Raw genomic sequence first — 144,179 nt, forward strand, 5'->3', positions numbered from 1 at the left:
TTTTTTTATTAAGGCCACTCGACTGAAGGACCATCATTTATCAGCTCCCCTCCATGCAAAAAGCAGCCGGGTAATCCTAGTCTGTTGGGATTAGCAAGCCTATGACCTTGATTGGGGCCGGCATCAATATAGCGTGTTGATCGACCAGTCAAAGCACACAAGACTCTCCCCCCTGACAGAGGCAGATAAACAAAACAGAAAGACAGCCGAGCCTGTTCTCATATGCTCTGAATTCAGTTATTAGTTTCCGTTTGATTTTAAAAAGTGCTTATTATAGGTTTGCATTAGTTGGCCAAGAGTGCCGTTTCCCATTTGTGCTGGGGCTAGAATTTGTCGTTCAGAGTTGGTCTACTTTGTGAAGCTCCGAAAAAAACTGTTGCTTTCCACTAATTAGAGCCCAAGAGACGCCACTTCAACAACATTGCTGCTTTTCCCAGCAACCCCAGTACCATTTTCCTCACAACAACAACAACAACAACAGTGGACTGTGTCAGAGTTTATGTTGCTCTTTTACGTTAAACCAGATTGAGTTGCAAGCATGACTTCTCCAACAACTTTCTACACTTCATCATGATCAGTACGGTAACGGCCCGTCCACACTACGGCTTCGACAGCTTCAAAAACGGTTTCCAACGCGTCTGCCCATTCACTTTGAATGGGGTGACGTCACTTTTCGCCGAACTGCATTGTGGGAAGCAGAGCGGAGCTTTCCTGGCGTTTCAGGCTGCAAAAGTTGAGCAATGTTCAACTTTTGAAGCTTCTGAAGCTTTCGGTGGAAGCGTCAGCCAATCAAATCATACGCCAGTACAAGCTGTAGCCAATGTAATTGGTTGTTGGTCGAGCTTCAGACACGCCCAGCTCCAAGCTTTTTTTGAAGCTGTAGTGAGGACGGGCCGTAAGTAGGTTATTGCTTCAATCTCTGATGTATGTTCCTCTTGGGGCCAGCAATGCAAAGAGTTGGTGCCCGATTTAAACCACTTTTAGTGTCCGAGAGCCGGCGCTTTAGCAGATTAAACACAATTAACTGGTTTCAAATCGAGCTCTGGCTCCAAATACGCCATAAAACAGCCTCAGTGGACGGAAGAGGGGGACCACTCAAAACAGTCAATACTAGGAGTCTCGACAATGAACGAAGGAACATTAGTGCAATTTCTTAAAAATAAGTGTGCTGTTGTTCTAAATGTATCTTGTCGTTTTCACACGATACAAAAAAGGACAAATTATTATGCAGAGATATTTAGAACGGAGTCATCAAACCACTTGTCGTGTTGGATATATGAAAATAATGATTGCAATGTGCCTACACACACGGGTCAGGTATCTGTGGGTTGCTAATGGTGGGCCAGCCACTTTTAAAGGTGTTAGGATATTTTAAATACAGGTACTTCGGTGTTTTATTTTGAAGCTGTTTTTGTGTCCCCTTCATAGACCAACATGAAGCACTCGAGTTGATGTGTCCATTATCACTAAGAGAAATCAAGTATGGTGTGCCTGAGTATAATCTCCATCACTTTGTGTACCTCAGGCTTGTATGAGAGCAGATGCTGCAGTGTGTGTTCCTGGAGCGTCGCCTGCAGCCACCGTTTCCTGCTGCTCGCCGTTCGGCAGACACCACTCTGAAGCCGGATGACGTTTTTATGACACTCCCGTCTTTATTTGTGTTCCTGCAGCATCTTCTGCCCTTTGGAAACATCATCATGTGTCCCCTGAAGTCGGAAGTAATGGTTCAGCACAAGAGCCAGTCACGGTTCAGTTGACTTGTTATTGTGCTTATTTTGAAGTGAGGCGATGCAGAACACAATCAATGGGAATGAATGCACTCGTACAGCGAGAGAAAGTTCTTAACAGTCTGTAGTGATAAGTCAAAGGTCAAATAAAGTATGTACCTGTGTCTTTCAATTGAGGAAAGAATGTGTTTCACGGTTTTTAGATATGATTTTAAACATTTAATGCTATTTTTCTGATTGCTGTTTGTATATCCAATGGTAGGTGGCCGACGGGTGCAAACGCATCAAATGGCCAAGAACACTTAGATTAGAAGAAACACCCTGCATATTCAAAAACTATACGGATATAAAAACAAAACAAATTAAGAAACATCTTCACCGCGTCACTTTTTAGCTTCCCCTGGTTTTTTCCATTTTGTTTTGAGTTTCTTGCAACATTTTGAATTTGCAGCATTTCATTTATGCAGCTTTTTTAGTAAACGCTGCCCATGTTTGTCAAGTTGGTGACGATTAGGGATGGGTATCTTTGAAATGTATCGATTCCCGTTTCGATTCCAAAATTGTAAAAGAAAGAGGTCTAACGTTTAGATAACAAAAATATCTTTATTCTTTTAAGCTTTAACTGACATTTTTACAAATAAAAAATACAAATGTATTGCACAATAGCTGTGCTTTATTTTAACTGAGCTATGCCTGTGGCGAGCTATTAGCAGGCTGTGCCTTGTCTTTTTCTTTTTTAGTGTAGTGAAGCCTCACTTTAGAGCGTGTACCGCGACCCATCTTTGGTGTTATGAAGTGACTGAGCTCGTGAACCGTCTACGGGAGGGCGGAGGGAGCCTCGCTGCGGGGCAACTGTGGACCTCTGTCGCCGCAACTTACATGATGCCGTTTAAAAAATTAAGGGCGTGCCGGCCGTCAGCGAACCGAGCCGGCCGTCAACGTCCCGCTGACGACCGGCCGTTCTGTGATTCTCCAGAACAGTCAGATGGCCAGTCCGCCAGTCCAGACGGACCCGGTGGAATACAGGGTCTACCGCGTTTAGGAACCGTTAAACAGAACCGAAATTGTGTATTTTGTATGGGTACACGGCATTTTCTTATCGGTTCTCATCTGGAACCGAGTTTTGGTTCCCAACCCTAGTTGAGATGTTTCTTAAGTTTTGGCACGTTTGTGTTTTTATATTTCCATCGTTTTTTAAAGTGCAGCACCTTCCTCCGAATGGAAATGTTTTGGACGCGTTTCCACCTGTCTGCCCCGGTACATTTGACATCAACAACTTACCTTTAATCACACCACCATATAGCCACCATACCCCCTCCACATAAACAATGCTGATATAATTTTTCTGAAAGTGATCACCTCCATGCAAATTGTATGCAAATATAAGCAGAGCATGCAGCATCTGCATCCTGTGAAACATCCAGCAGCGCTGCAGGGAGCAGCAACTTCAGTAAGGAGGAGCTTTTATATCTGATCCTGGAGTACAAACTGAAATACAAAGACTTGTTCCTCTAAGGCAGGGGTGTCAAACTCAATTTCATCGCGGGCCACATTCGCATTATGGCTGCACTCAAAGGGCCGGTTGTAACTTTAAGACTATATAAAAATACATATATAAATATTTAATATATATAATAATAATGTATTATATTACATCATTGCCTCTGCATTGGATTATTATCGGATAGGGTAATAACTTCATAATTAACTACGTCTGAAAGCAGAAGTCTAGGGCAAATAATTGCAAGGCTCTTCAGTGAGAATGTCACAAAATTATTTTAAAAGAAAAACGAAATTCGGAAGAAAAATAAGTAAAAAATAAAAACATTTTGAAAAAAGAGTCAAATTCTGAGAAAAAAATTCTAATTTGAGATGCATTGTGGGACATGTAGTTTATGGGCAACGTGCTTCTGTAAATCGGCATGTAACCATGTAATAGACATATTATATTCTTTGCAAGCCCTTGTGGGGCCACAGGAAATGAAGTCACAGGCCGGATTTGGCCCCCGGGCCTTGAGTTTGACACCCCTGCTCTAGGAGCAGGAGGGAGGCAGAGGACAGGAATGCAAAAGAGACAGAGCAGGGGAAAGAAGAGTTGTTTGGAGAAAAGCTTAAAGGTGGGGTAGGTAATTTTGGAGAAACCAGCCCCAATGGCTAGAATTTGAAAATCTGCCACTTCCTTCCAGAGCCCCTCCCCCAACACACACGAACGCGCACATGACCAATGAGGGCACGAGATAAGTCTGTGCCCAGATTGAAGGCTGACAGGCAGGTAGGCCATCCAGTTACTTTAGCCGGGCCGGCTCAGATGATTGGTCGTGCTTTTTACAGCGCTACGGCTTCCAGATGATATTTTTTTATGGATATTTTGTCAAAGCACTTCAGATATTCATTGCTATCGGGATGTTAAGAGCATTCCATGGAATATAACAAAAAGTGTATCTCGAGCCGGTTTCTCAAACGTACCTCCCCCACCTTTAACTGAGAGGAGAAGGAACGATGACTCGAGGCAAAGAAAGACACACGAGGAGAGCAGCTGTAATAAGCAGAGAGGAAGCATGAACAGTGGCGCTCCTCGGGGACAGTAACATGTGAGACGTGTCACGCTGATTATTTATCGAGTGGGACGCTTTCAGGAATCCACCTGAAAGGAAACAGCGCCGCGACTAACATTCATAATGGAGCAATCATTTAGATGACAGTCGCTCTGTTTTGCCTAAGGTCATAATCAGAGCCGGTGATTACATGTAAAAGCGATGGGGAAGAAAGTACAGGGTCCTTTGTGAGTAATGTTCAGGCCATGAGCTGCTGTTGGAGGCGCGTCTACAGGCTCTCATCGATTTACAGACAGGAAGTCAATATATGGCAACTTAAAGAAATTCAGTTTTAAAGCGGGGGGGGGGGGGGGTATGGTGCCGGAATAAATGATCAACTAAGTGATTTATTCATGCTGAAGTTTAAACGCATTGGGGAGATAGACATACATTTATTAATCGTAATACATAAGTCATATGTTAAGCATCTTTATAGTAGTATGACCTCCTTCTAACCTCGTATGTTCTCCTGCGGAACAAATACAAAGACAACCTCCACGTTTCAGGGGGAATCTTTCACGCGGATCCACGGGAGCGTTTGATTCGTTAACCCATGGGACCTCATTAGGGGAACGTTGTTGTTTTGATTTTCCTCATTGATATTTTCCAACAAGAGCAAAGTCACGTATTGATATCCGTCTTCATTTACAGTAACAACTTTATTTCGGGGGGTTGCGAGGCATTTTGAGATCTTAAAGTTCAACACAGTGTCTTACTTCCATATCCAGGCAAAAATCCTTCCTGGCATTCGGAAAAAAGAAGAGGGGAACAGGCTAGCAAGTGTGCAGGTGTGCGTCATATGATTTGGGGATATTGGTCCGTGCGCAAAGCATTGTGGGGATTTTAAGGACGCGAAGTCTACCCATGTGCAGCCTCAAAATTACCACCAAACCAAGGACGCGGCCTCGGTGGAATTCCAAGTATGCTGGAGATTGGAACACTCCTTCGGCGGCACTCGATGACGTAGCATCCTTGAAATATTGGCTTGGAAGCCAGTTTGCTCAAGATTGAGAAACGGACACTATTTCAAGCATACTACGTCATCGAGTGCCGCCGAAGGACTGTTCCAATGTCCAGCATACTTGGAATTCTACCGAGCCCGGCGTACTTCGTGAGAAATTTCCAGGCTGCACATGTGTAGACTCCGCCGACTTAAAATCCCCACAATGCTTTGCGCACGGACCAATTTCCCCTAATCTGTGGCGGAAAATGTAAGGCGGGGCTTCTCATATGAAGCACACTTGCTCATCTGTTCCACTCTTCGTTTTCCGAAGCAAGCGTACTCGACATTGAGAAACACCCAGTATCTTCCTTTGACTTCTATTAAGGGACTATGACATGTTTTAACATATTGAAATAAAACACATTCAAACCTCACAATTTAGAGTTTCCTATCCACCTGAGTTGCCACTGGAAACTTCAGCAAGGAGGAATGACACAAGGAAAGGTAGACAAACAATAAAATACCCACAATGCCACAGGTCAGGACACCTGCTGCATTTACTTGATGACTCCACAGTAAAACTTACGCTCTGCTTTCCACATCTGACCCTTCAGACATCCCACTGATAACTCTCCATCTCCTGCTCTCGCTTGTTCTCTTTCAACAGCGTCTCTCTCTCTCTCTCTCTCGCTCTCTCTCTCTCGCTCTCTCTCTCTCGCTCTCTCTCAGCGGACAAAGAAGGAGACAGACAGGGACTGTGCTGATGAAATCACAGCAGACAGCCGAGCAGCCGGCGGACAAAGACCAGAGGCAGAGACAGTGAAAGCGTCACCAATGATCCATATCCACATCACTGCAGGTCTAAACCGTAGCCGAACTGATGGCAGGCTCGACCAATCAGAGCACGTTTATAGGGAGTCGGTATCCCATGGCTACAATCTCCCAGACCCCCCTGGGGCGTACAGAGGATGGTAAACAAAGTGGATAGGATGCACAAGGGCTCAAAATGCACAGTGAAGCTGAATTAAGTCAGTCAGTACTGAAGTATGTGTTCCATCCAGTTTAATAAGATAACGAAACAAACAATTACAGCGAGACCATAAAGTCAACAAAAGTTACCAAAACCAGATCAACCTCTTTGTCCATCACACAACAGGTGGACTAAATACCTTGAAGCACAACTATTTGACAATTGCAGGATGGACTAATAACACTTGTGTGTGACGTAAACAAATAATAATACAAAAGAAGTAATCCTCGGCTTTGCTGACACATACGAAATGCCAAATAACCCCCAAGCATCTATCTATCTATCTATCCGTCTATCTGTCTGTCCCCACCTGCCGCCTTAGCACTATGGGAGCCAGGGCTTTTAGCTGCACCGCGCCCAGGCTCTGGAACTCATCCACACATCAAGCAGTCCGACTCCATCACGACATTCAATAAGCGTCTTTGAGCACCTGGAAAAGCGCTTCGAAATGAAATGAAATGTATTAAATCCCACCTCAAAACCCACCGGTTTAAACTGGCCTACTCACTCAAACACATTCAACCTGCTATCACAGATCCCCCCCTCTCACTCCACACTCTTGTCTTGCCTGTTTAATGCTTTTACGCTGCTGTATTGCCGTGTCGGTTCGATTAATTTGTGTTCCGTTTTTGTTTTAGCCGTTTTAACTTTTAAATGCACTGTAAGGCGACCTTGGGTGTCCTGAAAGGCGCCTCGAAATAAAACGTATTATTATTATTATCAACTTAATCAGAACCACATTTATATGCACCAGACTGCGGGAAACTCAGTCAATCCCTCACAGGCTGCATATTACTCCTTTCACCTAATAACAAAATACACCATTCCATTTCCCCTGTATGTGTTGAGAGCCATTGTAACAGGGGGAAAGACTTCCATTGCTTTGGAGTATGTAAATTCATATGCTGGCCATTTAAGATAGGAAGAAGGTGTTGTGGATTGTTCTGTGTCTTGCTTCACACAGGGTGTTTCTCAATCTCGAGTAAAGCTGCTCCAGAGCCACTATTTCAAGCATACTGTGTCATCGAGTGCCGCCGAAGTACTGTTCCAATGTCCAGCATACTTGGAATTCTACCGAGCCCGGCATACTTCGTTTGGAGAAATTGTGTCGACTGTAGACTCCGGTCTTAAAATCCCCACAGCCTGTTCCACTCTTTGTTTTCCGAATGCCAGGAAGTATTCTTGACTCGCTTCTGAAGCAAGTGACTTGGAAGACATGTGCTACCAAGCAAGCGTACTCGAGATTGAGAAACACCCACAGTATTTACCAAATGTTCCTGCATACCTGTAAAAGACCACAGAAGAAGTCAATGGCACCTTTTTTTCCACTAGGCATTCAATCATGGATGGCATCCTCTCTAATGGCGCCCTGGATGTCTAGACTGAGAAACAGAGAGGATGCCTGGCAACAAGTACAGAGGGCATCAGGAGTGACTTCACAAAGTGGGTTTGCAGGATGACGAGGGGTGAGGAAGAGTAATTGGTATGAGCTAAGGTCAACTCGGGGAACAAAAGACTCGTAATTGTCAGATGACAGGAGAGTAAGAAGGGGCTAGAACGAGGTCGTGCAGGTGAGCAGGATTACGGTAGGGGCGGGAATTACAACTATCTGACAGAAGAGTGAAAAGGATAAATGGGATTTTGGACGGGGAAATGAAAAGTCGACACATTTCAAATGGCTGAGAGGAGGAGGAGGACGGCAGGTGTGCAAAGTTCTGTTTCTATTTGAATTAGCCTTTACAGAAACAAGTAACGCATCTCATATTCAGTGGGAAAGAAACGTTGTGTATTATTCTACCAACACAGGGATGAAAGGATATTGAAGTATTGACATCAAAAGACTTGATACTGAAAGTAAAATTATTCGTCCACAAGTGTAATGGTCCTTTTTTTATCATATATATTTGAGTACTGCTTTTATTACATTATTTAAGGTGACACAAAATGGAGGAGGATGACAGTTGTTCAAGGCACTGGGTGTTTCTCAATGTCGAGGACGCTTCCTTGGTAGGACATGTCTTCCGAGTCACTTCCTTCAGAAGCTAGGCAAGAATCTTTCCTGGCATTCGGAAAACGAAGAGTGGAACAGGTGAGCAAGTGTGCAGGTGTGCGTCATATGAGAGGCCCCGCCTTAAATGTTCCGCAACAGATTTGGGGAAATTGGTCCGTGCGCAAAGCATTGTGGGGATTTTAAGACCGCGGAGTCTACACATGTGCAGCCTCGACATTTCTCGCAACGAAGTACGCCGTGCTCGGTAGAATTCCAAGTATGCTGGACATTGGAACAGTCCTTCGGCGGCATTTTGATTTGATGACGTAGCATCCTTGAAGTGGTGGCTCTGGAGCATCCTTCCTTGACATTGAGAAACACCGTCCGTTTCTTTTGGAATTAGCCTTTACAGAAACAAGTAACGTATCTCATATTCAGTGTGAAAACAATCTTTGGCAACACGGGATGAAAGGATAATAGTTTAATTAAGATGTAAGGATATTTGGGTCATTCTCATCATTTGTTACTTCTAGACAGTGTTGGAAGAAGAACTGAGATGTTTTACTCGAGTAAAAAAAGAATAGCAATACCAAATTGTAAAAATACTCTGTTGCAAGTAAAAGTCCTGCATCCAAAGTTACTTAAGTATTGACATCAAAATATACTTAAAGTACTAAAAGTACTCGTCCATAAGTGTAATGGACTTGATATGTTTATTGCATTAGTGACACAAAATGGAGGAGGAGGACAGGTGTACAACGCTCTGTCTCTATTGGAAGCTTTACAGAAACATATATCCTTAAATATTTAATGGACAAAATGATTTAGCGTATTATCCCACAAACACTGATGAAAGGAGTTTTATTAAGATGTCGTCATAGTATTGTTAACTGACTACAAGAGGAGTTGTCATATACGTTACGGCGTGTTTACGACAGTTACAGTAAGTGGGGGTGGGGGGAGAACCACCGCAGGGAAGCAATAAAGGGTCCTGTTGAATAACCAACTGTTCCGTTGTCTGTTAATATCCAAGATATCCATCCATCCATCCATCTTCTCCGTGGTCGGGTCTTTTCCCTGGCGACATCAACCAGCTCTGACTGGGGGGTCCCAAGGCGCTCCCAGGCCAGCGAAGATATATAACCCCTCCACCTGGTCCTAGGTCTACCCCTTGGTCTCCTCCCAGCTGGACGTGCCTGGAACACCTCCCTAGGGAGGCGCCCAGGTGGCATCCTAACTAGGTGCCCGAACCACCTCAACTGGCTCCTTTCGACGCGAAGGAGGAGCGGCTCAACTCCGAGTCCCTCCCTGATAACCGAACTTCTCACCTTATCCCTAAGGGAGACGCCAGCCACCCTGCGGAGGAAACCCATCTCGGCCGCTTGTATCCGCGATATTACAGATGTAATGATATTAGTTGTATGGCCGGGTCATGACCGGAAGAACAAGATGGCGGATAGATGCGGCTGAAATGGGTTTTCTCTGGATATCCGTTTTAAGTTGTTAGATTTCAGTCCTGGTTGGTTTGACAACACATTGCTGATGTTTGATCCTGTTGAGCACTACCTTCACAGACACACTGCGTCTCTTGGTCCCACTTCACAATAAAAGCCCCTCTTTATTGTGCCAGTTGAATGCTTTTTATGTGGAGCAAAGGAACCACAACTATAACACTTTATTGCATGAATTGTATGAGTCTCTTGTGCATGTAAGGGCGTTTAATTAAAGCGTTGGAATGGTGGACTCTGAGGTAATTATAGAAAATAACCATGAATGGTTATTGTTAACAACAACAACAACAACAAGAAAGGTAAATATCATGAACATCTTAAAAGGTCATAACCATTATGCGTAGTGTGTAAAGCATTTTATGTTCACTATCCAACAGGTTTTGATGGAACTTTTGAAATGTCACGAAAAATAATGTGTGCTTCCATGAAAATCAGGGCCAAAATGCCGTCATTAAAGAAATTCTAAATGGCCTTTTCTTTTCAGCAAAAAAACAAAAACAATGGAGGACACTTTCATTTTGTTTGGCATCTAAATGACAACATGCATCAGAAACGTTTTAAATACTATGTGCTAGGGCTGCTCGATTATTTGGGTCAATAATTGATATCACGATTATTAAAAACGATTATCCATTTACTTTGAAAACGTCCATTTATTGAAAAAAGATATTTGAACAGCATGTTTTTAACAGTTGATTACCCTGAACTTTAAGTATAATTCAACTGAAAACCAATTAAAAAAAAATTAAAGATAAATAAATAAAATTATTAAATCTTCTTCTTCTTATCGTGTCCACAAGGCAGTCAGTTACAGGGCTTGGTTAGATGTGGTTCAGCCACAACTGAACACATTGCTGTCCCTTCTCATTAAACTCTGCCAAGTCCGATGCAGATGGTTTGTTTTGCCGAGGAGAACCCTTCAATGTTCACAGATATGACTAGTCTTGAGGGGGTCCCTCGTTTACGGCATCGTCCTTTGTGTCTATCTCCAGGCATGATGTTTTCTCTTGGTGTTCTGTGGCTTACTTACAGCTTTCAGCGTAGCTTGTAGCGTAGCTTGTGCAGACTAGCTTGCGGCTAGCGTAGCTTGTGGCTTGTAGCGTAGCTTGTGGCTGTTTTGTAGCTTGTAACTGTTGCTTGCAGTGGTGATAGGATTAGCAGTATCTAGTCGATCTAGTTGATCTTGTCGATCTCGTCAATACTCCCAGGGCCGCAACGTGGACGCTCCTTTCATGATTTATTAAATAAATATTATTATTATGAAAACAACATAATCGAAATAAAACGATTATTAAATTAAATAAATAATCGTTTTATTTCGATTAGGTTGTTTTCATAATTGTTGCAAGCCAAAATCGTAATCTCGATAAAAATTCGATTAATTGAGCAGCCCTACTATGTGCATAACTTTGTATATAATAGTGTTTTATTGTCTTCGTCTTTATAATAATAATAATAGATTTAATTTGTTAGCGCTTTTACAGGTGCTCAAAGACGCTTTACAGATATAGTGAAGGGAAAAGAAAAGGATTTATGTATAATTTTCTGTCAAAATGTACATTTGCCTCGTTGTGAGACTAATAAAGGAATTCTGATTATGCTACAAAACAACAACTTCCTCCTCAACTTTGTGTAGAATAAGAAAAAAGTAGCAGAAGAAGAAAAAGTGTGAATAGTTAGGGTGAAGAGAGTATAACACTGCAGTTGCATTTGGATTGAAACTCTGCTGAAAAGAGGTGAAAGATGTCCTACTGTGTGAGTGCTGTGGTGGGCGGTAAGTGGGTTAAGAGGTGAAAGACGGGGAGGAAATGAAGGTTAGAGAGAGGCTGAAGAGGAGGCGGTGGTGAGAGGGTTATTTAAGATGACAAGGTTAAAAGGGAGGGTCAGTAAGGTGACTGCAGAGAGAGGATGAAACGGGAGAGGAGGAGAGGAGGAGAGGATAAGCAGGAGAGGCCCAGATTAATTATAGAAGTGGATCCACTGGGACTCACACGGGAGGGAATAGGAGAGGAGAGAAGTTTGAATATGAAAATACAGATGAGAGGAGGCAGCTGAAAGACTCCAGCATGATCTAAGAAGTATTAAAAGGATATCTGGAAAGAAATGGAGTCGGGGTGGTTTAGTGGAGACTGAATACAAGATGGGGAGAGCGAGGGTGAGTAACGAGTAAAGGAATTAGAATATCAGGGAGAGGACATAGAGGGTGAGGATAGGTGAGACAGGGTGAGACAGGGTGAGCCCCCCCACCCCCCCCCATCCCAAAGGTCTTAGGGTTGCACATCATTTCTAATGAGCAAGGAAATGCAAACAAGAGCCTCGACTTCTCCCGGGAAAAGTGCAAACCCTTATTGGAAGACTGAGACGTCCCTCCTACTTCGCCCCTTGCTGGAGGAAAACACACACACACACACACATACGTACACACACACACACACACACACGTAGACTATCACAAAAGCAACAGGCATCCTTATTTCATACAACATCAAATAAACAAGCATTTGAAAACTGGGGAAGATGAAGATGTGCGCACACACACACACACACACACACACACACACACACACACACTATGAGACAACGTGAGAGCATGGGGCCAGCGGTCCATTCAATAATGGCTCAAATTGGAGGAAATGGGTTCTGAAATTACATTTTCGGAGGGTCTCTTTTTAAGTGCACGTGCGCAGATTCACGTTCATTTCCTGCGGGACTCGGTCAAGCGTCACATCAATCAAACGGCCTCATCTTACAGCCATTCACAGCCAGTAATGAGCCTAACAGGGTGTGTATCTGATGAGAACATGTTTTGGGAGAGGCTGCCGAGCACCTCGTGTGATCAATCTGTTTGGGGGATTTGGAATAGCCTTTTGTAAATGTACAAGAGCCTGAAGCAAGCAGTGTGTTTTTAGAAGCTACATATATTCAGATGGGGCTTTAAATGGTCCTGATATGAAAGACACCAGCAGGAGAATAAGCTTGAATCCCATTGTTAACATTCCCATCAGCACACAGTGTTATCATAAAGGAGGGCAAGGACACAGTAGTACACACAATGATGTGTCGTTGTTGTTCCGGCACACATTCAAAGTCTTTCTTGTGGAGTGGCCACATTGGACAAGGATGCTCCAGCTATGCCTTTCAATGTGCAAAGTAACATGGTATTATTCTGTTTCTGTGAAATAATAACATCTCGAGGCCCGCCCAAACCATGAGAATGCCACACTGCTGCCATCTAGTGTTCAAGCCTGACAAAACAACAGCAACAAACAACAACAAGCCGCAAACAGGCTTCTGGTGAGGCCGTTTGATCCGTTTTACTCGATAAAGTGTAAAGGGGATGGTAGACGTTATGGTCTGGTTACTCCCTAAGCAACACTTAGCTGAGAACGAGCCCGGTAAAACATATTTAAATGCCCAAAACACTCCCAGTGAGACACAAAGAGAACAGACCGGCTGTCTGTCGGATATAAACTCAAGGTCTGCTGTGTTTTATCTCAGCAACATGAGACTCAAACTCTGAGACGAGCAGATGTTTCCCTGAAGGACAGTCTAGTATCTGATGCGTGAAACATCAGTCAAAACAATTCTGAAAAACCAAGGCTTTTAGATGCACAGGGATGTGTTCCAGTGGCACCACATCACGTCAGTATATCGGTACAACGTGTGAATGAAATCCAATATCCAAAGCAACTACGAAGATACACGCTCAGAGGGCTTTAGCTTTCAAGTAGCCAAACCATTTTGAGTGCTACATAGAAGTACTGGGTCACAGGGTGTTGGAGGAGACCAAAGAAACCGCAAGAGAGCCACTTGATGTCATACACTGGAGGTTTTTGGAAACTTGGCCAAGGAGAGAAGGGGACGAGCATTACATTTTTATTAGATTAGATTCCCCTGAACTGTCAAATACAGTCGAACCAGAAGTGCAGAAGAAGCAGTAAAGTGCAGTGTACATTACAAGAATACACATAAGACGGATATAAAAAACAAGAGTAGAAACAGTATTTAAGGGTAAAAAGTAACACTAGTAGTAATATAGAAATGGAGTACACTATAATCGTTATTAAGCTGTAGATCAGGGGGGTCAAACTCAAGGCCCTGGGGCCAAATCCGGCCCGCCACTTCATTTTATGTGGCCCACAAGAGCTTGCAAAGAATATAATACGTTTATTATAAGGTTACGTGCCGCTTTCCATGAGCACGTTGCCCATAAACTACATGTCCCACAATGCATCTTATTTTGTGAGATGCGCACTGAAGAGACTTGCAATTATTTGCCCTAGACTTCTGCTTTCAGACGTAGTTAATTATGAAGTTATTACCCTATCCGATAATAATCCAATGCAGAGGAAATATTGTAAAATAATACGTTATTTTATATATATTTATCTATGTATATTTATTTAGTATTAAAGTTAATTACCACCGGCCCTTTGAGTGCAACCATAATTCTAATGTGGCCCGCGATACAATTTAGTTTGACACCCCTGCTCTAGATACAGCAGGAGTTTTATTGTTGACATCTATTCAGAAACAGTACTACCACATGAGGATATGATTAGTTTGAGTGGCACAATAACTTTGTGACGTCATTCGTATCTGAATTACACATCTGTTTTTCTCATTTAACTCTATGGAATAATGAATATGTTGTCAGGGGCTCCATGTCCTCTGAGAAATGTAATTGGAATATAGCACAGTAATACAAAAGGGATCCAATATATGAGTCAGCGCTGACCTCTTCTATCTCTCTCACTGAATCAAATTATATTAGAAACAGATCATTATCCGAGACCCCCGAGTTAACTCCGTCTGATTCATAATTCCCACGTTATTTGAATAGCATACCTTGTTTTAAACTTACTTTCAACATGTTTATGAACACAGAAGGTGGTTGTTTTATACAGCTGGCAGTTAAAAGATGGTATAAGATAAGATGGACATTTATGAATCCCTGAGGAACATTCACGTGTCATAACAGCAACAGAGTAAGTATGTAAGGTATCCATTAATTAACATTAAACATTTTAAATGGTCAAGACTACTTAGTGTTGACAATGAAGTGAATTAGAATTGATCTGAAAATGTCCTTTTAATTGCAGAGGATAGGCATGCAGTGAGTATAGATTAGACAAACATATAGTTAAAGGTGGGGTAGGTACATTTGAGAAACCGGATCGAGATCGCTAGAATTTGAAAATACACAACCGGAGAAAATCTGCCACTTCCTTATAGAGCCCCTCCCCCAACACACACGAACGCGCACATGACCAATGAGGGCACGAGATAAGTTTGTGCCCCGATGGGAGGCTGACAGGCAAGTAGGCCATCCAATTGGTATTACGGCTTCTACAGATGAAAAAAAAATTATGGATTTTTTGTCAAAGCACTTAAGATATTCATTGCTATCGGGATGTTAAGAGCATTCCATGGAATATAACAAAAAGTGTATCTCGAGCCGGTTTCTGAAACGTACCTACCCCACCTTTAAATGACAGTATTTACATATATGGAGGACATGTGTTGATAGATTGTTAGCAATAAAGCACAATTGTGACTACTCAGGCCAGAAAAGCTCAACTTGTAGCTACTGTTTTTCAACTCTAAAATAAGCTTTATTACTCAATATTCCAGGAGAAACTGTTCCAAGTTTATTATCTATCACTTTTATAATGTATAGAATAGTGCAGATTAAAGTGGACTGGAGATTGAGAAAATGTAATGCAGCAATTTAACAAGTGGGGACCATACGCACACAAACACACTCACACGCGCACACACACACTTACCAAACATTTCCTTCTCCCTATTGTTCGTCAGTAAGTAGTAATTAAACTTCCCTACCGTCCCTTTTCCCGTTTCTGTACTGCGACCACAGGTGCCACGTGTCGGTTCTACATGTATTTAAATGTACATTAAACTCACGTGGTGTACACTTACATGAATGGCAGTGGCAGATTCGTCTCTCCGGGTAGAGTTTAATTTTGAAAATACCGAGAAGCGTCATTTCCGTCACTTAAATGTGCTTTCCTCGTGCAATCATGAGGTCACGTGAGAGCATTTTTTTTCTTTTTCTGTTTGTTAATGATGAATGCTTATTAATTGTTATAATAAATAACCACTGTTCATAGTTCAAAGGTTTTATTGTTTAGTTTTGCATTCAATATGAAGTCACAGGTTCCTCCAACAGTGCAACATATAAGACATTAAAAAAAGAATATAAATAAATAAAAATAGTGCATGCTCAAGAGTTGTTATGGCCTGTGTGATAAAATTGCATTTCTCTGATGTATTTGTAAGGAGGGAGCAGAAAATGCTTTCACCGTATAAATTGTATTTCATTATTGAAGGAATTGGTTTATTTAATAATTGTTTTTCATGTTTTTCAGACTGTAAATATGTTTGATTTTGCACTTTTGTAAATAAATCCTTTGAGCACAATTAGTTTAAGGCTGATGTGCAGAAGTGATTTGAATCGGTTAAACCATGCACAGACACGCTGTTATCTCTGTGGCTCAGAAAGACCTGAGATATCTCTATTTCCTCTCAGTGCACCCCCACATGTGTCCTGATAACACAAATACACACAGAGAAACATTTGGACACACACAACTGCATGATGTATGCTGACACTCACACAGCCCTCACAAAATGCAAACGAATATTGTGAATATACTGAGAAACCTTTAAAGACTGTTTAAAGAATAACAACTCAAATAAACACTTTGCAAACAGGAAAAACCAAGACACCCCCTAGTCTGAACCCAAGTTAGACCTTAACCTTTAAGATACATTGTAAGAAGAACTTGTACTTGTTATTTACAGCTCAACAACAATGCATCAATAGAAAGATAGTAACAGGAAACCCATTAGGGAAGTGGTTGGAGACATTGTGGCCGGGCTGCATGTCCGCCATTAATTCATCAACAACCAAATCTTCTTCACTTTGCTCATTATTACTGATGGAAAAATATCACTCGTCACCATGGCTTCAATAATCAGGATCCATGTATTTATTATCTTGCAAGAATGGAAGTAGTCGTCACATACAGAACATTTAGTACAACTAGTTCCTGAGCAGTGTCCTTCACATGCTGATATCCAAGAGAGGGAGTCACACAGTCACAAGATGGAGGAATAGAAAGCAGTATTCAATGTTTACTTCAGATTAGAGTATATTCGGTATGTTCCCAATAATCAACAACACTTGCATAAAAGGCCATCTATTTACGTTTCATCTTTTATCACGCAGGATAGTCTACCTCTTGTAACAGTGAACATCCTGATGAGTTGGTGGATTGATGAAGGCCCGCTGCATTAACAAATGGCTCTTCTGATGGCCCGTGTGGTTCTGATATTACAGCAGAGTGTTCTGATGTAATTATAATTAGTGAGTCGTAATTAAACAGCTTCAGGACGTCGCAGGGGAACTTGAGTTTTATTAATAACCCTGTCAGAGCCTCACTGTCCCATCTCCACCACAGAAATACAGCTGCACCACCTCCTCCATCATTTACCCTCCTGTGCTGCCTTCAGGGGCTGTTGGAAATGTGGGAACATTGTGATGCAAAAAACACACAGCACTAAGTGACTGTGATGACCTCAGCACATTGAAACGTGTATGCACATATCGAACTTTTTTCTATTGGCACACCTTTAGTCAACTTCTACATATGTTTGCCTTGAGGTATTTTACAGTTTCTATTTTATTCACTATAGCTGCCACGTTGCTTATTTATTTTGACGATAATAGTTTGCCATTTATTTTTGTTTTGAATGACGTGGTGAAGTACTCAGATCTTGTACTTGAGTAAAAGTAGAAGTACCAGAGTGTAAGAATACTCTGTTACAAGTAAAAGTACACAAGTATTGGCATCAAAATATACTTAAAGTACCAAAAGTTAAAGTCGGATTGGTCCATTTCAGAATAATATATATGATATGTTTTGTAATGATTGATCATGAAAGTGTTCTCAAAGCTGGTGAAGGTGCAGCTAGTCTGAATGGCTTTGTAGACTGCAGGGTAGCTGGTGGATTTACTCCAGGTGGAACTAAAGATGTAACACTTGATTATATTTCACATCATTCATCCACATCTGTGAAGTAACTATAGGTATTAAATACATGTAGTGGAGGAGAAGTACACCATGTACCTCTGAATTGTAGTGGGGTAGAAGTACAAAGTAGCAAATAATTGAAATACTCAAGTGCCTCAAAATTGTACTTCAGTATAATACTTGAGTAAATGTACTTAGTTACTTTCCACCACTGCGTATGACTTATGAATAAACATCATTAGTTAAGGTTAAGGTTTCACTCTTGCATACAGATCAACGGTTGGTGTACTTGCAAAAGTGTGGCAGTGTGCCCATAAAGGAGGGGAGGAGAAGACTGGCTGTAAACAATACATGACTCACCCAGTGTCACGTGTGAGGAGACCGTGTGTTCTTGTCAGTGGTGTAAACTAGATTTACTCAAGTACTGTACTTAGGTACACTATTGTGGTATGTGTACTACTTGAGTCTTTTTGATTGATTGCTATACTGTGTACTTCTACTACACTAAATATCAGAGGTAGTTAGTGCACTTTTACTCCACGACATTTATTTAATAACTTTAGTTACTTTGCAGATATAGATTAATGATGTGAAAAATAATCTTCACTTAAATCAGACTTTAGTTACACCTGAAGTAAATTCACAAGCTACCCTGCAGTTTACAAAGTCAATAAAACTAGCTGCACCTTATACTTGAGTATTCCTACACTCTGGTGCTTTTACTTACATATCGGATCTGAGTACTTGACCCACTTCTAGTCATGTCGTTATTCAAAACAAAACCATTTGCAAACTATCATGGTCAACATAAATAAACAATGTGGCAGACAGCTAGTAAAAAAATGGAAAATTAAAACGCCTCAAGGCAAACGTCTTTTAACTAAATGTAAGATACTTAATGTGTACAGATAGAAACAAAGTTAGATGTTTGCAGGTTTACACGTTACTGTGAGTAGCACTGACTGAAATTTGAACCAAACGTTTGTTGTCCAGTTGCTTTCTCAAGCTGGTGTTTACAAAGAAACGTGTTTTCCACGAGGTACGTGAACGTAGCCATGCGGTGCAGGAGATGCTTGTAGCCGCAGCTCTGCAGCGGAACACAGACAACAATGTGCGGGAAGGAAGCTGAACCTCTGAACAACAAGTGACTGGTCATGGCCAGAGACGGTGCTCGGAGCCGAGCAGCAGACCCTGATCCCGGGGGCCTGACACCGGTTAAGATGCCCTGCAGACAGAAACCATCCGGAGGAGCAGGGGACGCGGAGGGGTCTCTGCGGGAGCTGCCTCGATGGATGCGGCTTTACTTCTACGGGATGCACGGCGTGACTCTGGATGTCCTGCTCTCGTCGCTGCAGGGGTTTTTAAACCACAGAGACCCCAAACTGGTGGGCTTCTCTTCCCCGTATCTGTGCGTCATGCATTCACTGACCCACTTCGCGCTGGAGAAGATCTTCTCACAGAAGAGGTGTTTCCGAGATCGGCCTGTGGTCTTCCATCTGGTTTTCTACCCCTCCATCTACATCGGGCTGCAGATCCTCATCGGGAACATCAACACCCTGACGGAGCAGGTGAGGGTGGTGTCCGGCACGCAGCTGGTGGTGCATTACATCCTGGCTCTGTATTTTGGACTGGTGTTCCACAGAGGGCTGTCAAAACTGAGGTTGCACACCCCCTGCACCCCAGACCCTGCATGCAAACCCAGCCTGGTGGACACTGGTCATGACCCCATTCAAGGTCTGCCAGGCGTTGTGCGTTTCCTGTTCTTTGGGATGCACGGCTTTCTGGATGAGGTGGTCTTCACCTCTGTTTTTAACCTGGTGGAGAAGTCTGACCGGACCCTGAGTGGCCACACGTCCCTGTGGTCCTTCCTGATGTACGGCAGCTGCAGCTTCCTGGTGGAGAAGCTCTACTTCCACCTGCACTTCAGGAGAGGCTGGGGCCCGTGGCGGAGGCTCCCCTTCTACGTCTGCTTCATCTACGCCTGGGAGTTCTCCTGGGGCCTGGTCCTCCGGCAGTTCGGAGCCTGCTCCTGGGACTACTCCCACTACCCCTACAACTTCATGGGCCTCATCACGCTGCTGTACCTGCCGGGCTGGGTTGGCATCAGCCTGTATCAGGACGTGCTCTCCAACGCCCTGCTGAGGGTCAAGTGCACCACGGATGTGACCGGTCTGAGCGAGGGCAATGGAGAGGTCAATGGTCAGCTGGAGAAAAAAATACTGTAAATGTGTATTTTTTTTGGTTTAACTCGAGGGAAAGTCTTGCAGACATTGGACTAACAGAGATTAATAAAGAAAATAGGGACATAGGTTTCAATATTATTCGATATGTCTGGATCCAAAACACAGGTCAAACACAACTAACCCTGAACTGCTCACCTATCTGTTTACATTCAGACGACCTACTGCCATCTGTATCTGTCCGATGTAAAATATAGTTGCATTATTAATATTTTAACAGTTTTCAGGACTTTGGTAGTGTGACTTTTCAGTGACAGGCTTGCCATACATAACATGCATTATAGCAGGTCTAGTTTGATATGTCATTTTTACATTAGCATGCTTTAACTGGTTTTTATATCTGCATGCTAAAAGTAGAACTAAAATAACATCAGAAAGGTTTACAGATTAGAAAAGCCGTAAAACTCAAACAACACAATTTGTTTTTAAATGTTAATCTCTTTTTCCTTTTTAATCTAATACCTTTGTTCACTCATCATATGACCCTGGATTGCATGGCAACTATGAGAGTAACCCAGCAGGCAGCATGGACACCTGTGGCTGAGAGGATAGGAGGAGCGATGAAGTGAGATGTTAGTGTGAATCTTTTTTAAACCAAACGTTACTCTGCTGCAGTGCCTTCCTGTGCAAACGGACTCAAGCAAGCAAGGCGTGGCGTCCATGAGGCTGCACGTTTTTATATAAAAAGCACCGCAAAATTGTTATTATAGAAATATTCTAACCTTTAGCATTAATGAGGGTACATTTTGTTGCATTATCAAAACACACCAACATAATGCACATTTAACTACAGCTGTTCTATATTCAACACAAACAAATGCATATTCAATCTAAATTCTTTGTCAGTGTGACATGAACTAAGTGCAGACATTTTAAATCAAGAAGTACTTTTTTTGTGTTAAATATTCCCGAAATAAAGCAGATTCTGACCCCCACATATGCTTTACAGTGGTTTTATGCCTTAAGAAACTATAGTCAGTACCTTGCACTGTGACTAAACAACATCTGGTCAATCTTAGCAAACATGTCTATACAACTCCCTTTGTTGGGTAAGTAAACATTATTTGGAGTTTGCATATAGCGAGCACCTGAACCGGTTTTATTCAGATTTGTATCAGTCATTTAGAAAACCACTCCTTGATCCTTTCTTTAACATTCACACGTGTTACCATTTTCTATAAGTTTAGATAAGCTCTTGATTTGCCAGATGCAAAATCTTGGAATTGATTTTAAATTAATCTGATTTAGATATGTGTATGGGGTTCAGTAACCCTTGTAAAATAAGGTAATAGGTTTATTAAATAATCAAATTGCATTTTGTATGCAAATAATTGGAAGGGTTAATAATTGGTATAGACCACCACACACTTTATTTTATTAATAAAAAGGTGTAAACATGTTTAAATGTCAGAAATGATAGAAATGATTTGCTCCTGTGGGTATTGTCCACAGTAGATGACCATTACATGTATGATCTGTATATGTAATGTGTATTTGTAAAGCGCTTAGAGTCTTTGATAAAGCGCTATAATAAATATAAGGATTATTATTATTATTATTATAGAAACAACATTTCAATCAGGAGACACGGTTTTGATGTAAGAATACATTTAATTAGAATTTAATGTTGCCCCCACCACGGCAGTTCGTTGCTCATTCTCCTTGCCAATTACCCCAATTAACTGCAATACATTGACTATAGATATACAACCCACTTCAAAAAGTCAAAAATATCCCTCAACGTTGGACAATCGTTTTTCAATCAGACGGTTTTGATGTAAGAATACATATGTATTGCCAGGAATACACAAATGAATGTAATGGAGTTTTGGCGATTAGGCCCCGTTGTGCAGGAAGTATCATTCGGGAGGGGACAACCGATCTGATGAAACCCCCCGGGGTCTAGACACTGGTGGTGGTGAATGGATAGCTGGGTTCGGTCGGAAGGGGAGGGGCTTAGCTTGACCTGGATCCGGAGGGACAGGACGGTGAAAAGGGCTGGAGGAGGGTTGCGTTGAGTCTCCTGAAATGACAGCTGACAAAGGGGGGAAAGCTAATTTAAAAGGGTTCTTAGGTTAGTCTGGGTTATTGAGAGGAGAGAGAGTAGAAACGTAGCATAGTAAATGAATGAGTAAAGAAGGTCTTCCTGGTTGAACTTGCGCTGAGCTCCATTAGTTTGGCATTAGTTTTGTTGTCCAACCTGGCAGCTAGAGGTCTTTAAACATATGCGTTCACTAAACCAGAGTGAAGGACTTTGTAGATCTTTAAGATTTGCATGGCTAACGGACTTTAATTATACTTTACTTTGTGCTGTGTCACCCACCAATTTAAAAGAAAGACCGCAATGTTTTTAAAAGAGTTTACTCGCAATGGCATGTATTGTACGACTTTACTACTGAATTCAATAAAATTCCTTTTGCACGTCTGGCATTCATTCATTCCTTTACTGTAATGTTAGCAAATAGCATTTACGTTATTCAACAGGGGTTTTAGTCCTTTTTGAACAGTCACTTTCATAGGCAAGCAACCTCATTTTGAACATATTTGAGCTCAGGCAGTTAACAAGTACACAAACAACGAGAGGTAATGTTGGCCTACGCCTGTAGAACACAGAAGTAATTTCCTCGTACGCAAAAATGGATTTGTTATCTTATCATTACTGCTTCCTTGTTATAAAAACAAATACAGTTCAATAAAAAGGGACGTTTTTCTGATGACTCACTGTTTCATTACACAAAGCCTGCAGTGGTTAAAATATGTTTGCATTACCAATTATGTATCAACCTTTCATCTCTTTCTCAAAACCCCCTTGGAGGTTATCTTTTAACACGAGCAAACAAGCGAACCCAGACTCCCAGAGGACACCATCAACACACCAATGACGTACAGTCTGCTGACAACCCCACAATGGGAATATACAAAAACACTCATTAGCGTTCTCAGTCAGAAGTATAGGACTGCTGTGTAAAAGGGTTAAAACACACGTTTACTTTAATTTAGCAGCTTCACAATTTGCCACACCTTCATTAATACAGCGTCTGAAAAATGTACCCCGTCATAGCTAATATGTGGGATGTAAAAGAGGCCTCCTTAGTGATAAACTTAGCTAACAATTCCCTGCTGCCTTTCTTTTAATATGTTCTATGTTTGGCTTTTACAGCACATTTACCATATTTATGAATGTGTGTTTTCATAACCCTGTTTTTAATAGATCACAGCTATTTCGGAAAAAAAGCCATAATAAAACACACTGTAAACCACCTGACCAAAGACAAAACAAAGTTAGCTCGGCTAGCTGGTCAAAAACAAGCAAATAAGCTAGTTGTTTATTTCTCTCAGGGGTTGGAGACTTGTGAAATTAGATCAAAGTACTACTTACATTCACCCAGTAGCAATCAACATTTTTCCAACTGAATGTTAATGTCGCTCCACATTAGCAGCATTTGAAAGTAGGTAGCTGCTTGCTAACAACAACAGCCTGCTAGCATGCTAACGGTTTAACTAGCTTCTTGTTGAGTTCTTCTCTCGTGGCCTAAAAATCAATTAATGTGACTTTAATGGCCTTGAAAACATCACTTTTCTGACTAGACCTCTTCACAGGTTGAAGTTTGGTCTAGCAAAGCTGCTAATTATCTTGATTAGTTACACATGTTCTAAGAAAGGAGCTTTAATAAGGTAATATAAGTGAAAACACCTGTGCAAGGAGTGAGCAAAATCATCTTTTTATGCTAGCAACACCTTTACCATGAATGTATCCCAATGAACCCCCAATAACTTTTCATTCACTCAGTCATCACACGCTCTGTGTATTGACTGTGACATTCAAGCTCATCGCAGAACCAACAACAAGAGCTGAATACTATTGTCGCAGTTTCTAGTTTTAGTTTTAGTTTAGTCAATTTATTGAACATGTCAGAAACAAAAAAATATAACAATAATATATATATATATATATATTCTCTTTTTTTCACTCAGATTAATAATTATAACAAAGTACCAAAAAAAATAAAATAATATCAAACCAAAAAAAAAATAATAATAATAATAATAATTTTCAGATAGTCTCTGTTCATGTTCAACAGGGGCAAGAAGAAGCTTAAAAAAACTGTTCTGGTCCTACCCCCTCTAACATATATTTTTCTTATAAAACATTAGGTCATCGTCATCAGCGACATGTAAGCACTTCGAGATTTGTCTTGGCAAATGAGAAGCGCTATATAAATTAAATATATTATGTTTGGCTTCTCACTTTATACTGCATACTTTTTGTTTGTAGGTTAGAGTTTTGGCAATACTGTGTTCTTTGGCTAGACTGTGGCACATGCAACATTATGTCAGTGGTCATAATATGCAGGCCAGATGAGGTAAGTACTTTAAAAATAACAGATGACGTGACCAGCACTGGATTAGGACAAAACCAGGTCATTCCCAGGTCTGAATGTTTGGTTTAAGAAGTGTGAAAGAACATCAGGTAAAACAACAACAACAAGCTAAACTTTTAGATTAATTTGGCCATTGTACTTGGTAAAACCGGCTTGTTTTGTATCTTGCAACATAGCTTGATTCAGAGTGTGAAATTTCTGGTACAGTCCTTGCTTCACACTAAATTTCAGGGCCTTGGCTAGCTCTCTGTTAGTCCTGGGAGAGCAGCTCAGTCCTGTGTAGCACTGACAGCTAAACCCCCTGCTGAAAGCCTTTAAGTCTGAGAGGGAAGGCCTCCCCAGGACAAGGAAGCGCTTCTGAACATGCAAGATCCTGAAATTCTCGGGGTTTAGATGGAGGTAGTGATTTGAGTTGTAGTTCTTTCGGAGACAGCGGCCATTCCCTCGGCACAGGAAGTTGCTGCAGAGCTGGGCGGCTACGGTGACATTGGTGATGTAAGGGTTGAGGGTGGAGGTGAGGTAGGAGGAGAGGGCGGCACAAGACGTCTGCGGAGAAAAGGAACAAGAGAGGAAGAAGGAAAATCCATGAATGATAAGGTTAGGGCAACAGTTTCTCTCTCTCGAGGGAAATTAAAAGTCAAGGCTTGTTTAAAGTTAGGTCCAGAACTTATTTAAGCCAAATCATGATCTTTTACAAGTAGTTTTGTTGCATTTTTGTTTTTAGTTCACATAACTAAACACATGTTCAAAACCGTGACCGTAATCCAGAAGATAATAAATGTATCACTAATAGTTATCGAAAATGTGTCTCATGTCGTGTGCCATGAGTTGACACAGAAGATGCCAAACCAATTCTGAATACCCCAATATCCAACAGGCAGGAACAGGTAGACACAACACTGAGAGCACAGCCTGAGCTCATAAGGGCAGTACAAACTGATCAACTGGATCAACACACTTGAATGTCTTCTATGTCATAAAAACAGCTGTTGCCAATTGCATTTAAAAAAAATAATAATATGTGGAGATTATCCTGCTGAAGAAAACATGCTATATGCCAAAATCCAATGGGAAAATCGGATTGCTTTTTGACGAGGGACCCCTTGTAATGCTAACTTCCGCGTCGACCTACAAAAATACATCACCGCTGCACCGCTCGATAGTGAAGAAGAGTTTAAACATCCAGTGAGTCACTTTCATCGAGCTAATCCTGGTTTCCCTGCCTTGGATGAACTAAAACGATCCACCAGCCAGCCACAGAGACGAGCGACTCCTCTATCGTCTGATGGAACTCCTTGTGTCTCCTCTCACAACCTGCCATCAGTTCATGTCTTTCAGCAGGCAGTGGGGGGGTGCAGGGTGATGTTACCTGGTCATCGTAGTCAGCGCTGGCCCCCCACAGCACGGCACCGGACACCCCCACTGCTGCACTCTCCCCAAGGGTGCTGACCAAGTCTGCCTGCACACAGATGGTTAAATATATGCATCGTTTTATTTGTACATACACAGAAGTCGCCGCATGCATTCACAAATTAGACAATTATACACGCATGCATAGTATGTTTATTTATGGTTGTTGTGATTAAACATGTTTGTCTTATTTGGAGTTGATTTTTACCTTGTGTGAATCCTGTTTTGAACTCTGACCCTGTCGCTGATAAACGCCTGAATTTCCCCAAGGGGATAAATAAACTTCCATCTTGTCTTGGCAGTCCAGAATACGTTTCCTCTTGGTTAGTGGCACACATTGTAAGTTGCTTTGGATAAAAGCATCAGCTAAAGTGTAATCATGCAATAAAGAAGTTCAAATTAGCACAACCTTAAACGAGTGAAATGCAACATACACATTAATGCAGCAGTGATATTAGATCAAATCACCATATAGGCTTATAGTTAAAACACTCAGGGGACATTTTACTGCACAATGAATGACGTTATATAACACTGACAGTTTGGCATCATGTAACCCTCCTGTTGTCTTCGGGTCAAATCTGACCGGTTTACTACTTTCATCAATCATACCTTTTTTGTTTTCCTATCGATTGCATTCAGGCTTCATGATATCCTTCACAGGAGACATTTGAACATATAAAATGGCTGATCACCACTTTCATTGGATTGTGGATGATTTAGTCAACTTTGTAACACCCATGGTGTTCCCGGTCAAAAATAACCGCCATAAAGAAAAGGAATTAGTAACCATCCGGATCAGATAAAACACACACACACACACACACACACACACACACACACACACACACACACACACACACACACACACACACACACACACAGAACAATTTAACACATGTCCCGCTCTTATGTGCCCATCCCCCCACATGGATCACACCTGGCACACCAATACATGTTCAGTGTCTATTCTTTGTATATTCACTGCAGTGTTTCATGTGTACCAGTAGTCTGATACAATATGTACAGTTTGAAAGGGTGTTAAATGAAATTTGGTGCTGATTCATGGTTTTTGTGTTAATGTAATAGCAGTTAAAACAGGACCGGTCAAATCTGACCACAAACACCAAAGTAAGGGGGGGAAACGAAGACAATAGGAGGGTTGAGTAATGGATAAACAGGAAATACTTCTTCCACCTCTCCTTGCATGGTGCACGGACTTTCACTCTGTTCTTATTCCCGTGAAATGAACTCCTGATGCGAGGTGAGAAGACAGGATAAGGTGTACACGCTCAGGTGAGGGCTGAGCAGGATGTTGTTACACCAAGAAACCGAAGACGGAAACACCGCACTGCTGAGAGGAAGAGGTCACTTAAGATGTAGCTGATCTAGTCAAGTGTGGGCACTCACTAATGAACTGTTTCTGTTGGGAACATACGGCTGCGGCCACACGAGGACGAATTCGGTCGTTTGCGTTACTGTTTAGTGTCATATAGACCCTGACAACCATGCTTCTTCGCTGCTTTTGTGGAGCAAGTTACAGCGCCACCTACAGGCTCCTGCATATGTACTGCAGCTTCTCCAGCGGTTGGAGCTAAACAGAGCGGTCTCGTGTGGGCAGACACTATCCAGATAACTATTGCGTGTGGACGGAAGCTTGTTTGCGATTGCGTTTGCGTTAATCCTATGCGTTTAGCCCAAGCCGGTGACGAGTGATATTTCATGTGTACTTGTTTCCTGCCTGAGCTTTCAGAGAGTGCCTCCTAATGTGCCAAACGCTGTGATTAAAACATGTCTCCCTTTGGACGGCTCTCAGGTACCTGGCTGAGGAAGCGTTTGTTCTTGTCAACAAAGACAGCTCTCATGTAAGCAAACACAGGCGCGGTTCCTCCCTGTCCCTGGGGCAGGGCAGACACTCTCAGCGCCTCCTGGATACGGTTCCTCACCATCAGGGCAGCTCTGGGATTGTCAGCCAGAGAGACCTGAAACAGAGCCAGGATGCATTCAAAAAAACAGAGGGGACACATGTTGATGTAGAAGAGACATGGAGAAGAGGGGACACATGTTGATGTAGAAGAGACATGAAGAAGAGGGGACACATGTTGATGTAGAAGAGACATGAAGAAGAGGGGACACATGTTGATGTAGAAGAGACATGAAGAAGAGGGGACACATGTTGATGTAGAAGAGACATGAAGAAGAGGGGACACATGTTGATGTAGAAGAGACATGAAGAAGAGGGGACACATGTTGATGCAGAAGAGACATGAAGAAGAGGGGACACATGTTGATGTAGAAGAGACATGAAAAAGAGGGGACACATGTTGATGTAGAAGAGACATGAAGAAGAGGGGACACATGTTGATGTAGAAGAGACATGAAGAAGAGGGGTCACATGTTGATGTAGAAGAGACATGAAAAAGAGGGGACACATGTTGATGTAGAAGAGACATGAAGAAGAGGGGACACATGTTGATGTAGAAGAGACATGAAAAAGAGGGGACACATGTTGATGTAGAAGAGACATGAAGAAGAGGGGACACATGTTGATGTAGAAGAGACGTGAAGAAGAGGGGACACATGTTGATGTAGGAGAGACGTGAAGAAGAGGGGACACATGTTGATGTAGACGAGACGTGAAGAAGAGGGGACACATGTTGATGTAGGAGAGATGTGAAGAAGAGGGGACACATGTTGATGTAGAAGAGACGTGAAGAAGAGGGGACACATGTTGATGTAGAAGAGACGTGAAGAAGAGGGGACACATGTTGATGTAGGAGAGACATGAAGAAGAGGGGACACATGTTGATGTAGAAGAGACGTGAAGAAGAGGGGACACATGTTGATGTAGGAGAGATGTGAAGAAGAGGGGACACATGTTGATGTAGGAGAGATGTGAAGAAGAGGGGACACATGTTGATGTAGAAGAGACGTGAAGAAGAGGGGACACATGTTGATGTAGGAGAGATGTGAAGAAGAGGGGACACATGTTGATGTAGAAGAGACATGAAGAAGAAGGGACACATGGTTATAAAAGACATGAAAACGTGGATTTTGCATAATAGGTGACCTTTAATGACAATAAAGTTGACTTTGATTATCGCCCAACCTGGAGGTAGATGGAGGGGTAGAGCGCGGAGCTGGACTCCCACAGCCAGAGCAGCTCGTCGTTCTGCCTCCTCACCTCCCTGGAGCAGCGGCCGGTGTAAAAAGGCTCCTCCCAGCCGTAGTTGTAGCAGTGAGGGAACAGGTAGAAGCCCCACAGGTAGTTAGGCCTCATGGCTCGGCCCATCGCCAACATCCCGGACATCAAACTCTTAGCTGCCACCTAAAAGGCAAGGCAAGGCAAGGCAAGTTTATTTATATAGCACTTTTCAACATAAGGCAATTCAAAGTGCTTTACAAAAAAAAAAAAAAAGACATTAAGAAAATAGCATTTAAAATCAGTCATTAAAAATAAAAGCTAATAAAATAAACATAAAAAGAAAAATACATGGATAAAAGTTACAGTGCAGTTTAAGATATGAATAGTTCAATTAAAAGCAGCGACAAAAAGAAAAGTCTTCAGCCTGGATTTAAAAGTAGTAAGATTTGCAGCAGTTGGTTTCTGGGAGTTGGTTCCAGATGCTTGGAGCATAATAACTGAACGCTGCTTCTCCATGTTTAGTTCTGACTCTGGGGACAGAAAGCTGACCAGTCCCTGAAGACCTGAGAGATCTGGATGGTTCATCATTTAGCAGGAGGTCGGAAATGTATTTTGGGCCTAAACCATTCAGTGCTTTATAAACCAGCAGCAATATTTTGAAATCTATTCTTTGACACACAGGAAGCCAGCGTAAAGACTTCAGAGCAGGAGTGATGTGATCCACTTTCTTAGTGTTAGTGAGGACTCGAGCAGCGGCGTTCTGAATCAGCTGCAGCTTTCTAATAGATGTTTTAGTGAGACCTGTGAAGACACCATTGCAGTGGTCGAGTCTACTGAAGATAAAGGCATGGACAAGTTTCTCCAGATCCTGCTGTGACATTAGTCTTTTAATCCTAGATATATTCTTTAGGTGATAGTAGGCTGATTTAGTAACTGTTTTAATGTGACTGTTGAAACTCAGGTCAGAGTCCATGACTACACCTAGATTTCTGGCTTTATCTGTTGTTTTGAACATTGCAGGCTGAAGCTCAGCGCTAACTTTTATTCGTTCTGCCTTTATTCGTTTTATCTTTGTTTAATTGGAGAAAGTTCTGACACTTACTCAGTGTTTTGAATTGGAGCATAGTCTCCTGGTGACATTGTTACGTACATTTGTGTGTCATCTGCATAGCTATGGTAACTTATTTTGTTGTTTTTCATTATCTGAGCCAGTGGTATTATGTAGACGTTAAAGAGAAGAGGCCCCAAGATGGAGCCTTGAGGAACCCCACATGTCATATTTGTCAACTCAGATGTGTATTACCTATAGAAACAAAGTTGTTTCTGTCCTTTAAGTAGGATTCAAACCAATTTAGAGCTGTTTCCGAAAGTCCCACCCAGTTTTCCAGTCGGTCCAGTAATATGCTGTGGTCAACAGTGTCAAACGCAGCACTGAGATCTAATAATACTAACACTGAAGTTCTGCCACTGTCTGTGTTTAAGTGGATGTCATTAAAGACCTTTACAAGAGCAGTCTCAGTGCTGTGGTTTGGACGAAAGCCTGACTGGAACACATCCAAACAGCTATTTAAATGCAATAAATTACTCAACTGTTGAAAAACAACTTTTTCAATGATCTTACCTAGAAATGGGAGGTTTGATATGGGCCTGTAATTGTTCATTACTGAAGCATCTAGATTATTCTTTTTTAAGAGCGGTTTAATGACTGCAGTTTTCAGGGTCTGTGGAAAAATACCTGAGTGAAGAGATTTGTTTACTATATGAAGTAGATCTGAGGCAAAACATCTTTGAAAAAACCTGTTGGAATAATATCAAGGCAGCAGGAGGAGGACTTCAGAAGTTGTATAATGTCCTCTAAGTTTTTATCATTAATCTGATGGAATTGTGTCATGGTGTTTGACTTGATGTTAAGTGGACACAGAGACAACACATTTGCTGTACCTGATGCAGAGGCACTGACTGCTTGTCTCTTGTAAAAGAGAAGGAAAGGAAAGAAGAAGCAGTGGTGGATGAAGAATTCAGATCATTTAGTTAAAGGTGGGGTATAAGTTTGAGAAACCGGCTCGAGATGCACTTTTTGTTATATTCCATGGAATGCTCTTAACATCCCGATAGCAATGAATATCTGAAGTGCTTTGACAAAAAATACATTAAAAACATCATCTGTGGAAGCCGTGGCGCTGTAAAAAGCACGACCAATCATCTGAGCCGGCTAAAGTAACTGGATGGCCTACCTGCCTGTCAGCCTTCCATCGGGACACAAACTGATCTCGTGCCCTCATTGGTCATGTGCGCGTTCGTGTGTGTTGGAGGAGGGGCTCTGTAAGGAAGTGGCAGATTTGTGCCGGCTGTGTATTTTCAAATTCTAGCGATCTCGAGCTGGTTTCTCCAAAATGACCTACTGTTCAAATACAGCAACACATTTAAAAGTAAAAGTATGGAAAAGTACTTGAAAATGAACTCCCAATTATTATTTATATCCGTATCACATACGTTTTTACTTTTGTAGACACATTTCTGATGCAAATTATTCACATTTATGACCTTAACTTTGTGTAATACAGTATATAGTCGATTGACCTTTTTTCTACCTGAACGTTCATTAAATTGTAATAATTTGTATTTTAAATACTATGTAAATGCCTTTTATGGAAAAGGTTTCTTCATCTCTTTCTTCACGTTGCTGTAACATTGTAAATTTCCCCTTTTGTGGGCCGAATAAAGGATTTCTGATAATCACTTCAAGATTCAGTACAGCATTCGAGTTACTGAGTTGTCTTTTCACACTCGTGTTTTATTCATTTCCACAGTGGGTGTCCTGACCTGGAACTGAGTCTTGGCTCTTTCTGTGGCCTGCTGCAGATTGAGGGAGTGCTCAGTCTGCAGGAGGTGAGCCACAGAAAGAGTCTGGTAGATTCTCTTTGCGCCCCAGTTCCTGTCCCACAGGGGGCGCCATTCCTCCCAGTCGATCACAGCCAGGCCTCGGCTCGTCCTGGAAGTGATAGAGAGGAGAAGTACACGTTTTTACAAGTCTTCTGTTATGCTATTTTTAGGCATATAGTATAGGTCTCAGATATATGAAAATAATGTCTTGCTCAAAATACCAAACAGATCACCCATTTTAGCCAGGCCTCATACCCCTCTATTTCAGCCCTGTTAGAGAAGTGCTTATTCTGGGTCTAAAGCTTTAAAGGTCACCTATTATACAAAATCCACTTTTCCATGTCTCTTCTACATCAACATGTGTCCCCTCTTCTTCATGTGTCTTCTACATCAACATGTGTCCCCTCTTCTTCATGTCTCTTCTACATCAACATGTGTCCCCTCTTCTCCATGTCTCTTCTTCATCAACATGTGTCCCCTCTTCTTCATGTCTCTTCTACATCAACATGTGTCCCCTCTTCTCCATGTCTCTTCTTCATCAACATGTGTCCCCTCTTCTTCATGTCTCTTCTACATCAACATGTGTCCCCTCTTCTCCATGTCTCTTCTTCATCAACATGTGTCCCCTCTTCTTCGTGTCTCTTCTACATCAACATGTGTCCCCTCTTCTTCATGTCTCTTCTACATCAACATGTGTCCCCTCTTCTTCATGTCTCTTCTACATCAACATGTGTCCCCTCTTCTTCATGTCTCTTCTACATCAACATGTGTCCCCTCTTCTTCATTTCTCTTCTACATCAACATGTGTCCCCTCTTCTTCACGTCTCTTCTACATCAACATGTGTCCCCTCTTCTTCACGTCTCTTCTACATCAACATGTGTCCCCTCTTCTTCATGTCTCTTCTACATCAACATGTGTCCCCTCTTCTTCATGTCTCTTCTACATCAACATGTGTCCCCTCTTCTTCATGTCTCTTCTACATCAACATGTGTCCCCTCTTCTTCATTTCTCTTCTACATCAACATGTGTCCCCTCTTCTTCATTTCTCTTCTACATCAACATGTGTCCCCTCTTCTTCATGTCTCTTCTACATCAACATGTGTCCCCTCTTCTTCATGTCTCCTCTACATCAACATGTGTCCCCTCTTATTCATGTCTCTTCTACATCAACATGTGTCCCCTCTGTGGAAAGAGACTCTGAAAGTTTCAGGAACAAAGATTCTCTCTCTTTTTGATCCATTTCTATAAAAACCTGAAAATGAGCTGATCAGATTTTGGCCACTTTATGATGTCATAACGATGTGTTGTCTCGTGTAACCATTAGCCAATCAGCAACCAAGGTAACCCCCCCCCCCCACCTTATCACCTGAATCTCCTCCTAGAGCACCATTGAGTTCTTTGTAACCAAATCTCTCTCAGAGGGGCGTGGGGAGGGGCTCCTTATTTTCATCTAAAGTAACAGACAGAGAATCAGCACTTTGGAAACAGGGCTGAAACAGAGGGGATTATGGGTAATGCTGCAATGATCTGTTTGGTGTTTAGAGCCATATACTTCAGAGACAGGTTCTGTATATATCCGAGACCTATAATATATTGATGAAAATCAGTATGGGGACCTTTAATGTGGAATAAAGCCAGCCCGTATTTCCGATATTACGTCATATCGAGGATCAGCTCCTTTGTACCCCCGTTTTTAGAGATTTGGGTACAGAGGAAACGAGAGAGGGTTTTGCACTTTGTGAGTTCCCTGACACACTGCAGACACATATTTATGTATAAAAGACATTAAAAAGTGCATTTAGCATGAGAGCTCACGTGTCATCAATAAAGGGCACATTATTTCATCGAGAAATGCTCACTTGGATGTGATGTAGTAGTTGATGTCGGCTCTGGCCTTGTTCAAACTGGCCCTCAGGTCCCCTCTCTGTGGGATGCCACCGTTCAGCTGTTTCCTGCTGGTCAGGTCTACATGTGGGTAAAGACCCAGCCGGTCAGTGTAGAACAGAGACAGGAACTGACCTGGGACCTGCAGCAGGAACAAGACAAAGTGATGCAAACATTTTATATTGATTCTATTATTATATTGTATTGTTACTGTCTTGTATTTTATCTGGTTTTATTTGGGTCTTTACCTAATGTTCTGATTACTCAGAAATTATCACATATTGCCTGGTATGTTAAACATTACATTTCAACAAACTTGTGATAAAAGAACAATTATAAAACGGACATGTCAAAGCAAGCAATCTGATTGGTTCTTAGAATGAGCGGATATCACGGGTAGAATTGTACTTTTCACAACAAGTCAGTATCCCTCCGCCTCTGAGTCGGGCCGAACCACGCCCCTTATCTTTTAGATAAAAAATGTTTTCCCTATTATTATAAAAAAAAAATGTTTTCATTGTTTCCAATTTGCTGTGACTATGAGCTATGGGGTAGGGGGATAGGGGATGGGTATTTTTCTTTCCTTTAACAAACAAATTGTTCTGTACTTTGTTTAATGTGCTGAAAGTGCCATGTCTGCAAAAAAAGACATCAAGAACAGATGTATGATTTCCAGTCATAAAAAGACTCGATAAATCAACCTGTAATGCAACTGGAGTTGTAAAACATGTCGAAACAAGAAACAATGTATAATTGTTCCAGACATGTACAAACATGCAACAACTCGCTGATAGCCGTACGAATGACAAAACACATCACCATAAATGTCCTTCCATAATAGCTTCATGTAAATTAGTTTGTGATTTGGTTACAGCATGTGCTTTCCCACCCTGGATTTGAATGTAATAGTTAACTAAATGAGATGCACGTAATTCAAACATTTCCTCCTACCTTAGCAGGTGTTGCCATTCCTTTAAAGGGCGAGGTGTCCAGTGAGATGTTGTACCTCTTACACACCCGATCAGGAATGTTCCAACTCACAATGAAAGGCTGGTGCTGGAACAACGGGACTGTGGTGTGGGGGAGGGGGGGAGGCAGAAGTGGTTTGGTCCGACGAGAGGATGCTGCTTCTGGGGGAGATGTGAGGATTTTGGGTGAAGTTTTGGCAAAAGGAGGCGGTGATGTTTGAGTGGTGAAGAAGGACGCGGAGAGGAATGATGTTGAAACAGTAGAGGGATGTTGGGTGGAAGAACTTTGAGGCAGAGGAGAAGATGGGGAACTTGTTGGATGTTCAGCCGTGTGAAGAGGTAGTTTGTCAGAAGACACAGGAGTCACTTTGGACGAATTGCATTGTGGGTTTTCGTACAGAGGGGCTTTTTTAGCAAGCAAGTTATTTGAGGAAATGATGCTTTTTCTGGGGGAAGTTTGATCAAAGAGGTGGATATATGTTGGGCTGATGGTGGAGGTGATCGCAGGAGTGGGGAGGGCGTTAGAAATGATGCTGGTGTTGCCAACAGGAAGGGTGGAGGCTGTTACAGATAATGATAGAGCAGGCCAGGCGGAGAGGGTGAGAGCAGGGAGGAAGGAGATGGGCAGAGGGGGGAAGATTGATGGGGTGAGAGAGAGAAGCAGCATCACACAGCGTCTGCTCCTCTGTGTGACCATCCTTCACCCTGGCTGAGCAAAAGAAGAGTAAAGACAGACACAATCAAACATCATGTCACAGTCGAATATGATAATACATGGACAAGTAAAAAAAATACGTGGAACAAAGCATTTTTTGTCATGACAACTGTGTTCGTTGTTGTAATACTCATGTCAACCACAAGAGGCTGAAATGCACCACCAACCATGCAATACATGGGACTAACAGCATTAAAGACACATAAAGCATTTTGTTCGATAAGTAAGACATGTCTCTTTCAAGAGAAACAATGATTAATTTCAATATAAATAATTAAAAAATGTTTTTCACAGTTAAAAACAATAATACTTTACAAAAATAAACAACTAATATAAACAGGCGACAACATTTTGGCCATTATTTACAGATAAAACTTTTTCATGGAACCTAAAAAGACTGTCCTAAAAAAGAATTGTTTTGCTTGTCCTAAAAACAGGACAGAAAACACTTTAAATCAGACTTCGATCGACATCATTTTTCTTTCTCACTTGCCTCAGGGCCTCTGGTAATGTTGCTATAATGAAACTATAATCAGGCAAGCAAAACAATACTCAGACCTGGAACAAGTTCATCTGTTATTTTTAGTTTCTTCTATCTATGGGCTAGTATACTGTCTTAAGTTACCTTACATATTTATTATATAATATACTGTACCTTTCTCCGTATTCTGTTCAGCTCTCAACTCAGGCCTAAAATCTGACAGAAATCTGAGTTTCCTCCCAAGAACAACAAAGCTTAATTCTTGATGTAAACTGACCTTTCGAAATCCACCTCAACAATCATGAACCACAAAACCAACTTTCAGATTAAAAAGACACAATACCTGGACATGCCTTCAGTGGATCCGTTTCATCATAGGAAGTGTTGACTGGAACAATGTGTCCTCCCTAAAGATGGCACTGTCTGATATAGTGAGGGGGAGCCGAGGCTCGAGCCGGGTACAGCGATCGCCCTTCACTCTCCGTTGTTTGTATCAGAAAGACGTCTCGTTTCGATCGCACGGTGCCAAGTTTATCTTGGAGCAGAGAGGAAGAAACACCTGGGTGTGAGGTCACGGTGCTTTCACTGTCCTCATCGTGAGGGGAAATGTACACGGCATCAGAATGGAGCCACGCTGTTGTTGAGCTGGTGGTGACATCGGTGTTTGTCACTTGAAATAAATAATTAAAACAATGGAGGTTGTGAAAGCAAATGGGATTACTCGATAAACTTGCTCAATGTTTCACAACTACAGAAAGAGTTCATGTCTCCTTTTTACGGAGGTTACACATACAAAACTCTAAAGTTAATTTTGTGAGGAATTTGGATAAGTCATAGAAGTACAGTTAGACACCCATTTCTTCAAGATAAGGCCATATTCGTCACGTTTTTGGCCTTCTTTTCTCTTCTATTAAGAAATCAATCAATTGAAAATGTTCAAGATAGTATAAAACAATACCATTGGGTTGAAGGTGGGCCTAATTGTAAAATATTGCATAATACGCGGCATATAAGCAGCCAACATGTTTACATTCTGCCCCTCCAGTTAGGAGACAGGAAAGTTTGCGCCTAGGTGGCAACAGAGGAGTTGCTTCCAGACAAAAATAACTTTATTAACTAAGAATATATTTTTTCACTGCAATGTCACGAGTAATTGTTCGTTGGACTGTTTACCCTGTGTGTGTTTACGCGTCTGGTCAGGGACACGTAATACCAAATGGTGGTGGTCATCTCACAAGTTAGAGGCACAGTGTGAATACTGGCTGTTTTTAGGAGAGGGCTGTCCTGTCTGTACGTGTGTGTTCCTGTTGAGATAATACTACATTTGGATGTTCCATAATGTAAAAACTGAGACTTTTGTGTCTTTTTGTATTACTATAACAGATCGTGCTATAATAACAGTGTGAAAGTATTAACACACTCAATAGATGGAGAAATACACTAAGCTATTCAGAAATGTTGTAAGGTTGTGATGTCACTACTACTTTCATTATGTTTGAAGAGAACATCCACAAATGCAGAAAACCAGGAAACACTGACCAATCAAATCAGATTAGGCTTTTATTGTGAAGGGGGTTTAAAGAGACAGGGTGGACGGAGCTATATTCAGACAGACAGTATGAGAAAAAGAATGTGTTTTTTGAAGATTAAAGTAGTACTACTACTTTAATCATGTTTGAGTAGAAACCTAATATAAAAGAATGAACCTGAGAATAAGTGTAATATCTCTCCTTTAAAGGTCACCCATCATGCTATTTTTAGGCAATAGCATAGATCTCAAATATATACAAATATATAAAAAACATGTCTATGAAGTGTTTTGCTCAAAATACCAAACATATCACCCATTCTAGCCATGCCTCATATCCCTCTATTTCACTTCCTGTTTCAAAAGTGCTGACTTTCGGTATAAAGCTTTAAAAAAAAAAAAAAATGCAAAAAAAAAAAAAAAGGGGCGGAGCTCATGCGGGACCCGGCAGCTACCGTCTAAATTAAATACTGCCGTGATGAAACACCATATCATGGATCATCAAGGATTCTCTCTGAAACAGTCTGGAGCTCAAAGGCTTTCTCTCTTGCCGGTTATACCACAAGGTGAGTTCCTTTTTACTTCCTGCTTCTTCACACACATGCTCTCCAGTACAGGTGAGCTCTGAGTGTTAGCGATGCTAATGTAAACACCGACCATATTACGTCCAAAACAGTCGGACATTGTTTTTGATAGCAACTTTCTGATTGGGCCGTGGGACCACATTTCAGATATGACGTCATATCGGACACAAATCTGGATCAGCTCCGTTGTTCCCCGTTTTTAGAGATTTGGGTACGGAGGAAAAGAGAGAGGGTTTTATTTTCTGACGCTGCGTGAGTTCCCCGACACACCGGGGACACATGGTTATGTATGAAAGACATCAAAAAGTGCATTTTGCATGAGAGGTCCCCTTTAAATAAACATGATCGTGTCTGTCTAATTTTTAAGCAAAACAAAATGTTCACTCATGACTCAGCATGAAATGTACCAATTATAAAATGGGATGTTACTGAGAAATTAGTTTATTTTTGAATTTCACATTAGATTAGATTTGATTAGAGTTTGATGAGATTAGATTTGATTAGATTGGATTAGATCAAATAAGAACTAGGGAAGGTTCCTGCAAAGGTTCAGTGTTAGAGACTTTAATATTGTTTTGTTGAAGAGAAAAAAACTAAAATGTTTATTACAAAACATACAAAAGGTTTATTCTTACCCTTTTAATCTTCTTCTGTCATCTTTGATAGATAGCCCCATGCAGTCAGCTCATATGCCCCTTTCACACCAGCGCCTTTTCAGCTCCGGCTCGGAGCTAGAGCCTGAAAAGCGCCGGGTTTTCCAGTTCACACCGGAGCTGCGGCGGCTCTTAGCTCCGGAATCCGCTTCATTTCCAGCTCCAAAAAATTGTCGGTCCAGAGGCAAGAGATTTGGAGCTAAGAGGCGACGTCGCTTACGTCTCTCTTACGTCGAGGCGTGCAGGAAACTAAACCCACCTCCCATGGGTCGACTGTTATGCCTGCCTACAAGCAGTATTGCCTATAAACACACTTTATAAAGTCAGGCAGCACTAACCAGGCTTCGTGTGATTCTGTTTATTTGTGCCTTACTTTGACCATCCGTTCACTGTTATCGATCATTGTGGAGAGAGGCAGACGTGTTGTTTTGTATTATTGCAGCTATCGGATGCAAGTAGTCAGTTTAGCTTCGGTTGCTATGCCAACATCACCCGTTTTATACCAGAGAAACTTTCATAACAGCGTTGTGATACCAAACAGTGTCAATTCAGACTGACACACATTCACTTAGGCTAAGGGAACTGGGGATATGCATCAGCTGCTTGTGTGAGTCGGACAGTGAATACTTTAGAGCGGCCGCTGCAGTATGAGCTAACCGGGAGCTACCGGGAGAATAAACTCCCGTGGAAGAGCACCACTGCAGCGGTCGGTAAATGCTGCAGAAACACATTAATAAACAATGAACCACGGCACTCTGGAGAAAAGTATAAGGTTGGAGAAGTCGTTATTCAATTTATTCTGGCTTCGTGTGATTAAAAGCAACACGATCATCGACCCGACGCAGTTGTTGTTGTTGTTGTTGTTGTTGTTGTGAGCTGCCGTTGGGGGGCAAATCAGCCATGTAAACGGTGACGTCATGACGCAGCTCTGGGGCGCCAGTGGGCGGTGTGCACAGAGCGGGAGCTGAAAAGGGAAACCGGAGCTGAACCAGAAAAGCTCCCGCTCGGAGCTAGAAACTGAAAAGCGCTGGTGTGAAAGCCGCAATAGATTACATTTCACACTAATCAAGTCTTTGTTACACATTGACAAAACAGACAGAAGACATTTCCTTATTCCTGCGTTTGCACAACAGGTCATTGTTTCCCACGGCACAGCTTTGCAAAGGAAGCCAACACTAAGTAAACGCCTTCTGCTTTGCATGACCTGCATTTTTTTCGCTTTCAAATCATGACACTGCAATACTGCCATACTGTTGTCGAGACACAAAACACACGGGAAAATATTTGTTATTTGAACAGATGGGCAGCACTCCCTTCATCCTGCCAGCTGCCTGATGATGTATGCATGCAGCATTTTGCCCAACCGCACAGGAAGGGTATTGTGTTTTGGCATAAATGTTGATCTAATATAATTTCATCCAGTAACCAATGTGCTGAGTGCACTGAGGAGCAACAGCAGTATATTATCTACTGTGATGCTGCCATCTTGTGGATAGGAAGTATAGTGCAACTCTTACCATTATTCCCTTGTCTGAGTTTTGTTTTAAATGCATTTGTGTACGTGATGCAAACCTGATTCCTCTTTACAAGCGCCGCCCCTGGCACACCATTATACTTGCCTGTTGTCATGGCCTCATTGTGATATCTCCCAAAAATATTCTACATGAGGAGGGAGATGTGGAAAGGCCAACTTCATTCATAATTCATACAGAGGCCTGTAGGGGATGTCTTCCTCCGGAATTCAAGATATAATATTCATGTTGTCCTCTTCCTCCTCTCATAACCTCTTTTGTTGTGGAAAGTGGGTAAAATAAATGTTTTACAAGGGGAGCCCCAGAAGGTGGGTCTGCATAACCCTCAAAACACATGGACAGGGTATTCCATTACTTAAATACACACGATATTACAAACACGTCAGGGCACACTTAAAGGGATAGTTTGGGTGGCTTGAATTTGTTGTATTACTGTGAGTACCTATCCGTAGTCACTGTTTTTCCTCCCGTTTGGAGAAACAAGAGTACCAACATGAAAGGTAAGCTAAGCCTTTGAGCCACTTAAAAAAAGGCTCAACTTAACTATTCCAAATTAAAATATTTGCATTGCTTTACCTAGCTGTTGTTAAGTCCTTTCAAACGGATCACTGAGGCCGTTATATCCATCTATATTCTCCTAAACGCCACCTGACTTAATAGACACAAATAGTAGTACGCTTGTGTTATTGTGTTTTGTGAAATCACACAATAACACTAACTAACTAATCAAGTCAGTATATCAGCAACTCATGTGTTATGCAAGGTACAATTACTGTCTTTGTCAATTAAGTTTGGTGACTTTGATTAAAAAATATCTAATATATTTTTGTCTGACAGCATGGAGCAGTGAACATGTTCTATATATATAGCATTATTTTTTAAGTTAGGCCTTTCTTATACGGAGCTAAAATGTGCTTTCTCTGCAAACTCCTTCCGCAGTAGATCATAGCTTTGTTCCCAGGCTAGTATAGGTTTCATCTGACTATGGATACATATCTTGTACAACCACACTTCAAAACGTCCCGACATTCTCTCTAGAAATGCATTCAAAATACCTATCGTCTCCAACCTCACACATCCATGTTGTCATTGCTCAGAAATGTCAGTTAGGTAGCTTACACAAGCAAGCTACCTAACTGCTCCGTTCACTTGTCTTGTTTTTGTGCGAATGCATACCAAGCAGCTGTCAGTATCATTTCGTTTCTGTGAATAGAGCATCTGTATCCTTCTCGATACGTCACAATGTACTGATGTAATTCCTTACGTTGTAACTACATTTAGGAACAGGGTTTAATGCACTGGGATACAATCACACACTGCTAAGTTTTACTACTTATGTGTTTGCTTACTTTAGTTCTTCAGCTGCTTTTATTCATCTTCCTTTCCTCACTGCTACAAAATGTCACTTTTTCATGTTCATTATTAGTCATTTCTAACACTTCTACACTTTGCCAAACCAAGGCGAGGTGAAGTATTGCAGATTCCCTTCAGGCGATTCTCTGCCTGTTAGTCGGGTGTTTCAAGTTTAACAAGTTTTCTTGATAAGAGCGGGGAACCAGGTTGAAACAAGACGTGGAAGAACATGGAAGTAAGTGTGAAAGAGCATGTCCAGGGCAGCTTTAGTTTATGTTCAGTGAAGGTTTATAAAACGATGTTATAGCCTCGATAAGGATCATATTTATTGCAGAACAGTGAGCGAAGGAAGATATCATAATGTCCGTATTGGATTAAAGCTATCTATCTCACACATAAGTGCTGATAAGGCTGAACTCAACAATCAATAAAATGTTGCAAATATTCCACGGTTAAATTAAAGTCATATTTTGTTTCTTAAGAGCAATATTTTAGCGTTTTCATCTTGAAAGTGTTTTTAATCAATAAAAGCTGAGTTTGGTCAATGTGCAATCAAACAGAACAGGTGTTACAAGTGACCTTTAAAGCTCCACAAGAAATGTCTCCTCCACAATACCAACCCAGTAAGAGAGAACTGCCGCTAGTTTCACGCACATTCTTAGATGTAGAACTGTGCAAGAATGTATTTCAACAAGTCTAACATGTTTATCCAAACTGTGCAAAACAGGGCAATAGATAAATTGTCATAAACACTTCTCAAAAGCTACCATCCTGCGAACAACACCCATTTATGAGCCTTAAAAGAGCATGTTGCACAGCGTTACAAACACCCTTTGGGCACATAGTAAAATATGTATGTATCCTGTCCTTGTTCGAGGCTACTCATATGGCCTCTGAATATGTCTGTTTAATTGATGAGCGCTATATGAAAAGGTGTCAGATGTAAAAAGGCTTTAAGTTGTGATATTATACAATGTGCCCTATAGGGGTGCCTCAGTCAGAGACACTCTCAGTCTCAGACAAGGATTCTGTAGAAACAACTTAAACGTACACTTTGAAGAATTAAGTCGCACTTAGCAGTCTTACCCTTGAGGCTATGTGTAGTAACTGGAGCAGTCTTAATAGTACTTCGCTTTATGTATAGGCTATTTATGGATTATTGCAATGAAAGGGGGAGACCTGTAGTCCCTGGAGGCATTTGTAGCTTCAGGAGCACCAATCATTTCACGTCTCAGAGAATGTTTATAGTCTAGGAAATAATAGGCCCCAGATAACCGCTCTTTAGCTGGGCCATGACCCCTCTCTAACTTCAAGAATATAATTGCACATTATCATTAAAGGGCCATTTCCATCTTGAACACCTATTCAGCCTTAAAGACTTAAATTAAAGTGTAGGCTTAGCTCTGCATTCATTTTCAGCTGAATAATTCCTCTCACAGACAGGGAGCATTGTATGCCATTATCTTTCCCACTTGCACCTTTATTTCTTATCTCCTCCCATTCTGCACTCACACACATTCCTGCCATAAAAGCCACGGGCGGACTGGATCAAACCATCTCCATAGGGGGTGCGCTGATGATTGTAATTATATTTAGCATAATTTCCTTACTTCAATTCTACCAGAATAAAGTTGTCATGGTATATACTTCTATATAATCTTCTCACTGTTTGCTGTGCCCAAATATAACCTTTTTTGATTATGTAGGACACAGCTAGGAAACGTGTGGCCACCATTCCCAGATAATGGACTCGTCCTTACCCTGCCATGTTTGATGGAGCTGGCTCTGGGCTGTGTGGCGGGTGGACTTCCCAGGAAACTTTTTTTTTTTTGCGTTTTCCTTCTTCGCTCAGTCGCTGCAGTTTTGACCTTATTTTAAAAAGGACAACTGCATCCCTAAAACGACATTTCTTGGCACCCCTTCTTGTGGACCTCCAGGATAAACCGGTGTGAGGGGGTCGCGGGAAGGCCACGGATGACCGAGGGATTGTTTATGTTGTTGGATCTCCTATAACGAGTTACAGTCGGTGCACACTTTATAAATTGATCCCTAATAATGAGTGGACATCCGCCGCAACGTCGGCAAGCGAACGTCGGTTCCATACTCCTGACACCGCAGGAAAATGACTGCCTTTTCAACTACCTTGGCAGGAAATGCATTGTAAGTTTTTTTCAATTTAAATGTTATACGATAGCAGAACAAATGCTAACTGTTTGTTTTCTTCACGCGACCAACGGCTAGCTCGTGAGATGTAACGGTTTGTTTATGGCCTTTAGTTTGTTGTTTTCCCGGGGAAACGCTTCAGCGGTTGGTTTGTTTTGACAGCAGAAAAGGGAGAGTTGGCTGGGTTCATCGTCCCATTTGGAAAAAAAAATAGTTGTATCCCTGCTCCAGGCCTCCACTCTGAACTTTTAAAGCTTGACACACCTGAAAGCACCCAGGAAATCCTCCTGACACACCGCTGACAGCTAGCCTGGCTGAGCTAAGCCTAGCATTGGCTACAGGAGTGGGTAGCTGTGTTTTTGGAGTTGTTAAATCAATCAGCGCTATTTTTCATTACATAACATAGCTCTGAACCTTGGTTGTTTTCGGGAAGTGTGTCCTCGGAGAAGAATGTGCCCACCAGACTTGTTCTAGGACATCTCAAAAGTCCTCAGACTAGGTTCAAAACCTGAGCAGAAAACAGGTGCGATAAGATCAGTAAGTCACTGGATACAATATTGAGTCTGATATGATGTAACACGTGTAGCATGATTCAGCTGACTCAGTTGTATGGTTGCACTGTGTCTGTATTATTTTATGCAACACATGTGCAGCTGCATCAACAATATTACACAGCAGTAGCTTAACCTAACATTTATTTTACATGTTCTTCTGTCTCCTCTTTGTCATCTTGCAGGACTACAACTACAGAACACCCACAGGCTAGTACATATGAATATTATTCAACTATATAAGGAATTGGAGCAGTTCAAACTAGTTCTAATTCCCCAGGAAAGCAGATAACGGGATGTGTGCCTCCCAGAGCAGCTATTGTTTTTACTGTGTCACAATTAAAACATATTGTAAGCTTTTTTAGGTAGTGGATGGTAGCTTTAATGTTGTTATTATGGCTGACCTGTCGAAGGAATAAGGGTGTTTGAGTTATCTGGACACTCTCGGAAAATTGCACCATCACATTTAAGGTAGTCAAAGTGCAAATCTTTCACCGTGAAGTTTGATGATATTTTGTTTTGTTAGATTTCCAAAAAAATGGTGTGCACGGGACAACCCTGAATACAAGGCACGGTTTGAGATCCATATAAAGTTCAACGTTTTCATGTGGGATCTAGAAGATGGTATTATTCCCATTTTATATAAAGATAATTGCTTTGAAGCTTGTTTAGAAACGATGTCACCAGTGAAATCATCTGGAAAGATTGCCTCTCCTTTGCCTGTTATTGATAGCATTGACAGATAAGACATGTTGAAAGTCAAGTGTCAGATTAATAAATGTGCTCTTGGCGTAGAAAAATCTAAGTTTGTATCAATATTATACTGGTTTCATAATATGTTATATCATCTTAGAGTTGGGATATTGTGATGTCATAAGTGTTGACTTTTCCTGGTTTGAAGGGCTGGACTACAGTGATGTCATTTTCTGAATTTACAGGACCGTTCAAGCTTTTCTACTATTCGCCAACTGCTTAGTCATTTTTTCAAAGTTACGTATGATTATATATCAAAATTCTCATTGTATAAATATTTTGTGAAGGCATCAACCCTACAATATTGTGACAGTATCGAAATTGAGGTGTATAGGTGAGAAAAATGGGATATTTGATTTACTTTAAATCGTCCAGCCCTAAGCCTAATGGGCTCAGAACAGTCTCATAATACACACATGCACACAGAAGGATCCACACTTTTCAATGCACACACAAATGTGTTCCTTTTCATATACATGTAAATAAAATCCAAATACAGAAAAAAGTTTTACACATGTATTTTTGATCCTCACTTATTAGTTTTCCGTTTACATTTTAAAATTACAAGTACGAATCGGCTGAGCGTCAGGGGAGTCTCAAAAAACCCACACACGAATGCACAGCGATCCGTGCACAGAGAGCGGTTTGTGTTTGCAGGTGCAGAGGTTTTAAATGGAAAACTAATATGTGAGGATCAAAAATACATATGTAAAACTTTTTTCTGTATTTGGATTTTATTTACATGTATATGAAACGGAACACTTGTGTGTGCTTTGAAAAACACAAGTGTGGATCCTTCTGTGTGCACGTGTGTATTATGAGACTGTTCTGAGCCCATAAAGCCTAGACATTGCCTGTTCTCCTGTAACTTCCCCATGCTAATCATCCTGACCTCTCACCCCCGAATCCCACCAGGAGCGTCTGCGCTGCGGCGTTTTTAGCGATCGCGGCCACTCTAGTCAATGGGTGCTATTCCACCAGACCCGCTGCGCTGCGCCGCGGCTCGAAGCGTCCCAGAAGCTCCTCGCCGCAAGGAATTTCTAAAATATAGGATGAATCCTATTTTTGACGCGGCGCAGGCAGGAAGTGGAACGTTCATCCAACGACTGCGAGGCTGCACACACGACGCTCCGCTTCCGCAACGTTTTGAAACGCGCCTGGTGGGTTATGACGTAGGAGGAGGTCGCGGCGCGGCGCAGACGCTTCCGGTGGGATCAGGGGGTTAGTGTGTAGTAAAGGTTGTGTATGACTGACATATTTTCTTGGTGTGTGTGTGTGTGTTGGCTTTGGAAGGACATTTCCTGTCCCATCATACATGATGTCAGCCTGTAAGTGTGCGAGCCTCACCCCCTCCCTTGCAGCTTCCTGAGGAGTGTCTTCCTACACCTATATAACCTGTTTTAAAGAAAATAAAATGACGAATATCCTCAGGCATTTTGGCACTGGTGTCACTGGTGGCTGGACTCGAATCCTATCGAAATAGAAAAATGCACTTGTGCAATATCCGAATGGCAAGAGGTGCAATACTTAAAGAATTGTTTTGGTCCCCTGGTTTACATATCGTATTGTTCAAACGTGTGAAAAATTAGTGCAAACAATTATCATCATATATCTGCATATATCAGTCCAAAACAAATTAGATATTTGTTTCCAAATTGCTCAGCCCTGTCACTTCGCATGTGAGCATAATCCAGAACATTCCTGGCAGTCCTACGCTTTGTGTGTCAGTGCACAACTTTGCATGCAGAGAGAATCAGTGTGTGTGTGTGGGTGAGAGAGAGCGAAGGAGACAGACATTGTGTGTCTCCCCCGCCAATCTAATTAGGATGCCCACCAGTGATTTAGTGGCCCGACTGAGAGTGTGTTGTGTACTTGTGCAGAAATTGTGTCAACTTTTGCCTTCCCTTTTTACTTGTACTGTTCGTTGTAAGATGCGCAGCCAGTAACGGGCTCCGTGCAGCCGGGTTACACTTGATTTATTCTGGCTCTTAAAAGCTTTTTTGCATATCAGCTTATTCTTTTAAGGTTACGCTCAACAGTGATACAAAGGGCATGTGTTTCAGCTCTGAGGTTTTCTGTTGTATTGTTGCATTAATGACGTAGTACTACAAGTTTTCAATTCTGTGGCACTACTTTTCCGCCTGCTCTTCAGACGGTAGCTGAGTATTGATAAAACAAATATTTGTAAATGCAAAAATTCATTAAAATTAAGATAAATAATCTCCTACTATTTTGACAATCAATGAATTGTTCACGCACACATGTCAAAAGATGCTGCTTCGGTTTCTCAAATATGGAGATTTGTTCTCCTTTTATATCACAGTAAACAGAATGTAGTAGTTTGTAATATCTTAGTGCAACAAAGCATACAGAATACACATGTACGGGCACTTAGTGTGTACTTTAGTTAGTGAGTTGTGTACTTTCTTGGATCATGTTTTAGGAAGTACATGTTAGTATTTTCACCTGCATTCTGCTGCATTTCTGAATAATGCATCTAACACACACACACACACACACACACACACACACACACACACACACACACACACACACACAGAGAAACACACACGGGTACATGCACAGTGCTCTTACTCATTGGTTTTACTCATTGGTATTCTTTCTGCTGTTTTCCCCATCAGCGACATTCTGACTGGGCAAAGGTGTGTGTGTGTGTGTGTGTGTGTGTGTGTGTGTGTGTGTGTGTGTGTGTGTGTGTGTGTGTGTGTGTGTGTGTGTGTGTGTGTGTGTGTGTGTGTGTGTGTGTGTGTGTGTGTGTGTGTGTGTGTGTGTGTGTGTGTGTGTGTGTGTGTGTGTGTGTGTGTGTGTGTGTGTGTGTGTGTGTGTGTGTGTGTGTGTGTGTGTGTGTGTGTGTGTGTGTGTGTGTGTGTGTGTGTGTGTGGCCTGATCAGCAGTCCTCTCGTACAGGAAGTCCTGTGGTCAGCCTCCTCCGGTGATTTGTGCTGGAGAACATTAATCCTCTTTTCCTCCACTTTGCCCCCTTTCTCTCCTTCCTTCCTTCCTTCCTTCCTCCTGTTTCTCCTTGCAGCATTACTATCATCTGCTGTCATTCACATCAAGCCCATCTCTGCCATCCCATCCCTCTCTTATTACTCCCACACACTGTCCCTTTGTCCCTCTCCCTACACTGCCTCGCTTCCTTTTCTATGTTCCTTCCCTTCTTTCACTTGCTGTCCTTCCAGAACATCGTGTGATGATTGTGTGCCAATATGGAACAGCTTGACCAAATGGCTAATGGACCGCATTCAAAATGAGTCAGCTGTAGTTGGCTTCTGTCCTGACTTCCTTTTTCACACAGAATATAAGTTTTGAATATATTCTTTATGGTAGTTTCCAGAAACCCTCCTAAATCAGAATTGTTTGTCTCTCTTGTGTGAACACATTTCAAGGCTTTATTTCTTTAACCAACTTATAATGTTGTACTTATTTAATAAATTATTACAACTTTATGACTTTGGACGCAACTTCCGATCCCTAAACAAACCGCTAATGATTGACTTTTCACCTTAAAACGCTTTTGAAGTTCTTCAACATTTGGTGAATTTATTTGTTTCCACTCGGGTTATCTCTAAACAAATGTTTGGCTTAAAAATATGGCTTATGTGACAGTTGTTTTTCTTTTTGCGTCAGCTGTAGTTTTCACATAGTCCAGGGTTATAATAATCTACTGTGTGAAAAAGCGAGATAGTGATTGTGCTGCGCAGGTGCTGAGCTTCATCATAGTGGCAGAAAGAATAAGAGAGATGTTTGTGTGTGTGACGGTAAGCAAGTATGATTTATTTTTAATTTATTTTGTTATTGTCGGGTCTTGATGACGCCATAGACGCAGCTTTACTTCCTGCCTTCGGCCCTGTCAGGAACAATCAGCGCTCCATGGGCAGATGAAGCCCCGGGATTTAGCAGCATGGACACCATTAACATCGCTGTCGCATAGCACGTCTTTCACAAAGAGAAATTCATATCATCCGATTTGATGAAGGCTATCAACAACATATGAATTAAGAGCTGTAATTCTGCTACCAGGCGACGAATTGTCATATCTTCAAAGTCTGTTGATGCTGAGTTCTTAAATGTAGGTTGAAATTTGGATGCATGTAAATTAGTAATAGCATCGGGCTATTAAATGAATATAATGCAGTGGAGGTTGAGAGAGAGAGCTGATTGGCTGATACATTGAGGTTAGACTCCCATCATACACCATCCTGATGTAACATCTCCTCCACATGTGCACATGTTCCAACCTAAATTGTATAATAGTGTCTTTTCTCTTTTGTCTGCTGCAGTGGCGGTGAACAGTGTCGTCCGAATGACTTTTTTTTTTGAGGTGGCCTAGGATTTGATTGTCTAATTAATTAATTTGTCTTTCGGCTGTTCTTCTTAGGAGTAAGACACAGACGAGTGGTCCTATTTCGCTTGAAACATTAGTAGCTTCTAACCTGCCTTTTCAGAACTGGTTCAAACTGCTCGCCTTAGCGCTCGATTCAGATGTATTGCTGAGGGCAGATCTTTTTGGTTTGCTGTCAACATTGTTTTTAAAAAGTGGTCAATGGTTAAAAGACTATTGACAAAGACGTAGCATACGATTGTACCGAGATATCAGAATTTACGATTTCATTTAGTTCATGAGAAGTTGAAGCCAGGGAATTTGTGGGCAGATGATATGATAATACATGTGATGTGTTGGTGTTGTTTTGTTTCTTTCCGTTAACCGTCAAGTGGGAAATAAGTATATGTGTGTGTGTTTCTCCTAGTGTCCTAAGATACTGTTATGTTTGGCTGTGAAAAAAAAAAAAAAAAAAATTATTATTTTGAAGGGCAGACCATCTATTTGTATTTATTTGTTTTTTTTAGAAAGGGGCAGGTCACATAAGATGTTATTCTTCTTCCTGCTCCTTTTCGCTCGATGGTGGAGTCATGTTTTATGGCAATTGTTGTACATTTGGTTTTGCGTACCATGAGCGGGACAAATAAAAATGAAATGAAATAACAAGAACGAGCAGAAAGAGCCACATAATTGTTTGTGTCATGCAATAGGTGCTACTTGTCGAGCAAATATCAATAAAGGGACTATCGGGACATTCTTTGCTTTCAATGTTATTAAAGTTTAAGTTGCAGCTGTACTGTTTTTGACTTCTTAACTGCTCTTAAAACAAGCAGACAACATTCTTATAGAGAAAATAACCGGAAAAAACTCCTTGCTGCTGTGGAAACATGTGCCTTGCTCTGCTTCATTTAAACATCACGTTGGTGAAGTATCTTCCGGGAAGCACTGAGTTGAAAAGGTGATCAGCAGCGACTCCCCGTGAGCTGCCGCTGCTTTCATCTGTGTGTTAATGACTGAAGTCAGACCCCCTGCTGTGTGTGAGCCCCCCCCCCCGGGCCCCTGTAAACCTGCTGGAGCCTCATCTGCTCTTATGATCATGGATGTGTCTGAGTGTGTGACAGTTGTGCTTCTCAGCGTGTGCCATTGTGCAGCTTACACGGCAACAACTAGGGCAGCTGTTGCCTTTCTTTATCCGCTGCCGAGTCGGTGCTGTAGACACAGACTGACGCAGAGCCGTATCTCCAGCAGATTTTGAGTTTTGCAAACATGGGCTTTGCAGATTGAGGCCACTCGAGGACGATAACGGTCATATCCGCTACAGCTCTCTATCATAGACGGTTCGACCACACGAGGCCGACAGGGAAACGCATAAAACGATAACGGGCCCCAAGGTGGGTAGATCTGCGAACGAAACACTCTGGGGTGGGCAAACGGCTCCGTGTTTACGCCTATATGATAATTTCCAGATAACGTTGAAGCAATAGCCCCGCCTCTCCTGCTCAGAGATCAGCTGCTGCGCTGTCAGAAGAGGGGGAGGAAAAGAGAGGCTCCGTTTTTTATTATTATATAGAGTCGTTATCAATTTGTTTTAAAGCTCAATAAATAACAAAGAAGACCTTTGACCGGCACTTTTCTAATTTTGTCCGGAAGATTTAAACTTTAACGGACATGTTGACCGGCGGAAAAATCTAGCGGAAACTCTGCCGCACGGTCCCCTCGTTCATTGGAAGAGGCGGAGAGGTGGGTGTTTGTCATCTGCTGGTGGACCACCGGAGAGATTTACAGCAGGAGCACACGCTTGCCTCGGGGAGGGAGAAAGAGAGCCAGAGCGTCCACAGCGGAGAATAGACAGAAGGGCAACCATGGCAACCATGCACGGGAAGTCTTCTTCGCTGCTTTTGTGGCAAGAGTACAGCGCCACTTACAGGCCCGGCATATGTACTACAGCGTCTCCAGCGCTTTCGAGCGGTCTCGTGTGAACGGACACGTTTCTGGTGCCTGTTGCGTGTGGACGGGAGACTTTTTTGATCTCGATATCGGTCCGTATGCGTTATCGTCCTCGTGTGGCTCCAGCCTGAGACAGTTGATGAGTTTACGTTTCGAGCAACCTGCGTTAGGGTTGCCATCAATTCATTTGCACTTTGGGCAATGTCTGGGGTATCAGGTCCTAACATCGTACTGAGTTTCACTTTCCAGGTGCACAGCTTGTGAGATTGTCGATGTAAGCAATGTTCTCACTTATGGAGAAACTTAGTAATTTGCTCATAAATAACTGAGTCTCTTTCCGTTTCGTGACTTTGCCTGACACCGACAGAATCGTACGAATCTCGTCCTCTAGCTAGACATTTTGGTTTGCTGATTCACGTGAAGGAACCCATGAAAACCTCATCAACACACAAACATCTTCATTGTGAATTATCCGGACAATGAGCAGTTCAACGTATCGGGACATTTTGCGTTCTCACATACAGCTTCTTCGCGTGACGTCTAATTTAGGGTTCAGTGATTGTGTGACGAGAACTTTGGTTTAATAGGGAGCAATCTTTTCATTTCCTTTTATACCAGCGGTTCCCAACCTTTTTCAACTCGGGGCCCACATAAGAATCTAAAATATGTTCGCCGCCCACATTCAACCATAAACAATACAGGGGCTAAATAAAGTTCTGATTGGTCAACTCTGAACATGTGACACGTTGTTAATCTAGTAGAACAGACCGCTGTCAAGGACTGTAATGACCGTTGCTAAGGAGGATCAAGAAAGAGAAAGGCAAAGAGGTTCAAATAAAGAAAATCGTAATAATTAAATGTTTCCACTCAAATCATGTTTTGCAAATTATTTGGCGGCCCACCTGCAATGCCTTCGCGGCCCACTAGGGGGTCACGGCCCACAGGCTGTATTTTTATTTTAGCATATTGTATTAGCATATTGTGTTAGCATATTGTATTAGCATATTGTGCTGTACTAGGTTAAAACCCTTGCTAGAAACCTCTTGGTTTAGCTTTGCCTGACTCTCCCTCTCTTCTCCTCTCCCTCCAGTCCCTGTCCTCGGCCGTGGTGCAGCTGTACACCTCAGACAGGAACTCCATCTGGAACAAGAGAGGCTGCGGGGTGGCCTGTCTGGTCAAAGACAACCCGCTGCGATCCTACTTCATCCGGGTGTGGGACATCAAGGTGAGGACGTACAGAGCAGCACATAAACACTGTAGTAGCTGAGCGATGATGGAACTCGCCACCAATAATATTATATATAATATATTATGCTGTTATGTTAAATGTCTGTTGTTCATGTATTGTGTCTTGATATCTGTCCATGTTGATGTTACACATGGAGCTGCTGTGATGCAAGTCACATTTCTGACTTGATCTGGCCGTTAAAGTATTATCGTATCGTATGTGGTGTACCGCCATTTCATATTCCTGACCACCTCATCATTTTATAGCCACACGGTAAGGTCTGTGGGATGCTGGTAGTGTTTGATATATATGGTGAAGCATTTATTTAACTGTGTGTTTTCCCACAGGAGGGTAAGATGATGTTTGAACAGGAGCTGTACAACAACTTCAGCATCTACCTCCCCAAACCTTACTTCATCACATTTATCGGAGATGTGAGTTCTCCTGTACTCTTTCTTGTCTTATAAATACTTTGTCTTCATTTTTAGTCAATTTTAATTCTTATTCCTTCATCAAAATGCTGCTGGAGAGACGAGAGTATTGTTTGGGATGACTTCAGGGTCTGCCTCTCATGCAAACTACGTCTTAACACCAGAGACATTACATTGAATAAAATACATTTGAGTCTTTGAGAAAGGGCGCTGATATCCTTGATGGAAAAATAAAACATTATTGACATTGACACTGTAAACATGTAGCAGCAGGAAGTGGATTTGGAAAGCACATTTTTAACAAGAAAAATATATTTTGGAAAGCAGTTTATTCCTGGAGTACAAACGCTTTGCTACAGACTTTATGTTCATCAGAAAATGTATATGAGAACTGTCACGGTGAGCCCACATCCACGTTGCCTACCAAAAGTCATTCTGACATCTCTTGGCATCTTGTAACACAACATTTTGTACATCTAAAGCGCTTAACGTGAAGACGAAGCTTCTATTTGTGGAGCAACAACTGAGCTGGTGTGTACTGCAGCAGCAGGCCATGAGGAACGCGGGACAGCTGATAGTGCTGATGATGGTTACAATTAAGGATGCTCCGATTGCCGGAATCAGTATCGGCCAATCCCGATCGAGTGGGCGGGGCCTATGGGGATCTTCCATTTAAAGTGATGTTTAAAACTCAGTTAATGGGGCTCATTCACTGGAGCTTCCACAAACAACAACCAACGTAATTATTACATTCAAATGAAGTACATTATTCAAGTTTACATTAACTTTGAAGAATAACACGGGACAGCCTGTCAGTATCGTCTCATGCCGCTCACTGATCCAGTAATGAGTGACCCGACTGAAGAATAAATACATGTATAACTAGTTTAGCTAGTTCCAGAGGTAGATAAAATAGCTAAGTGTGTTAGGTCTAACTCTTAGTGTGTGTGTGTGTTGCTCCGCTCACCGGTCCGTCACAGCAGGTGGAGCTGCAGGATTTCTGCTTCACACACGTTGCATACCGCTATTTATGGTCATTTTCGGATCGGCAGAGAGTGAATATCGGCCGATAACGATCGGCGGCCGATCGATCGGAGCATCCCTAACTACAATAGTTTTTGAATAGCTTTTATAATGGTACTATTTTTAAATAAACTAATCTTCTTTCTGTGTCTTTGTATGCACCATGTATATCAAAGCAAATTCCTAGTATGTGTAAACCAATTCTGATAAGGAACTGTATGGAAATCAGTTTGGTAGTTCCTTGACACTTTTCAATTGTATTTGTGTGTGTGTGTGTGTGTGTGTGTGTGTGTGTGTGTGTGTGTGTGTGTGTGTGTGTGTGTGTGTGTGTGTGTGTGTGTGTGTGTGTGTGTGTGTGTGTGTGTGTGTGTGTGTGTGTGTGTGTGTGTGTGTGTGTGTGTGTGTGTGTGTGTGTGTGTGTGTGTGTGTGTTCACAGAACTGCCAGGTGGGTCTGAACTTTGCCAGCGAGGAGGAGACGAAGCGCTTCCGCGGCCATGTGAACGAGCTCATCGGGAGAAGACAGAGGAAATCTGGTACCTACTTGCTGCTGCTGCAAACATGCCTACACACCTTCCTCCTGACCGAACATACTGAAAGAATGACGGGTTTAGAAAATGTATATCTTGTGTTCAAAATAATCCATTGTTTCTATGAGATCAAGTCTGACGTTATTCTTGCATTACAGCCGCTGTATTTGCAACGTGAACAAAGAGAAATATCTAAGACAAGAAACAAGGCAACAGACTTTTAACCTAACATTACAATCGCTGAATACAATATGTTTAAGACCCTTTAACCTACATCTGATCTGGGGTTGAACTCAAGAGTCTAACCTTATGAAATCATGAGATTCTGTATCTTCTATTTTAAGGGAAACTATTTATATTCACAGTTCAGTCTTTGAGCTTATTTCAAGTTAAATTAAAACACGGATGCAGAAAGTCGTTTTCAAAAGCAGTCGTTTTGTCACGTCTGCTTCTGTCTATACTTTGCTTTGTCTTTTTAAAGGATGTGTTGGCTTGAGTTAATCACTTGGCTGGACTCGTGTGAACACAAGATAATATTCATTTCTAAACTTGTCCTTTTTTTGTACAATTCTCAACCATACAGACCTGGGCAACATGGTTTTAACTTCCATACATGACCCACATGAACTCTGAAGTACTAGACAGGTGCTTAAATCATACTTTAGGCCTGATATATGAGTCTATCTAAACCAACACTTCCCCAAAGAGTCATGTATGGGACATGTTTAAGAATGCTTTGCCCGGGTCTGCTGAAACTATACCATCTACTGCTTCCTCTGATTGACTTTGAAAACCCATATCACCCTTTTAAACCTTGCCGTCACTAAGGTGCTCTTATGACACTTCCAGAGGCAAATCACAATACTGGTTTCTGTCGAATGTTTCTGTTAAATCCAGAAGCAAAACCTCTGGGATGCATCACAACACTGCCCTCTGGGGGTAGAACAAATATACTGACTGGCAAAAGAAAAACATGGAAACAAGCATTGAGAGGAATTCCCTCATGGGCATAATATTTCCACAGTGTCATCAATTGATCACGGTTATTTTCTTTGAGTTATGCCTCTTTTATTAATTAAGATTGAGCAGCAAAGAATTGTGTTTGTCGAACAACCTACTCTACTATATTTACTTTTTTTTAATCCAGCACCAACAATTAGACTTAACTGGCAAAAGACAACTGAAAGGCAATTTAACAAAAAAAATGTTTTGCATTAAAACACCCATCTTGTCTTTCTGTCCAATGAAATGAGCCGTGAATGTTTGACTGATTGACATTGTTTATGCGACACCATACGATCACCAACACATTTTTATATATTCCTTGCTTGATTAACCCTTAGATGCCCTTCGAGTGACTGGACCCTACGCTCTTCCATAAGTGGGTCAAAAAGGACCCGTATTAGAATGTGTTTTTATGCCATTTTGGTTAAGAACAATCACTTGTATAATATTTAGTATTATATTTTGGTTCACACTAGAAATATTTCATTTTTCACTATTGATAATTTTAGACATCTTTAAAAACGTTTTCCCAAAGGATCCCATAGAAATGCATGCGGGTAATTTTTGAGCCACTTATGGAAGCTTGGGGTAGTAATACAAAAACTACAATTTCTTAAAATGTATAAAATTCGAAATGGCATGATATCCAAAACGTGTTTTTTGAGGAATAGCTGGAATATGAAATGATAACATTTTTAATTACAAAGATACTTCAGGAAAACCACCTCACCGGGTCAAAAAAGACCCACTTATGCATCTAAGGGTTAAGACCGCCTGTCTTCCTACTTCCTCTCCTTGGGGTCACTTCCTCGCCTTTAAACGGATCCTCCTTTAATCTCCTGCCCTTCAGCCGTCTGCGCCGGGTGTCACATGATATCAACACGTCTTCTTCTTCTGTGATCTTCAGCCATTGGAAAATTCAAGCCGTCAGTTTTCTGGCGTTGAATTTATGTACGAATTTAACACGAGCAGTCGTGGCTGTGAAGAATGTCTGATTAACGTCTCCTAAAACGCGCTAACCACACACTTCGCTTGGCAAACTTCCCCTAACTTTCCATTCTGTGCGGCGCATGCACAAAGCCGCCGAGCCTCACACTCACAATAACATCTTATGTGACCTGCACCAATAAACCCACCAATAAACCCTCTTTGTAAATCTCTGTCTGACGCATCGCTTCTCACTAACACAACCCACTAAATAGCACAGCATTGTAACGATTACATTTCTCTGTGTGTTCACAGAGAAGAGGCGCGACCCTCCAAATGGTACGTTTTCAAATGTGTCCTGACGTTAGCTTCAGAAATAAACACGAGAGAAGTGTAGAGCGGGGATGGAAAGTGCTTTCCACAGACAGTCACAAAGGGCTTCACAAAGCATTAAGACATCATACAAATAAAGAAGTGCTAAAAACACAATAAAAACACAATAATAAAATAAAATAGAATAAACGCACACAAGTTACCTAAACGCTGCCCAAACAGGAATGTAAATCACAAAAAAACTTCTGGAACTTACGAATGAACTATTCAGTACAGCCCTAATTACAATGCAGTGATATCACAGTGACCTTAAAGCAGGGGTGTCAAACTCAAGGCCCGGGGGCCAAATCCGGCCCGCCCCTTCATTGTATGCGGCCCACAAGAGCTTTCAAAGAATATGATACGTTTATTATAAGGTTACGGGCCGCTTTACAGGAGCACGTTATATATATATATATATATTTATCTATGTATATTTATATAGTCTTAAAGTTACCACCGGCCCTTTGAGTGCAGCCATAATTCGAATGTGGCCCGAGATGAAATTGAGTTCATTTCTATAAACGATGAGCCCTCCATAGCCCGCCCCGCTCTAATTACAGAAGGAATGCATTTGCAGAAACGCACACGTTGTTTGTGGACGAGCAGCACACACACAGCCCGGGGTCGAGCTGGAGGCTGACGTGAAGCACGATTTGAAACAGCTGGCTTATTAATACGTGTGAGCATGCGCACACATTTCCACGTTCAGCTGATGCTTATATTTTAACAGCAGTTGGCCTGCGGATGCTTTTCGGGTCACGTGTGGTCAGATGCTGTCCACGTGACGTAGCTAAACCACCGTGTCACTCGGAGCTGGTGTAAACCATCTCTGGGATAACGGGTGGACTTTGTTGACAGACTGTCTGCCTTGATATTCTATTCAAAGGAAAGGAGAATTAAAAGGATGCTTCGTCCGAGTCGTGTTCCTGTCTTGGATTTGTCATTTCTGAGCATCTTGTGTTTGAATTGGTGCCAACGTCATCCATGCCTGACCCACAGGAGCATCGCCTCTCCGTCTCCGTCTGTCTCACTTTAGCTTCCATACGCATCACATCCAAGTTCCTGTCTGTCATCTCCAGTTTGCTTTCCGTCTATTCTGCCCGTTTCTCATCAGTTCTGCCCCATCATCGACTCTTTCCCTTTCCTGCCTTCCTGCCTCCGTCTTCTTGTCTTCTCTCACCGTGCAGATCCATCATGTTTTCAAACCCCCTGAGATTAACGTGGGATTACGCACGGATGGGGTTTTAATGGGTTACGTAAAAAAAGAATCCAGCACTAAATCCAGAATGATTTGCTGGGATTAGATTCATTTGTGTGTTTTGCAGGGAGAGGGAGCAGGCGGTAGTGGAGGTGGGGGGGGGGGGAATGTTCACTGCGAGCCAATCCGAGCAAAGATAATCTGACGGTGCTTCCCGCTGAGATGGAAAGTCAAAGGGATAGAAAATGATTGCAAAACAGATAGAAAATATACGCAGCTCAGACACACGGATAAAGCAGGGACATTTGGTGAACAATTTGCATCGGAGGAAACTCGCTGTGATGGAAGGAATGTAAAAGGAAGTGGAAACTTAAAGTGTTGGCGGGCCCTTCTTACTTTCTGATGGCACTGCTGGATGTCTGCCCTCACAGCTCAGACAGCGTGTAGGCTGTCTGATGGGGATATTACTTCAGTCAATGCGCTAAGTCCGTCACAAGTTGGCTTATCTTCAGCGCTGGGTTTCTGGGAAACCGTTGCGATCATCGTTTGATTTCATGAGAATCTTTTCTCCGAGAAGACTGGACTCGATTCTGAAGAGACAACAATTGGATTGCGCTTTTCCTCGACTTACAACGTCATATTAAAGCGGAAGCTGTGTGTCAATCTTGGGAATGAGAATCTCCTGGATGTGACGCCATATTTCTTGTCGGAGAAACGATACCGTAGATCTTTCTGGAGACAAAACTCAACCAGAAGTCAGTTGTTGAACCCTGGATCTTCTTTGGACTCTCCATCTGAGATCTCTGTATCTCTCATGCCCTGCGAACACCTGCCACGATGATGTTCTGCACCACCTTCCTGTCCGCTCCCTCTGAGGATCCTAACTATGAAGTCAATGGAGGAGGTGGAGGTTTGAGTCCAGGGAGCTGCCTGACCTCTTTGCACTGCCTGGTTCTCCCTCAGGACACACTGTACCCGCCCAACGCTCCCGTCTCCGTACCCTCCGGAGAGGGCGCTCAAAACCGGGTGGACAAAATGCTTTTAGGTGTCGGTATGAGCACCTGCGCGGCGAGAGAGGGCGGGTGTATTTGGGACCGGGTGAGGAGGCGACGCAGCCGCTCCCCCTCGCCATCGCCCAGCAAAACACCCAAAAGTCCATGTAGTGAAAGTTTCAAAGGTACGGGGGCAATGCTACCTCGTAATAGTGATTTAAATCCACGTTGTTTAGCGGTTCACATTAGTGCGTAGTTATGTGTGTCTTATCGCCTGCGTCCAGTCCAATTTAGTGTCGTCATGTAAAGAAGAAAAAGTGACTTATTCCTCTTCTTTAGATGTATGTACAAAGGCAAAACGTGCATCCATTATTCACATTCAAATAAATGTCATTGTTTGTCCGTGTTATGTTGGTAGTCAAGCAAACTTGGAATCTATGGGTTTTCTCTCCGACGGTAATTTAGTCTCAACGCCCAATATATCACACACCGGTCATCGTACAGTATACGTTTTTTAAAGCTAATAAAAACGTACATTCTTGACGGACCATAGCTTTCAGAGCATCTTCTTCTGCCTCCTTAGCTCCCCACATGGAAACCCATTACCTGCCAAAGCCCAAACGTGATTTTTCAATTCTACCCAGACTACAAACCAAAGCCAGAAAGCCTCCAATAAAAACATGTGTTGCATTGCAGACAGATTTAGCATTCATACTGTATCAGATATCAGATATCAGTTAACCCGGTGTCATTACTGCCCGTCATGGCCTTATTGAGAATAACATATCAAAAGGAGTAAATTATAGACTGTCTTTTCACTACTAAAGAAATAACAAACAGTTATGATGATTGAGTGGACTTGCTTAAAAAGGACTAAGACTAAAGGATGCTCACTAAACTGAAGTTCTTCAACATATTAAAAGCTTTTATATCAATGACATTGTGAACTGTGCTTGTTATGTTTTGGTAATCTGTCATTTTGAATCTGAATTATTGTTATAATCTCATTTATTTTAAGCCCAAATAAAATATCCAGCTTCTTTTTTGCCAAACAGTCTATATTTTATTTTGCTTTGGAAAACATTTATTCGGCAAAGCAAGTTTATTGATATAGCACTTTTCAGCACGCGACAATTCAAAGTGCTTTCCAAAATAAATTAAAAGACATTTTAAGAATAAATAAATTAAAATACATTATTAAAAACACATTATATAATGGCATTAAAAAGCAAAGGTAATAAAATAAACACAACATGTATATACAACCCATGGTTAAACGGAATACTGCAGTGCGAACATGAACAGCTCGATTAAAAGCAGTGGCAAAAATATATGTTTTCAGTCTCGATTTGAAAATAGTACGAGTTTCTGCGGACGTGCAGACCCGTCCCAGAAGACCGGAGACACCCTGATGGTTCATAGCTATGTAGGAGATCGTTAATATACTTTGGTCCTAAACCATTTAGGGATTTTTATTTTATTCATTACGTAACATAGGAAGCACTGCTGTCCCTAAAGAAGCTCCATGTTTGCTTTTCATAACAGACCTTATTTCTGACCCTGTCTGTGTTTTAGAAGGTCATTTTACTCCACGTTAAAGTAGATTTAGTGCAAAACCCCACATCTAAGATTTGCCTCTTTTTATATTTCAGTGAAACAATTGACTTCTAGGTTTTCCACACGTTGTATTATACATACCCTAATCTTTACTGTCCTTCATTCTCAAGGCCCGACGTTGCCCATGGCTACGGTGGACATCAAAAACCCAGAGATCAGCAACATGCAGCGTTACAACAACAACTCTCAGGTGAACAACATCGTGCACTCGGCATTCCCAAAGAGGGAGAAGAAGGGCAAGTCCAAGAAAAAGAGGCTGACCAAGGCAGACATCGGCACTCCCAGCAACTTCCAGTGAGCCACAAACATCTTTTAATAACTCTTTATCACATTGGTGGAGCCTAAATGCTTTCGCTGTCGTTTACATTTGTATCTCAGGCTTTGTGGAGAGACAATGAGGCTGAGCTAGGTTCAGAAATTGTCTTTTGTCCGTGTGGTCATGCTTTTGATTATTGTTTGTGCTACTTTGTTCATTTAACATCTTGAACTTTAACTTAAGTACAGACTTTTATACTTTAAACGCGTCAAAGTAGCCTCGCGACTATGTCATACCGTGATGCATATTGTGCCGTATGCTTTGTGTGATGCTGCAAACTTTGAATGCATTCTGGCTATAGGCGAGAGAAACACATCCTGGTACTTTCCCTCTGAGCAAGGCCACGCCCCTTTTTGATTGGCGGTAAATACAGATTATGAAGTTTTCACCTATTACATCAAAAAATATATAATACTGCACCTTTTGTATCGACAAGGAGCCCAATGATGAGGGTCAGACAGGCACATAATTGAACAATGTTATTCGACGATGTGCGTCAATTTATAGTTTAATAGATATCATTTAAATGAATAGAGGATCGATGTCCGGTCAGTTCGGCAGGCCGCAGGCTTACATTAAAACTGTCATTTCTGAATTAAATCGATTATTTTACTGTCCTTTTTTGTTTTTTGGAGGAAGTAAAGAAAATCCTTATCCTGGATAATTTTTTGTTGTTTAAGTAGACCCTCCAGAAAAACGCGGGCAAAAATCCTTGATGATGCGATTAAACATGCGGGGGTTTTATTTGATTTCATGCGGTGAAATTGCAGGAAGTTGCGAAATATGCGAAATATTTATTTTTTTAAATATTGGGCTGTCTTATTTATTCTCTCTCACACACAACCTGCCACTAACGTTAAACCCCTTTACTATTCAATTAAACACATTCAATGTTTATTTATTGTAAAAGCAATTGGGCTATTTTAATCGTGGGAGGCCTGTGGTGCAGTGGATTGTGAGTTGGTATTCGGATCAGGAGGTCACAGGTTCAAACCCCACTGCAGTCAGCATGTGGTTGTGTCCCTGAAGACACTTCACCCCAAATTGCTCCTGTGGGGATTGCCCACAGTACTGAGTATGTAAGTCGCTTTGGATAAAAGCGTCTAACAAGTCACATGTAATGTAATTAATTAAGATGTCCCGATCACGTGATCGGGGATCGGAGCCGATCACGTGATTTTCAAAAAATCGGGGATCGGGAGAAAAAAATCGGGGTTCGGGATTTTTTTCTTTTTTTTTTTTTTTTTATAATTTTTTTTTTTTTTAATTTAATGTTACAAAACAAAAATGACCATGTTCACGTCTTAAAGTCATCCTGAGGACTTAGTTTTGGTTTAAAATTACACAACATCATGTATGTGTTGCTTTCTTTGGGCTTGTTTTCAGACCTGGTTGCTTATTTCTCTGAAATCTGGCAACAGAGTGGGCGCCGTGTCTAATAGTAGCAGTAAGCTAACGAGAGGCTACGTTCAGCTGGTGACTCGGGAGTCGGGACAGAGAAAATGTCAGGAGTTTGGAAGTATTATAAAATTGAAAGCGAAGGCAGTGTAACAGCCAGATGGAATGTTTGCAAGGCAGAGGTTCCACGTGGTGGAAAGAACAGAGCTACGTTCAACACGACCAATCTAATACGCTACCTGAGAAACAAACGCCAACAACAACACGGCGAGTACACAGCGGCCACTCGGCTAACGGCGCTGAAACAACCGACACTTTCAGAGACTTTCAAAAGGAAAGAGAAACTGCCCCAGAACAGTAAAAAGGCTAAAAAAATAACAGCCAAGATAGCTGAATTCATCGCGTTGGATGACCAGCCGTTATCTGTTACCTTTTTTTTTTCTTAATGCATAAAGATCGGATCGGGAAAAATCGGTATCGGCAGATTGTCAAAATCAAATGATCGGAATCGGATCGGGAGCAAAAAAAGGTGATCGGGACATCCCTAATTAATCACACACACACACACACACTTCTTCGCCTCATTCTGTTTTCATTTACTCGTTCGTTATCTGACCAGCTTCAATCTTGTAGGCTACTCACCTCGTTTCTTGTAGCCCTCGAGGAGGTTTGGAGGTCGATGCCTCGGTGAACGTAAATTGTTTGGGTTTCTTGTCCGCAGCAGCAGAAAGCATTTTCGAATGTTTGAATTAATCAAAGTGGGTCGTCACCGTCGATGTTCTCTTATGCTCCAACACACAGTTGCACGGGGTGCAGAATAGTGTCCCCCCACTTTCGTGCAAGACATCGGGGAAATGCGTTGCCCGGTCTTTAGCAGAAATGTTCGTCGGTAAATGAGATGGATTAGATTTTTTCATCTTGGTGTTTTCTCTCTCGTGTGAGCTCCACACGTTCACTCTACGGTGTTGGTTACCTTCTGATCTGATGAAGTCGCGGCATCATCATCATCATCACTACTTCACTTCAAGACGAGTGCGGGGATTATGCGCCCTTTTAATAAATATGCGCCTTTTTAAAAATCTGCGCCATTTTGCTGATTATGCGGTAAATTATGCGATCGCATAATCGCGTTTTTCTGGAGGGTCTATTTAACGTGCAATACACTGCACAGCAGCTTTAATACACGATGATAGCATTAAAATGATGATTAAATAGTGTTCATCTGTTCAGTTCAAGACACAACTGCAGATTACACAGATTACACACAGTACAACAGCTCCATGACTGTAGGTCGTTGAGTTTATTCTACTTTCTTATATGACTCCTATATCCCATGCCCATATAAGGACTGGTGATCTGGACAAGGCTTTAATCCAGTCGGGAGTCCGTTAGATTCTAATCCTATACAGTGTGAGGAGTTATTGGTAACGCAGGAATATCGGAGTGATGCTTTCAGGAATAGTCCGAGGCAGCTTTCTGATTCTTTTAAGCGATTCTGCAGGTTACCACTGCGCCCTCGGGAATTCAAAAACAGAGGAGTGTATGGCTGCAATGTATTGAACTTCTACTTGTGTGTTTCTTCCCTATTCTGGGGATATGTGCTGCATTTATCTTCACCTTCTCACCAGCTCTCCCTTTCTCTTCCCTCACAGGCACATCGGGCACGTAGGATGGGATCCAAATACCGGTTTTGATGTAAGTGCAAAACAAGAATGTATTTGAAATGTGTTCATATGCGTGTCTCACACATCGTATGCTGCCTGGCCTCCTGCTGATCTGATCCTCAGTCACACATCCCTCATACGGACAGACTCTTCAAATTGTATTTTGCTTCCAAAAATATTAAACGGAGCTGCGCAGCCAAGTCCTCATCAGGAGGGTTACACAAGGATATATTTGAGAGGGAAGAGACTCAACCTGCATCTGCATAATCCATGGACTCAAAAAAAGCCTCATCGGTAATTATAGCGTGCAGGACGACGAGCACCAGATCACACGGGTCAGAGGACTTACCGTCAGTAAATGAAAAAGATGAATTCAGATGATTTCATAACTTAAAGCTTTCAAGGACTGATTTAATTGGATGACGTCAGTCAGTGTTTCCGCCAGACCGGGGCTGAGAGGGCGTCCACCAAGTAGGGATGGGTATCGTTAAGGTTTTAACGGTACTGCTACTTTTATTGATACCGCTTATCGACCCGGTCTTTTAACGGTACTCTGATCGGTTCTTTTGGAGAAAGAAAAACAAGGTGAACTAACTAAACAAATTGTGAACAAAATTAACATTGCTTTTTATTTAAATTAAATACACAAGGCAAGTTTATTTATATATAGCACTTTTCAACACAAGGCAATTCAAAGTGCTTTACAAAAAACGAAAGACATTAAGAAAATGGCATTTAAAATCAGTCATTAAAAAGAAAAGCTAATCCCACCAGACTCCTTTGCCCCTGAGGGATGTCCTTTTTCCTTTTCGTCATTTCAAGCGATAACAACTCTCGATCGTCTCTCGAATTATTCATTTTTTTGGACGCCCTCGGCTCGAGTCAAATGACGGCAAGACGCCCCCCTGGCGGAGACGCTGACGTCAGTTGAATAAAGCTTGAACGCCTTTAAAACCCTCACGAAATGAGCACGGGATATCTTTCATGGTCGTACTGCTACGTTAAAGAACTTCATATAGAAGTGATGATCCACCCACAAAGTATTAAACACTTTAAAAAGTCGGGAGTTTTCTTAGTATAGCTCGGCAACTGGAATCCATGTTAGTAATAATGGACATAAACAGTGATGAGGAAGGAAATACATAGAATAGGATCTAAAGTAGAAAGCATAGAGCAAATTGTATGTGATACGAAGGAGTAAGAATAAGTACAAAACGATATGTATTACTTATTTATATTCAGACTGCTTTATAGTGTAAAATCCGTCTATATTAAACATGTGTATATATTTATATAGCATACCGTTCCTTTCTCTTAAATCATAACCCCACTCTCTGTCTGAAACCTTTTTTTTTGCTTACATTTTAAAGTACTTTTCTTGCTATACATCCAATCCAACTTTATTTATATAGCACTTTAAAACCTTCAGACCAAAGTGCTGTCCAGAGAGACACGCTCACAAAACAATAAATACATTTAAAATAAAAGATACAAACACAAAACAAACCAGAATAAACGTAATAATTAAAAAATAAAAAACAGCTGTATAATAAAAACAATAGACCACTGAAAGCAAATAAAAGCAACAATCTACTTTCGAATGCTAAGGAGAAGAGGCGGGTTTTAAGACGGGATTTAAAAACAGACGGTGTGGGAGCCTGTCTGATGAACAAGGGCAGGTCGGTCCACAGTTGATTTGTGCAGGTACAGGATATAGAGGCGCCGTCATCAATACCCAGGATAGTGTATTATTCAGAGCACTATATATATAACGTAGCCAATAATGATCCAATCCAATCCACTTTATTTATATAGCACAGTTTAAAAACAGAGGGTTTGCCAAAGTGCTTCACAATGAACATAACATTATAATAAAATATAATATTACACGAATAGATAAAAAAAAAGCACACATAAGAATAAATACAAGGCACATAAAGGCTATGGACAGACAGTGAAAGCATACAAACAGGTATGACATAGCTCAGCTCAGACTGACTGGTAAGCGAGGGAAAATAGGTGGGTTTTTAGGCGGGACTTAAAAGCTTCAAGAGTGGGCGACAATTTAACATGAGGGGGCAGGTCGTTCCAGAGCCTGGGGGCTACCGATGATGGGTATCATTCAATAATGATTTATTCCTGGTTGGCTCACAGAAAGAAAATCCCTGGTAGTGTTACCCCACGCCACCAGGGGGCAGCATAACAGCTAGTATTATTATTGTAGTTTTTTTAAATAATTTGTAGTTTATATTGTAGTTTATTGAAAGTCTACTTTTCTGAAGTTGTCTTCACAAAGGATTCACAAATACTTTTTTTAAATGTCTGATTTAATGGCACAGAATTGATGTTAATACAGTTTAGAGCAAATGTGCCCCAATGAGAATAATCCATTGTATCTCTGTTAGTTACATAATAATTCAGTACAATAATCCAAAAATCTGGTTTCCTCCTTCAGTTGAATAACTTGGACCCAGAGCTGAAGAATCTGTTCGACATGTGCGGCATCTCCGAGGCTCAGCTGAAGGACAAGGAGACCTCCAAGGTCATCTACGACTTCATCGAGAAGAAGGGCGGTGTAGAAGCTGTCAAAAATGAGCTACGGAGACAAGGTAACGCTCTTTAGATGTTGGAGATACAGATGGCGTTCGGATCTGGGAAGATAAAATAGATTATATTCTCGTTGAAACAAAAGAGGGGAAATCCAACACTTTTGACAGTAATCTAACTGGTCGTGTTGTCCTCAGGGCCGCCCAGCTGGAGCGGTAGGTTCCTCCGCATGCTGCTCTGCATGTCCACTTTAAATGATAGTGTTTTTGCTGTTGCTAAGTTACTTCATTCTTTGCCCTTTTGGTTTGTTCTTGAGTTTGGCTTTTGATCATTATCTGACCCGCGGGACATTAAATATCGTCGTGGCGCTGAGAGGCTAAACTTGGCTTAAAGCTGTGAGGCGTTGTCAGAAAGAGTCCGTTCAGAAGCTGAAGGTTAATCATGTTTCAGAAACAAAAAGGAAACCTACGATAGCATAACTAGGACCACGCGGTCAGCAGAAAAATCAAATCAGCAGATGCTCACCCTCTAAAAAACACGCCGGAAGTGCTAAACAAATACAAATAAAAGTGGTGTAAACAAACCACAGGGTGTCCGGCACGGGGTCTTAAAAAGTATTAAAAGTTGATAAATGGATTTAGCGAAAATGAAGGCTATTAAAAAGTATTAAACGGCATTTTCAAGGTGTTACATTTAGTAGCTTGTTTTCACTAAGTATATAAATGGTCCAGAGAGGTTGTGTTCCACAGTCTGCCTGAATGTAGTCATGGCGTAGGTGTGTAGTGAGATTCTGTAGTTTATTGATGGCATCCCGTTGGGTTTGACGTCATCTGAACAGGACATCGCACGCTCACTGCTTGATAGCGCGCGAAGCTCCATTTACGCCGGTTGCTAAGCAACATCGTTATGGGGAAATGCAAGTCTGCGTCCAAATGGTTGGAAGATAAGGAGGAAGGACAATCCATACTGTATATAGTCAATGTGAGGTAAAGTGTGTCGCCAAGGTAACCGGTTAAAACTCAAAGTAGTGATGAGGTCTTAAAATGTATGGAGAGGGTCTTTAAAAAGGTCTTAAAAGGACTTGGCTTCCTGTGTATACCCTGAAACGATAATAAAACGACAAATAAACAGTTTCTAACAGCAGGTGAGCACTGCCCCTTGTGGTGTGTACGTATAACTGCACGATGCTTTTTTGACAGTGCTGTGAAATTCTTTGTGATCATCCAGATCTTCTGTCTGTATCAACATATTTTTGGATCAAGTGTAAAGAGGACATGAGAGGAGATCTGGGTGTTGCTCCCGGCTGCAGTGTGCTCTCTGACTGATGATCATAGATGGATTTAAAAACATAGTTACAAAGTGCTTTCACGTGGAAATACACAGAGAGCAAGTGAAATCTTAATGTGTCCATAGTATGTATACATGTGTCAGTTGATTGTGTATATATACGGGAAACCGTAATAAAGTTGACTTTGATTAAAAATAAAAATCAGATAAAATGTCACCGGTACTAAATATGCAATTTCTTAAAGTTGTCTGTTTATCGTCTTTTATCTCCAGCTCCTCCTCCTCCTCCATCCCGAGGCGGCCCTCCTCCTCCTCCTCCCCCCCACCACACCTCAGCTCCTCCCCCCCCCCCCTCCTCCCGCGCGGGGTCGAGGAGCCCCTCCGCCTCCCCCCCCCTCCAGAGCTCCTGTCTCCGCGCCCCCCCCTCCTCCTCCATGCCGACCGGGCATGTCCGCTCCGCCTCCTCCGCCGCCGCCTCCCAGCAGAGGCTCCCTCCCTCCTCCCCCTCCTCCCGCCCACGCCTCGATCCACGTGGCTCCTCCCCCTCCGCCTCCTCCTGCCTCGATGGAAGGACCCCCGCCTCCCCCTCCTCCTCCACCTCCTCCTGGTCCTCCTCCCCCCCCCCCCCCCCCCCCCCATGGAGGCTAACGAAGGAGAGGTGCCCAAGTCGGCCCTACTGAGTCAGATCAGAGAGGGACGCCAGCTGAAGAAGGTGGAGCAGAAAGAGCGGCCGGTGTCCAACAACACGGGCAGAGACTCGCTTCTGGTGCAAATCCGACAAGGAATCCAACTCAAAGTGGTCAGCAGCCAATCAAATATCAGAGATCAGAATCAGAAATCATTTATTAGTCCCGCAGCGGGGAAATGCATAACATTTATATTCAGTTTCATATTTAATATTCCATCCCTCACATACTTATGTATATCAAATAACATATATTTTGTTATTGTTAATTTGTAAATTCGTCTTTTTAATTTGTATTGTTCAATGCCATGTCTTTTATGCTGCTGCAACACAAAACATTTCCTAAATTGCGATCAATATCGGCCGATACTCACTCTCTGCCGATCGATCGGTGCTTTCTAAAAACGCCGATCGCATGACGTAAAATACGTGACACTTCTCTCTGTGCGCGGCAAAACAAGCTCGACAAAATGGCTTCACCAGTCTGGCAGTATTTTAAGGTGTCCGAAAAAGACATCGGTATGCAACGTGTGTGAAGCAGAAACACACACTAAGAGTTAGTAAAGTAAAAACACACTTAGCTATGTGAGAGAGAGAGAGAGAGAGAGAGAGAGAGAGAGAGAGAGAGAGAGAGAGAGAGAGAGAGAGAGAGAGAGAGAGAGAGAGAGAGAGAGCGAGAGAGAGAGAGAGAGAGAGAGATAGCGAGAGAGAGAGAGAGAGAGAGAGAGAGAGAGAGAGAGAGAACAAAAACCATGTCTAAAGAATGAGTAGCAGCAATTAGAAGGTGACATATATACATATTAAACTATTGAGACGTTTATACAAATGAAAAGTTGAAAATATGTTCTCATCTTTACCCTGTGCTTTAACTCGCTTATCGCTTCTCTCCAGAGGGAGGAAAATAGCGATTCGGCTCCTTCCACCCCCGCCCTGTCGGCAGGCATCGTGGGGGCCCTGATGGAGGTGATGCAGAAACGCAGCAAGGCCATTCACTCCTCAGGTACAAACACACACACATCAACTCTCTTATCATCTTTGTTCTCTGCACAGTAGAAAGTGCACATACGTAAGTACACTTAATATTTACTTAACATTATTCACTTTAGTCCAAAGCAACGAGTCAAACCAAACTGTCTTAACACAGCACAGTACCTGGAATCCATGTTAGTAATAATGGACATAAACGGTGACACTTGGAAGGGAATGCATCTCAAATCTACAGATGAGGGTCTTAACATTTGGACTTATTGTCTCAAATAAGTACAAAATAAAAAAATACTAATAAAATAATTAGAAAACAGCAAATTCAAAATGATGAGTGTTTGAAAAGGAGTAAGAATAAGCACAAAATGATATTACTCAAATTAATTTATATTCAGACTGTGCTTCAGGTGTAATATCCAATCTACATCAAACATGTGGCGAACCGTCAGGGTCTTCAAGGTATTCAGAGAATACCCTGGAACACTAAATCTAAACAAAAATCAATTTAATTATATAAATAAAATGTAAGTCAAATGAGAATGGTATCCGTGTTGTTGATCTGTAATATCAGTGTTACGTTGATTTGTTTGTCCTTCTCGGTCCGTGCACTTCGCATGTCAGTGGTTTTGTGTTCGAAAAAAAAAAAGCAAACAATCAGATATTTGGTAGAATATCCTTCAACCATGGTATTCTACATCCTTGATAGAATACAAGGTTCTTTATTTGTCATACGAACATAGCTACAGTGTAGTCATGCCGATGAAAATCGTAGGTCACAAGCTTCTCCAACCGAGCAACACAATAATACAGATAAACAGAAAAATATCGTGCAAGTAAATATTAAAACCTGGCCGTTGCTCTGAATGAGAGCGTACCTTTGGACTGACAGTTTGATCAACCAATCATATTGCTTAAGTAGCCAATGGGCGTGTTCTTTCAGAGTTCCCCTCGGTTCCAGGGTGCTCTCGAGGCCCGCTAGTTCACTGGCTCGAGACAGAGGATCTAGATCAGGGGTGTCGAACTCAATTTCATCCCGGACCACATTAGCATCATGGTTGCACTCAAAGGGCCGGTTGTGACTTTAAGACTATATACATATTTAATATATATAAAATAATGTATTATATTACATAATTTCCTGTGCGTTGGATTATTATCGGATAGGGTAATAACTTCATAATTAACTACGTCTGAAAGCAGAAGTCCAGGGCAAATAATTGCAAGTCTCTTCAGTGAGCATGTCACAAAACGAGATGCATTGTGGGACATGTAGTTTATGGGCCATGTGCCTCTGTAAAGTGACATGTAACCGTATAATAAACGTATTACATTCTTTGCATGCTCTTGCGGGCCACATTAAATGAAGTTGCGGCGTGTCTACTAGTTGTGATAGACACGGTTCGCCACTGATATATTAATATACATATATATTAAGTTCTGATTATTTCACTGTTCATTTGAGTGGAGAAGTTTACCTTGCCTCTGAAACCTCTAAATGGAGCAGTTTGTTGACATTTTGCGTCACTAACTGCAAGTCAAATGACTCACTGTCGCCCAAAAATAAATTGGACTTTCCCCACTTCCTCTTCGGCCTCGAACATCCCTCTTGGTTCCTTTTTCTCTATTGGGGAAATACTTCTTCCCTTGAAGTAAGACAATAGAAAGTGATATCCTTTTCAACAGACAGAAGGAAATTACACCGTTTTTCTTGCTGCTATAAATCCATCTTTATTTGTCTGGAGAATACACATTGTTTGACATCTCTTCTTCTCTCCCACAGATGAAGACGACGACGATGAAGATGATGAGGACTTTGAGGATGATGATGAGTGGGAGGACTAGCGAGATTTCATCTTTTGTTCCGACCCTCCCTTATCCGTGGATGACACTAAAATAGTTCCTAAAAGAAACTTTAATTACAAAACACTAACTGTAAATGTTCGATCAACTTGCTGTATATTTGTGTCGCCTTTTATGCTTCTTTTTTATTATTAATCTGTGCGTTACCTCATTTAATCTGATTGTTTGACATTTTCATATTTTAGGTCGTTGTTTCTCGATCTCCATCTTGTCTGCCGGCTCCATAATGTGTCTTGATTGCAAGCCGTTTTCCCATCTCTCTGCATCCTTACCTCCATCTGGCGCTTCATATCTGCCTCCTCTCATCGCACATGTTTCCTCTTCCATGTCGCCAGAGAAATTCTCTGTTCAACCTTTTCTTTAGGTCAGTGCGTGAAGGGAGGACTCAGTCGCCTCAAGTCCTTCATCAATCGTGTCTTCCATGTCCGTCAGAAGGGAAAAAACTATTTTCATAACCGATTGCTCTCTAGTTTATTTGTACTTATTCAAAGGAACCTAGTTTAGCACTCGTATTTTCTTACAAGAAAGAAGGGGAAAAATACTAAAATGCTCTTTTTTGGAATATATAGCTTCATTCGCTGTCGACTGTACATTCGCTCCAGAGTTTGAGTCTTGTTATATTTTTGCACAGATTGAAAGAGGAGACTCGGCGCTTGAATACAGGACATTTTCAGAGCTGTATCATTTTGGAACATATGCTTTAAGAAATGAGGACATTAAGCATTTAAAACCCAATACACTACAAACAGTATTCTACACATGTAGGTAGCCCACAGTGTTATGGTTGGCTATTCATTGTGAATTATTGTTGTTGTTACACTACAGGTTCAATTGAAATTGTGCTTCTTTTCTTCTTTTTTCCGGAGTATTAATAAATGACTGTTTGTTGGAATCAGGTCATTCATTATGTAATAGCCTAAAGACATTTTAGTTTGCTTGTCCCGGGTCCATATTCTACTGTACAGAAACGGTGAGGATAAAGTGATTTCCTGTAGACACCAATTTAGGGAGAAATAACAAATCTATTGCATTATTCAAAAAAAGTATCAATATTTTCTATCCTGTAAATCATGAGGTAGAAACGGCTTATTAAAAATAACTAAGTTCTCAATTATCCCCTGAAAATAGATACTGACATGTATTTCATCTTTAATAAATCCTATTTACATATAATTACTAGCTGCTTCTTTTTTAATAAGACAATCATAGTGGCATGACATGAACGAAGTTAGTAATGTTCCCTCTATCATTTTATTTCAGCAGAACGTACGTTGGTTTTATGGCCTATGATGCGGACACTCGGCAGTTAGCATTGCTTGCTAAGCTAAACTGTAACTTGCTTAAAGTTGGGGTAGGTACGTTTCAGAAACCGACTCGAGATACACTTTTTGTTATATTCCATGGAATGCTCTTAACATCCCGATAGCAATGAATATCTTAAGTGCTTTGACAACAAATCCATAAAAACATTTCATCTGTAGAAGCCGTAATACTGTAAAAAGTACAACCAAGACTGGATGGCCTGCCTGCCTGTCAGCCTTCCATTGGGGCACACACTTATCTCGTGCCCTCATTGGTCATGTGCGCGTTCGTGTGTGTTGGAGGCGGGGCTCTGTAAGGAAGTGGCAGATTTTCTCCGGTTGTGTATTTTCAAATTCTAGCGATCTCGAGCCGGTTTCTCAAATTTACCTACCCCACCTTTAAGAGGCAAGAGCAGCTGTTTTAAAACACATGTGGGTCATTCCAGAATTGGAGGACACCCCCATATAAAAATGTTAATAATCCATGCCCCAAAAGCTAAAACATGCACTTGTGTTAAACATACTTGTTTAACACAAAATGTATTGTATTGTTAGACAAAATGTATATACAGTTGTAGAAAAAGTGGTTTCAAAATATTATTTAAATGATCAAATGGCTCTCGAACACTCCCTAAAATGGCATTGTTCTCTTGTCCCCGCTTCTTGGTGACCAACTTGCATGTCAAATATAACATTTAAAATAGGGATTTTATTTACTTTTTTTTGTATTATTCTATTGATATATGTCTCTTGTAATGGTACAATCAATTTGTTAAATCATAAACATATTTTAAATAACAGTAATTTTGCACAGAAGGTGTGTCCCTCAACATGCGTTCAACCCTGTTACCCAAACCTTTTTAGATTGGCAGAGGAAGTGAACAACCTGTAAGTCAGATGACACAGTGGAAAGGACATCAGCAAGCCATGTGCTAGTGCCATGGGTGGACCAAAACGAAGTCCTCTCTTTTATTATTCATATTTTTACAATCTTTTCAGTCTTAAAATAGTGTGGCACTCTAACACACTCAACCCTGTTACTGATATTATGAGAATAAAGCATATTCATTTCAAAGTTATCTTTCTTTCATTAAATATCCAAGTGTGTCCTTGCCTTGAAAGTAGCATTAATTTACATCTAGCAATACTTCCTGAGGTTAAAGCTCAAATTAGCATTGATTTCCAACCCTGTTACTATAATTAGAGTAACAGGGTAATTCTTCATTGGAAAATATACATTTGATGCCTAGCTGGGCAAATCAGTTTTTTTTATAGTTTAGTATCTGTTTTTCCTAAATACATAAAAAAAATTGTAAAATAAAAGGTTCATTTTTCAAAAATGTTGGTGTCTAAATTGTCCTGCAATTCTGGAATGACCCACGTAACAATTACATCAAAACCTTCTATAATGGTAGCACACATGGAGAAAAACGATGTATTTAATCGAACAATATCTAGCTAAAGTTAGCTAGCATTAGCCTGTATATGCTACCTGGTCACACCAGGCTTTAGCAGCAAGAGTGTATTGCGACACAATTATTCCTAAATAATTCAAAACGTTTTAATTCCTCAATTTAATCTTTGCGTTAAATCGCTCTTAACTGCTAACCCCATCTTACTTTAAAGTGGTAAATATGAATCTTGGCCTTCCAGTCTGCCATGTTAGCCTAACAAGTAGCATGCTAATATTGCTATCATATTTTAGGTTTTAGCAGATTTCATACAAAACGTCTTTACCACGGTGTAACAAGGGTCCAACAAACACACACAGGCCGGTCAAAATGTGTTTGCTTTTTCACGGTTTAAATTATTTGTCTTTTAGAGACACATTTCCACTTGTTTGATGTAAGAAATTACCTTTAAGATATGTTTAGGGGAAAACCTAGCCATGTTGTTGCTGATGTAAGCTTCTATAGCGGTTAATAAGATGTTATAGACGACTAGTCCAAGCCTTATCAGTGAAGCGTGACAAATAATGAATTCTTATTTTGTTCACTCCAATAAAAGGTTGTTATTTACATACACTTGCATTTTGGCTTCCTCTACCTTCAAAGCCTCTGATATAGATGTGCCTTAACAAAAGATGTTTTTAGGATTCATAATTTCCAGTGTTAAAGAGGGCAATGATGTCTCAAGGTTGCAATTTGAGTATACGCATCGCGTGTGTGTGCGTGTGTGTGCGTGCCTGTGTGTGTGTGTGTGTGTGTGTGTGTGTGTGTGTGTGTGTGTGTGTGTGTGTGTGTGTGTGTGTGTGTGTGTGTGTGTGTGTGTGGGGGGGGGGGGGGGATACAGGCCGCATCACCTGCAGTAGACGGGCATTGGACAGATCTGGGAACAGCTGAGCAGAGGATTATCACACTCTTTACTTCTACATCAACAACTGAGCCAGGAGGAGTGAAGCTGTGTGTCTGACTGTTTTTCAGGGCCAATGGATGTAGGATAAAATAAAAAATAGCTTTCCACGGTTAGATCAACGCCATGCTGTGTGTTTTATGCAATAGGAATTATGATGAGGAAAAAACATGTTTTATCACCTGTTGTTTTCCTGGCAGTTTGTGGCTTTCCTTTCAGGGATGTTTTTCTGGGAATGTAAGACTGTTTGTTCAAGTGTATCCTTATTCGTTTTATTTCCTTGTCACTTTAACTCTCGGGAATTCAATGTTTTTTTCGATTATGACAGCTGCGTAATTTATTTGTTACCCTTAGTGACCCTTAAAAACCATTATAACGATTTAACAGTTCAAACTGTATATCCAATTTATCAAAAGAAGAGGTACCTTTGTGTAAAAGTTGCACTTCCAACAATATTATAAAAAGTCACTGAAAAAATTGACCACAATAACGACCACAACAATTATACGCCTGTAACATTTAATTTTAGGCGATGGTCCTCATCAGCTTTAGTCCTGTGTGCTGCAGAGTTTATGAGGGGATTAGAGCGGTATTACACTTTCCACGAGTGTGTCAGCAAGGCTCGCTTCCATAGAGCCCCCCCCCCCCCTGAACAACACACACAATACACACACGCATTTATAGAAGTGAGGTGGCACTATTTGCCTTTAGATTCTTTCCATTTTACCACTCATTGTTCACGTTGTGGCTGTTAACGGCTATTATGCCTCTTCCATCACCGTGGGACTCTTTTTTTGGGAGAAAGTGCCTCATAATGTCTGATACAATTTACACAATTATTGCTGTTACGATGCAGCAAGACATTAAATCTGATTTTAGCTGAGTAGGAATAATGCAACTCTTAGTGAAATAGCCCTTAAAGCCAGATGTTAAACAAGAGCAGTGTTGAAGAAATATGACGTAAACTCGTGTACACTTAACAGTTATGATGACTTGGTTTCCCGACAGTGCAGAAAACCCCCGTCGTGAATTGTAAATGAGGAGAATTGACCACCCTGAGTGCTGAGAAACAAGCAGGAAGTCTCCATTTTATGCGTTTTGTGGAGATATGTTGACAGATATGACAAAGTGCTGTGCTTGAGTAAGTGAAGTTGTATTCTTAGGACACTTAGTCTGAGGAATGCATTGTGCATACTGAACTGATGTGGGAATGCCATTGGGAACTGCTTTTCAGCATGTGGGGGGCATACTGCACCATTGGTAGTTAACATCAAACCTTAAAGCATCAACATGTGAGCCAGCAAAAGCTCCATACTAATTGCCCACTTTTAAAACCATCCAATGATTATGTAAGTGTGAAGTTTCCCCTAAGAGGTCTGGTTTCTTTTGGTAAAGGGTATACCTTTATTTTCCTCCTTGTTGCCACCCTTGACCGTGTTGTCTTTAAACAGCTGCACTGCGGATTAAGGATCTCTTCAAAGAAACATTAACAAAAGCACGACCAGGATTAGGATGCTAATAGCCAACCTGATCTCACCAAAATGCGTGACTCCACCACGACTCCTTAACACCACAATGCGTGGTGGAGTCACGAACTTTGTTACATTTGCGTGTCGGCACCACGCAAACAACCCCAATGTAAAGTGAATGAGGCTCCTTTGTCGTGGTGCACACACGCATTTCTACAACGTCCTGCAGTGAGCTTTTATTCTATACAACGTTTTTTAAATCTACTTTATAGCTTGTAGTAACTCACGGGAGACTTCTTTTATTTTATTTGTATTCATAATTATTTTTATTTTTCGTCAGAATGTAAAAATTACATTAGTTACGAATTTGTGTTCTCAAAAAACACTGCATTGTGTGTAATGCAACTGTGATTTGTATTAAATTAGTTCGTTTTTAAGGAAGGCCAGAGCTTCAGCTGTGTCAAATAGATTGTTCCCTTTAGTTAACGTTATTTAAAAGATAATGATCATGTCCTCTGTATTGTATTACGAGCGTCCATTCCCATTGGATAACGGAGAATTTTACACCCGGAAGTAAGTAGCCTATTCTCCTTACTGTCGATTGATTTTACAGTGATATCTGCACTACTCATCGACTAAAAAACACCAAATTGTCCTTGTTAATTACACAACATTGATTGGTTTGAATTGTGTGCAATGCTTTTGTATTTTCCCCCTTAGATTCGGAGAAACAAATATTTTTTCGGAGTTTTAGGACGGCAGAAAACTACACTACCCAGAATCCTCAGCTATCGTTTGGAACTACACCATGTGCTTAGCTTGACAAACCCCGTGATCAGTCCTCAACCTCTGTGATTGGATGCGCGACGTTTACACAGAGCGTCCAAAAGGACTTTGAAATGGAATGAAACCCATCGACGGCACACTATTCAAAACAGGAATCGAACGTGTCCTACCCCCCCCCCCCCCCTTAGGTCACAGGCTCCTCCAACAGTGCTATGCAATAAAACAGATGCACAGAAAAAATAGTGAAATAGTGCAATAAGAGTCTATATACAAGTGATTGGAATATGATATATTAGATAAATAATTTCTAAGTAGCAGCCAGATGAATGTTATTTCTAAGTTCAGGTGTTTAATAGTCTTCTGGCCTGTGGGATGAAGCTGTCTCTGTGTCTGGTGGTTTTAGTCCGGATGCTGCGGTACCGCCTGCCAGACTGCAGCAGACAGAACCGTTTTATTTTAGTTACTTTACAGATTTGGATTAATGATGTGAAATATAAACAACCCTTAAATCAGACTTTAGTTACACCTCAATGAAATTCAGTGAAGGTGATTGTCAAGTGTCAACAATCAGGAGAGATATTTGATAGTTGGTGCTTGAGAAGACTACATATTTATCTGCAGATCCGTTTAAAGCATATCCATTACTCGTTATTCTCTAATAGTTCATTAAAGACTGTATATAATTGCTATTTTGCACATCCCTTTCAAGATTTCAAGATTTTCTAAGGTTTATTGACATATCATATACACAACAGTGTAGTTATGCAATGAATGACAAACTTGGGTCACAGGTTCATCAACAGTGCATTACAAGACATCTATCAATGTGTGTGTACCTCCACCATTACACTGTCGTATTCTGCACGTTTCTTTAAATAAAGCCTTATTAGTTAGCACATCCTCCTATCAGGCACTAAACTGTTTTACTCTAGATATCATTTGAGTATCTTCTTGATATTTTCTATTCTATATTTATATAATTGACCTTCTACTTTCCCACTATTTTGTATGTACTCTTAATATTTGAATGTTTTCATAAAATATAACACATTCAAAAGTGCGTTACAAAAATAAAAGACATTAAGAAAAAGGCATTTTAAACAGTCATTAAAAAGCAACACAATCTTCCTGCATTGCAATTACTCTAAACGTGCAATAACGTGCTTTGACCAGTAGGTGGTTTGGGTTAAATGGCTGTCAAGTTTACAGTGTTAACACAATAAAATATACTGCTGTTTCCGGTTTAGTTTACGACGAATATTATTTTGTTATTGTTTTGATATTTGTAACACAAAAGCGATGGAAAAGACCCATAGCAACCAAAAAAAGATGGTCTTAACATGACCCAGTCGTCTAGTAGTTAATAAAAAACAATAATATCAAAACAAAATATTACTACTAACTTTATTGTGAAATTAAAACAGAACGGTAAAAGAATAGTTTCCGGTCTATTCTGAGCCCGATCTCTGTAGATAAATAAAGAACTACGACAGATGTGTAATATTTAATGCAGCCAAACCATTTATTACAATGCATTCATGTGATGACTTTCAAAGAGTAAAGCAAGCACTGCTGAATAAAGTATGATTTTCTCTTTTACGAAACGTTTTTTTTTTTCATATGGAATGCAGTTGGAGGTCAACCAATCAAAGAGCTTGAGGGCTGATCACGGGGTTCATGGTGTAGTCCCAAACGATAGCTGAGGATTCTGGGTAGTGTAGTGTCTTCTGCCGTCCAAAAACTCCGAAAGAATATTTGTTTCTCCGAATCGAAGGGGGAAAATACAAAAGCATTGCACACAAAAGCATTGCACACAATTCAAACCTTCCTTAAAAACGAACTAATTTAATACAAATCACAGTTGCATTACACACAATGCACTGTTTTTTGAGAACACAAATTCGTAACTAATGTAATTTTTACATTCTGACGAAAAATAAAAATAATTATGAATACAAATAAAATAAAAGAAGCCTCCCGTGAGTTACTACAAGCTATAAAGTAGATTTAAAAAACGTTGTATAGAATAAAAGCTCACTGCGGGACGTTGTAGAAATGCGTGTGTGCACCACGACAAAGGAGCCTCATTCACTTTACATTGGGGTTGTTTGCGTGGTGCCGACACGCAAATGTAACAAAGTTCGTGACTCCACCACGCATTGTGGTGTTAAGGAGTCGTGGTGGAGTCACGCATTCTGGTGAGATCAGGTTGCTAATAGCTCACACCCTTCAGACTCATCTCTCACCCCCTGGTCTCTCCTTAAAAACCTGACACATAAACCCTAACGCATATTCAATCAATACATCTCTAATTTAATCCCACCAATCCAGAATAAATCGACTGCTTTCATCTTAAAATTTCAACCTGTGTTTTGGTTTAAATGTCTTTCTTCTTGGTTCAGATTTGTTGAAGTATGAGGTACTTATTAATCGTTAGTGTACGACCTACACTAGCAGTTTGGAGCATCAGAAACTAAACATATTATCGCCACCTTAGAGAAAGTCAGCACTATTTTAATAATATGTTCACCACTTGCTTTAGGACAACCTTTTCCTGATGGTAAACTATAACAGGTCTCGATATAGCAGGCAGGCTCTACTCTCAAAAACAGTATCTTTACTTTGCAGAACACAACAGTTGCTGATATACCATTGCCTCAACAAGATACTTAGTGTGACTTAAAGGTGGGGGTAGGTAAGTTTGAGAAACCGGCTCGAGATCGCTAGAATTTGAAAATACACAACCGGAGAAAATCTGCTACTTCCTTACAGAGCCCTGCCTCCAACACACACGAACGCGCACATGACCAATGAGGGCACGAGATAAATTTGTGCCCCGATGGAAGGCTGACAGGCAGGTAGGATTGGTTGTACTTTTTACAGTATTACGGCTTCTACAGATGAAATTTTTTTATGGATTTTTTGTCAAAGCACTTCAGATATTCATTGCTATCGGGATGTTAAGAGCATTCCATGGAATATAACAAAAAGTGTATCTCGAGCCGGTTTCTGAAATGTACCTACCCCACCTTTAAGTGAATCCTAACTAACGAACCAGGTACGATGACTGTTGTACCTGGAGTCTGGTGACGTTGAATAAAGCGACTTCCCTTCCCTTCAGAAAACACTGTCTGATATCAGGGGACTTTTTTTAGGTGAGCCTTTTGGATAGGTGGCTAATATGTAACATTGTCGATGCCTCCGTCCACAGCAATGCTTCGGTTTCTGTGCCGGTGACAGACTTTAAGTATATTTAGCCCTAAGACAGATATTTCTATCGTGTCACAGTCTTGGTTTTTATTCATTATGTAGCGTCACCCAGTAGCTGCTCCAAATGTGATCTTGTGATGTGTGTCTCATCTCTGTCATAGCAGTGAGTGTCTATTCTCTCCCTTCACTCGTCCTGCTTTGTGAATTGTTCAAACGCAGCAAAAGCCGTGCTCTTACGCGCTCTGACAGGAGTGGGTGTATTGTGAGCGTGTCTCAGTGGGAATATGCATGAGTGCTGCTTGACCAGTAAGCTGACTCACTGATAATGAAGGGAAAAAACTCTGCTACATAACAGCAGCGTGACCCTTCTCTTTGAAATGGACCTCATCCAGAAACCAAAGAAGAAGACAGAACAGACACTGACAAGAAGTAATGTAAACACCAAATGGCTATATTAAGAAATGAATACATAATTCAACCAACAACATATTTACAATTTTACAAGAAAACATTGAATTTGAAAGCTTATCAATAAACAGGCACATTATTTCATTTCTATGCGTAAATAAGTAAAAAAAACAAACATGTAAAGTTATAACTGCAGTGCAAATTACCAGGAAATATATATTTTTTCATGAGTAAGAATTCAGTTTTTGTCTTCTTAGCATCCCATGTTGTGTTTCTATCCCTCCAGGGTCATCATTCGGCAGCATGGCATCCAACAGCCCTCTGTACGTCTTGTTTTATCGTAGGTGATGTTGGATTTCCACCTGGAAAATATCAATGCTCAGTTTCATACAGGAAATAAAATCAATCAATCAATCAATCATAGAGGATTATGGGTTTTATTGTCCACTTTTCATGGGCTGGTTTCTCCGTGGTGTAATCTGGCCAGACTCCAACTTTCCTCAGCTGTGAAATCTTCATTTTAACAGATCTTTAAGCATGTTAACAAAAAGATGTTAGTGTATGGGAGTCCATTTTTGACAATGGGATCGAAAAATATCTTGTTATTTATGCTGATCTCAAAATAATGAGACATTTTAAATTCATTATTTTGTTAAAGTTTCTCATAATTTTTGACAAATAAATATCTTGCAAGTCATTTTTAGGGAATAGGATTAGGGCCACATGTGACATTTTGTATTTTTAGATCTGACCAAAGGTACATTATTTTTCTTTAATTCTGACAAAAAAGAATTCTGACATTAAAGGTGGGGTAGGTAAGTTTGAGAAACCGGCTCGAGATCGCTAGAATTTGAAAATACACAACCGGAGAAAATCTGCCACTTCCTCACAGAGCCCCTCCTCCAACACACACGAACGCGCACATGACCAATGAGGGCACGAGATAAGTTTGTGCCCCGATGGAAGGCTGACAGGCAGGTAGGCCATCCAATTGGTTGTACTTTTTACAGTATTACGGCTTCCACAGACAACATTTTTTTATAGATTTGTTGTCAAAGCACTTCAGATATTCATTGCTATCGGGATGTTAAGAGCATTCCATGGAATATAACAAAAAGTGTATCTCGAGCCGGTTTCTGAAACTTACCCACCCCACCTTTAAGAAGAATAAGAATTTATAAAAGAAATAAAAATATATACATGTGGCCCTACAGTAATTGTCTTCCGTACATTTTTCAGAGAAAGTTTGTGAACATTTGTTGTCACATTTGGAAGATGCTAGGCTAGCTGTTTCCCTCTGTGTCCAGTCTTTATGCTATGCTAACGTACAGTAACCCGCCGATTGACATTCAAGCTGTTATTATTGTTTACCTAAAGCGAATTTTTGAGGAACCACTTTGTTTTAAACATAATCTTTTTAATATTATAATTCCTGGAATCCTCAGTGGGGTAAACACATGAAGTGTGTGTGGGCAGTTCTTGTTGCATACAGTGTTGTTGGTGTGTGTGCATGCTGTGGTCATATCTGTCTTTATCAACGTTTCAACGGTTTCTATAAATACCTTTACTAAGTGGCAGGAATTTCACAGCCAGGAGACCCCGGCATCTGAGGGCAGAGCTGATTTTCCACTCCAACAATACAACAAGCTTTCCTAAAGCTTCAGCCGGGGTAATACTTCACTCTCTTCACCAAGGTAACAGAGTTCAGATGCATTAGGCTTGCCTCACATTATTATTGGCTATATTTTGTATTTATATTTCCGAGAGCCAGAACATAACATGACTCTTCTCTCTACTTCAGTTTGCCTGTAGAGGTAATGCATCACCTGCTCGTAGACACTATGCATTACATTAATGCACACAATACGAACAATATCTTGTTAATGTGGGAAAAACTTCTGAAGCAATTGGTGTGTTTCTCAATGTCGAGTAAGGATGCTCCAGAGCCTTTTTTTTTATTTCAAGCACACTACGTCATCGAGTGGCGCCGAAGGACTGTTCCAATGTCCAGCATACTGGGAATTCTACCGAGCCCGGCGTACTTCGTTTGGAGAAATTTCAAGGCTGCACATGTGTAGACTCCGCGGTCTTAAAATCCCCCACAACTACTACGGACCAATTTCCCTAAATCTGTGGCGGAAAATGTAAGACGGGGCCTCTCATATGAAGCACACCTGCACACTTGCACACTTGCTCGCCTGTTCCACACTCCGTTTTCCGAATGCCAGGAAGTATTTTGGAGTTTTACGGAAGTATTCTTGCCTCGCCTCGCTTCTGAAGCAAGACGCTCAGAAGACATGTGCTACCAAGCAAGCGTACTCGAGATTGAGAAACACCCCTTGGTGTCAGGACTCAAAGAGAGACACGATGGAGAGCTGGAGCTTTGATGGCAAACACTGATGATTTATTTGGCGCTTCGGCCGGAAAATTCACAAGACATGTCATCTGGCATCTGACCACACGGATGATATGCCATAATCAATTCTGAAGAAACCGTCCTCTCGTAGAGGTTTTAACCGGTGGATGAGGGTAATCAACATTCTTCACTAGATAGTCTAAACACCTGGGAACACTGAATGACTTGCAGCAGAAGTTTATAAGCCTCGAAGATTTCACACCTTGGGTTCATCAAGCACCGAGAAGGAAGCGTTCCATATGTCCTCATAACAATAAACTATCTTTGACCGAGAGATGCCCTGTCATAAACTGGCAACAACAACAAATGGCTAAAGCAGCCCCCTCCGCACCACATACACCAAGGCAAATCCCTCGTTTGTGTAAACCTATACTTGGCAATAAACCTGTTATGACATCATAAAGTGGCCAAAATCTGATCAGCTCATTTTCAGACAGGTTTTTATAGAAATGGATCAAAAAGAGAGTGAATCTTTGTTCCTGAAACTTTCAGAGTCTCTTTCCACAGAGGGGACACATGTTGATGTAGAAGAGACATGAAGAAGGGGGGACACATGTTGATGTAGAAGAGACATGAAGAAGAGGGGACACATGTTGATGTAGAAGAGACATGAAGAAGAGGGGACACATGTTGATGTAGAAGAGACATGAAGAAGAGGGGACACATGTTGATGTAGAAGAGACATGAAGAAGAGGGGACACATGTTGATGTAGAAGAGACATGAAGAAGAGGGGACACATGTTGATGTAGAAGAGACATGGAGAAGAGGGGACACATGTTGATGTAGAAGAGACATGAAGAAGAGGGGACACATGTTGATGTAGAAGAGACATGAAGAAGTGGATTTTGCATAATAGGTGACCTTTAAACGTCCTCCACTCACCCGCTTCAGGCCGCTGCCGGTTCTGTTTCGGATGGACTCCATCAGCTGGTCGTGGGCGGACCTCATTGGTGTGGACGGCCGGCTGCCCTCCTCCCCCCTCCGCTCCGCCATCACTGGCCTCAGGGCGTTCTTCAGCTCCTTCAGGATGCTGCTCGTCTCCTCCTTCCCTTTCTTGCCTTTCTTACCCTTTGTCTTCTTCACCTTCTTGCCGCCCGCCTCGTGTGCCTTGATGACCTCCGCAATCATCCTGGTGGGTTTCTTCTTCTCCTGTGGCAGTGGAGGAGGAGGTGGAGGCGGAGGTGGTGGAGGAGGCGGAGGAGGAGTTTGTTTTTTAACCAGGTCGCTGCGGTTGAGTTTGGGTGAGGACCAAGGAGAGGCTCTGGGTGAGCTGTAAGGTGATGAGGTTCCTTTCTAGAGACAGAGAGAGGAACATGGATTATTACAAATGTATTTATAACTAAAAAAGGCTAATGTGCTGAAAGCGGTTGAAATGTGGCCAACAGGTGCAAATACGCTTCAAAAGCCCAAAAATGTTTAGGGAACATTCACAAATTTGACGAAACATGCGCTGTGTTTACTAGAAGATTTGGCATAAATGAAGCGCTGCAAGAAGCTCAAAACACGATGGAAACGGGGACACTAAAAAGTGATGCACACAGCTGGGACCGGAGCGCTTGTTGACATTCGGGGATTGTAAAGTTGGCCCTCTGTCACTGTCAATGGAAACGTACCGAAAATGTAAGTTTTACCGGTGTTAGAGCCAGTATTTTTGTTTTTATAAGAAAAGCCACCTAATTGTGACGTCTGTAGTCAACACACTATAAAAGACTACAATTCCCACGGTGCCTCCTCTAAAAAGTGACCTAAAAAGTGACCTGCTAGAAAGACGCCGTCGAGGCACAGTTTTTAACCGTCCAATTACCCTTTAAGTTATTAAGTTATATAAGCCTTATCAAGAAAGAAAGAATACCTAATTGTGTGTTATTTTATTTAAGTTTTGCCAATTTGTTTTTGAATATTGTAAAGACCTCATTTCTTTGTTGCATGTGTAAAAGCAAAAGGAGGCCTAGCAACTCTTCAGCTGTAAGTAACATAAAGGAAAGAAAACTAGTTAAAAATGTCTCTTTATTAAAGGGGACCTATCATGCAAAATGCACTCTTGTACGTCTTTTATACATGAATATGTGTCCCCGGTGTCAGGGAACTCACCAAGTGTCAGAAAACACAACCCTCTCTCTTTTCCTCCGTACAAAAATCTCTAAAAACGGGGCTGGAACGGATCTGATACAGACTGATCCAGATTTGAAAATAGTCTGATGTCAGTGAGGAGGAGCTCCGCCTATATGGCCAACTCTCCACCAATCAGGGGAATGAGAGGTTGCCGTGGCATGGTAACAGCACGGTAACAGCACGGTAACAGCACGGTAACAGCACGGTAACAGCACGGTAACAGCATGGTAACATGACCTCGTAACTCGGCCCCCTCCTTTGCAGTGGGGCGTGGTCAGCTGCAGCGCATGCAAAGACAGGGTGGAGGAGAGCAAAATAGAGCGAAATGAGGCATGGCTAAAATGCATGATCTGTTTGGTATTTTGAAAAAGAAAACGTATAAATATACCTTATATAGGTATGGCCCTACAATATATTATTCAAATATAGCATGATAGGTCTCCTTTAAGGCGAAAGAAAAACAAGGAAGGAAGCCACGACAACCGGCTTATTTCAACAATGTGATCGCAAAGCTACATCGTGTCTTCCCGTTTTGCCCCTAAATTATTCCCATCTCGCCCCTTCTCCATTTCGCCCCTTTCCCATCTCGCCACTTCGCCCCTTTCCCATCTCGCCCCTTTTTTACATTATGCCACATAAGAAATTATACTTGTTTTGCTTGGTCGTGGGTCTTCGGGGTAGGGTTATGGTTAGGGTTAGAGTTTATAGATCTAATGATGCATCCCAGGAAGCATTGCATGAAGTCTGTTGACCAATCAGAGGCTGTTGTTGGGGCTGCATGGGACAGGGTTCCACCTGTTAAAAATCTGCTCGAAGATTGTTGGTCCACCCTGTCAGAGACTCTATGACCTATCATAACAACCTAGTGAGGCTGTCCAACAACATCATCTCTGACCCAAACCATGTTCTGAACAGTGAGTATGAACTGCTACCATCTGATCGGAGATACAGGGTCCCACCATTCAATAAAGTCAGACTGAAGCATCCTTTGTGCATCAGTCAGTCCTCACAGTACACACAGAGCTGATCCCAGATCAGATGCCCGCTGAAGGCTCTCTGAGCAGCTTTTCTCTCACTGATTGTGCTGTTATGTTAAATGTTTGTTATTTGTGTTTCATGTATTGTGTCTGGATACTTGTCTGTTGATGTTGGACATGGAGCTGCTGTGACGCAAGTCAAATTTCAGACCTGATCTGACAAATAAAGTAATATCGTATCGTATCATAGGGTGCGAAATGGGAAAGGGCGAAATGGGAAGGGGCGAAATGGGAAGGGGCGAAATGGGAAGGGGCGAAATGGGAATAGATTGGGGGCAAAACGGGAAGGGGCGAAATGGGAATAAACAAAGCTACATACCAGTGCGTTGGTTCTGGGGTATCCGGCTCCCTCTGGCGCCCCCTGCTGCTGGAGTCTCTGCTCCTGAAGACGTTTCTGCCTCTGGCGGTCCTGGTTCCTGGTGAGGATCCCCGTCATGCTCATCCTGGGACCAGGGAGGTTGAACTGGTATCCCAGCTTGATCAAGGTGTTGTTTTCCCTCAGTATCTTCACCATCTCCATCTCTACCTGGAGGGGAGAAAGTTGAGTAAGCAAGAGTTGTTATCAGGGTTGGGAGGGTTACTTTAAAGGTCCCCTATTATACTGTTTTTCATCAATATATTATAGCTCTCAGATATATACAGAACATGTCTCTGAAGTGTTTGGCTCGAAACACCAAACAGATCATTGCAGCATTACCCATAATCCCCTCTGTTTCAGCCCTGTTTCCAAAGTGCTGATTCTCTGTCTGTTACTTTAGATGAAGATAAGGAGCCCCTCCCCACGCCCCTCTGAGAGACATTTGGTTACAAAGAACTCAATGGAGCTCTAGAGGAGATTCAGGTGATAAGGGGGGGGGGGGTTACCTTGTTGCTGATTGGCTAATGGTTACACAAGACAAAACATCGTTATGACATCATCAAGTGGCCAAAATCTGATCAGCTCATTTTCAGACAGGTTTTTATAGAAATGGATCAAAAAAAGAGAGAATATTTGTTCCTTTCAGAGGGGACACATGTTGATGTAGAAGAGACATGAAGAAGAAGGGACACATGTTGATGTAGAAGAGACATGAAGAAGAGGGGACACATGTTGATGTAGAAGAGACATGAAGAAGAGGGGACACATGTTGATGTAGAAGAGACATGGAGAAGAGGGGACACATGTTGATGTAGAAGAGACATGGAGAAGAGGGGACACATGTTGATGTAGAAGAGACATGAAGAAGAGGGGACACATGTTGATGTAGAAGAGACATGAAGAAGAGGGTACACATGTTGATGTAGAAGAGACATGGAGAAGAGGGGACACATGTTGATGTAGAAGAGACATGAAGAAGAGGGGACACATGTTGATGTAGAAGAGACATGAAGAAGAGGGGACACATGTTGATGTAGAGGAGACATGAAGAAGAGGGGACACATGTTGATGTAGAAGAGACATGGAGAAGAGGGTACACATGTTGATGTAGAAGAGACATGAAGAAGAGGGGACACATGTTGATGTAGAAGAGACATGAAGAAGAGGGTACACATGTTGATGTAGAAGAGACATGGAGAAGAGGGTACACATGTTGATGTAGAAGAGACATGAAGAAGAGGGGACGCATGTTGATGTAGAATAGACATGTAGAAGAGACATGAAGAAGAGGGTACACATGTTGATGTAGAAGAGACATGGAGAAGAGGGGACACGTGTTGATGTAGAAGAGACATGAAGAAGAGGGGACACATGTTGATGTAGAAGAGACATGAAGAAGAGGGGACACATGTTGATGTATTCCATTACAACTACTAGCACAATATAAAAGTAATGTAACCTGATTACTTTCCGTTACCTCAACGCAAATCAATTAAAGATAAATAAATGAGTGAGATGTTTTTTACTTCAGTGTATTTTGCGTAAGAACAATGCAACCTTAGAACAAATAAGAAACTCTTACATTTAGGAATAGTAGAGCTGACAACAACTGTTTTAGTGCATGTACATGTTATGGTACAGTTCATGAATGAATCCCTTTACATGTCACCTGTTCCTCCCTAACCTGCTTGTTATATTGAGACAAAATGGCAGGTAAAGGTGAACAGACCTGTCCTCCACACATGTGCCTCTGATTGTGGAAGCGAAGCTCGGTCAGGGTGTTGTTCCCAGGAAGAGCTTGAACCAGTGCCATCACGCCCTTCCCAGTCACATAGTTGGACTCTATATTCAGACTGGTGATGGACGAGTTCTCCCTCAACATCTTAGCAATGGCCAGAGCCGCAGGGTCATCAGCGTGAGTGTTCGCCAGACTGAAGACCCGGACGTGTGTGTTGGACCTCAGCGCTTCAGCAAATCGGATAAGGGTTTCCTAAAAAGTATAAAAAGAGTATCATCAAAGTTTTTTGCAAGAAACATATTTCCTATAGGACAATTTGAAACAAGGAGCTTTGAAAACTTGATAAATTGATAGTGTTAGGGCTATTGCGAAATACTTATTACTTGACCAGCATCAGAGGTGGGAAGTAGTGGAGTACAAATACTTAGTTACTGTACTTAAGAAAATTTTTCTGGTATCAGTACTTTCCTCCACAACGACTTTTTACTTGTACTTCTTACATGTTGAACTCAAATACCTGTACTTTCTACTTCTTACATGTTGAACCCAAATACCCGTACTTTCTACTTCTTACATGTTGAACTCAAATACCTGTACTTTCTACTTCTTACATGTTGAACTCAAATACCTGTACTTTCTACTTCTCACATGTTGAACACAAATACCTGTACTTTCTACTTCTTACATGTTGAACCCAAATACCCGTACTTTCTACTTCTTACATGTTGAACTCAAATACCTGTACTTTCTACTTCTTACATGTTGAACTCAAATACCTGTACTTTCTACTTCTCACATGTTGAACACAAATACCTGTACTTTCTACTTCTTACATGTTGAACTCAAATACCTGTACTTTCTACTTCTCACATGTTGAACACAAATACCTGTACTTTCTACTTCTTACATGTTGAACTCAAATACCTGTACTTTCTACTTCTTACATGTTGAACCCAAATACCTGTACTTTCTACTTCTCACATGTTGAACACAAATACCTGTACTTTATACTTCTTACATGTTGACCACAAATACCTGTACTTTCTACTTCATACATGTTGAACTCAAATACCTGTACTTTCTACTTCTTACATGTTGAACTCAAATACCTGTACTTTCTACTTCTCACACTTTGAACACAAATACCTGTACTTTATACTTCTTACATGTTGACCACAAATACCTGTACTTTCTACTTCTCACATGTTGAACACAAATACCTGTACTTTCTACTTCTCACACTTTGAACACAAATACCTGTACTTTCTACTTCTTACATGTTGAACACAAATACCTGTACTTTCTACTTCTTACATGTTGAACTCAAATACCTGTACTTTCTACTTCTCTCATGTTGAACTCAAACACCTGTACTTTCTACTTCTTACATGTTGAACTCAAATACCTGTACTTTCTACTTCTTACATGTTGAACTCAAATACCTGTACTTTCTACTTCTCTCATGTTGAACTCAAACACCTGTACTTTCTACTTCTTACATGTTGAACTCAAATACCTGTACTTTCTACTTCTTACATGTTGAACTCAAATACCTGTACTTTCTACTTCTCACATGTTGAACTCAAATACCTGTACTTTCTACTTCTTACATGTTGAACTCAAATACCTGTACTTTCTACTTCTCTCATGTTGAACTCAAATACCTGTACTTTCTACTTCTTACATGTTGAACTCAAATACCTGTACTTTCTACTTCTCACATGTTGAACTCAAATACCTGTACTTTCTACTTCTTACATGTTGAACTCAAATACCTGTACTTTCTACTTCTCTCATGTTGAACTCAAACACCTGTACTTTCTACTTCTTACATGTTGAACTCAAATACCTGTACTTTCTACTTCTTACATGTTGAACTCAAATACCTGTACTTTCTACTTCTCACATGTTGAACTCAAATACCTGTACTTTCTACTTCTCTCATGTTGAACTCAAACACCTGTACTTTCTACTTCTTACATGTTGAACTCAAATACCTGTACTTCCTACTTCTCTCATTTCCTAAACAGCTGGTTCCTTTAGTCTGAATGTGTGTTTGGTGCGTGATCATTATTCTTTAGAGTCATTGCGTGCCTATTGATTTGAACACGATCCGTGTCTCCATCACTTCCTGGTCTTCTCTAAAGAAGAGGGACCAATGGAAACGTTGTCATGTTGCCGTTGTTCAGCATGGAAACATTCATTAGCTAACAATGACATTATTGTTCTATTAATATAAAGGGAGGTCAGGTACTCTTTAAAACAGCTGCTCGCTATGGGTACTTTCTACTGAAGTACACTTCAAAGCCTCTTTTCTTTGACTTGAGTCAAGAAGTTTAGTCAGTACTTCTACTTTCACCAGAGTATTTTTAAACACAAGTATCTGTACTTCTACTTGCCATCTCTGATCAGCATTCAAACCTCCAGATCTTACTGAAACAGACTCCTTGTCAAAGCTGTGGACGCCATTATGTTGGTAATTTTCCAATCATAATATGTGGGCTTTGCCAAAGATGTAACTATGCTATCAGTTACACAACCGTGACAAGATGCCCGGTTCTAAAAATAAGCTGGTGTACAACCAAACGTTACTCAACAGCAAAGACCAGGATGCTAGGAAGCTCAACATACACTTTAAATCTCAAAGCTAAATTAGAAACAGGGGATCATGGGAAATGTTAAAGGTTTTGTTGGAGCTATATATTGCGTTATGTCATTTAATGGTTCGAGATTTGTTTGCTGTTATTGTTTATATATTGGAGACAGGTGTTGGTGGGATTAGCGCACCATTACAGGCACATGTTTTATTTACCAAAGTGAAACAAGCATGCCATAGAAAAGGCACAGGGCAATTAATTATTGGAAACGTGATAATTGTACTTTTGGAGGATATTGGATCAACAAATATATTTACGAAACAAGCCTCGGATCATTCCCTGCGTAAGAAGGAAGTTATATTTTTTGATTTCATTTCTGTCTCATTTCTTTGATTTTCGTTTGTTTACATCAGTGAATTTCTCCTGTCTGCATTCGTACCTGAGAGATATCATCAATGTTGTTCAGATTGACCTCCGTGAGTTCAGGGCTGTTGTTCAAAGCTTGTTGAAGAGCTTCATCAACAACGGTGGGGTTTCCGGGGGCGTTGGGGTCGGGAGGGGGAGGAGTCAGTCTAATAGGCTCCGCCCTCTGTGGCCTCAGTAGCATTGGGGCTGAACTCAGCGCCCCAAAATCCTTTGAGGGTTCAGGCTCAGATTTTTTATTCTGTTCCTCCTCTTCATCTTCATCTTCTTCTTCTTCCTCCTCCTCCTCCTCATCTTCTTCCTCCTCCTCTGTTACAGCTTCTTCCTCTTCCTCACTTTCTATTTCTTCTTCTTCTTCTTCTTCATCTTCTTCTTCTTCATCCGGCTCCTCCTCTAATTCCTCTTCCTTCTCCTTCTTGTCTTCTTTCTCGTTTTCAACATCTTTTTCATCCTCTTCCCCGCTGTTTTCTTCGGTCACACAGTCCTCTTGTTCTTCATCCTGTATTTTGATCACATTTTGTTAGTGTTTCAAATGCAAAGCTGTACCTTTTAGTTTTCTTAAAGACATGTATATTATTGAGCTAAATGACCGCATATGTTTTTTTGAAGAAACAGTGGAAGAAAGTTATTAATTTCCTCTTATTTCCCCTTTAAATTGCTTCTTACTTTTTAAAGTATTTTGTCTTGGTTTCCATCTGATACGCCTTCAAACAAGCCGTTCAGGCCTCTAGCACATTGTAGAAATGCCAAGCTATTCTTATTAAACATCTACTGACCGGTTTGGGGCTTCCTCCAGCTATCTCGTCCTCCAATATTCTCTGGGTCTCGTTTTCCCAATACTTCATGAGGGCCTCTCTGCTGAAGGTGCCCGTCGGGGTCTTGTCCGTCTGGTCTTTCTGTCTGAGTCCTATGGGCACGTTGGCGTCAGGATCGATGTCCACGAGCTCCTTTTCCAACTCGGCCAGCTCTTCAGGGCTGAGGGAAGCCAGAAGCTCGTCTTCATCGACATCTTCGTACTTACTCAACTCTCTGCGGTACCCGAAAAAACTCATGGCCGGAGCGTTTGAACCGCAGAAACACTAGAGTTGTACGTTACTGAATCCCAAAATGAACGAGATGTGTCGAGAGTCCAACAAAAGGTCCAACGTGAGTTAGCTATCCACGGTCATAAGAGGTCCAGTCCAGGTGAATGGTTCTGAGGGAAGTACGTACTCACACCAGTCTGAACCGGATCTATCCTGGCCTCTCGTACTGCTATGAGTGTGTTGTGTGTGTCCTCTCCTCTGCTGTCTAATCTCTCCAGCTGCCGTCCTGGCCTTAAGAGAGGGATCAGAGGGGAACGTACCAAAGTGTGGGCCCCATGATGCAGCGTCTTTTTTGGGAGGCACTCCTCCGAGAGCCACAAAAAGCATGTGAGCTCAGAGACTGTGGCCTGTCAACGTAGCTGTCTGTCACCACAGCATGAGTGGCTTTGTTCAGGGCCAAAAAAGAACAACTGGACACAACAGAAGAGAACGATAAACAGAGATAAGCTATCGCCCAAATACTCAATGTATATCTCCTGTTGTTGTTGTTGTCAGTTGATCTGGATGATTTTAAAACTGCCAGATATACATTTCGAGGATGGAACAAAGAAGATATCTAGGATTGAAGGGTTTATTTATGTTTTGTTACTTTAGGATTAAGGTTTGGTTGAGATATGTACGTTTCTTTCTTCTTCCCCCCTAACTTGTTAGCATTCTGTTCATTTAGTAGATTTTGACATGAGAGGCACATCCAAAACTAAAATAAGGCCCTAAGCTCCAGTACATTAATTCAGCTTCTAGGATTTTTAGCCTAGCTAGCAGTTTGACGATGCAACACAGTCTCACGGCATTTCGAGTTATAGTCACAAAGTGAATCTATTGATTTCGTGATCCCAAACATGATTTTAAAAGCAATGTAAATAATATCAACTTAGAAGGAAAAAGAGATTACAAGAAATACAGATTTCAGTATTCTGACACAGAACGATTAGAAGCAGTGTATTTCTATTGGTAGCATGTTTCGTGCCTGCACCAAATAATAACAGATTAGAAGGAAAAAAAGATTTTAAAAATACAGATTTCAGTATTCTGAGGCTCTGAGCCATTTCTTTTCCTCGCGGACGGCAAAAAAACTCCGAAATTATACTATTTAAAGTAAAAGGGTTAGGGTTAGGGTTAGGGTAAGATATTGAGTAATAAAACGTTTTTATGAACCCCACAGCTTCTGGTCTTCCAAGACCCGACCGGACAAAAAGACGTGGTGCAGGCACGAAACATACTACCAATAGAAATACATTAATTTTTTTATTTTTCTGTGTGACACGAAAAAAAATGTTGGTGAACACGAATCAATAGATGGAATGAATTTCGTGATTATAACACGAAATGCCGTGGGACTGGGTTGGACGATGGCCTGTCACATTACATTAGGGTTAGTTAGCTAATGTTAGCATGCTAACACACTAGACTCAGATGGTAAACGTTGTGAACATTACACCTACTTAACGTGAGCATGTTAGCATCTTCATAGACAGAGATGTGAAGATGATGTCACTAGCATTTAGCTTCAAGCAGGCTACAGCTTCAGAGGACTGCTAGCATGGTGGTTGACTGTTGTTTAAATGCTTCAACGTTATTTGATGCTTCAAATGGATAGCAGTGGGAGAATTATGACCTGTGTTGCATTAAAGAATTTGTGATGTAAATAAGCTTGACTTTAGGATTAAATCTGTCACATGTTCCCCTTTTTATCAATTGTATGTCTGGTTGAGTGCCAATTGACTCAACCTGTATTTAGAGAATGCAAACCTTTCTGCTGTGAGGTTATATGTCTCTTAAACACATCAACACTTTCACATGCAAACATATGTGGCCCACCGTCACCATCGCCACAGATCATTCAATCTGGCACAGAGATCTTATACAATAACAGGAGTTCTGCTGATATTATTAAGGGCTTTAAACAGCTCATATTTCTGTTGTGCTAATCTGCTGTTGAGTGACTAGTTGTTGTTAGAGCCAGACCCAGCATGGAATAAGAGCACAAAAACCCTGTAGTTTACATTTCACTCAGTAAACACCACAGTTGTTCCAGTATTTGTTACCATAAATAGTTTATTGCAAAATGACTTCTTAAACATATGTGTAAGAGACAATACTATGTAAAAGGTCATTTTTCTAATACACAATATAATCACGTTTAGCCAGTACAAAGTGAGGTGTTTTCACTTAACCTCCTAATTAGACTTCTTCTCAGGACTGCGTCTGATTGCACCTGTTAAGGCGGGACGTCTCACTTCTAAATGGTTCTGATTGGTTGCCGAGTTCCCTGCCTGTATATTCTCTTTGAGCTGAGGTCTAGTAAGCATGAATTGAAAACACCTGTGTGAGTGGAAAGTGCATTTAGGGCCCTATCCGAATTACCAGCTGTTTCGTTGCTCTCTTGCAGACATGTTATCAACATTTTCTTTTCGTCTGCACTTTTTAAGCTCTTATGCGTAAAAAGGTCAAGGTAAACAAGGTATGGGACATGGGTGAACAGCCTGGTATATGAAATGCACACAGACACATTGACATTAGGGGTTCAATATAAAGAAACACATACGTTTATTGAAATTATAGCACATGCTATATTACACACCTATTTCATTCGTCTTTTTCTTGATAAGTTTTTTTTTGTAAAAACTGTCACTAACCTTCAGGTCGAATCTGTAAAACATAAAATAAAAACCTGCTATTGGACAGATTTAAAAAAAAAAATCCAGACAGACCAATCCAACAAGTAAATTAAAGCCATGTGTGTCCTTGTAAAAAATTACCTTCTTTGTGATTTTCTTTCTGGATATTCCCGGCCTTTCCTAACACCTTATTAAATTATTATTTGTTATCTATCATGGTGTGAGGAAGCGCACACACTCCCTCACTAACATGTTGGTCTTAACTATTTGTTTGTTAAGAAAGGTAGTACATGTTTGTTCTGAGTTGCCTTTATTTCAGTTAAAGTTATAAAAACAGTTTACATAGACAAACTAATAAAATGCATCTAAATTCGTTTGTCAGTCTGTAAAACACACAAGCACCAAGTAATCACCATTTCCTTTGTTCAGACCTGGAGGCCATCTTGTCCCAGTGCTCAAAGAGGGAGCACGCCTCCAAAGTACTCCTTATATGTGCCACATGAGTAGGCGGAGTCTTGGACGCGATTGGTCAGGGAAATGTGTGATTTTATGAGTGTCAATTAAGTTAAAAACTATCCGTTTTAAGCAGACCTTGTTGTTGTTTAAGATATCATATTTATAGCGATGCAATAATGAATTTACTTAAGCCTTTAGGGTTTTATTAAAGGTAGACAACAGTGTTTAATTTTGTATTTAAGCCTTCACTCTGCTTTTAGAACCATGACCTGATTGGCCAGGTTGGAGTGGGAAGGCGGGCCGTCTCCTATAAATGTGGTTGGGAAGAGAGGGGAAGGGCATTCGTTTTTGTTCCTTGCTGGTGAATGCAGCACCAGGCATGCAGTTTGTGTTTCTGTGGAATAATGTGGAAGGCTAAGAATAAAACGCCTGTTTATTTTTGCAAGAAAACCCTCTCTCCACGTATCGTTCTTTCACCTGCACCTCACATCGTAACACATGGCCATTAATCAATCGTCTTTTAACAAAGACAGAATGTGCTATGTCAATGCAAAATAAGAAGACTCAATAAAGAAAGAAAACATTTAACTTTTCAAACATAGGCAAGGCAAGGCAAGTTTATTTATATAGCACTTTTCAACGCAAGGTAATTCAAAGTGCTTTACAAAAAAAAATGAAAGACATTAAGCATAAAAAAAGAAAAGCTAATAAAATAAACATTAAGGAAAAATACATGGATAAAAGTTACAGTGCAGTTTAAGATATGAATAGTTCAATTAAACATTACAAGAAAAAGTACATGGATAAAAGTTACAATGCAGTTTAAGATATGAATAGTTCAATTAAACATTACAAGAAAAAGTACATGGATAAAAGTTACAGTGCAGTTTAAGATATGAATAGTTCAATTAAAAGCAGCGACAAAAAGAAAAGTCTTCAGCCTGGATTTAAAAGTAGTAAGAGTTGCAGCGGACCTGCAGGTTTACATTACATTACATAGGAAGTAATATTATTTTCTGACACTTAAAGGAAGTGGTATACAGGCCTTCAGAGAAAATGCATTCCCATTTCATATATTTTGAGAAAAGTGTTTCCATCACACAGATCAAAAGTGTTTCACAGAGAGGTGGCCCTAGAGGTCGTTCTCTCTGTAGGTCAGGTAGCTCTTTAGTCTCGGAGGATAATGGAAAGCAGATTCAGGGTCATTCAGCATCCCGAGGGTCATGTGACCTCTGATTAGAAGTCGACTGAAGTGCTGCAGAGATGTCGGCCTGCCTGGAGACACAGAAACAACAACAAGCCTCCAGTTACACATTCGTATCCATGGCTAAACATCCTGGACAGATTTAAAGTTTTACTCAGTTTGTCAGATATCTCCTCCCACTCGGGCGTCTTCTCCAGGTTCGCTTGATGACAGGACAGATGTTGACCGACGTAGTCCAAGAGTTTCCTTACAAAGCTACCGACATCTGCGAGCCACGGCACAGAGACAAACTCACAGAATGGAAAAAGACAGAAATCAGGGAAGTTGTTTATTGAATGTTTTTGTTTTGTTGGCTCATTGATGGGTTGCATGCACCGAAAAAACTGAAATGTTGACTTGAATTAAATGTATTAGGTCAACAGATTTCACATAACTGTATTAGCTTAGTTGAAAGCAATACATATTTTGTATTTAAACTAGGGCTGTCAAACGATTAAAATCTTTAATCAGATTAATCACAGTTTAAAAATTAATTAATCATGATTAATCACCATTCGAACTATGTCCAAAATATGCCATTTATTTATGTATATTGTTGTGGGAATGGAAAGATAAATGAAAGAAGGCGGATATATCAATTTAACATACAGTATGTATGTTTATTATAACATTGTTCTGCATGTCAAAATGAAAGACAACCCACACACCTATCAATCATCAAACCGTGGGGTCTTAATTCATTACGTGTTGATTTCTATCGACGGGGGAGTACTTCAGGAAAGTCGACAGAGGGGGGGGGGGCTAGTGGAGTACTTCGTGACCAGGGAGTAGGGCTGCAGTCGGATAGTTTAAAAATCAGCTCCTAAATTCTAACCCTATCGTCTATTCCTTGACCTCTGAGTGAAACGTCACGGGGTTAAGGGATAGTGGATAGGAGAATTCAAAAGGACTTAGGAGAAGAGACTGCGGTACTTTAGAGAATTCTAATGCACTTTCACTATCCGACGTGTTTATGATGCGCCAGCGGACGTCATTGTGTGCGTCTGCTGCTGTGGGGAAACTATGGAAACCACAGTTTTCTATACAGCGGACTACAACATGGATGTTCAATAAGAACGAGGGACTCATCTAGAGACTCTGCACCGTGCTCTGAAGCTGCTGCTTTGCTTTATGAACGTGGACAACAGAGAAACATATTCTTCATGACCAAAGTTGGAATTGAAATACAAAAGGAAAGTGAAACTTATGCTCGTCACCCTCTCCCTCCGGTCCACATTAATACTAATGATCCCAATAGGCCTACGTATGATTGTATGAACTAAAAATCTTAAAATCAATACAGATGTATTTATTATAAACGTTAGTCCTTAACATCTATCACTGTGTATATCACCATTCAAACATCTTTTAAAAGTTGAACAAACCCCACACAGCTCAGTAAAGACTGAAATGTTGACTTTATTTGATCATTTCAGTGAAAACTAACGTTCATATTTCTCTTTTTGATTATAATACTGATGAACGTTCAAAACAAAGCACTTTGGCAACTTACCACCTATGTTTTAAAATGCTTAATAAGCACCGTAACTTTCATGATATCATTTCTCCGTCATAATCGGTTGTTTCCGTGAACGGCCGACTGTTGAGTGACGGCAAATGCTGCGGCTGCAAGGCATTGTGGGGCAGCATTTTCTCCTCTCCTTTCGGTGAGGGAGGTCCAGTGGTTCCTAAGCTAATGGAGGTTATAAAGGAAGTTTGAAACCTCCTTTCCTATCATTCTCATCATTCTAGAGAATTCGAACGGCACTTATCATGGCTGCCACTGAGGGACTTCCGGGTCATTTCACTCCTTTAGGAAGGTTCCTAAGCTAAATGGACTATTCGACTTCAGCCCTAGGCTTGTTTGAGACACATTGCGGCTCGCCTCGAAAGTAGACGAGAGTAGCCGATCGCAGCCGGGGGAGGTGTCAAAAAGCTCGCCTGAAGTCGGACAGCTCCGAGTTGGCTTCTTCTTCTTCATCTTCTTCTTCGCATTCTTCTTCTTCTTCTCTCGGTTTTTGGCGGATTGCAAACAACTTTAAGGTGCATACCGCCACCTTCGGTTTGCATTTATAAAGAATGCACACATGTGTTGTGTCGTTAATGTCAGATATGTACTAAGTAAATACATGTGTTCCTGCTCAAGATTAGATTCAACTTTATTGTTATTGCACAGATTACAGGTACTGAGACAACGACATGCAGTTTAGCTTCTAACCAGGTACAACAAGCAGTGAAGTGGAAAGTAATGTACACAATCTACAGAATAACATAGAATGAATTGAATGATGAATAAACAGCGGGGTATGAATACACTAGATATCAGCCTGTGAGCAGTATGAACAGTGTGTATGAATACACTAGATATCAGCCTGTGAGCAGTATGAACAGTGTGTATGAATACACTAGATATCAGCCTGTGAGCAGGATGAACAGTGTGTATGAATACACTAGATATCAGCCTGTGAGCAGTATGAACAGTGTGTATGAATACACTAGATATCAGCCTGTGAGCAGTATGAACAGTGTGTATGAATATGCTAAGATATATAAAGTATGAAAACGGTAAGCAGTATAGTATAAAATATATAGATATTAATTTCATGATGATAACCATTGTGGAACAATGATGAAAAATGGGAATGGATGTGGCGACGTAAAACTGACACAAAACAACAACAAACTTTTGCCAGCCAATGGGAGAGCTTCATCAGCAGCACGTGGTAAAAACCACCAATGAGCGCTCAGCTCGAGATACCAGCGAGCCGTTTCCCATCAAGCATTTCGCTTCCGCAGCTCGTGGAGAGCAACTGCGCCAACTCGCCTCGCCTCCCTCTCAAGGCTGCGGGCGTCTTTGTCCCGCGAGATTTCAAAGTCTCATGTGGGCGAGCCTCCAGAGCAAGTCGGACAAAATGAATAACCATCATGCAACGCACTAGCAAGACGTTGATCGCAACTGCGCAGGTCTTGCTTGTCTCAAACAAGCCTAGTGTGAACGTTGTGATCAGCTGTTTTAGCGCAGTTCTCCAGTGAAGGGGGGGGTCTCCCTCCGCAGCCGGTTGGCGTAGTTTTGGCACAGTTCCGTTGTACAGACCGACGTTAACAGCAGCCCTGTCTGTGCACATGGAGACCGACTCTGTCGTCCGGTGATCTAACCGCCTTCTGGAAAAGCTTCACAAGTAGTCGGTACGCAAATGCGCTTTGTGACACAAGTGACGGTACGCATTTCAGATTACGCACATACCCTGCGTACCAGTTATGTGCACCCCTGTACCAGAGCCATATTATTACTATTATTTGGCTCTGCCCTGTACTACAGCAAAGGTATTCTCCGTCGGGACTTCCTGCAACAACACCACGCCGTTATCAAAGATGTTCTATTGAGAAGACGATCACTACTAGTGTTGTCACGATACCAACATTTTGGTTTCGATACCGATACCAAGTCAAGAATTGCGATTCCGATTCTTTTTCGATACTTTTCTTAAAAAAAGGGAAACACGGAATATCGGCTTTAAAATTAGGAATAACAGATGATTTTAGCAGTCAGAACAACTAAAGCAGCAGTGTTACTAAGAACAGAAATGCCAAAGAGTCACATCTAATATAAATATATATAAAAGCATTTATTTTAATTGTGTAGCAGTGAGTTTAACATTTTGGCAGCACTGTTGAGCATTTTGAAAATGTATTTTCATGCCTCTGTGCAAGGCTTAGTCTTTCTATCTTTATAGCCACTGGTGTAAAGTAACTAAATTCATAAACTCAAGTACTACTTGGGTACAATTTTGAGATACTTGTACTTTATTTAAGTATGTCAATGTTTCTTTTGCTACTTTGTTCTTCTAATCCACTACAGTTCAGAGGTACATGGTGTACTTTTACTCCACTACATGTATTAATCCCTTTAGTTACTTCACAGATGTGGATGAATGATGTGAAATATAATAATAATAAGTGTTAAATCAGACTTTAGTTCCACCTGGAGTAAATCCACAAGATTCAAACTAGCTGCACCTTCACCAGCTTTGAGAACACTTTCATGATCAATCATTATAAAACACATCATATATATTATTCTGAAATGGACCAATCTGCACAATGACTACTTTTACTGTCGCTACTTTAATACTTTTACTTGAGGAATATTTTGAATGCAGTACTTTTACTGTAACAGAGTATTCTACACTCTGGTGCTTCTAGTACAAGACCTGAGTACTTCTACTTTTACTGTCGCTACTTTAACTATATTTTGATGATAATACTTTTGTACTTTTATTTGGGAACATTTTGATTGCAGGATTGTTCCTACATTCTGGTACTTCTACTTTAACTCAAGTACAAGACCCGGGTACTTCTACTTTTACTCAAGTACAAGATATATACTTATACCACCTCCGTTTATAGCCTATGAAAAAAACTAATAGAAAACGAAGGCTAAAGCTAACGTTAGCAGATAGTGATGCTAGTTTGCTAGTTAAGTTTGGTCAACGATAATATTGCGACAGAAACACTTTTCAGTGCACATCACGCTCTGCCGCTCCGACAGGGAGCTATGCTCTGAACACCTGAACGGCCCGTTCACAGACTTCTGGCGTCTTTTTTGTCAACAAGCCGAGGCGCAGCGGCAGTTGCACTCCCACTTGCAGCCATGCTTCTCGTTTTCTCACATGCTCTGGCAGCTAGCGCGTGGCCGTGTGCACGAGAGAGGGGAGGGACTGAGAACGTGCTTGAGAGCAGCGGGACTGCAGGCACGGCTGCAGTGCAAGGAGTGGAAGCAGAGCGCTGAACACACACGGCTCTTATTAAAACGGCGCTTTTTCACGGGGGTACTTTCCCCGTCATTCTTAAAGTACCGATACTAATGAAACGGAGGAATCGTACCGTTTTTAACGGCAGGGTATCGCGGTACCTTTCAAGTATCGGTACACCGTGCAACACTAATCACTACGTGACAAAAGTTTTCAAAACCGTGGCTACTGAAATCAATCTGACTAACTGCTGTCTGTGCAATTTACTCCGCGCGAGTTGGCAGACTTTATTTTGCTTACTTTAACATCATTCTTCATGGTGGGGCTAAGCCATTTCTTGGTATGGGTGTAGCCTACCCCATTCATACCCTGGCGCTGCCACTGGTGGCACGTATGGGGCGGGCCATTCTGCACATGCGTTAAATATTTAAACGCAATTAATTCAAAAAATTAATTACCGCCGTTAATGCGATAATTTTGACAGCACTAATTTAAACTTAATAGTAATGCTTTCAACTAATTTAAAAACACACATATACAGTATATACACAGTATATCAGTCATCAGTCAACCTGGTTAGTATAGTAGCCTACAGTAAGCAAAGTATAGAATAGTATAGTAGTATATAGTATTATATAATGTATAGTATTGTGTCCGGCAGTGTAGGGTTCAAGTCCCGGACAGACCTAAAATATGGAGTGTGGTCTGGTACTTGAAGAGGTCCCAGTTCACCTGGCGTGGTGCCCTTGAGCAAGGCACACATGATTATGATAATTCTATGATGGAGGGTTAGTGGACGCAAAGTATCCAAACACTATAATGGGTTAATTCCCACTTAAGTGCAGTGTAAATGTGTGACGATGAACAGTTGATTTGGACACGTATATATATGATCAGCTCTTCATAAGTCTCTCTCTCTCTCACTCACACACACACACACACACACACACACACACACACACACACACAAAAGAAGGATTTTCTGCTATTGTCATTGATACATTGGTGCCAATCAAGCTGTTTTGGAATTTGATATTTTCTGAGAAGGACAGAGAGAGAGGGGGAGGGGAAACAGCATGAGAGTGAAAACCAGACACAGTGAAAAACAAATGCTAAAACCAGAAAACAGGACATGGGGAAACGTGTTCATTACATTGTGGTTTTGCTGCAGTGTTGTTCAGTGATGAAACTGCAGTGATACACAGAAGACTCTTTGTGGAAAATCACCAGAGTGACGGCAGAGCTGTGAGGTGCAGAGGGAGACACTTCACAGTTTGATCAAGTTGGCCTCTCAAGGCGCGTTTCCACTGCAGCGGGTAGCTCGCTTTAAGCGTGCCGAGCCGTGCGGGGCCAGTTTTTGGTTGCGTTTCCACTTGGCCTGGTTTTGGCCCGGGGCTACTTTTTCACCTTTTTTCTGGCCCGACTAAATCGTGGTTCTAGGGCCAGGAACAACCAGGCTGAGTCGGGCTGAGTATGCTAAACTAGAGAGAGAATCGCTGGCAAGGGGGCTACAACTACAACAAGATGAACACATTTGACCGTGATTTAATTGTAATACACGTTTCAAAATGATGCCGAAGTAACAACATACTGATACTGGTTAGTAAAAACCATGAATTCATGCTTTGACAAGTCTGCAGACAGACGGCAGGCGAACAACCTTTTAAAATGCGTGTTTTCTAAATGGAGCTTGGCTAAGCTAACGTTGTATATGCTCCGACCGTCCACACTCACAACAACGGCCTACAGACATAAATAAAGCAGCGACTGTATTCTCCATGACACAGGCAGTCTGTGGTTTGTACTTGTTTAACTTCTGTCTAGTTTCTGAACAGATATGAGGAGCTGTGAGCTCTGAGGGCTAACAGCTAACGGCTGTGTTGTTTTTCTGGGGCTCATTGAAGATGACGTCACGGCTCCGCCTACACTGCGTTACTATAGTAACTACCCCAGTTCCTAAACTGTAATGGAAGCGCAGCATTAAAGTGAGCCGGGCCTAATAAGGCCTAACCAAACCGAGCGAGGCCGAGCGAGGCCGAGCGAGGCCGAGCGAGGCCTGCAGTGGAAACGCGCCATATGTGAGAAGAGAGGAATGGCAACTTGACTCCTGGAATGTCTTTCTTTCTGTAACTATATAATATACATTAAAGGTCCCCTGTTATACTGTTGTTCATTGTTATGACCGGCCCGTTGGCCACAACAGAAAAACCAGGAGAGACGCTCAAAGCTTCCAATAATCTCGGCACTTTATTCGGCAACACCAAAAACAGCAGAGGGTGGACGAGGGGAAAGGATCGCGGTGAGTGCAGCAGGCTTGGAGAGAGACATGACGGGGCTGTGACTCCGGGCAGCTGGGCTTAAGTAGCACCTCCGGCCAGGTGTCCCCGATCACGCTGATTGGCCTCTTCAGCTCCACCCCATCGCAGGACCTGCAACATTCACACACACTCACAGGCCCCAGGCTCTGGGGCCGTCACATTCATCAATATATCACAGGTCTCAGATATATACAGAGCCTGTCTCTGATTGGCTGAAACACCAAACAGATCATTGCAGCATTACCCATAATCCCCTCTGTTTCAGCCCTGTTTCAAAAGTGCTGATTCTCTGTCTGTTACTTTAGATGAAAATAAAGAGCCCCTCCCCACGCCCCTCTGAGAGAGATTTGGTTACAAATAACTCAATAGGCGCGTTCACACCGCAGTACTTTTCCCACTTTAGTTCCGATATAGTTCCGAAATGTTGCATTCACACCAAAAAGAGCCGGAACTCAAATTAAATTAAAATTAGTTCATGAGAACCTTTTCACCCCCTTTCATCCGACTTTCGTGGGAGAAAAAGGTTCCTATTTCTGATTGGCTGGGCGGATTGCAAACCACGCCCCGTAAAACTCCCAAAAAGTTTTGTGAAGCCGCCATTTTATTATCCTCGCATTAGCATTATTAGCATTAGCATTAGCCCAGCGCAGAAACGCAGAGAGACTAACTTATGGCAACACAAAATAAAACATGGGAGCGGTGGAGATGAGGAGGTGTCGGCGTTCTGTCGATTTACTCGGAAGGCTTCAGTAGAAGCTGCTGGGAGTCCCAGCAGCTTCTACTGAAGCCTTCCCCAACTCCGGGGACTTCCGGCCGGGGACTTTGGGCGGCAGCATACGCCGTGAAGTGGTTTGCGGCCAGCCAGTAAACCCAAAGCAGAAGAAGAAGAAGTGACGTCAGCGGCTTCATTTGCCTAATCCTCCCTCAGGGACTTATTCCGGTGTGAACGCGATCTGTTCATGAGAACTAAAGAGTTCTCATGAACTAAGTTCTCATGAACCTTTGTGGGAAAAGTAATTCGGTGTGAATGTGCCTATTGGTGCTCTAGGAGGAGATTCAGGTGATAAGGGGGGGGGGGGGTTACCTTGGTTGATGATTGGCTAATGGTTACACAAGACAAAACATCGTTATGACATCATAAAGTGGGCAAAATCTGATCAGCTCATTTTCAGACAGGTTTTTATAGAAATGGATCAGGACAAAAAGAGAGAGAATCTTTTTTCCTCCACATGTTGATGTAGAAAATACATGAAGAAGAGGGGACACATGTTGATGTAGAAGAGACATGAAGAAGAGGGGACACATGTTGATGTAGAAGAGACATGAAGAAGAGGGGACACATGTTGATGTAGAAGAGACATGAAGAAGAGGGGACACATGTTGATGTAGAAGAGACACGAAGAAGAGGGGACACATGTTGATGTAGAAGAGACATGAAGAAGAGGGGACACATGTTGATGTAGAAGAGACATGAAGAAGAGGGGACAGATGTTGATGTAGAAGAGACATGAAGAAGAGGGGACACATGTTGATGTAGAAGAGACATGAAGAAGAGGGGACACATGTTGATGTAGAAGAGACATGAAGAAGAGGGGACACATGCTGATGGAGAAAAGACATGAAAAAGTGGATTTTGCATAATAGGTGAACTCTAGAACTCTGATATTCTTAAGATGTTTGCATGGTAGTAATGCTGGATAATTGGTGCTCACAGTATGTGTCCCTCACAGCTCTGTGGATGGGCAGCTGGCAGGCAAAGCTACATTGAGGTTGGCTCCGTTCTGCAGAAGAAGCTCGATGCATTCCAAGTTTCCAGATCCAGACGCGTCATACAGGACTTTGTTGGCGAACACTTCACCACCTAGTGGAGCTCAGAAACACACACAGAAAGATCCGATGGTAGTGGGAAAATGGTTGTGTGCTGTACTCAACATACAATAATTATAGATGTGAAAGGTGGGAGAAGTACTCAGATCTTGTAGTAGAAGTACAGAGTGAAGGATGATACAAGTAAAAGCTCTGCATTCAAAATGTTACTCAAGTAAAAGTACAAAAGTATGAGCATCAAAATATACTTAAAGTAAAAGCAAAAGTAGCCATTGTGCAGATTGGTCCATTTCAGAATAATATCTCCTCATTATCACTTTCTCTTATATAGTGAAGCTTGTTATAGACAGTTTACACTAAAATGCTAACTCAAAAATAGTAACTGAAAATAAAACTTTTGTCTTGATTTGTTTAGTGAACTTTTTGGCGTTGCAGTTACAACTCTCTGCCAACAGATGGGGGTGCTGCAGCCCCCTCAGCACCCCCCCTTCCTGCGTCCCTGCAATTACTTTTATTTTAAATCAAATGCACCTGTTTTAGATTATATATTAATGTTGATGTATCGGTTGATTTGCAGGTTGGTTGTTATTTGTATAATTATTGTATTGTTACTGTGTATTTTATTATATTAACTAGCTATTTATTGCTATTTATTCAATTAAAATACTGTTATGAACACTTTACAATGTCAGCTATGCTGGTATGCTGGGTTTTTTATATGGCCAGGATGGCTGGTTTAGCTGGTTTAGCTGGTTTAGCTGGTTTAACTGGTACCAGCTAAACCAGCTAAACCAGCTAAAGTGTCAAAATCCCTCTAAACCAGCCAACCATTCCATTCCATATCTACTGCTGCTAAGTTGGTCTAAGCTGTTTTTTTTCAGCAGGGCTGTTACAAAGGTTACTCAAGTAAAAGTACAGAAGTATTGGAATCAAAATATAGTTACAGTAAAGTACCAAAAGTATGGTCTTTTTGCAGATTGGTCCGTTTCAGAATAATATATATGATATGTTTTATAATGATTGATCATGAAAGTGTTCTCAAAGCTGGTGAAGGAGCAGCTAGTCTGAAGTACTTTGTAGACTGCAGGGTAGCTTGTGGATTTACTCCAGGTGGAACTAAAGTCTGATTTAACACTTGATTATATTTCACATCATTCATCCACATCTGTGAAGTAACCAAAGGTATTAAATACATGTGACAATATGGACGTTCTCCTGTTGTGATTTTCTAATGTTTTAACAACCAGTATTATGTTTACCTTCACGAGTGGCTGTCCACTCAGTGAGACACACCTGCAACCAAGTCGTATTTCTAGGATATGAAAACATTTTTTTGTATTGAACATGGCCGCTTGTAGGCATCCTGAATGCTCTCATCGAAAGGCAAACTCCATAAGTTCCTCATTTATATCTTCCTGCTCACAATAAAGATTATTATCATAAAACAAACTCAAGCTGGACTCACTTACAACATGCTAGCGTCACATCTGTCTGCACTGTGTCACAGCTGCAGGCAGTCGTGTGTTTTTTATGTCTGGGTTAGACGTAACCTAGACGACCTGACTCAGCTCTGCTGCGTTTTCACTTCCACCTCTCCTGTGCAAAGTACCCTGATTGTGACTTCATTCACGAGAGGTCACTTGGTCACATACCTGTTACAGAGCACGCTAAATCCATAGACTGTATTAAAATCAGGCTGTATCATATTGTGCAATGCTAACATTCCACACCGCAGTGATGGCAACGGTTAGTGATAATGATGGACGTGCAGTGTTTTCCTTTGTGATTGATACTGATTTGATAATAGAAATCAATTACATGTCACTTGTTAGACGCTTTTATCTAAAGTGACTTACATACTGGGCAATCTCTACAGGAGCAACCTGAGGTGAAGTGTCTTTCCCAGGGACACAACAACATACATGATATTGGCTTTTACTTCATATGTACTGACTGCAACGGTGTATTAAGCAAATATATCAGATGAAATGCAGTGTCGGATGTTTTTGGGTTGTAATCAGGGTTCGAGTTATGTGGGAGCCAATGGGGTCTGAGCTCCCATAAGGAGGGGTCTGAGCTCCCACGGACGCAGTGAAATCATACATCTGTGGGGGTCGCTAATACATTACCAACAACCATTATTGTAATCGCAAATAATGCATGTGTCAATGCAATGAGTATTATTTACGTTAACGAGGTAAATAGGCTAAAAGAAAAACATGTTTTCCAAAAGAACTACGCATCTCTTGAATGACAATATGCCTGCGCTGCACCTCGTGCGCAATACATTATTGCGGAATCTATGCCTGCGAATCTTGCGTGCATGCTGCGATGATGTGTGTGTGCGTAGTTGAACCTTTTCATATTTAAGTTTGTAGCAAGAAGAGGGCTGCTGCTGTGTGTGTGTGTGTGTGTGTGTGTGTGTGTGTGTGTGTGTGTGTGTGTGTGTGTGTGTGTGTGTGTGTGTGTGTGTGTGTGTGTGTGTGTGTGTGTGTGTGTGTGTGTGTGTGTGTGTGTGTGTGTTCGTGCGTTCGTGCGTGCAGGGCCGGCCCTCGGCATAGGCAGTATAGGCGAATGCTAAGGGCGCATCAACCCATAGGGGGCGCCGAAAATTGAAAAAAAAAAAAGTTAGAAATAAAAGAATATATATTTTATTTATTTCATAACAACACAATTTCCCGATTTTGGATCAACAAAGTACATCTTATTATCTTATACTAACAGAACTACGCCTATATTGCGTACAGCACCCATAAACTATGGCACCCCCCCCCCCCAAAATCAAGTTGAACCCCCCAGCCCCAGTAAAAACCAAAGGTTTTTGTGAAATTGTTCTTTTTTTGAAATAATGGTTTTAGTGTGCAATTATAGGTTTTAATATTGTATTTTTATTCATTTAAAATAAATCAAACTCCCAAAAAACATACACAGCTTCTGTGTGCTTTTATTAACATTGGAATTGACTGTGTAAGCGGCCGCGAGGGGGAGAGCTTTAGAGAGCTTTCTCCTGAAAGACTGAGAGGCTCTGATAACCTCAGCTCAGTGAGGTAAAGGCACACCTTTATATGATCATTATAGTTATAAAAAAATAAGAGAATAGGTGAAAAACAGGTATAAAATACTGACAGTACAAAAAAGTTGTTATTAATAAACAAGAATACAGTTTGAAAGGAGAGTGATTTGTAAAATATCTATAAAGAAAAAGAAAATCTGCTTACAGTTCTGTTTCATCTGGGTGTTGAGAGGTGTTTCCATAGAGCTCCTAATGTTGCTCTCAAAGTGCACCAGATTGATGCTTTCAACTTCAATATAAAAAAAAAAAAGTCTTCCCGAGGGTGCATGCCCCCGGACCCCCTAGAGGAGCCCCCCCCACTTAGTGAGTGTCTGCATTTTGGGGGGGGGGGGGGCGCCAGCTAAAATCTTGCCTAGGGCGGGAAATTGGTCAGGGCCGGCCCTGCGTGCGTGCGTGCACACCCCATAGAGCTCAGTTTATAACTCGAACCCTGATTGTAATGTTTCATAATAAATACGTTAACTCTCTCAATTCCTTATGTATTAATATTAAATAAAGAACATATGTTACGTTGTATGTTCTTATTGTCTGGGCTCAAGCTTCCTATATCTTATTGGGGTGTCCCATTTCACATGTCTCCATTATGTCTCGTGATTTTTTTAGTTTAATTTGAGAATAAATGATGATGACAATGATGAAATCCATTAATCCAAATGGATAACAATACTGAAAAAATGAAAATCAGCCACCCTCAAAACACCTTCAAACTGTACCAAAAACCTAATTCTCACGTAGTAGTTTTGGGAGTAACCTTGACTTATTCTAAACAGAATATTCCCTCCGGAGAACAGGCGCCCACTTTCTCCTGACGGACACACTGATACGTAGGAGTTTATGGAAAAAGTCTGAGACAGATGCAGTGTGTGACACGGTGACTCAGCCTGTAGGCGGCCTCTCCGCCGCGTCAGAACACTTCTCCAATCTGTCTGGAGCGAGAGCAGACTGCAGTTTCACTAGGCGCTCGGACATCACACACACATGTACATGTACATATACACACACACACACACAAACACACACACTATGAGCTCTGTCTCTTAACTGGAAACACTTCATTTCATGCCTTGGATTTAAGCAACCACGGATTCTTGCTCCATATGAGGAAGAAAGTAAGTATCATTTATTTCTCTTACAGAAACAGTTTGTTGTAAAAGTGTATTCAGTGATGAAGCTGTATTATATGGTTAAATAACAGAGAGAGATGTATGTTTGTATATTCTTCTTTATTCTTACAATATATTACTGTACAATCAGAAAAATGTGTTTCTTTTTTCAGTGTTGAATACATCGTAGTGAAAAATGTGTGAATTTAAGACATAAATACATCAGTGCTTTAATATTTCCATTGCAGGTCTCCCTTGAAAAAGAGATCTATGATCTCAATGGGACCAATCTGGTTAAATAAAGGTTTGAAATGAAATGAAAATAGTATCTAAACATGCAGTGTAAAAAATAAGAATAACTCCACTGACAAAACCTCAGTATTTCTTTTAAAAGTGATACATGTGTATTTAAGATATAAATACATCAGTTCTAAACGTGTAAAGAGGTCTACAGTCACTGCTGGTGTTGTAATAATAATAATAATGCATTTAATTTATATAGCGCTTTTCGAAACACACAAAGACACTTTACCACACAGTCGCACAAACAGCAGACAGTATTCTCCTGAAAGGAGAAGAAAAGAGAAACGATTGACTTTGACTCAATATATTGAACAGAAGAGATTGTGCGTTCGCAGACGTCCATCTGCACATTCATTTGACAAGGATGAAAAAATCCTTTGAAGCCAACACTCGCTCTGGCAACTTTGAAGTGTGATTCATCAGATTCAACCTCATTGCATGCTTTTTGCATTTGATATCTTAAAGTCTTTCAAGTGGCAAATCGTCAAAGCAGAAAAAAACGTCTGTGCATAATCCTGCAGTGTCTTATTATTTGATTATCATTCAGGCGTGAAATGAATCCACGGTCTAAATAGTTTTTATTTTGGACTAGGGTTGTAACTAACTATTATGTATTTTATCAGTTTCATTGATGATTCCTTTGCTTTAGCTTTTTTTGCTTTAAAAATTCAAAAAACAAGTGTATTACCTTTGGACACATGTATTTACAGGTAGCTAGTCTCGTTCAGAAATGAAAAGCAGAGAATTTGGTATAATTTGAAAGTCCCTGAGTCCTTGAAAACAAAGTAAAACTATACTACAGTATATCGAATCCTGTTTGAGTAAGAAATTGTCCTTTTTTGTTTTTTTTACACATAATATATGACATTATTTGCACGTGTTTTCATATACCGGGCGTTCATGTTGTAATGGAAATGATAATCATCAAAGAGTTGACTGCTATGATGTTGTGTATATACAAATATTATGTAATCCTTAAATGTCAAAAGAAATTACTCACAATAAGGTTAGTTGAAAGCAATAATATTAACCTATTATTTAACCTTATTGTGTTGACATAAAACGTTAAATTAAAGTCAACCGTTCCGTTTTTTCAGAGCATTAATTTTCTTCTGTCTTTTAGATCTTGAAAGCACCTTGTCTCCTCTTGAGTCTGTTCACAAGTTTAAATCTCTGCTCCGGAAAATTTGGGACGCCGATTACTGACGATGTGAACAAGCTGTCATTATTGGTGAGTTAATACAGGGTTGATGCATATCCCATACATTCATACATGTGTCTAGTGTTTGTATTTAACCCCACACACATCTTCTCATCTTCTCCGCTGTAGAAGCAGAATATCCCCTCTGATTATGAGATTCCTGTTAGCTACATTCCCAAAGAAGTGGTGAGTATAAGGAGGTGAAAGAAGGAATAACGTCAAACAGATTATTAATGATTGAACAAACAGTGATAATTTCTTTGGTACACATCTGCAGGCTGGCACGTGCTGGGTCGTGTTGAACATCTATCCTTTGGAGCAGAGTCTAAGGAAGCTAGCCAACATGTTTGGCACCATTTCCTCCAATAAAGAAAACATAGTCGTCTTCATTGCGATGCTGAAGAATTTACGCTTCACCTTTGACCACGAGGAGCTCGTAAGTAATTGGATAGGATTGAGCAACTTGGGCTCGGTTTTAGGAAGTCATATTTTGCACATTCAGGGTCTGTTTCGCACATATAATTACATCATTGAGGTTTATCAGAGCTGCTTGTTGTGCTGTTGATCCCCCAGGAAACTGCGATGCAACTCTTCCAGTGTCACTATCAGGAAGGGAGCTTGACGTCGGGCCTTTACTTTGACTACATCAAAGACGTCTTACATGCGGCCTCCAAAGGAACATCTGGTTTCTCGTGCAAGCCACCACCATGCCTTACATCACAACAAATACCAGGTACGGTCATGCATTTGCATTTTACATTACATTGCATTTAGCTGACGCTTTTATCCAAAGCGACTCACAATAAGTGCGTTCGACCAACAAAATACAAACTTGAAGAAAACAGAATCATAAAGTACATCAGGTTTCATAGAGCAAAAACATTTCAAGTGCTACTCAACTGGCTTTAGGTAAGCCATCCCTTTATTAGTATATAAGTGCTTTGTTAATAGTTCTATCGCTCGAAGTGGAGTGGAAAGAGATGAGTTTTCAGTCTGGAAGGTGTGTAAGCTATCTGCCGTCCTGATGTCAATGGGGAGCTAATTCCACCATCTTGGAGCCAGGACAGCAAACCCACGTGTTTTTGCTGATTGCTGATGCCTTTGTAATGGCTTCCTCAACCACTAAAGAAGCTTAGTGGCCTATTTGTTGGCAGATATTGATTCTGTGGTCAAGAAAACACAACTGGGGATAGGAACCGGATATGTACGCTAACCCTGAACACACAGGTAATTAAGCGGTTATAGAGGGTCATAAAAGCCTGCTAAGTGTGCTTTTGCATGCATTTGTCAACGTGAGTCTTTTTGAGAGACAGCACTTGAATCCTTGATGCTAGTTCAATAAATAAGCATGAAGATGATTAGCAACCTGTTTCTGATTTGTAAGCAATCTTTCACACACACATACGGGTATTGGGCCGACACCGTACTTCAGGTATCTGCCATTTTACGCGAGGTGCAAGCAGCCGTACACCGTCTAGGTGTTGCTAAGCTTCCTGTACTGAATATCATAATCTATTGCTTTAATCAATATCTAGTCAACTCTAAAATACCACATGCATTGGCATGATAATATTATTGTGACAAGTGGGGTATTCCCCTGGTGTTTCCAGAAATTAGACGTAGATGCAGCCAACATCGACGAAGGCCACTTTCGAGGGTCGTTTTTCCATACATCTGCAGGCAGTCTGTAAGGGCAATCCGACAACCCACACAGCTCTAGTTCACGCTGGTAACGACCAGAGCACACCCCTCAAGTCCAGAGATGTAATCCGAAGACATGCAGCGATTTCTTAGGGCGTTAATTCAGAAAAAAAAACGAGTGCGCTCTGCCTGGCTACGTTAGCTAGCTGTTTACATTTGCACCTCCAGGATATTTGCACCTCCAGGAAAATGGCGTATTTATATATATATGGCGTGCGTTGCATTGTGGGTAGCTCGTGACGTCACTGTGTGTGAAAGAATACCTGTGTACCCAGGGAAACGTCAGAGAATTAATGAATGAATGTCTATATTTATATATCATTTGCCAAGACTTGGAAGGAAAGGGGTAATGTATGTATGTGTGAGCAATAACGTGTATATTTGAGTGGACTGTAAACGGAGGCGGGTGTGATTTGTGTATGTACATCTTCATGTCTGTTGTGGAATAAAAAAAAGTTTAAAAAAAAGAAAAGATGATTGGCATAGTCAGGATCAGATTTCTAAATATATTATCTTGTTCCAGGTGGTCAGCGGGAGGGTCGTAAGTACAGCTGGTCCAAGAGATATCCACTGCTTCTGACACTCATCCCCTTCACAGCTTGTCTTGTCATCATAGTGTGGCTGGTGAGTAATTATTCGGAGTGGATTAGCTACTTTATGAAACGTGAAAATTAGTTTTCACTTTGTATGATAGATAAATATACAATACATAGACACATGTGTGAAAACAAGTAATTGACCAGCATGAGGTCATTACTAAGACAGCGAAGATGGTAAAGATCCCGGCTAAACATCAGCATGATAGCATTGTTTGTGTGAACATGTTAGCATGCTGATGTTAGCATTTAGCTCGAAGCACTGCTGCACCACAGAGATGCTACCATGGCTGTAGACATTATATTATTAAATTCCATCGCATTTAGCTGACACTTTTATCCAAAGCAACGTGCAATAAGTAAACCAAAGTAGACCAAAGATGGCATGTAAGAAGTAGAAGTAGGTTGTAGCCATGTTGTGGTTTTTTGCCACCAAAAGCCTCACAGAGAGTGGAGCTAAGTTAAGCTAAATGCTAAAAGAAAAGCAATTGGCAAGTAAAATAAGGACACATAACCAAAGTGAAAGCATTTTAAGTTACAGGGGAAAACACAACACCATAAAGCAACCGGGAAAACACAAGTTAGCCATTAAACATATGCTTTCTATTTTATTATAAATTGGACTAAGAAACAAAAATCATGCATCAATACATACTCCATGCTGTATGGAATAAACTAGCGTCGGAAATAATTATTTTTCTCCTTTACAGAGAAAATTGGAATGCAGTTATTACACTCGAGACGGATGATTGCATGCATGTATAAAAGGGTGATAATGTGAAACTCAAGGACTGAATAGATTCTATACCACAAGGAGCACTTTCGCTTTGGACTTCCGGCTCTTGATTCCGCTGGGAGCCATTTCACAATTAGTTATTTATAGAGGGCCATATCCTGGTGTTATATAACAGACGGAATATACCTCAAATTATAGTGGTTATCCTGTTGTTGTTTTATTAAAAGAAACGTAGGCGCCTCCATCTAAACATACATGGTAGAAAATATTCCATTAACAACATTCACTCTAATCTCTTTGGGTTACCGTGGTTCGCCCTAATTAATCCTTCATGATAATGTGCCTTCATTTTGGTGAGCCCTTCCAGGAAGGCGATTCCTGGTAAGTTAACATCATGAAATATTCAGCAGTACTTTGAGAACTCATCATTACCTAAAGTGATGATATCCGCTTTGGAAATGTATTATTTGTCATAGAAAACAGGAACGGAAAACACTTTTGAGACGGCGAGTCTTACTTTCTCTTTCTCTTTTAACTTTCAGGTCAAGTCTAGGAAGCTATTACCAGTTTGCAACACTGACAATAGCCAAATGGCCCCTTCTGACACGCTCTCAACCGTGTCTATCTCCATCCCACTTCAAACACTCACCCACGCCGCTGACACTCAGCCGGTGGGGGAGGCACACGAGAGCGGATGAAGCATGATTAATAGAGAAGGGAAATCTGCAACACAGAATAACAACTCACTCTCCAGGTTCTTCTGTTAGTGCCAGGAGCCTTCTGGATAAACAAGTGGTTTTTTCTGACACTGCTGATACTCATCTGAGTGCACGGACTACGAGAGACGACTCACCTGCTGTGAAAGCGGGTGTGTCACAAAATATTCCCCCAAGCACTTCTGGCACTTAACTATCCCAAGAGGTTTTTGGGAGCAGCGGAAGAACGCCCTACACACTGGCTGGCTGTGATCCAAAATGGCTGGTGAAGTACATTAGTTGTCTTGTCTTGGCCAGTGTTTAACAGCTTTTTATTTTTTATTACTGCCTCGTGTCAATTCAGCGTGTTGCCATGCTCCAGTGTTGAGCTATCCGCGGAGGCTTGAATCAAACGCTTTGTTTGGCGGAAGTCTTTACCTGTTGAGATGGGACTCCTGTCATCAATTTGTTTGCTGTTTCCAAGACTCCCCGAATCCCACCTGCTCGACGTACATGATGCACATGCCTATCAATACTGCCTTTTGGTAAAGCATCAGATGTAAAAAGGGGAATCAAAGAGCAGCTTGTCTTGTTGACTTGTTGACTTTATTCCGATTTGTCAAATTACAACTATAGTCACGAACAACAGGCCGAGCACTTTGACAAGCGCTCTGCTTTGTGTATCAAAGATCTGACCAGATGGTGGATAGCCATCGCCAGAGGCTCTTTGAATCCCTTCATTGTATTTCAAAGCTGTTGCCCAGTGATCTATCGCTGCTGCCCGGGCACAGTCAGTGTGTTTTTAAAGCCTTATTCACTGAGTCAATCATGTTCAGTCATGAGAACATGACTTACCCGAGTGTGGGCGCTGTTGTGGTGCATGTGTCAGAGGGAGGGGGAGAGACAGGACAGACAGGACGGGGGAAAGTGAGGGAGATATGGATGGATAGATGGACGGTCGGATGAGCTCAGGGAGAAGCATAAGGAGGGCTTGTTCTCGCCACAAAAGAACTGGCCGTAGGCTGGAGGAAATGCCAGTTACAAACGCGACTGATGTCGGCAGACCCGTATGAGTCGACAGGCAAAGAATCTCCAGACCACAAACGCTTTGTAGCCTCAAGTACAGAGGATGGTCAGTATCTGAATGACAGTTTTCTGTACTCGTATGATTTACTGCCGAGACACGTCAATGAAATATGGGAAGATATACCTTTATTAAAAATGTAGTACATGAGGTCTACAACAATTGTTTTTCTCTGGTGACCAAATTGCATACTTTTCTTTTTTTTATTCGGTGGAAATGTGCATTTGTATTGTATGAGATGTTTAAGTTATTTTGTTACAAGTAAAAAAATATTTAATGATGTTTTTATTGTAATTTTGCAAATGGAAAATAGACCAAGTAATGAATGTATACAGGGTTTGACAAAATACTGTGAACATTATATTATTATTATAAGTAACTAAATGAACATTATAATCTGCTACTGTAGATGGAACGGATTATAATGACCATTTGGCCCGTTTTACTAAATGTTTACAATATTTGTTCGACCCAATTATCAGTGTTACTGTATATGTATTTTCTGTGACAATGTCAAAAATATATATATATATTGGTACATCATATTATTGTTGTCTGCAAAATAATGATGCATTTTTTTATTGCCATAGTTGTTGATTGCACAAATGACAATAGCATCAATAAAATGTGTTGGTGATTCAATTTGTAATAATTAAACCGCAGGTATGTTTGTTATGCAACATGAGCAATGATGGATATTGTCGTATTGTCAGGAGGCGTGTGGTGCAGAGGCCTAGTGCGTTGGTGTTCGGATCAGGTGGTCACAGGTTCAAACCATGTGGCGATTGTCCACAGTATTGAGTATGTAAGTTGCTTTGGATAGAAAAAGTCTAACAAGTGACATGTAATGTAATGTCTTTTAACTATACATCAGAATCGGTTTTATTAGCAAGTTACACATACGAGGTATTTGCTTTGGTGGCGCATACGAATACACAGAAAGAAGGATATGTAGCAAACAATCTAATACAAATCTAATACATCTAAATCTAATAAAAAATAATAAAAACAGTACTATTATAAAACAATGTTAAGACTATTGTAAAACATCCAAAATAAAGACAATATTTACACAACATATGTCATAAACTGAGTACAGTCAAATATAATACAATATGACACTATATACTATATTGAAAGTGGAGAAATGTGCAGATTTTAAAAGATAGAATCTGAGGGATGAACCCCTCTTTAATGGTCACACATGCAGAGCACACAGTGACATGTGTTCTCTGCTTTTAACATATACTAGGAGCAGTGAGCATGCTATTGTACAGCGCCAGGGGAGCAATGGGAGTCGGGGGGTGTCCAGTGCCTTGCTCAAGGGCACCACGGCAGGGCAGGAGGTGAACTGTGACCTCTCCAAGTAGAAGTCCACACTTCAAATGTAAGTCTGGTCGGGGACTTGAACCGGCGACCCTACGGCTCACAGTCAAAGCCCCTACTGATTGAGCCACTGCCAGACAAGACGTAGCGTGGAGCAGAAATGTGCAGGATTTACAATATACAAAACATTAAATCAGGAACAATTGTATTGCCAACTGTACACGGTGCATACATAAACAGTTAAAAACGTTTTTTTTTTTAAACATTTAAAGAAGTATATAAAGAAACTATTATAAGTTAAGATATACTTTTTTTTTGCTGTTATTATTTTTCTTAGTAAGAACACATTATAACATCAAAATACAGTTCATTATACAAGTTTGATGATCATTTATTTGACAAATCGCTCTTCCACTTGCTCCTTCTTTGCAAATTCACCGTGCTTTTATTTTTTACACTCGTTTCCGCCGGAAACACTCGGACTTTTGTTTTGGAAAGCTGCTACCCAGCGGCCGCCATTATTCTTCCTGGCTTGACTGTCGGAAGAAAGGCATTTAATGACTTTTAAACATTATATTTGGGGCTAAACTACAACACCGTGAGTGTATCTGTGTAGTCGTTGCACATTCTCATGAAGTAGGGGAACCCACGCGGGCACAGAATGGAGAAACGGTCCGATACCACAGGTAGGTTGCTAAGCTACCAAGCTAACTGTAGCTAAGGGAACAACGGTTAGAAAATGAGACGCAAAGAAAACCACGTGTTGCGGAGAACTGTCTTTTCGCTTCTGATGTTACGTGTTGCAGAGTTTTCTAATGTTATTCTGCAGCTGTTTAATAATACAAGATAAAGCAGGGATGGTCCATGCCGCTGGATTTCAAATAAAACCGTCCTCTGCTCCGGATGCGTCGTGTTAAGCTAAGCTAACAACAACCAGGATGAATCCCGCTAAACACTAATCAGACTAGTTTGAGTTTGAATCTAACTAGGTTGCACTTTGGCGCTCATTCTCTTCCCGACCGTACGTACACGCAAACGTACCCGCTTAGTTTCATCCTAAACCAACCCATCTGCAGCTTATCGGCATTCATCATGTGTTAGCTCTGCAGCGCCCCCTACAGGTTCCTCCTGCACATCCTGTGGTTTACTGTAACCAGGTACTCAGATCTTGTACTTGAGTAAAAGTAGAAGTACCAGAGTGTAGGAAAACTGTGTAAGTAAAAATCCTGCATTCAAAAATGTTCCTCAAGTAAAAGTAGAAAAGTATTCTCATCAAAATATAGTTAAAGTAGCGACAGTGAAAGTAGTCGTTGTGCAGATTGGTCCATTTCAGAATAATATATATGATATGTTTTATAATGATTGATCATGAAAGTGTTCTCAAAGCTGGTAAAGGTGCAGCTAGTTTGAATGACTTTGTAGACTGCAGGGTAGCTGGTGGATTTACTCCAGGTGGAACTAAAGTCTGATTTAAGAGCTGATTATATTTCACATCATTCATCCAGATCTGTGAAGTAACTAAAGGTGTTAAATACATGTAGTGAAGTGAAAGTACACCATTTACCTCTGAATTGTAGTGGAGTAGAAGTACACAGAAGCAAACATTGGTACCTCAAAATTAAATTTTCTTAGTTACAAACGTTGTTATGTTATTATAATTTATAGACGGTGGACATACTTTGTTACTGAAGGGCAAATAAGTTAGTTAAACTTCAGCAAAACCGTAAGTACCCCCCCGGAGTGGAGCAAGGCAAGGCAACGAAACTTAAGATAACGACGTGCGATGCATGGGGCCGCCTTGAGGGGGTTTCCCGACATGTCGTTGCAGTAAATTAAAGAGTGTTTCATGTTGTCGTTGCTGTGGGCCCAGGGCCGTATCCACCATTGACGTCACCTCGGTAATTTTTTCCGAGCTGTGTATACAACTACACTTGTGAAATAACTGCACTAAAAGGGATTCTTTGTAGTACTTCCATTTACTGACGATGGGGGGCGCTGCATAACTACGTACTCTCGATTAAGCAAACAGATGAAGACGACATGTATCAACAACAACTATCAAGCCCTGACTTGTACCGGAGCAGCGGAGGAGTGATGAGGTATCTAGAGATCTGAGTCCAGTGGGCTGCTTGTGTTTCTGTTCCTCAGGACATCATAGGACCAGCAGATCCTGTGTGAACGCTCTACGTTAGTCAGTGGACGTCCGACAACATGCACACTAACTTATATTGCAGCTATAGGCTATACTTTGGTTTAAATTGCGTGAATAAACTATCTAGAGAGCTAAAGTTAATTACATTCATCCAATGTCAGAAGGATTACCTTTTAACAAACGTTGTAATGCTTTTCTTTTATTTCAATTTGAGTAAAACTTTGAAGATATAACATTGTATTGTTTTCTTTTTACACTGACTCAGATATAAAGAAAATACTACGTCAGTCGAAGCTCAGCTTTGGTAAGGAAGAAACAGGACAAGCAGAGAGAAAGAGAGAGAGAAAAAGTGATGGAAGTCAGGGAGGAACTGCAGGTACAGTCACACAAAAGAATGTAGGCTTAATAACCCCATCCATCTATCCATCCATCTATCCATCCATCTATCTATCCATCCATCTTTCCATCCATCTATCCATCCATCTATCCATCCATCTTTCCATCCATCTATCTATCCATCCATCCATCCATCTTTCCATCCATCCATCTATCTATCCATCCATCCATCTTTCCATCCATCTATCTATCCATCCATCTATCTATATATCCATCTTTCCATCCATCCATCTTTCCATCCATCCATCTATCTATCCATCCATCTATCTTTCCATCCATCCATCCATCTATCTATCCATCCATCTATCTTTCCATCTATCCATCTATCTATCCATCCATCTATCTATATATCCATCCATCTATCCATCCATCTATCTATGTATCCATCCATCTATCTATCCATCCATCTATCTTTCCATCCATCCATCCATCTATATATCCATCCATCTATCCATCCATCTATCCATCCATCTATCTATGTATCCATCCATCTATCTGTCTATCTATTAGGGCTGTGCAATTTAATCGATCTTGCGATATATATCGATATTTAATTTTCCGAGAAAGTATCGATATTTCAGCCGCGGGTATCGATACATTAAGTCTGATAACTGTGTTCGTTATACTCACGTCCAGGAGAGAAGCTTTAAAAAGGAGACTAATTGAGTCTCTGAGAATGTTCAAATGTATACTTTAATTAATAAAAAGCGCGGTAATGTTACAAGCAGAAAATGAGCGAAGGGAAGAGAGCGAGCTCCACCTTTCCAGCTGTTAAATATCCTCTGCTGAATCCTCCCTGTGGGCCGGTTGGCGCTGCTGGGGATCGGCCCTCCACGTCTCCAATGTTCGTTGTTGCGCATTACAGAGGATTCTGACATTGCACATTAAATATATAACTAAACACGCCTTTTCTCCTCCTTATCTCTTTCATGACTTTGCATTTAATACATTTTAAACGCTGTAATCAATACTCCAAAAATACCTCACGGCTGGTATCATTTCCGGTAGTTCCGAATGTTGTCTCATGCTACCCACGTCTGTAAACAAACGTATTCAAATAAACTGTACCTTCATTTAATATTCAGCAATAATAATATCTCGACGTCTATAGTTGTAGTGTTGAAATCAGTAGGTTTCGGTGTGCAACACTCCGTGTCATATCGCTACTAAATGCACCTCTATAGGAAATGGTATATTAGCCACATGCTAAATGCTAACCGGAGATGAAGGATTTTCAGAATAAAAGCTCAACAACTGGTTTTGCACAACAACTTCTGGTTTTTCAGTATAAAACAGCATTTAAACTGACTATGTTTATGGTACTTTATGCCATCAAAACATTGATTTTAATTTCTAACAAGTCCCATTCAAATCCCCCGTGTTCCGCCACCTGCTGCACCTTTTCATTCTCCATTGTCCATTGTGATACTGCACTTTACAGCTAGAGTTTGCACATCTTTCTTTTGATTCATTTTGTCCAGCATTTGCAAGCTGTAGACTCTCTGTCAGAGCCATATATTGTATAATGGATGCTTTCAGTTTTCAGTTGAATTAATTCAATCCAAGTCAATGGAACACTTACAAGATGTCACCAAAATCCCACTGTCCCTTTAAAATCTTTCAGAAAATGATATAAGTGTATCGAATTATATCGAATCGTATCGTTGGCTGAATATCGTGATATATATCGTATCGTTGGCTGAATATCGTGTATCGTATCGTGAGATTAGTGTATCGCCACAGCCCTACTATCTATGTATCCATCTATCTATCCATCTATCTATCCATCTATCTATCTATTTATCTATAACTTAGTCTTCATTTACAATATAGACAATATGCATCATTTTTAAACAACATACATCTATTGCAGTACAATTGTATAAAACACAATTTGCTTACATCTTTGTTCTCTTTTGAGAATCAAACAGATAAAAAAAAATGAAAGTGAAATGAACTACATTTCTGAATTGTTTTTAATTCACTGGCAGGAGCAACAAGTGAACAACGAGGGAGAGATTAAACAAAGAGAAAGAGTAGAGGACAGAGAGAGTAAAGAACAGGAAGAAGACAGAGAGACTCAGATGGAAGAGAGGCTGCAGGTTATGGAAAGGAGAGAGCCATGGAAAATGAATGTTGACAATGTTTTGTGATAATTTTAGCCTCTTCCGCATGTCCAGATCATTAATAGTAACAATGAACTAATTCAAAATAATTGATGCTGTAGTCCACTGACATGGTTTGAAATCAATATATCATCCAATGTGTGACCCCCCACAGGACTTAAAAAGCACCTAACTAGATCATGAAAATCCCAGAAATCTCGGGAGGGTATACCCCCGAACCCCCCTAGCATCCTTGGACCTCGATATTTAGGAAATCCTGGATACGGCCCTGTGTGGGCCTTCTTAATCTACGTTCTTTGGGGGCCCCCTTCTGGTCCGGGGCCCCAAACAGCAAGCGGCGGCCCTGCTCCAAGTGGAAGCCCTATTGTTATCATTTTGATATGTATTATAATAGCTATCATTCCTTTTTATTGATTAACATGCAGATCATTTTGGGATAATTGTTTAGTCTATGGAAATGTCTATCCTAATTTCTCAAAATCCAAAATGGTGTCTTCAGTTGTCTGCTTTTGTCCGTCCAAAACCAGAAGATATCCAGTTTAATAGGAACTGAGAAAATATGCTATATTTGAGAAGCTGAAAACAGCCTTTCCTGTCAATCATGAATGAATAGTTAAGATACTTTATTTATCGATAGAGCTGGCGATTACTTCTCTGTCAATAGACCAAAACAAAAGAAACTTGCTTCCTATTTTTCTGACAGAAATCTTCCTAACTTTTATTTTTGTATATATTGATTGTTGTGCTTTTATTTAGGTCTTAATGTGTGCATATGTGTCTTTGATTGTGTATATATAGGTATATGCATATTTGCATACATATATTTGTATTTGGGATTGTGGGAAACGGTATTTCGATCTCTGTCTGTACACTACACACAGGGTTCAGGTTCTTTTATTTATTTAGATTTAGTTTGCAGATAAAACCAAACACAGACAACAGACACATCTCTAATAAAAGAACTAATACAAGTAGACCCTGCTCCGTCAATTCTCAAAATATTTTAAAACATTTGAAAAGAAGAACACTAGTACAAACATGGGCATTCAAAATTCATAATTAACTAAATAGGCATCTGTGTGACGCTCCTATGATTTGATAAGTTGTGCAATAGCTGCTGGGATAAAATGTTTTTATACCGCTTCGTTCTACTCTTCTCACAAACTGAAAGATTGTCAATAAAGTTGACTTTGACTAACTCCCTCTTCTTCTGTTCACAGGTGCCCTCCCCCTCTCCTCCCTCCGCCTCATGGCCTCCCCCCTGCAGCTCACCTACTCGTACATCTGGCAGGTCATCCGGCAGAGAAACGTCAAGCAGTACGCGAAAGTGGAGGAGTTTGTTACCATGGTGACGCAAACTGTCCCCGACCTCATCAGCTTCAAGCAGACGGCGCAGCTCGTCCTGGGGTTGAGAGCGAGGGTGAGCGAATATCAAATTCAATGGAGCTTTAATAATAGATTACATTAGTATAGCGCCTTTCAAGGGACCCAAGGCCGCTTTACATGGGGAACAAACAAACAATCAGAAGGGGAACATAATAAAGTAAATACACATTTAATTTAATAGCAGTAGGAGTGGAATTAGGGGGGCTGTGAAGGGTTAGGGGTTAAAGGCCATGGTGAACAGGTGAGTTTGTAATGCTTTTAATTGGCATGACCATATCAAATACATAGCACGTTGTACAATGTGTTACAACAGCAGAATACAGCATTTGTCAAAATTGTGGATTTATTTGCTAAATACGGTACCTCCATCACACTGAGCTTTCGATGCCGTTTCTTAAAGGTATGGTGACTTAACCATACCCAAATGGACCAATCCGCGGAGCCGTTACCAATCCGCTGACTTCCTCACACACACACACACACACACACACACACTCACTCAATCTTTTCTCAGCTGCGTCCACGGATTTCTCAGCCTGAGACAGCGAGAGGCTGTGAGTCTGTGTGTCTGAGCACACCCACAGACTCACTGTGTGTGTGTGTGTGTGTGTGTGTGTGTGTGTGTGTGTGTGTGTGTGTGTGTGTGTGTGTGTGTGTGTGTGTGTGTGTGTGTGTGTGTGTGTGTGTGTGTGTGTGTGTTGTGTGTGTGTGTGTGTGTGTGTGTGTGTGTGTGTGTGTGTGTGTGTGTGTGTGTGTGTGTGTGTGTGTGTGTGTGTGTGTGTGTGTGTGTGTGTGTGTGTGTGTGTGTGTGTGTGTGTGTGTGTGTGTGTGTGCGCGCGCTCGGGCTGGTTTTCGCGGTGTCTCGCTGACCCCACGCAGCAACCAGGAAACCACACCAGTAAGCCAGCTCACACTGTCCGCTCCTCGCAGCAACGTTGCGCCAACACGGCACCCAGACCCCACGCAGCATTCTCATCTCTTTGTCGTTACTGGTGTCATTTCCTGGTTGCTAACGCCGTTGTAAAACATAATCACTGATGTTCCGTTGTAACGGTGGTGGACTCATCAGAACAGAGTGGGCGAGCTGACCAATCAGAGCACAGTGGGCTCACAGGGAGGGGGGGGGGGCAGGAGCTCCAACAAGCCGTGTAGGACAGAGAGTGAATACACATGCTATACAGCAGGGGTGCCCAACCTTTTTTGAACCGAGGGCTACTTTTAAAGTTGCCAGTCTGCCAGAAACAGTGTTCGTCCTTTAAATAAACAAATAGTCTCTTCTCTGCAGTGCAATGCAGCGGTCAAAAAACCGTGTGGCTTCACAACCAAACTAGAACACAGAGTATAATCAGCAGGACTCTTTTAACCAGCTGAGGCAATCACAGCACCAATCAGCCGCTCCGCCCAGCCGTGGCTGCGGATCACGATCACCTGACACCAATCAATTATACTCCATTATATGTCCTTATTCTGTTTTCTACTGTTTTCTACGTCATACCTTTTTATATTTGTACACAAGGCAATTCAAAGTGCTTTACAAAAAATGAAAGACATTAAGAAAATGGCATTTAAAATCAGTCATTAAAAAGAAAAGCTAATAAAATAAACATTAAAAGAAAAAATACATGGATAAAAGTTACAGTGCAGTCTAAGATATGAATAGTTCAATTAAAAGCAGCGACAAAAAGAAAAGTCTTCAGCCTGGAAGTACTGCTTTTTATTGATCTAAATTACTTAACGTAACAAGTTAACCTTCTTCTTGGACGCAGCTATGTATGAAATCAAGTCATTTTAAGAGTGCATTTAAAGTGTACAGGGTAACAACAGACAGACAAAAAGTCCTCAGTCTAATGGAATAATCAACGAGCTCAGACAATGAACCTAGCGATGCGAACATGGTAGTCCAGGAATGATAGTTTGATAAATTTGAGTTTGATATACTTTATTAATCCCCGTGGGGAAATTGTTTGTAGCTGGAGTTGGCTGATAAACGCTGCTAGTCAATGTTGATTCGATGGTCAACTCTGTTCCCAGATAGTAAAACCTCTCACAAATACCGCGTATATAACGCAATTACCTCGGACTTAGTGATGTATTAAGACATATGACAAAACATGACATAAAACAAGCATACAGCACTGTTTAGAATCCATTTGGTCTGGTTTAGCGCAACCATGTAGGCGGCCATCTTTCACTTCTGTTGACAATATGCAGCTACCCAATTGGTGGAGCACGATCACGTGACGAACCGTGGCACTACTTTGGACCACGATATTATTACGCTTTGAAGGGACTAGTTCAGCCAATAATTACGTGCCTAGAAGAATTGGCAGGAATTTTAGCGACGAACTTTTTTTGGGTGGATAAGCATGACGCGTTCTTTTTTATGAACTAAAGATTGTGTAGTTCCACTTCTGTGGAGCGGGATTTCTTTTCTAGAGGACTTTTCGAGGTTCACCTTGCGGCCTAATAGGACCAGCAGATCCTGTGTGAACGCTCTACGTTAGTCAGTGGACGTCCGACAACATGCACACTAACTTATATTGCTGCTATAGGCTATACTTTGGTTTAAATTGTGTGAATAAACTAGCTAGAGAGCTACAGTTCATTACATTCATCCAATGTCAGAAGGATTACCTTTTAACAAACGTTGGAATGCTTTTCTTTCCTTTCAATTTGAGTAAACATTGAAGATATAACATTGTATTGTTTTCTTTTTACACTGACTCAGATATAAAGAAAAGACTACGTCAGTCGAAGCTCAGCTTTGGTAAGGAAGAAACACGACAGGCAGAGAGAGAGAGAAAGTGATGGAAGTCAGGGAGGAACTGCAGGTACAGTCACACAAAAGAATGTAGGCTTAATAACCCCATCCATCCATCTATCTATCCATCCATCTATAACAATAGTCTTCATTTACAATATAGACAATAGGCATAATTCTAAAACAACATACATCTATTGCAGTTATGTCATAATAACATACAATTGTATAAAACACATTTTGCTTACATCTTTGTTCTCTTTTGAGAATCAAACATAACAGATTTAAATAAAAATAAGAATGCAAGTGAAATGAACTAAATTGCTGGATTGCTTTTGATTCACTGGCAGGAGCGACAAGTGAGGAGGAGCAAAAAGTGAACAACGAGGGAGAGATTGAACAAAGAGAAAGAGTAGAGGACAGAGAGAGTAAAGAACAGGAAGAAGACAGAGAGACTCAAGAAGATGGAAGAGAGGCTGCAGGTGATGGAAAGGAGAGAGACATGGAAAATTAATGTTGACAATGTTTTGTGATAATTTTAGCCTCTTCTGCATGTCCAGATCATTAATAGTAACTGTGGAGGAAACTTCTGTGTAGCAATGCAGTGGGAGTCACCGACTCGTGAGACACGGGACGAGCAGGAGTTCTGATGTCAAACACTGATATGTAATACAAGCATCGGCCGGAGAAATTCACATCACAAGTCACACAGTCAAAGGTTCTGACTGCACGGGTGGTTTGCCATGTCAAATCTGATCAGCCTCGTATCTTGGTAGACCTTTTAACTAGTTTACAGAGAGTCAAATCCACATATTGGGGATGGGCGGAAACATCTGCAGACACAGAAGATGTCTCTCACATCTCTGGAGTTTAGAAAGCCAGCGTTCTCACACTCGCAAAACCTCCCTGTGCCCACCAGGTCAGGCCATACAACCTAGTATCAACATACGACTGCATTAACACATTCCTTACGGGAGATTAGAAGCAGGGATGGTCGTAAATGTCAACACACAGAATAAGGTTAAATGTCTAGGAGTAAAGACAAAGTTAATCCCTAATGGTAACAAGCAACTGATTCTTATGCATTACACTTTCAAAAATAATGTATGCTGCAGCCCACTGACATGGTTTGAAATCAATATACTATCCAATGTGTGACCCCCCCACAGGACTTAAAAAGCACCTAACTAGATCATGAAAATCCCAAAAATCTCGGGGGGGGGGGGGTATACCCCCGAACCCCCCCGAACCCCCCTAGCATGTTTGGACCTCGGTATTTAGGAAATCCTGGATACGGCCCTGGCCATGACATGGGACCTTTAAGAAAATACATTAATACTTAAGACATTACATTATATATACATTACAATTGTGCAAAGTAGCTGTTGTACAAATGTATAAAAGCTTGTGTTCCTATATCTGTCCTTGTATCCTAACATGAACTCCGTATATTTCCTATTACATGCTCACAAAACTGTATCTTTGATGTAGGCTTATTTATTGTGTCGATTTTTTACTGCAGTGAGAGTTGCTAAGGAAATTGCATTGATGATGACAAATAAAGATATATTCTATTCTTATTCTATTCACTGTGCAGAATTTCTGCTTTCAAGTTAAATGGACATCTTCGATTGAGGAGTTTTAATCATTAAAAACCTGCTCAGAATGTCCTGAATACTTGAGACCTACGAGGAAGTCTATTTCAGCTCTTATGAGGTTTGTTTTACTCAGGTTTTGATTTATGCTTTATCACTTCCTGTACCGTAGATCATTTTGGATTTGCTTCAAAAGGACGGCCCACCGGATTCTAAAACCATTCAAACGCTCATCAATAAGCTTAAAGTTTTAGCGGTAAGAAAGGACTTTTTCTGTTCCCTGAGAAAACATGCAGTCATGGACACGTTTAAACATGGCGTGTGTGTCAATTCAACCTCAGTGACGGTATTTGCTGTGTTTTACAGAAGGACCCAGAGGTGGAGAAATCCCAAACGAACTTCATGGTGCTGGTGCAGAACCTGCTCAAGAACCCAGCGGAAAAAAAGCGCTTCTTCCAGGTATCCTCACCTGTGTTAATATAGTAATATACCATCGTTGGTTGTCATCACATAAAGCTATTTCCTGTTTTACACTAACATGTGCCTCTCATTTAGATGTGGTTTTATTAAAACACAGTGAATATGTAGTGTTTATAGCACAATACATTCATTTATATCTTTTTGCAGGGGGTCCGCGGGGTCTTAAAAAGTATTGTTAAATCAATTTAGATAAAATGAAGGCTATTAAAAAGTATTAAACGGCATTTTCCAAGGTATTACATTTTGTAGCTTGTTTTCACTAAGTATGTAATGGTCCAGAGAGGTTGTGTTCTACAGTCTGCCTGAATGTAGTCATGGCGTAGGTGTGTCGTGTGATTCTGTGGAGTTTATTGATGGCATCCCGTTGGGTTTGACGTCATCTGAACAGAACATCGCACGCTCACTGCTTGATAGCGTGCAAAGCTCCGTTTACGCCGGTTGTTAAGCAACATCGTTATGGGGAAATGCAAGTCTGCGTCCAAATGGTTGGAAGAGAAGGAGGAAGGACAATCAATACTGTATATAGTCAATGTGAGGTAAAGTGTGTCGCCAAGGTAACCGGTTAAAACTCAAAGTGGTGATGAGGTCTTAAAATGTATGGAGAGGGTCTTAAAGAAGGTCTTCCATGTGACTTCAGGATTCCTGCGTAGACCCTGTACCATAACATAATGTGCCTAAATGGCTCTTACACATCGGCGCTCACAACTCAAACGTCTTTCTCTCCGTGCAGGAAGTGTTCCCCGTTCAGTACGGGACGAAGTTCGACGTGGCGCTGCAGGCTCTCACTGCAGGTCTGGTCTGCAAGCTGGAGCAAGTTCTTCCCGTTCCCAATCTCTCCCAGGTATGCACTTGTACATTTGCTTTTCAAACATTTATTGTTACCTTTTTGATTTATTTGTTTATTCCACACATGGCAGTTATTTTAAAACAAACCATGTAGACAAGAAAATCTTCTTTTACCTGCCCCTTCTTACAAAACAATAACAACAAAGGAAATGACCATTAAAAAGTCAGCAATATTCTTTCAGTCGCTTACAAATACTGAAACATAAAACCAGAACACAATCGAAAGTCAACTTCATTCTTTCTAATTACACTTTCTTTGTACATTTTTTTAAACATAAAAATGTTCTTTCAGCCCTCTAAATCATTCGTCAAAGAATTCCACTTCTTTACGCCGAACTACAGAGACTGCATTGATTGGGCTTCTGGTTGGAGACAGGAAGTGCGTTTTTATCTGATTGTCCGAGAGGCGACAGCTTCCTCCCAGATCCTAGGGGATTAAAACAAATACATGTATTCTATAGTTGATCCACAGGACCCATTACAGTAACTCATTTGACCAGGTATCGAATAAAATAGCTCTACATTGAAACAAAGCAAGAATGACATTTAAACGTTTCTTAGACAAATTGTACAAAAACTATTTGAACATCTTTTTCAAAAGCTGTGTTTTGGTTGGATTATTTTTAAATGTTGACCGATTTGACAACAATCTGAGAGCAACGTTTAACAGAAGCTTTGTGAAGTACAAAAAAGGGAAACTTCCTAATCATAATCTGTCGGTCCGTAAGTAAAACATGCTCTAACCCAGGGGTGTCAAACTCAATTTCATCTCGCGCCAGTTTTATATATAAGACTATATAAAAATACATAGATAAATATTTAATATAAAATAATGTATTATATTACATTATTGCCTCTGCATTGGATTATTATCGGATAGGGTAATAACTTCATAAGTCTCTTAAGTGAGAATGTCACAAAATGATTTAAAAAGAAAAGTGAAATTCTGGAAAAAAAGTAATAAAAAAATGCATATTTTGAAGAAAAAAAGTGAAATTCTAAATAAAAAAAAGTCAAATTTGAGATGCATTGTGGGACATGTAGTTTATGGGCAACGTGCTTCTGTAAATCGACATGTAACCGTATAAAAAACATTATATTCTTTACAAGCTCTTGTGGGGCCGCATTAAATGAAGTCACAGGCCGGATTTGGCCCCCGGGCCTTGAGTTTGACACCCCTGCTCTAACCTAACAGGCAAAACAAATCTACACTCTTAACTAGGGTTGCAACATTCAGGGGAATTTTCAAAGATGGAAACTTTCCATGGGAGTAAACTGAGAATTTTCTAAATTGAAGGTTGGCTCTTCGTAGGGAACTTAAATATAGTTGGGAAAATATATTTTAGCATAATCTGACTAAAACAAACAGATGCAATTCAAGTACACTTGGATATCCATGCCATTCCTCCATCACATGCACATGGCACACTGCTTACTGCATGGCTATTGAGACCACACCCCCTTCAGCAGGGATGGCCAACTTGGATGGTGGTGGGGGCCACATCATTTATGTACTGGCCACAAAGGGGCGGAACATTTCTGGTAAGTTTCCATGGGAAGTTAAAGGTGGGGCATTTTGGAAATATTCCATATTGGCAACTTTCCATGGGAAGTTAAAGGTGGGGCATTTTGGAAATATTCCATATTGGCAACTTTCCATGGGAACTAACTGGGAATTGAGGGTAATGTAATCGAATTGTATCATATCCAAGCATAAACATATATTTTGTTTTGTCATAAGAAAACTTCCATGCTAAATGATACAATTAAAAAAACATGACATTTCAACAGATTTATTTGTAAGTAGAACAGAACAAGTTTTAATTATTTTATTGAACAATCATTTGTTTCATTGAAGAACAAAAACATGAATGTTGAGTTAAATATTACTCACCCCTGTGACTTACTCACCTCATGTGATGGAGGCATGCACAGTGCCTGCAGGGGGTGTGGTCTCAATAGCCATGCAGTAAGCAGTGTGCTATGGCATGGATATCCAAGTGTACTTGAATGGCATCTGTTTGTTTTAATCAAGATTATGCTGAAATATACTTTCCCCAACTATATTTAAGTTCCCTACGAAGAGCCAACCTTCCATTTTGAAAATTCCCAGTTTGTTCCCATGGAAAGTTTCCAAAATGGAATATTTCCAAAATTCCCCAGCATAACTTCCCATGGAAATGTACCGGAAATGTTCCGCCCCTTTGCAAACCTACTCTTAACTAATTTGTTGTTGTAAAAATGTTGTCGTTTTTACAGAAACTACTTCATTTTTAATTTCAGACATGTGTGTTTGTATAAATAATATAATAGTAATTCTAAATGTACATGTAAGAAAACGTGATCTAACCTAATATTGAACAATAAATCGATGCTCATTTGTTGTCCCTCCTCTCGTCCTCAGCTCGGCTCCATGCTCTCCGCCCAGCCCTCGGAGCTGGGGGCCTGCGGCGGATTCATCCCCGACAGCCGGGACCTGAAGACCCTCCTCCTGCACCAGCAGGCCAAGGGGCTGCTGGGTATTAAAGGTACACTTCAGATAAGATAAGATGGACCCTTAGTGATCCAGGTGTTTTACAGACTCAGGGACGGCTTCATCCCACAGGCCTTTACACTGTTAACCACTTGGACTTTTGAAAGAACATTCATCTGTTTGCAACTTATATAATGTCAATATTCCAATTACTTGTATACAGACTATTCTGCACAATTTCCATTCTATTTTATTTGATGTACTTGCACTATTATCCAGGGGGTCCGCGGGGTCTTAAAAAGTATTAAAAGTTGATCAATCAATTTAGAGAAAATGAAGGCTATTAAAAAGTATTAAACTGCATTTCCCAAGGTATTACATGTTGTAGCTTGTTTTCAATAAGTATATAAAGTGTCCAGAGAGGTTGTGTTCTACAGCCTGCCTGGATGTAGTCATGGCGTAGGTGTGTAGTGAGATTCTGTGGAGTTTATTGATGGCATCCCGTTGGGTGTGACGTCATCTGAACAGGACATCGCACGCTCACTGCTTGATAGCGCGCGAAGGTCCGTTTACGCCGGTTGCTAAGCAACATCGTTATGGGAAAATGCAAGTTTGTGTCCAAATGGTTGGAAGATAAGGAGGAAGGACAATCAATACTGTATATAGTCAATGTGAGGTAAAGTGTGTCGCCAAGGTAACCGGTTACAACTCGAAGTGGCGATGAGGTCTTAAAATGTATGGAAAGGGTCTTAAAGAAGGTCTTAAAAGGTTTTGACTTCAGGATTCCTGCAGACACCCTGCTATCTGTTTTATTCATGTTGCTCTGTTGGAGGAGTCTGGGAACTAAGATTGTCATTGTCATAACCAGGCATGAGAATCACTCACCTTTCGGCGAAATTCGCCGTTTTGAATCCAAAATAGGTCGTTTGTGTGATTCATGTAGATCTGCAATAAAAATATTTTTGGGGTATGGGGGGGGGGGGGGTCTGGGACCCGGAGTAATCTGCGGCCGCGAGCTGTTATGTGCCATCATGACACGCATGGTGTTCTTTTTTTATATATTATAATGCAGCGCGAGCTGTGTGCTCGAGTCTTCCTGCCTGTCGGCTCTGCTGCTCCGCGGTGATGGTCTAGCTTCAGCAGCCACATTAGCTACGGGTGCGTTCGTTAATATTAACTGTGCGGTCCGGAGTCACTGTGGCACAGACTGGACCGCTGGTGAACAGCTGTTAGAACGGGCCGTTCAGGTGTTCAGAGCAGAGCTCCCTGTCGGAGCGCAGAGCGTGATGTGCACTGAAAAGTTTTTCTGTCGCAATATTATCGTTGAGCTAGCTAGCATACATTGTCACTATCTGCTAACGTTAGCTTTAGCCTTCGTTTTCTAATATTTTTTTTTTCATAGGCGATAAACGGAGGTGGTATAAGTATAGATCTTGTACTTGAGTAGAAGCACTCAGATCTTGGACTTGAGTAAAAGTAGAAGTACTCAGATCTTGTTCTTGAGTAAAAGTAGAAGTACTCAGATCTTGTACTTGAGTAAAAGTAGAAGTACTCAGATCGTGTACTTGAGTAAAAGCAGAAGTACTCAGATCGTGTAATTGAGTAAAAGTAGAAGTACTCAGGTCTTGTACTAGAGTAAAAGTAGAAGTACTCAGGTCTTGTACTTGAGTAAAAGCAGAAGTACTCAGATCTTGTACTTGAGTAAAAGTAGAAGAACTCAGATTGTGTACTTGAGTAAAAGTAGAAGTACTCAGATCTTGTACTTGTGTAAAAGTAGAAGTACTCAGATCTTGTTCTTGAGTAAAAGTAGAAGTACTCGGATCTTGTGCTTGAGTAAAAGTAGAAGTACTCAGATCTTGTACTTAGTAAAAGTAGAAGCACTCAGATCTTGTACTTGAGTAAAAGTAGAAGTACTCAGATCTTGTTCTTGAGTAAAAGTAGAAGTACTCAGATCTTGTACTTGAGTAAAAGTAGAAGTACTCAGATCTTGTAGTGAAATTATAAGTACTCAGATCTTGTACTTAGTAAAAGTAGAAGTACTCAGATCTTGTTCTTGAGTAAAAGTAGAAGTACTCAGATCTTGTACTTGAGTAAAAGTAGAAGTACTCAGATCGTGTAATTGAGTAAAAGTAGAAGTACTCAGGTCTTGTACTAGAGTAAAAGTAGAAGTACTCAGGTCTTGTACTTGAGTAAAAGCAGAAGTACTCAGATCTTGTACTTGAGTAAAAGTAGAAGAACTCAGATTGTGTACTTGAGTAAAAGTAGAAGTACTCAGATCTTGTACTTGTGTAAAAGTAGAAGTACTCAGATCTTGTTCTTGAGTAAAAGTAGAAGTACTCAGATATTGTACTTGTGTAAAAGTACAAGTACTCAGATCTTGTTCTTGAGTAAAAGTAGAAGTACTCAGATCTTGTACTTGAGTAAAAGTAGAAGTACTCAGATCTTGTAGTGAAATTATAAGTACTCAGATCTTGTACTTGAGTACAAGTAGAAGTACTCAGATCTTGTACTTGTGTAAAAGTAGAAGTACTCAGATCTTGTTCTTAGTAAAAGTAGAAGCACTCAGATCTTGTACTTGACTAAAAGTAGAAGTACTCAGATCTTGTCCTTGAGTAAAAGTAGAAGTACTCAGATCTTGTACTTGTGTAAAATACAAGTACTCAGATCTTGTCCTTGAGTAAAAGTAGAAGTACTCAGATCTTGTACTTGAGTAAAAGTAGAAGTACCAGAGTGTAGGAATACTCTGTCACAGTAAAAGTCCTGCATTCAAAATGTTCCTCAAGTGAAAGTAGAAAAGTATTCTCATCAAATATAGTGAAAGACAGTAAAAGTAGTCGTTGTGCAGATTGGTCCGTTTCAGAATAATATATATGATGTGTTTTATAATGATTGATCATGAAAGTGTTCTCAAAGCTGGTACAGGTGCAGCTAGTCTGAATGGCTTTGTAGACTGCAGGGTAGCTGGTGGATTTACTCCAGGTGGAACTAAAGTCTGATTCAACACTTGATTAGATTTACCATCATTCATCCACATCTGTAGAGTAACTAAAGGTGTTAAATACATGTAGTGCAGTAGAAGTACACCATGTACCTCTGAACTCTAGTGGAGTAGAAGTACACCATGTACCTCTGAACTGTTGAGGAGTATAAGTACACCATGTACCTCTGAACTGTTGAGGAGTAGAAGTACACCATGTACCTCTGAACTGTAGAGGAGAAGAAGAACAAAGTAGCAAAACATTGAAATACTTAAATAAAGTACAAGTATCTCTAAATTGTACCCACGTATAGTACTTGTTGAGTTTATGAATTTAGTTACTTTACACCAGTGGCTATAAAGATAGAAAGACTCAACCTTGCACAGATGCATGACAATAGATTTTCAAAATGCTCAACAGTGCTGCCAAATTATAAACTCATTGCTACACAATTAAAATAAATGCTTTTATATATATTTATATTAGATGTGACTCTTTGCCATTTCTGTTCTTAGTAACACTGCTGCTTTAGTTGTTCTGACTGCTAAAATCCTGTTATTCCTCATTTTAAAGCCGATATTCCGTGGGGTCGGGGGGCTCGGGTCCTTGTCACCTTTTCCATACCTGATGAGTTTGCATCCCTGATAATACTTAGTAAGGAGGTCATAATATGTTTGACTCATGGCTGAAGTTAAGTTTCTCCAGCTCTCCCCAGGTTGGCATCGGATTGATGCTTTAAAATATGGAATATTCAAAATGTTCTTCCGCTAGAGGGATAATATCCTTCTCACCTTTTTCACCCCTGACCTGTTTTCGTGCCTGCATAACTCCACTGTACGGGGTTCGTACGGTCATTGAAAACCTGGAAAAGTCATGGAATTTCAAAATGCAAATTCCAGGCCCTGGAAAAGTCATGGAAATGTAACTAAAGTTGCGTCAAATTTAATTTACATTTGATCTAATCGCCGAAATAATCTGCGGTCGCGAGCTGTTATGTGCCATCATGACGCGCATGGTGTTATTTTTTAATATATGAAGCGCGAGCTGTGTGCTCGAGTCTTCCTGCCTGTCGGCTGAGCTCTGCTGCTCCGGTATGAGGGTCAGCTACATTATCTACGGTGCGTTCGTTAACTGCGGAGTCACTGTGGCACAGACTGAGCCGCTGGTGAACAGCTGTTAGAACGGGCCGTTCAGAGCAGAGCGGCAGAAACGTTTTTCTGTCGCAATATTATTTAAGGAATCGTTGAGCTAGCTAGCATACATTGTCACTATCTGCTAACGTTAGCTTTAGATTTCGTTTTCTAATCGTTTTTTTCATAGGCTATAAACAGAGGTGGTATAACGATAGATATTGTACTAGAATAAAAGTAGAAGTACTCAGGTCTTGTTCTTGAGTAAAAGTAGAAGTAAGTACTCAGATCTAGTACTTGATTAAAAGTAGAAGTACTGAGATCTTGTACTTGAGTAAAAGTAGAAGTACTCAGATATTGTAGTCAAAGTAGAAGTACTCAGATCTTGTACTTGAGTAAAAGTAGAAGTACTCAGGTCTTGTACTTGAGTAAAAGTAGAAGTACCAGAGTGTAGGAATACTCTGTTGCAGTAAAGGTCCTGCATTCAAAATGTTCCTCAAGTGAAAGTAGAAAAGTATTCTCATCTAAATATAGTGAAAGACAGTGAAAGTAGTCATTGTGCAGATTGGTCCATTTCAGAATAATATATATGATATGTTTTATAATGATTGATCATGAAAGTGTTCTCAAAGCTGGTGAAGGTGCAGCTAGTTTGAATGGCTTTGTAGACTGCAGGGTAGCTGGTGGAGGTGCAGCTAGTCTGAAGTACTTTGTAGACTGCAGGGTAGCTGGTGGAGGTGCAGCTAGTCTGAAGTACTTTGTAGACTGCAGGGTAGCTGGTGGATTTACTCCAGGTGGAACTAAAGTCTGATTTAACACTTGATTATATTTCACATCATTCATCCAGATCTGTGAAGTAACTAAAGGTATTAAATACATGCAGTGGAGGAGAAGTACACCATGTACCTCTGAACTGTAGAGGAGTAGAAGTACACAGTAGCAAAACATTGAAATATGTATCTCAAAATTGTACCCAAGTAGTACTTGAGTTTATGAACTTAGTTACTTTACACCAGTGGCTATAAAGATAGAAAGACTAAGCCTTGCACAGAGGCATGAAAATACATTTTCAAAATGCTCAACAGTGCTGCCAAATTATAAACTGACTGCTACACAATTAAAATAAATGCTTTTATATATTTCTATTAGATGTGACTCTTAGGCGTTTCTGTTATTATTACCTGCTGCTTTAGTTGTTCTGATTGCTAAAATCCTCTGTTATTCCTAAACCGATATTCCATGGAGTCGGGGGCTCGGATCCTTGTCACCTTTTTCATACCTGATAAGTTCGCATCCCTGACTACAGTTGCTTCAGCGAGTAGAAGCTAGTAAGCCTACTATTTGACTTGTTTTAGATAGGCACAACATGTTTAATATGCAGACCTTATTTTCCTGTTCCATGTTCAAATAAACCATTTTCAGTCGTAATTTTCTTTTGGTCATGGAAAATGAGGTAAAGGTCATTGAGAAGTCATGGAAAAGTCATTGGAAATCATTGGTGAAAAAGTGTATGAACCCTGACTGTAGCTTTGCACACATGACAATAAAAGCCTTGACCCTTGAGATACAGAATAATAATAATAATAATACATTGGATTTTTATAGCGCTTTTCCTAATGCTCAAAGACGCTTTCCCTAAAATCAGAAACAATACAAAGAAAACAAAAACCAATAAACAGTAGAAAGTGAACACAGAGTTCACATGAGAATACACATAAGGATAATAATAATACAGATAAACAGTAACAATATTAATGTACATATGTTTAAATGTTGACATACTTTTTCTATTCATGCAGCAACTATCTCGTCCTCCGTGGGAAACTGCGTCCTCTCTTCACTCGCCTTCCGACCCAAACCAGTCGAGCCTCCTCCTCCTCCTCCTCCTCCACCACCTCCTCCTCCACCTCCTCCTTCGGCTCCTCCGCCGCCGCCATCCCCAAAACGTGTAGAAGTAACAACCAATGAAACGAGCTCGGCCTCCCTCAGTGACGCTGAGGACCTCGGAGTGATGTCAGACGACGCTGAAACCCCTGACGTCAGACCACAGGAGGCGGGGGGGGGTGCTAACACAGCTGCTGCTGGAGGAGGAGCAGAGAAGGAAAAAGGTGCCGCACACACAGTTGAGACGGAGGAATCGGTGCAAAAGAAAAGTACACAGGAACCACCAGGGGAACAGGAAGCAGCCGATAAGCCAGAAGCGCAGCCGGCTCCAAAAGCCATCCCTTTCCGGGTCGTCTCGATGCCCGTGAAGTCCGCCTCTCAGAGTGCAGCAGCAACAAAAGACGCCCAAAAGCCCAACACTTATCGGGTCACGCTGCATCAGTGGGTGTCACAGATCGCCACCAACTCCCTCTCGCTCCCCGCCCTGCCTCCCCTCCCCCCCGCCCAGCTGATGTTAGACGACGACGACAAGCCCAGCATCAGGAGGAAGAAGCAGATCCGACCGCCGGCGGACCGATACACCTGCAGCGTCTGTGACAAGAGCTTCCCGTACCAGTCAAAGCTGATGGACCACGAGCGCATCCACACCGGAGAGAAGCCCTTCGTGTGCACCGCCTGCAACAAGAGCTTCAGGACCCAGGCGTTCCTCAACAACCACCTGAAGACGCACAGCACGGCGCGCCCCTACGCCTGCGGGCAGTGTGGGAAGTGCTTCACCAAACTGCAGAGCCTCTCCAAGCACATGCTGGCTCACAGCGGCCAGAAGCCCTTCTACTGCAACATCTGCAACAAGGGCTTCACGCAGTCCACCTACTTCAAGCGCCACATGGAGTGCCACACCAGCCAGATGACGTTCCCCTGCAAGCACTGCAGCAAGAGCTTCCCCACGGCCTTCAAGCTGTCCAACCACGAGCGCTGGCACACCCGAGACCGCCCTCACATGTGCGAGCGCTGCGGGAAGAGGTTCCTCGTCCCCAGCCTGCTGAAGAGACACATGGGATACCACATCGGAGACCGCCAGTACCTCTGCTCCCAGTGCGGAAAGACCTTCGTGTACCTGTCGGACCTGAAGAGGCACCAGCAGGACCACGTGCCCAAAGCTAAGATCCCCTGCCCCGTCTGCCAGAAGAAGTTCTCCAGCAAATACTGCCTGAGGGTCCACCTGAGGATCCATACGAGAGAGAGGCCGTACCGCTGCTCCATCTGCGAGAAGACCTTCACCCAGGTGGGGAACCTGAAGGTCCACATCCGGCTGCACACCAACGAGCGGCCGTTCAGCTGCGACGTCTGCGGCAAAACCTACAAGCTGGCGTCCCATCTGAACGTGCACAAGAGGACGCACACCTGCAAGAAGCCGTGGACGTGTGAAACGTGCGGGAAGGGCTTCTCCGTGCCCGGCCTGCTGAAGAAACACGAGCAGATGCACACGAGGGACGCTAACCCCGAGCTCGCCGGGAAACGGAGACACCGGGGTAAGCACAAGAAGCACTCGGTGAAGAGGAAGTACGACGAGGAAGAGGAGGCGAGCGATGATTATTAATCACAGAAACATTTCGTATACAATAAGGATGCTCTGATTCCAACGTTAATCCACATAGCTACGGTGTAATTGTCCTTTTATAAACGTTAGTTAGCGTGTGATAAGGTAGTGAAAACACATATAGAATAATGTTAGGATATTGTTTTCTGATCATTGGATTTAAAAACTACCAGTTTGAGTTATGATGGGGTGGCTCGAACGGTTTCAACAAATAAAGCCCTTTGTTGTTCTGCGTTTCCTATAATCAGGTGATGCGACGCAAGACGTTGAGGAAATGATGTCACCCTTAACTGTCACATCGTGAGAGATAGCCTACAAGGGCGTAGTCAACATTTTAAAGTATTTTTCAGAGTTGTCGTTACAAAATCATGGATAAAAGAAATGTTCCAAACATCGTACTTGGCCAACCCTTAATGAATCATGTAACGATATAACGACGCATTTCAACGCATGCACCTGTAGATAATGTGATGTGGTCTTTGTGGAAACTGTAGGAACTACCACTCACTTTTTTATGTAACCATGTAAACGGCACAGCTACTCTGCTTTTGTTTTAGACAACAGGCTGGATGTCATCTCGTCCAGCAGTAGGTGTGTGTCTTTGCTCTGATGATGATGAAATATGACAATATTATTGTAGCGCGGACACGATGAAAGCTTTTCAAAGGTTTGATGAGGTTTTGCTGTGAATCTTAACTCGAGTCAATAAGAATATATACCTGTTTTTGATGTTTTGCAGAAAAATAAACACATAGCAAAGAACTGTTGTCTCACTGGTTTGTTATCTGGGGAAGATGTTCTTAATCAAGCTGTGAAAGGTACTTAATAACAATGGTTGATAAGTTGCCATCCATTCAATTAAACCAAATAGATCCATATATAACATTAAATAGACAGATCTTTTATTTTAAACGACAACAAAATCCAAACTTTGGAGGTTTTTTATGGCTGAGTCGTGTTTTTTAAAAGTCACCTATCATGCTATTATTTTTAGGCAATAGCATAGATATATAAAAAACATGTCTATGAAGTGTTTTGCTCAAAAGAGGAGGGGTCTGAGCTCATGCGGGACCCGGCAGCTACCGTCTAAAATAAATGCTGCCGTGATGAAACGCCATATCGTGGATCATCAAGGATTCTCTCTGAAACAGTCTGGAGCTCAAAGGCTTTCTCTCTTGCCGTTAGACCACAAGGTGAGTTCCTTTCTACTTCCTGCTTCTTCACACAGGTTAGCTCTGAGTGCTAGCGATGCTATTGTAAACACCGACCATATTACGTCCAAAACAGTCGGGTATTGTTTCTGATAGCGACGTTTCTGATTGGGCCGTGGGTCCACATTTCAGATATGACGTAATAACGGAGGCAAATCTGGATCAGCTCCGTTGTACCCCGTTTTTAGAGATTTGGGTACGGAGGGAAAGAGAGGGTTTTTGTTGGAGAAAAATACTGTTGTCTCCTCTTTGAGTTTGTTTTAATGCACTGATATCATGTGTGATTCTGAACCGTGTACGACCGTGCAGCTGCCTCTTTATGATAGGAGGAGGCAGGGCATTTCAGGTTGTTGATCTTTATGAGGAGACACAAACTTGTTGTCTCCTACATATCTCATTTCTATGAGGCGTGAAGGAAGCCCAGAAGACCTCCTAGATGACCCGACGCTTTTCCGACACCCGCGGCTGATATTAGCGCCACCTCGATTTACGACTTTGTTGTTATCTCCTGTATTTTGGACTTTATAAGCCTGATGTTTTTTCCTGCTCCGTTGAGCAACATACCCCATGTGTGTGAGCTAAACCATATCCTTTGTATGTGATTTAACTCTGCTCCTTCTTGCAAGAATAAATTAGTACCTGATAATTGATTCTCAACCTGGTGTCGAGTTTTTTTTTCTAACTGTTTTATTTTCTGACGCTGCGTGAATTCCCCCGACACACCGGGGACACATATGTATGTATAAAAGACATCAACAAGTGCATTTTGCATGATAGGTCCCCTTTAATGTCAGACTTTCCTCACACCAATACCACAATTAAATATCTGTATTCAGTTTGTCATAACGGATGGTTGACTGTATAGCAACAATTCATTTTTAAATGTATACACATACACAATAAAGAGACAGCAGAACAATGTGAGCTTAGAAAAGAAGAAACAAAGATATTTAGGATAAAAAACCTGCCTTTCATACAGTAGCCTGATTATAAACAGGAAATAGCTTTATTCTGAGTTTTCAACAGTTTAAAACAGGTTGGTTTCTTTTTGAGGAGAATAAAGGACACTGATTGTAAGAAACTCAAATGGCAGGAATGCTTGGAAAGATACAAATTCCCATGATCCCACTCCCACTTTTTGTTCTGTTTTGATTAAAGCACAAAGGAAGAAAAGTCATAAGAAGAAATGAACCACACACATCCCCAGATATATCAGGGGTGTCCAAACTACGGCCCGGGGGCCAAATGCGGACATTCAAAAAGTATAATGGAATACGGCCCACAAATTAAACTTGAGCTTTTCTTGAATTTCACTTATTAAATATATCTGTAAACATAAATTACACAGTAGTGTTCATGTGTTAATAAGCCCAATTTGCAATAAATGCAGTCAATTACATATCGATAAGAAAAAAGCCCAATAACTAGAAATATACCCTTCCTATTTCCTAAGGCAGGGGGGTCAAACTCAAATACACAGTGGGTCAAAATTAAAAAACGGGTACTAGTCGAGGGCCGGACTGGTTCAATGTTTATAGCAACACGTATTGAAATGAACTTATAGCACATATTAAACCTGGAACTAACAAAGCTTCAATTATTGCCTATAAAAACAACATTAAACATTAAATAATCAGTTGCATTCATTTCTCATGGCTCTATCTGCAGATTTTTCAGAGTCATTTCTTATGATTACATTTCCCCACAGGCCAACAACAGCTTCAACAAAACTATTCCCCTCAAAGAGAAACCAAACATGCCCTGTTGTCGTGAGAGAGAAAGTGCAGAAGGAAGCATCCATTGAAGTCAGTGTGCTGCTCTGTGATGCTAGCTCAGATACTTGGCGTCTCATCTCGGGTGCAAGGTCATCAATGTTTGGGCTCAGGCTCTGAGCGGAGGAGACCCTCAGGATGGAGTGAAGGTGTGCGTGCAATACACCGGCGGGCCAGATCTAATAGTGATTAGAAATTATCCTGCGGCCCGAAATTAAATCCACTAAGGGATGAGTTGCTAACAAATTAAATGAAACTCTCTGGAGAGCTTGGATGTAGGCTGTTTATTTTCCTTATTTATTTATCTATTTATTTATTTATTTAACAGGGACAGTGCACATTAATGAACATTTCTGTAAACGTGCCAGAGTTAGCCAAGAGTCCCTGGACAGATTTTAAAAGTCCTTAAAGCAGATTCAAGTATCAAGCATCATTTACATACTTTTGATAGATTTTGCTAACTTATAACTTATAACGAGGCAGGTATTTTCTCACCCTCATCAGGATCCTCGCGGCACTGTTCTGTACATATTGGAGCTTCTGAAGGCTGAGTCCCGATGAGGAGAGCGTTGCAGTAATCGAGGCTTGAGGAGATGAAGGCATGGACCAGTTGTTCAGCATCTGACAGGGAGAGTGTGGCACGGAGTTGTGCAATGTTCCTGAGGTGGTAGAAGGAGGTTTTGCACAGGTGTTTGATGTGGGTGTCAAAGGTTAGATGTCTGTCAAATCTTGCACCCAGGTTGGTAACTGCTGTGGAGAGGGGTATGTTTTGTCCAGAAAAGGTAATGTGGGTTATGAGGGATGACTGGACCTGGTTTGGTGTGCCAACCAAAATAGCTTCTGTTTTTGAGCTATTTAGTTGCAAAAAGTCTGTTCGTCTGTTCTTTATTCATCGGTTTCATCTCCTGACATGTAGCGCCTGTTTCATCCTCACTTCCCAGCTTCCCCTTCTCAAACAGGCACTCAGCGAGGCGTGACACGAGGACAATAGTCCCCAGGGTGATGAGCAGGATTGCGGTTCGAAAAGGGAACAAACGGTATCGGGTACCATCGTCCTGGATCTTGTCCCAGGGCAGAGGCATCAGGTCAGGAAGGCCGATCACAGGTTCTCCAACCAGAACCCTCAGCAGGAGAGCCAGCACGAAACCAAAGCAGGCCCCTAAGTAATTCACCCAGCGAGACAGGTAGAAGATGCAAATCACCTGAGGAGCCATCATACAGTACATCACGTCTGAGCTGATGATCCAGAACAAGTGGACGGACGAGGTCGTCATGGCCAGGCCGGCTCCAGCTGTCCCACACAGCACCACCGACACTTTCACCACCATGAGAATCAGTTTCTCTGACGCCTGAAATAGAGGAGATCATGTTTTGGGACATTGGATACTATTCTATAGTAGAATATAGTAGGTACTATTTTATTCATTTATATTTCTAGGATTATAACCATGCATATTCAATGTAAATACTGCAATTTTTTTACTATATTTTTGAGTGTTTCTGGAGCCCGGAGCCTTGATTCTCTCCAGTGTTTTTCCCTTGGACAACTCTCTGCTAACCAGCTAGCTTCGTAGCCATCGCTGCCTGCCTTTTTGTTTGCATTTTTTATTATTAAACACCTTGAAAACCT

General features: G+C 41.2%; 7 protein-coding genes across 9 annotated transcripts in view; 4 read left to right on the forward strand and 3 right to left on the reverse strand.

Moving 5' to 3' along the window:
• Positions 1 to 18,800: 18,800 nt before the first annotated feature.
• tmem229a (transmembrane protein 229A) lies at positions 18,801 to 22,517 on the forward strand. The gene has a single exon (XM_034112303.2). It carries the CDS (start codon positions 19,007 to 19,009, stop codon positions 20,075 to 20,077), a length of 1,071 nt encoding a protein of 356 aa, XP_033968194.1. The 5' UTR covers positions 18,801 to 19,006; the 3' UTR covers positions 20,078 to 22,517.
• Positions 22,518 to 24,068: 1,551 nt separating this feature from the next.
• LOC117439199 (hyaluronidase PH-20-like) lies at positions 24,069 to 36,574 on the reverse strand. Its single transcript, XM_034074989.2, has 8 exons — positions 36,305 to 36,574; positions 34,749 to 35,474; positions 33,773 to 33,939; positions 31,853 to 32,021; positions 28,994 to 29,212; positions 27,705 to 27,866; positions 25,844 to 25,933; positions 24,069 to 25,020 (listed from the first exon to the last, which is right to left on the reverse strand). The coding sequence occupies exons 2-8, from the start codon at positions 35,460 to 35,462 to the stop codon at positions 24,583 to 24,585; spliced, it is 1,959 nt and encodes a 652-aa protein (XP_033930880.1). The 5' UTR covers positions 35,463 to 35,474; positions 36,305 to 36,574; the 3' UTR covers positions 24,069 to 24,582.
• A 6,804-nt stretch (positions 36,575 to 43,378) lies between these two features.
• On the forward strand, positions 43,379 to 72,327 carry LOC117439285 (actin nucleation-promoting factor WASL-like). Its single transcript, XM_034075154.1, is given in 13 exon segments — positions 43,379 to 43,771; positions 52,461 to 52,595; positions 52,946 to 53,032; positions 54,490 to 54,586; positions 56,828 to 56,851; positions 60,805 to 60,988; positions 64,061 to 64,103; positions 66,528 to 66,681; positions 68,180 to 68,244; positions 68,246 to 68,548; positions 68,550 to 68,705; positions 69,483 to 69,591; positions 71,356 to 72,327. Coding segments are annotated over 13 exon segments (1,524 nt in total). The 5' UTR covers positions 43,379 to 43,666; the 3' UTR covers positions 71,418 to 72,327.
• An 8,656-nt stretch (positions 72,328 to 80,983) lies between these two features.
• On the reverse strand, positions 80,984 to 93,001 carry lmod2b (leiomodin 2 (cardiac) b). The gene is made up of 6 exons (XM_034075273.2): positions 92,420 to 93,001; positions 91,660 to 92,142; positions 88,615 to 88,875; positions 86,847 to 87,053; positions 84,261 to 84,671; positions 80,984 to 81,323 (listed from the first exon to the last, which is right to left on the reverse strand). Exons 1-6 carry the CDS (start codon positions 92,693 to 92,695, stop codon positions 81,297 to 81,299), a joined length of 1,665 nt encoding a protein of 554 aa, XP_033931164.1. The 5' UTR covers positions 92,696 to 93,001; the 3' UTR covers positions 80,984 to 81,296.
• A 16,977-nt stretch (positions 93,002 to 109,978) lies between these two features.
• On the forward strand, positions 109,979 to 117,070 carry LOC117468323 (uncharacterized). Its single transcript, XM_034112385.1, has 7 exons — positions 109,979 to 110,123; positions 111,544 to 111,651; positions 111,751 to 111,807; positions 111,899 to 112,057; positions 112,195 to 112,354; positions 113,846 to 113,946; positions 115,197 to 117,070. Exons 1-7 carry the CDS (start codon positions 110,112 to 110,114, stop codon positions 115,350 to 115,352), a joined length of 753 nt encoding a protein of 250 aa, XP_033968276.1. The 5' UTR covers positions 109,979 to 110,111; the 3' UTR covers positions 115,353 to 117,070.
• Positions 117,071 to 118,088: 1,018 nt separating this feature from the next.
• On the forward strand, positions 118,089 to 140,328 carry LOC117439209 (zinc finger protein 629). Of its 3 annotated transcripts, XM_071201796.1 has the most exons (8): positions 118,089 to 118,445; positions 120,177 to 120,287; positions 123,654 to 123,853; positions 128,348 to 128,431; positions 128,542 to 128,634; positions 129,386 to 129,496; positions 131,906 to 132,029; positions 137,882 to 140,328. In XM_071201796.1, the coding sequence occupies exons 1-8, from the start codon at positions 118,421 to 118,423 to the stop codon at positions 139,564 to 139,566; spliced, it is 2,433 nt and encodes an 810-aa protein (XP_071057897.1). In that variant the 5' UTR covers positions 118,089 to 118,420; the 3' UTR covers positions 139,567 to 140,328. The 3 variants fall into 3 exon arrangements, with proteins under 3 accessions (XP_071057897.1, XP_033930898.1, XP_033930900.1); XM_034075007.2 differs by lacking the exon at positions 120,177 to 120,287 and having other exon boundaries at positions 118,091 to 118,445; XM_034075009.2 differs by lacking the exons at positions 118,089 to 118,445; positions 120,177 to 120,287 and adding an exon at positions 126,548 to 126,650 and having other exon boundaries at positions 123,766 to 123,853.
• A 1,237-nt stretch (positions 140,329 to 141,565) lies between these two features.
• Positions 141,566 to 144,179, reverse strand: part of LOC117439210 (high affinity choline transporter 1-like) — a 22,806-nt gene continuing 20,192 nt past the window's right edge. Inside the window, exon 12 of the mRNA XM_034075010.2 lies at positions 141,566 to 143,898. Within this exon, the coding sequence (XP_033930901.1) occupies positions 143,401 to 143,898 (498 nt within the window). The 3' untranslated portion in view covers positions 141,566 to 143,400. The remainder of the gene's footprint in view (positions 143,899 to 144,179) is intronic.

Source organism: Pseudochaenichthys georgianus, chromosome 23 (genome assembly GCF_902827115.2).
Source record: "Pseudochaenichthys georgianus chromosome 23, fPseGeo1.2, whole genome shotgun sequence".
NCBI lineage: Eukaryota > Metazoa > Chordata > Actinopteri > Perciformes > Channichthyidae > Pseudochaenichthys > Pseudochaenichthys georgianus.

Bases quoted from the DNA above. Each gene is read 5' to 3' on its own strand.
- LOC117439209 (XM_071201796.1), top strand. From the start codon at position 118,421: ATGGAGAAACGGTCCGATACCACAG. The intron at 118,446-120,176 runs GTAGGTTGCTAA...ACACTGACTCAG, and splicing joins GAAACGGTCCGATACCACAG to ATATAAAGAAAATACTACGT. The intron at 123,854-128,347 runs GTGAGCGAATAT...CCTGTACCGTAG, and splicing joins TCCTGGGGTTGAGAGCGAGG to ATCATTTTGGATTTGCTTCA.
- lmod2b (XM_034075273.2), bottom strand. From the start codon at position 92,695: ATGAGTTTTTTCGGGTACCGCAGAGAGTTGAGTAAGTACGAAGATGTC. The intron at 92,143-92,419 runs GTCAGTAGATGT...ATCAAAATACAG, and splicing joins CTGGAGGAAGCCCCAAACCG to GATGAAGAACAAGAGGACTG. The intron at 88,876-91,659 runs GTACGAATGCAG...TATACTTTTTAG, and splicing joins ACATTGATGATATCTCTCAG to GAAACCCTTATCCGATTTGC.
- LOC117468323 (XM_034112385.1), top strand. The intron at 111,652-111,750 runs GTGAGTTAATAC...TCTCCGCTGTAG, and splicing joins TGAACAAGCTGTCATTATTG to AAGCAGAATATCCCCTCTGA. The intron at 112,355-113,845 runs GTACGGTCATGC...ATCTTGTTCCAG, and splicing joins TACATCACAACAAATACCAG to GTGGTCAGCGGGAGGGTCGT.
- LOC117439199 (XM_034074989.2), bottom strand. From the start codon at position 35,462: ATGGTCACACAGAGGAGCAGACGCTGTGTGATGCTGCTTCTCTCTCTC. The intron at 33,940-34,748 runs GTAGGAGGAAAT...TTCCTGCTGCAG, and splicing joins GAATGGCAACACCTGCTAAG to GTCCCAGGTCAGTTCCTGTC. The intron at 32,022-33,772 runs GTGAGCATTTCT...TATCACTTCCAG, and splicing joins AACTACTACATCACATCCAA to GACGAGCCGAGGCCTGGCTG.
- tmem229a (XM_034112303.2), top strand. From the start codon at position 19,007: ATGGCCAGAGACGGTGCTCGGAGCCGAGCAGCAGACCCTGATCCCGGG.